Source organism: Syngnathus acus, chromosome 3 (assembly GCF_901709675.1).
Source record: "Syngnathus acus chromosome 3, fSynAcu1.2, whole genome shotgun sequence".
NCBI classification, from domain to species: Eukaryota; Metazoa; Chordata; class Actinopteri; order Syngnathiformes; family Syngnathidae; genus Syngnathus; species Syngnathus acus.
Window position 1 is genome coordinate 14,624,172 of NC_051089.1, and position 130,215 is coordinate 14,754,386.

The window sequence follows — 130,215 nt, forward strand, 5'->3', positions numbered from 1 at the left end:
TGATAAAATCAACTAGTGGTTAACAAATAAAAAGGACCAATTTGTTTCCATCCATCCATCCATTTTCTGAACTGCTTTTCCTCACAAGGGTCGTAGGCATGCTGGAGCCTATCCCAGCAGTAGGAGGGGGACACCCTGAACCGGTTGCCAGCCAATCGCAGGGCACACAGAAACGAACAACCATTTGTACTCGCACTCACACCTAGGGGCAATTTGGAGTGCTCAACAGCCTACTATGCATGTTTTTGGGAAGTGGGAGAAAACCGGAGTGCCCGGGAAAACTCACGTCGGCACGTGGAGAACATGCAAACTCCACATGGGGAGGGCCAGCGGTGGAATCAAACCTGCACCCTCTGAACTGTGAGGCGGACGTGCTCACCAGTGCGTCACCGTGCCGCCCTTTACACAGTTCCACCACAGGCAATACTGTGTCAACAAGATTCTGATATGGGACCTGAGGCTGAAATCTTCATCAGCACGCGAATAGTTTAATATTGTTGTCTGAACGTTCAACCACAAGTACTATATTTGACAACAGCTGAACAAAAATAACCGAACAGCGATTCATGCAAAAGCTTTTACAGATCTTCTCTGTAAATTGGATAATCATCTGTAAAACGCGAGATAGCTCGGTAGTTTGTCGGTGAATGTTTGTGCGCGACCCAGTGTGACGTCTCAAAGCCATATAGCCGGCCGGCTCAGACAGAGCAGATTGAACCTGACGGACTTTATCTTGAGAGCAAAACAAACAATAAAAACGAGGAAAGCTTTTGTCCGAGAGACGCAAACATTTGTACGGCTTTGCTAGTCCTAACCCGCACAGCCACCCTTGAATCTTTTGACAAGGAACTCGGTCAAACTTTCAGCATTTTTAACTCCATATGTATGCACACGAAAAAGACAGAAGGTTTCTGTTGTTTCAAAGTGATGAATATTATAGCATTGAAACTGAAGTAAGAAAATAAATAAATAGGACGCTGTTGAAATTTGGAGGTAATTGTACCTCCCCATGTGGTAAGTGAGTGTACATAAACATGAAGGGGGAAGGGGGGTAATGAACCAAGTTGGGGAGGGTTAAAGAAAGGAGGTTGCTGCTGGACAAAGGGGCTGGCAGGGTGTCTCAAAAGCTCAGGGCAGCTCAGAGTGTCTGGGCCTCGTGACCCCCACCCCTATTACCCCCTCTCCTCCGTCTGTCTACCTCCAGAGAAGGTTGTGTAGGGGAAGGGACAGACTAATAACATTGAGCTGGTGTCCTTTAATGACAACACGAGCAGAATCATAATTTTTCCGTGTAATCAAGGTCACTTTGGGGTTTTGAGCTCATTTGCCGGATTTCTCTCAAAAGTAAACGGGAGGTGTCCGATAACACAATATGGATAAATATGTAGAAACAACATATTGTGTTTATCAATATTGCCACACTTCCGTTACTTTTACCTCAAATTTACATTTACAGTTAAGCCCCAAATTATTCATAAACCTGTGGGATTTTGAACTTGTAATTTTATGATTATTTTTTAATAACTACCGTAATTTTCGGACTATAAGTCGCGGTTTTTTTCATAGTTTGGGTGGGGGGGCGACTTATACTCAGGAGCGACTTATATACATATATATGTTTTTTTTCACTTTTTTGGGCATTTTATGGCTGGTGCGACTTATACTCCGGTGCGACTTATAGTCCGAAAATTACGGTACATGGACACATGGAAGTGGCAAAAGAATTTATATTCACTTTGTGCATTTCAAAAATAATCTCATCCATACATTCCATTTCTCCCAGATGAAAGTTTCAATTCCTCTTCAGATGTGACTCAATTGAGTTAACATTCAAGCAAAGACAATTGATAGCAACTTTTAATAAAAGTGCCATTTGACAAAGAGTTGTATTTTGTCTGTTAAGTTTCAGGTTGGTCATAAAGTGAATTTTCTCATGCAGGGGAAAACATTTCATTGTCATGAGGAATTCACTCGACTCTCCAGACTGGCCTGGTCGTGTCCAGTATGTCTACTGGTTTCATATGTCACATTTGGCCCGTCACTCATTGGTTCCAGCGCTCTCCAACCCAATGATATCACCTGTGGGACACGCTCAAGCTGCCTTTTGCTTTTCTCGCCCACCCAATTATTGGTTCTTTTCACTCTGCATCCCCTTTTGTAAGGAAAAGACACATCTAATAGCTTTTCCAGAAAGGCTGGGAGGAAGGTGGGAGGTGTGTGCGTGTGTGTGCGTGCGTGTGTGTGTGTGTGTGCATAAGTTCCTATGGTTCGCTTGCACCACTGGAGGAATGTACTTGAAAGCCAAGAATTGTAAACTTAACATGTTTTTTTTTTTTTCTTGGAATTCCTGAAAATGAAGTGCATTTCATTCTTTGTTGTGACACTTTTAGTTGCATTTCAGCAAAAAATAAAAAAAGTTTCATAAATTAGGCCATAAATGAGTTTGCTGCTAAATCTTGCCGGCTACCTTTAATGCTCGTTAATGACTAGAGCAGCCTGTGACTTTGGAAATAAAAATGAATGATGATTTTAATGTTCCACATGGGATCGATAAATTAACTCAAATGCCAAGCCATATCGTGAGGCGAATGGTAGACACGTCAGCCCGGCCTGCAGGCCAAACTAAGGAAATTCCTTTTCTTAAACAGCAAAAAAAAAAAATATATATATATATATATATATATATATATATATACATACATACATACACACACAAAACATCTGTATAAACTATTCAGTTACTTGAGTGACATTTCCATTCTAAAATCCAAGAAACTGAGACAGTTGGTGTTCACTAATATGGCCAATAGGAATGTATGATTACATTTTAGAAGTGGGATTAAGTAACGACCATCCATTTAATGAAATTACAATCAGTAACTTGAGTTATAAATGGAAACATCAATGGCAGTTACACAGCTTTTCTGGAAGTAGAGATATGGGACTCAGCGATTAGGAGCTTGGTGAAAAATGGTTAATTTAGCTATAAAATTAAATTACCACTGTAATTAGAGATGAACAATTATTGTTTTCTGATCAAAATCATAATTCCAAGCAATTGCGTGATCTCAAAAGCTGCTGTTTTTGCAGTGTTCCAGACTGACCCGGAATCGATTGTGGCAACTATTTCACATGTTAACGTTGTCTCCCTCCGCTACCGCTAAGGTCACCAGTCAGAAGCGGCATGCTACTCATGAATGGCGATGCAAACCAATTAGCTTTGAGCTGCTGTTCGACAACTGCGGTGCTAAAATAACTTGGGCCACACTGAGGCACGTTCATGGGCAAAAGGAAAAACAACATTTATAATCAATTAATTGTTATTTTAAAAAATTGTGAGAGTCCCTTGGAGAATATTCAAAACCCCTAATTCATTGCCAGTTTTGTGTTGACCTAACGAGTGCTGTGTGCCAAAACAACTACAGACTCTATGAAAGTGGATCAACAATGCCGCTACTGGCTGTGACCAAGTAGTACCTCCCATTCTGCCCCAATTTCTTCATGGCTCAATTTACCAATAATCAATTATGGACAAATCAACTTTTTCTAGCCAACGATGATTCCTGACTGCCGAATGACCTTTTTAGGTGGCTCAATCGTGGAGTGATAGCGTCCAAACTTGTAGGTGCTGGGTTCAATCATCAAGCCCGGTGATCATGTCAAAGTGTCCTTGAGCGAGGCATTTTATATTTCTATTTCGCTCCCAGTAGGGTCTGGCAGCACCATTCATGGCAGCCTCAATTTACATTTTGTGTTCTTGGGATGTTTTCACCAAGTGTAGCATATTTGATCAAGCAAGTTCCAAGTTAAAGGGGCATGGCTTGGTTATAGAGTGATAAACGTCAACCTTGAAGGTGGTGGGTTCAATCCTCAAGTCAATTTAGACTTGATTTATTTCCCAGCTAATTTTGTAAATCATATACACATCCAAATGATGTCAAATGTAGCTGAGATTCCCAAAATAGACATACAGATGCAAATAAATACCGTATTTCCCGGACTATAAGGCGCACCGGACTATAAGGTGCACCTTCAATGAATGGCCCATTTTAAAACTTTGTCCTTATATAAGGTGCACCGGACTATAAAGCGCAACATTAATGCATCATGTCAGATTTTTAATCCAAATCAAATCATTCTCCATTTTATCTTTTTTATTTCAACTCCAGACGCAACAAATGACTTTATAATCACAAAATAATGATCCATAGTCTTTTTGATTCATGATTCGTAGTCTTCAGCGGGCCACTTATGATTGATTTCATGACACAATGCTTTGGGCCAGTTTAAATTTAGGAATTTGGCCCATATATAAGGCGCACTGGACTATAAGGCGCACTGTCGGCTTTTGAGAAAATTTTAGGTTTTTAGTCCGGAAAATACGGTAGCCTGTATAGGTCTATCCTCCTTCAGTGCAAAATAAAATCATACTGCGCCAAAGCAGAGGACCCTAAATTTCTTCTTGGTTATAATGGTGGTCCCTTGGACAAAACCAGTTGAAAACCCCTGTTTTAGGATTAACTTGATTATGACTTTGAAGCAGCAGTCTATGGTTCTTTATGTGCGGTTGTTTTCCTGCACACGGGTAGTTGTAAACCAGTACCCAGTGAGCACAAAGGCAGGTTTGTTGTCTGCTAAGCGTGCGTGTCTGTGCGTGTGCAGCTTGTGCACATGGAAGCACATGCACGCGCACGCACACCCCCGCAGATAGACGGGCCAGGGCAAAGTCAAGGCCAAGCTGTCTCCTTAACCCCTCCATAAAGCAAACAGCAGGCCACACCCGCCCAGAGTTCCCGGCAGTCTCAAAGACCATTGCCCTAAGCTAACACACTCACACTGACAGGCAAATTAGACAGAGAGATAGCAAACAATAACGTGTAGAAATTCTCATTCACTTATTATCGGCATTCGGGTTGACCGTGCAACCGCTGAGTGAATCACCTTGACTTCTACTCTCTGACTCATATACACAATAACATCTCGAATGACTCAGGTGTGCGCCTTGACAGATTGAAAAGAATAAGAGCGAATGAGTGTGCAATGATTGACTTTGACCGCAGCTATCGACCATCAAAATCCAACACGCCATGAGAAATGGATTTCCAAAAACCTAAAGTGGCTCCTGAAGTTAGAGTTGTTTGATTGATTTCAATCATGTAAGCCATGTAAACCTATTTTGCATTATTTCGATAAACAACGTACACTCCTTACATCAAACAGCCATCATTCTGTTCAAATCTTGACGCTAGACTTGACAAAACTTCCTGCAGATGTTGAAATGACAAATGACTCGACCAACAAGTGACCTACAGCTCAAATGGATACCAGCCCAGCAAGCACAAACCACTCCTCGCAATATCATGTTGTGCCATCTTCTTCGGTTGCTGTGCAAATAAACATCCCTGGTTTTAATTTGAAAAAACAATCTAAATTCAGCATTGAGAAAATAGCGCTCTGGTGTAAAAACAAATCACTGCTATCACTTATTACTTTCTATTTGGTTATTCTTCCAGCCAATAACACACTTGCCTTTGAACTTGATAACGACAAGGACTTCTCTACAACTCTTTCTATGTCACATGAATTTCACACCACTTCTAAAATCACTAAATGAGACAGACTGTATATGAAGAAAATGTTCCTCATGTACAGAGACCAAATTATGAAATACTAAAGCAAGAGACAGTAAGCTCAATCAGAAGAAAAACATAAAAGCAACAAACATTAATCCTTGCATTATATTTGCTGCTTCTGTTTCCAGTGTATGCAAGAGTTCAAGTTTTTATTTGGAGAGCGGGTTTTCCATCTTCATGGCATGAACGTCTTAACAAGCTGCGTCCCCAAGCAATCTGCACGGTACTTTCCACATATGTGTGGAACGTGTTGTATCTATTGAAAACATCAGCTGTCCCAGTTTCCCTCCAGCCTTTGCATGTATAGAATTTTTTTTTTTTACGAGTCTCAAAGATCTTCACACAAATGTGACCTAATTTGTGTCTGTCAAGCAAACGTGTGAACAAATACAAAGACTGTTACAAATACTTTAGTCACGGTTATGAACAGGGAGGTTTTTGGAAGTAAATTCGTAGCACTAGCAAAAAAAGCCAAACCAAACATGCATCTTGGACGTCACTCAGAGTCCCCTAAACATTTTGGTCAAGGTGTTCAACATTTAACATATATAAATCTGAGGCTAGAAATGTGTGCAAAAATCTTATTTAAGCTGTAACTATTTTTTTGCAATTATTCAAACCACAAATGCGTCGCCTCATAGCTGACTCATTGAACATTTGCTGTTTGTGACCAGTTTGTGACGATCTCAAGTTGACTGCTCTTGGCAAATGGAAATGATAAAAAGCAGGCAGAGAAAGAGGAAGCAGCTACAGTAAGTCATTACCACAATTCCACAAGTGCTCCTTGGTTATTACCATAAGCGTGGAGTGTTTATTGAGCGTCAAAAAAGAAGAAAACTCCTGTTCAAACCACAATGACGTCAAGGGCAAGAAAAGATGCAGCCCTTTGGAGATGTTCGACCAAACCAGATAAACAGCATCATGCTGGGGGTTAGCAAACAATAACAAAGAACGTTTTTTGGGGTATTTTACATGAAGCAATCCAACAGTCAAAGTATTGGTGAAAGTAAGCCTGACTGACTTGTTTTGGGGTTTAAGATTTCGGCGATGTCTACTTTATACAAAGCCATAAAGCGGAGCCTCTTAACGTTAATCAAACAAATGATATTAGAAATGAGGTATTGGCTGTAAATTGAAGCGCATCCAGTCAAACTGTTGTATTCACTCCACCAGCAGGTGCAGCGACAACCGGCTCACGGGTGCAGTAGCTAAGCCTCGGCTCGGAGTTTGAGTGTCAGGGAGAGCAAGGAGCTGACCTCAACACGGACAGGCCTCGACATGCAGGCAGCTGCTCTCGGCATGCCGGCGCACAGGAGAATTAATAGAAGCAGCGGCTCTCGCTTCGGTCACAATGACAGCCAATTCTGATCCTGGGTCATCTTAATGCGCTCTGCCTCTTCCCTTCCGCATTAGTGGTGGGAAATACGAAACCTGGATCACGCCAAACATTGTATAAATTTCCGGCAGGGCTTAAGTATGATTGCTGTTGGCCTGGGTTGTACGGTACGAGCTGTGCACTTGTGGCAATCAAGAATCTGGGAGTGCCCGCGTACGCTTCAGTTTCAGACAAAATTACAGCCTCTGTGTGTTACTTTTCACAACTTAGTGCACGTTCTGGAATTCACTGTTGCTGCCGTTAAACAGTCATGTGACAGACAGTCGCCAAGACGGAAGAAAGGCTTGTGTAGCATTCTCGTATCTGAATTGTCCAGTAAACTACAAAATATTACAAGTTGCTCCTGATGTTGATTGAATCAATGGGCGATTTTTCAGCTGCAGTATTTCGCTTTCATGTCAGCATCCACTAGAAGGCTGCAGCGTGCGAAAAACTCAGTTGATGGCAGATATGACCTCCCTATTGCGCTATTTGCAGTCCCTGCACGATGTCGCTAATGTACGGCAACTACAGAAAGTCAAAGTCAAAGTCTGCTTTATTGTCAATCTCTTCACATGCCAAGACACACAAAGAAATCGAAATTACGTTTCCACTATCCCACGGTGACAAGACATAGTACACGACATATACATACAAGCAAACAACACAAAATAAAAACAAGAAGGCACAAACAATGAATAATGTAGTTAATGTATGGCAACTACACTAGGACAAAATAAAAAGGTTGCTTAATAGGTAAGATTTCATATATTCAATTCAATTCTAAATGTAATAACATAGACCATGATATTTACACTTGAAAAGACAAATTTTTTCGGCACAGGAACAGGAAATTATACGAAACGTCTCCCTGTTTTGGTTATTTTTGGTCAAATCTGAAATACTAAATTGTGGGTGATATGCTTCATCTGTTCTCTGATGGGAGAACTATTCATGATGGTAACACACAGCGAGAAGGCAAATTTCACAATAAACCTTAGCGGACCAAAGAATAAATGAATACATCAATGCCTTGGTTTTCTTTTATTTTGAAGTTTTCCCTGGCTGCGAGGGGTGGCGTGGCGGCTGTCTTGACTCGTAGTTGGGGCCAGTTTATATTGTCGACACAATCCATCGATATCAACACAATGCCATCCCAAAATTATGTTCAATTACTAATTAATGACCCCCAAATTAAAAAAGAACCCCAAAAAATAAATAAATTAGGCTGACAGGCAACCAACAGTCTTATGGAAGAGACACTCTTATACTATGATGTCATCTGATAGCGCCTCAATATTCGCAAAATAATAACAAATGGAAACAGATAAATTGCATGTTTGTTTGGTGCAATGTCACAAAATCTGCTTAAACATAAACATTTTGGATGCAAACCCAAATAATGACAAACCTTACTGGTTTAAACCTTTTTTTTTTTTAAATCAACAACACAATCAAGTGGAATCGGAAAATGGTTCATGAAGCAAATTGGAAGCTTCATCTTCCCATCACTAACAACTTTCTAGTCTACTCCAAGCACTGATTCAGTGTCGTTGATCGCATCTCCACGCAGCTCATAGAGGAGAAGGGCGAGAGTAGGTCAGCACTAGCGCCAGAAAACCAAGCAGATTAAGGACAAGTTATATAACTTGGACTCCATTTGAGCCTGTGCATTGCATGTGGTCAATGCACAGCTACAGAAAACGTCCTGCAGTGCCTCTGCTACTCAAGTCATGAAAAGTATGTTTTGCTGGCGTGGCGTGGAACAAATGAGCAAAGCTTTGCTCGCTGTCCACCAGCACTTTCCTTTGCGTGTCTAAACCACGTTATTCGCGTGTTATTCAAATACGTTGAGTGCAATATGTCATATTGGCGCTACAAAGGAAGCGGAAGTGAGGGCGATATTATATACCGTAGCGACTAAGTTAAAAAAAAAAAAATAATAATAATAATAATGCATGTGTGATTTCACTGCACAAAGTCGTAATTAACCTGTTCTTGTCACCTTTTCTTACCTTGGTATAGTGATGCATTTTGTGTTGATATTTTGCGTAGTGATGGCTTTCTCCAGTTCGTCCAGCTGTCCTGTCTTCTTCAGCTTCTTCACGAGACTTTTCACCGCCTTTTCACACCACTTCTCCTCCTGGCCGTTCTGCTCGCCTTTCTTCCAGCCCAAAAGTCGCTTGACGATGGGGGGAGTGAAAGGCAGGATTGACATCTTTTAGATTTGCTCTTGACTTCTTCCAATGGCCACAAGTTCGGCTGCCGTGGGAATAAAAAAAAAAAAAAAAAAAAGGGAGCGAGTTGTCTTTCAATGCAGACCGCACGCCACGGGCAAAACGGTTATTTCCACGATATTTGAATGCGATTCAATGCAAATTGTTGCATCCCGGGGTTTAACGTTAAAGTGAACTCTGTCCGCCCGACTGGAGCTCATGAAATGTGCGATGGCAGTCTGTTGCGCTGTGGAATTAGTAGCCTTCCGCCAGGAAACCTAGTCCCATCTACACGTTTTCAAACAACGGTTATTTTAAGAAATATACCACCTAATAATCCCCAAACTCACTATTATTCACTAAATCAACTCAAATAAACATTTGTTTGTCGAAATAGTGTCCTGTATTTCTTAGTATTTTAGTTCGGAGTCATCCGCGGTTCCCCGTGCAAAGTCTGCATGAAATGCAAATACAGGAGCTGCAGCTGAGCGTGTCTATTGAAACTTCAGACTGCACAACTCACCCTTCCAAAGGCCGTCTAAGCAGCTGGACAATTGCGCAACCCATTCGCCTTTTCTAATAGTGCACTTTCACTCTGCTAAAAAAAAAAAAAAAAAGTATCCTGCTGTAGCCCTCCAATGGGAGTTATGCAACACTGGACAAAACACTAATTTGAAGGCCAGATATGATTCAATATATAACTGCGAAAGTTGTTTTTAATAAATTGCCATCCTTACCTACGTTGCACAGGCTGTTTTCCCCACCCCATTGCATTCTTTATTGTTAATTGTTAACTAGTATCAACAAAGCACAGGTTTCACTGCAGGGTCCAAATATTCATTTGGGTAGTTTGTGAGGCGCTTCATCATTTAAATGGAATTTTGCACATGTAGACAAGCTATGCCACTTGTCTCAGCTTGTTAGCGCTATGAACAAAAAATACCCACTTAACAAGATGAAAGTTTGATGTGCAGAATACTGTACATGTATGCACACACACACACGCACACACACACATAGACACACTCCTACACGCACACACTGTTGACTATCCAACACTAGATGCACAATACAAGACACAGCCATGTTAAACCACACACTGTGAAAGTGATAGTGGGTTAAGGGCGTTAAAGTGCCTTTGTTGTGGAGCTTCAAAAAGGAAGACTTTATTACGTTTAAGAACAGGCTGCAAGAAAGTTGAATGCACACATGGGATGGTGCACTTGCTGGCCTTTCATTGCTAGATTTGCAGTAGAGTTGAGTCGGGGTGATGCATTGGATAGAATGTTAAAAAGTTCAACTACCGCTTAAAACAATATGTGGTTGAGGTGAGGAATCATTTATTAGCAAAAGAACACGAGCGACATTGTGTGAGGATGTGAAATGTGACTGGCAACCCGGATGCGCAACCACTTCCTCTTTCTCTGATGTACTTTGCAGTCAAAAGGCTATTGTGCATCAGAGAAGAGCGAGCCTTTAATCAGAGCCCCCACTGACAGTTCACAGTCATGCAAAAATAGTTACATCGACCTGTGGGTAACATTTTGGTATGTGCGTACAGCCCACACTGACCTCCTCCCCCCAGGACCCCCCCGCCCCCTCTGTGAGCACAGTGTGTCATTTGTGCTAAAAATACTGCTGGACTCAGCCAGACAAACTCTTTGCTTTTATCTATTTTGGTTACTTGACCACAGGTACAGTATGTGTATTTTTAGATCTGCTGAGGGCTTTTCGTTCTTCGTTTAGCCTTTTACAGTACACACAAGTTTAAAAGATGGGCTTCTTGGTTGAAAGATATACATTTTTAAATCATCCCATGTCGGAACGGTTAACACTTGCATCACCTTTGGGGCACGACAACATCATGATGGGATGGCAGCTTGCAGGAGCCGGCGATGACGACGAGGCCCCTCTGGTCCTCATGGTAACTGTTTACGCCCCCCACGGGACACGACTGGCCAAGACAGCTGGTTTGTTTTGGAGTAGTATGGGTCGAGACAGGGCGGATATGGGGATGCAGGACGGGGGATGGGATTACAGATGGGCCACAGTAGACAAGAGGGGAGGGGTTGGTGGTGGATGGAAGGGAGGTGGGGGGGTCCTATGAGAAGAATTACTGAGCACAAAAGGCTTGTCAGCAAGACCGAATGGGCAGTGACCACATGCAATCCGATGGATGATAATGACATTGTGTTGGATGTGACCTCAGGGGACCTGGTCCGGAGTTCCTGAGTGTGTCTGTGGGGAACCAAGGAGGGTGGTGTGTGTGATGTCAGCTGGTGTCCCAAAGGAGCAGAAGGGGAAAAAAAAGAAAAAGCACAGACGTCCATTTAGCTAATTAATATCCTAAATCATGTCCGAAAATGATAGATTTCATGATTTTTCCTTTACACACCAAAGAACGTTCGATGTAACAACTGATATGAAATCGAAGTGTAGACTAACAAATGTTTCTAACTGCTTTAGAAAACACTGCTCTAAGCCACAGACTGGCTGATTGGTTGTCCTCTAATTTTCTAAGGTGTCCCAGCTATTAGATACAAGATCTACGAAGAAATTAAAAGCATAACCATTGAGGGCTCTGTGGGTGACAGTTAAAATCACCATGGAGCCTAAACAGCATCAGAAGCACAAATTGTCACTAGCAACCTAATTAATATTTATTTCATCCTTGAAATTGGATTGATTTATTCCTAGCCCTCCATTCTCTTCATTTTGTCATTTTTCTCTTGGCTGTAGTTTCAAGTGGTTCGAGACTTGTGCTTGTACCTGTCAACCAGTATTTTGACTCTATGTAGCAATTTTGTAGCAAATCACTTCATGTGGCCTGCAAAAGCAAATCAAGCGTGTCAGCTTCCAGTAACTTAAATAGTTAGAATTATTTTCCTTGATTTCTGATTTTAAAGTTGTTCATCAATTTGTGTATGTAAAATGATATTAAGAACTGATTAAACATCGACGCCCCTGTCCTATATTGTAGTGTCGATACTATTTTTTTTGCCCGAGTGTCTAACCATAAGACACACCTGTTTGTGTTTGAGCAATACCTTTCTGATACAGGTGAGAGTATGTCAGGTATTTTTATGAGGATCCATCTCTAGGCAACAAGACTGCATAAAAATGTTTTAAAAGGCTGCCTCTGCTCCAACATGACAGTTTGTTTTCTCTTGCAAAAATACATCACCAGCCATTCACCAGTGCCTGACAGGAAAGCCCGTCGTACCTGAGACATCATCATCAAAACACACACAGTAGTAATTGCCTGTCACTCAGCTCAGCGGCAGCTTACCTACTGTAAATTCAGACAAAATTTTTCCTTTTATTACAATAACGAATAATAATCCTTTTTGGCTTACTATTGAATAGGGATACCACTGGAAAACATCCCCAGTTAAAAGGAGCTGGCCAGATTTTATTTAAGAAGTACTGACGAACTAAATTCTCAGAGGGATCCAGGTCACACTGTTGTGTAGTAACATAACACAGCAGCAGAGTCATAACTACTAGTTGCCCGTGGGCTCTGTCTGCTGATGTGGGTGGACCAAACACAAACACGTGAGTCATAACGCAGGTAAGTCATCACCACGCTTCGCATACCCCGACTTGAGTGGTGACTCACGTGAAGCAACACTGCTTGAGATAACCTCTTTTCCGGACTGTGACTACTCTGAAATCGAAGCTTAACCTGGGACACCACCACTATGACCTCACTCACGAATGACCAAAAATGACTGTTGCGTAATCCCTCATGAGAGCAAATTTCCTGTTGGTAGCATACCTGCTTAATCTTGTTGATATCAGACAGGATATTAAATTGAAGTCATCCAGTTGAAGATGTAAAGGGAAACAGGCATGGAGGTCTGTGTCACATGTGAGACATCATTTCATATCATTTGACACATGCACATGCTGAGGTCGACTGGGGTGCTGGTGACTCACTTGGGATTTCCAAATCAGATCAACATTGCAGTATTTTGCAATAATCATGTGCAGATGTGTGTGATCAAGTCTAGATGATAATTCCATCGATGACAGGGCTCATAACAAACACAGATCATGTTTCACGCTGTCAGCATCTGAGGAGCCGAGCAAAATACAACCTTTGTTTGTTTCTTATGTTTTTATCCTTAATATTCAAATATTACAAATCATACAAAGCTTCCTGTTTGTCTTCAGACAGTCCTTGCATAAAACCATTTGCAGATGAAATTGAGGAAGCAAAATAAACACAAGGAGGAAAAAAAAAATACATTTGGAAAGGAGCGAGAATAAGCATAGCTTATTAGCTCTCACCCCTTTATCCAAAAATAATTTATATGCATATAAAAAAAGTAAACTTTTGAAATGTTCCCGGTTATCTTGATTTAATAAGGTTCTTCTAAAAACATAGGGTTGCAAATTTCATTTTATGTACTTTTTTAACAATAGTTATGAGACTAAATTTCAGTGTATAAATGGTTGTTTTCAAATATACACATATATTCATTGTATCATTGCAATATCAAATTATTGTAATTTACACCGTGATTCCTACCTCCTTATTTGCTTATGATGACGCATGTCACGTGTGTGTTCCGAACTCCAAACTCAAATTTGCTTCCTCGTGAAAAGCATGCATGACACTACACTCAAGTGGAGAAATTGCAATACTGCAAGCCATGTAAACATTCGTGAAGCTGCTGGACATTATTTTGGTTGTATTTTTGATCATGCTTACCTTGCACACCAGTCCTGAAAGTGCGATGACATATGCATAGGAAATTGTACACTTGTTCGCAGACCATTGTTCGGCAGTGTGGCGGAAAGCATTTATTATTCTTGCACGCTGTTGTCACACCCCTCCTTGACATTATGCAAATAATGTCCTTGGACAGCTGCTGCACTTGAACTAAGAGTGGAAGGTGTCCGTAAATGAAGAATCATGATGATCTTTCATGTAGAACAGTCATTGAAACAAACCCTAAACAAAATAACGATCATTGTAAATGTCTTAAAATAAATTCCAAAGGATACACTTACTGACTTTTTCAATCATGTACAAAGGCTATTTTCTTTCCCATGGTTCCACTTGTTTTTAATGATTATGTAATTGACTAACTTCTATTGTGGTTTGTACTGTACTTTCTCCAAAAACATATTACCCGTGCTTAATTGCCCTAAAGTAGACTAATCAGTTTGCATCTGCTCCATAATATTTCCTCATTTAACTGTAACTATAATGTTTCTCCAAAACAGAAAGCCTTCCACTCATTTCTAGAAGGGCGAGTTCTTTTCGTCTATAGAGGGCAGCAGGAATCCACAATTGGAAAGTAGAGTGTAATTTAGTATTTGAACACACAAATCAATTGCACTCAACCTTTCCCAGGAAAGGCGTCATTTAAATGAAATCTTAGTTTTTACTCAAGCATTCTACCTCTAGGCCTCTTTGATTTGTTCCCCCTATTCTATTACACAAGTAATTTGACATGTTAATCAATTTATCATCATGTGGTTTACTGTGTAAACTAATAAACCATTTAACACTCTTTGAGCATTAAACTATCACAATACCTGACATTTTACTCATGACAGAAACGTCAGCCAAATATATTAGAATATAAATTACTGTTGAACTGCAAGGCATGCAATGACTGCATTTATCATCAGATCATTACGCTCGCATTTCCAGGCATTTTTCATCTCTGCTTGGCTGATAAGTTTATACAAAAAATTCCATGAGTAAATGCCAACACGTGGTAACATTATGTACACTAGTTCATCAAATAAAAACTATTATAAGATTTATATAATAAACCATCCTTTGTATAGATAGCCATGCTAGTTGTTAAAGAATGCATTGTACCTCATTGGCTGTATCTAATGTTGTGACCTCCTGGTGAGAGTGTATACTTCAAACACCGTATTTAAAACATGACGTTCTCCTTTTGCAAAAATGAATACTGATCTTAAATCTGTGAATCGTGAATCAATTTCAAATGTGGAATAACATCGGTGTGGAAGAACAAAGAGACATGAAGAGATAAAAAGTGATAAAGAAGGCACTGTAAGTGATTCAAGCAGTTCGGGTATATTACATTGGCTTTTTCGACATGGAAATATTTAGCTATCAGGCTTGTTTGTCCAAAAGGATTCATCTCTGATTATATATGGGTGGTGTTTTATTGGAAGACAGCAAAACGGCAAGTCTTAAAATAAGACACAATGAAAAAAAATGTGTTATGTTGCCAGATGAGGAGATGATGCTGACACATAACCAAAGCAACATGCACAGGTTATTCTCAAAATGACCCAAAGAGAATCCAAATCAGCTCATTTCATCTGTAGAACCAAGTGTGGGTGGAGACTGCTCAAGTCTCTCTACCAACAGTAGGAAACCTGAGCTGGGTCGGTGCTGCGATGGAATTTATTGCACTGGCATCTGCTGCAGCCAAAACCTCATTCTGGAAGTTTGGAAAGCACAGCGGAGTGACAGCATTTCCTGCATCCATTTAGAGTCCCACAATATGGAAAACATTTAAACTTCCCAAGAAGAAAAATCAGCCGTCCTTTCGTTGCATGTCCTGTTGAATGCAAGTCTGCGAAGGCAACCTTTTATCTGTCAACAATAACAAATTGAAAACCAAACCGAGATTGGGTTTTGTACTTCATTTCATGGTTTGAGTTGATTATAAGATAAATTACATTTGTTTCCATTCAAGTCTTGCCAATTTGTCTTAAAGTATGCACATCAGCTTTTATCATTCTGGTTTGAAGAAAAACACAAATTGTGGTCCAAAATTGTCTTTGGCAAAAGCAAATATGATTAGTGCGGATACAGGGGAGTGGATTTATGTTGTGGTTCGGTGTTGTCTTGACATTCAGGGAAATAGCTCACCCCTGTAATTTCGCAATGTTCAAATGTACTTTGTGATCTAATGAAACCACATTTTCTTTCTTTATATTTCACAAACGATTGTAATGTGTTGCTGTACGTCCTCAAAAAAGTACAGTAAGCACTTGAGCTACATCAGTGTCTGCATTATTCTTATTTGTTCATGTAATTTAGCTTTTACCGTCTTTTTCCATGTATAATGCGCAAAATGTAACTAATTTATTGTCCTAAAATCTGGGGTGCGCATTATACATGGGTACAACAATTTTTGAAGAAAATCTCCCTCGAAATAAAACTTGAAATCACCTTTCTTCTTGTTTGTTGTCAATCGCGCATCGCATTCAGCCATCCTGCCCAACACACTTAGTCAGTAAAATTCATAATTGACGACACATCGTTTGATGCGATGGTGCAATCCTTGATGGTGTGTTATTGTCAAATATTGTTTGTTTTTTAATCTCCATCGCAAACCGGATATCATACGGAGGCCGCCATTACAGATGCGCAGAACGGATGCGCAAGACACGTCAATCGCGCATCGCATTCAGCCATCCTGCCCAACACACTTAGTCAGTAAAATTCATAATTGACGACACATCGTTTGATGCGATGGTCCAATCCTTGATGGTGTGTTATTGTCAAATATTGTTTGTTTTTTAATCTCCATCGCAAACCGGATATCATACGGAGGCCGCCATTACAGATGCGCAGAACGGATGCGCAAGACACGTCAGCTATATAAAGAGCGAGACTTCAGTTCTCTACCTAAATGCGTATTACAGGTAATATTTGATTTCACAACACTTTGCCTTGTTCCTTTCCTCTCTGCTGTTCACTTCAAACACGCTCCATACGAACACAATGCTCTCGTATCAGACGCTCGCTCGATCACCTGCTCGTTTGCTGTCACAATGTACCCTACACAAATCCGAAACAATTCTCCGCTATTGAGTTTGCTAGCGCATGCGCAGTGATACTGACCGGCAGAATAACATCCGGTTGTTCCCAAAGATGATCTTTTTTCTGAAATAATTTTACGTTTACGGACTTAAGTAAGAGTCCAAATTTGGGTGCGTATTATACATGGGTACAGGCTTTTTTCCAGCATCGACATGCCATTTTTAGGGTGCGTATTATACATGGGGGCGTATTATACATGGAAAAAGACGGTAATTACGCACGTACATTTTTCCATTCTGTGTCCATTCAAATTTGGTTCTTATCCGAGTATTGGATTTGTCATGCCATGTAAGGTCCAAGTATTCTTCGACACATGGCAGAGCTAATCCTATTTGCCTTCATTGTTGGACCGCTCTGAAAAGCGCAGATAGAAGATTTTTAAACCATCCAAAGGGGTTAAAAAGGGACTTGAGGAGTGTCTTGTCTGTTCTTCAAAAGGCCAGCAGCTTCAGGCAGTATACTGGTCGGTCATGGCTGACAGAGAAGAAGGCTGTCTCGAGCAACACCCCCCTTCCTGTGTCTCTGTCTCCATGTAATTACACTATAGCTGACAGACGTAGTTCTTAAAATTACAAAACAAAGACAGGCTGGAAAATAAACAGTCCCTCGGCCACTCATCGGAAGGGTGAGCATGCACTTTTAATGTGGCAGCCTTTGATGGTTAGCGGAGGTGCGGAACCATTTTTTTTACAATTGAAACCATAAAGATCGCAATCATGTTCTTTTTTTATTCTTCTAGGATGATTTCATGCTTTTAATTGCACTTATAAAGCTCACACTGAAGTCATACGCTTTGAAAATGGATCAAGTGTCTCACTCTTTTTGAAATTGAAATGTCATCCCGAGTGAGGTTCGTACAAATCTCAGATTGTTAATGAGCTCAGAGAAAAGTTGTCCTTTCAGCAGATTCTTCGGAAAATGTCTATTGGTGTCAAAGTCGATACAAGAGACTGAAAAGAAGCGCCAACATTTAACTCACATGAATCAAAATCACGGCCCGCCACATCATTTTATGTGGCCCGGAAAGACAAATTATGCATCAACTTCCTGTGTCAATACTAAATTGTCTTCACTTTTAAAAAATACAGATATTTTGTTACCATTCATCTTTTTAAAATATTTGAACAGTTTTACTGGTCTCTTATTTCCAAACTAGTTACCTACTCATTAATTTGGCCCTCCGAATAAAACTGTGACTATAATGTGGCCCGTGACAAAAATGAGTTTGACACTCCTGTAGTTATTTTTAAGTCAGTACTGCCTTTTTTTTCCCAGTTTTTGTCATATGATTAGAAAATTTGTGTTGCTCAACTTTTAATTTTAATTAGTTGTCAAGAGATTCAGTTCTTTTTGTGAATTTTGAAAAACAAAGTGCTTAGTTTTTTACTCTTATGTGATGTAATCGGAGGCTCTCTAAACCCCTTTGCTAAATGTGCAGTCAATAATAATAACAATTTAAAATGTCATGGGGTGTTTAGCCAATGCATTTTTTCCCCATCACATCAGGGCATCACCAAAACCACAACACGGTCATACACTTTAGGAATGATATTTAAAATTGCAATGTATTAAACGTATTGCAAACTTGTAAATACCCAGTATGAATCTTGCTGGCCAGCAAAAACAAAATGCCTCTCATTGCCCATCTTGCATTCATTACTAGAGTGACAACAACATCGTAGTGTGGACAGGAAAAAAAAAAAACGAGTTCTTGCCAAGCTGAATCGCACGTACGATGTACTGATGGGCTCAGCCTGTTTTCATCCTCTGACAGGGTGCAGAAAGACCACCATGTTATGGTGATTTATATTTTCCATGACACCAATGAAGGACAATATTGAAGGCATGACCTGTGGTGGCAAAGAAGAAAAAAGACATTGTATATTAAAGGGGTGAGGCAAAATAAAAGTCAAAAAAGAGATGTAGGTGAAACACGGAATGCTTTGTACACTTCCCTGAATCCTTCTATTGTATTCTAACTAACCACTAATTGTAACCCTTGAGAAGACACTTGCCTGAAATATGCTTAGGAATGTTTTGGAAGAGGGCTTATATTTGGTTATTGTGGGCGTTTATAAAAGCTATTATTACGATATATATACTGTAAGATGTCATATATAAACAGGAGTTTAAAATAACTCCCATGAAGTAGTTTCTAAAGTCGAGAGTTTAAGCGTAGTGTATTGTGAGTCTATTTTTCAGACGGAGAGCTGTGACTAACTTGTGGGACCGTCCTAACGCTTTGACTAAAACTTAATCACAGGTTGGAGCAAGAAGCCTGCTGAGTGTCTCCACAAAGTCTCATTATTAGAGCTTTCCATTGGTTTTGCTTGCTCTTTTATTTCTTCCTTTTTATGTACTGTAAATAATTGTATTGTTAGGAGACGCAAATGCCAAATTTTCACCCACCAAAATCAATCTAAGCCCAAGTGCCCTTCTGCGGTTTCTTGTGTAATCACTCAGTTATGTGATTTCTTTTTTTAACACGGGCACTCTGACGCCTTTTTTTTCTCCTTTCCATTTCTGCTGCTTCTATTTGATGCCATGAACATAGATTGGCCTGATTATGATTCATACAGATGTAATGATTTTTAAAAAGGTTCTCAGCAGTCAGTATTGTGTGATGTGTTGACGTTGTGACAGTGTTAGTAGGGAGGGGTAAGAGTTGCCATATGCAGAAGTGGACTTTTAAAGCATCAAACAACCATAGGATCTGCACATTGTGGCTGATCAGTGATTCAGTGAAAAACAAAAATCAATGTTGTTTTGTTACTGAGGTCAGTCCAGCCATGTTGTGTTGATAGGCAGCCAATGATTCCCAATTGACTAAAAAAAAAAAATTGCCTTTTAAATTTAACATGTATCACTGTACTTTACCAATGGGACTTGTAATAAAAATAAAGTCATTATTAAAACAAACTCTTAATTTTGTGAGGTAAAGTGGCTTCACCCCAAAAGGGTATTTTTGCAGTACAGTGTGTCTTTAAATTATTATTTTTTAACTATGAAAGATTCATAAAAAGCAATTGAATTCAAATGTGTCACACATAGAAGGAGAGTAGAGCTACAAGATGGCTCCTGGAAAATCATGTGGCCGCTTTCAGCCTCTCTCACTCTCTCTCTCTCTCTCTCTCTCTCTCTCTCTCTCTCTCTCTCTCTCTCTCTCGCTCTATATATATATATATATATATATATATATATATATATGGGGCAGTGTATAGGGGCTCCCTCTAGTGGCCCACAAATGAATCACTGGCCCAGCACAGTTCTGTTGTATTTACCTTTTAAGTTCAATGCATTTGCATTTATCTTTAAGATTATTTCAAAATTTTTATTTAGGTACAAATTTGATTTACCCTCTCTGTGTGTTACACTGGAATTGCATCATCACCGTGGGATAGTGGGCACGTAATTTCGATTTCTTTGTGTGTCTTGGCATGTGAAGAAATTGACAATAAAGCAGACTTTGACTTTGCCTAATTATGACTTGATGTATGTGTAATTTGAAGGTTTTCACATAAAATGTTGATGTTTCTGCTGGAAAATTGATCTGGGTTTTCATTCCAAAGCTTAAGTTTCTCACATTGTCAGCCCACACAAATGTTTCCTTTCTGGCTCTTTTCAAATTCCCACTCATGTTTCTTTGGACACTTTTTCGATCGGCCAGTAGTACCAGGTAGCATTATATACAAATGTACAAGTTATTTCAGTGCCATTTGGTGCTTTACAACCATATCAAATTATTATTGAAAGATTTGTATTAGTACATAAACTTTAATAGCATAGGCAGCACAATAAAAAAGTGGAAACTACCTGTCTTACACTTGTGAGGTTGATGGTTTGAATTTGGCTGTGGCCTTGCTGTTTTGCATGTTCTGTCCATGCTTGCACAGGTTTGCTTCTGATGGTACAGTTTTCCAACTCATTCGCAAAGCATGCAAGAGAATTTTGAACTGGCACAAACGTGAGTGTGAATGTTCTCCCGCAATTGACTGGTGACCACTCCTGAGTGTGCCCAGACATCACAAGAAACCAAATACTATTGGAAACGAATGAAGAATTTTGGAAGTTCAATATGGCAATAAAGTGACCTTTCGTGGTAATGATTCCTCAAGCACTGGAAACTGCTGAGTATTTAATTTAATACAAATGTTTTATTGACATGTGTAAGGCGTACTTTGAAATAGTGAAATCATGACAACATAAACTGAGTATCTTTATATTTGCAAAATGACACTGAGAAACTCTGTAATGCATATATGAAGACTGAAAAGTGCATAATCTTGTTCCTTTTTGTTTTGTCCATACACACGTGACACTATACATAAATAGTTGCATTGTAAAATGACAAAATGAAGTATTTACATGATAATAGATTTTATACAATATATAATAAGCTTTATATTAAATCTTGGTGGATTACAACTGTGATCCAGGCTGGGTGCTATCTGTGAGTGTTAAGTAACACCTCGAGCCAGCACGGACAGGAAGTGATGAACTGTCTGGAGTAGCAGGGGCCCCATCCTTTAGCAAAACTAATACGAACACTGTGGGGGTCCCAGGGCCCCTCCTGGCTTTCAGGCTTCACGCCATGCTCGGCCATCCAGTTGGAGCTCTCATAGTCAAACATCTTGAGGGAGAAGCCCGGCATCAGCCTCTTCACGCTCAATCCTCCAACGCTAAGGTCCAGAGTGGGCGAGTGGACGAACACTGGGTGCTGGCTGCGGTTGTACACCCACACGCCATCCGGCTCACGGCTCAGCACGATGCCATGGCCGATTTTACTGCGGATCTGTTGGACGCTGCTGCTGTTCCCTCCGTGGGCGGGGTACGCCGGAAGTCCAGATGTGCCTCGGTTGTCGTGACGACTGTGGTTGGTGTGGAGTTGGCTGAGGCAGAGGCCCGTGCCCTGAGGTAGGTCATAGAAGATGCTGAGCGAGGCTTCGTAAGCTGGGTAAAGGCGGCCCACACGCGTGCGCTGTTCCCAGTAGGCAACGCTGCACCAGTGAGAACGATGTCCGCTGGTGGTTGACGAGCCCAGGGAGCTACCGGTTACTGAAGATGAGAAAAGAAGAGGAGTAATCTGTATGTGTGGTTTACAACTGTCAATAAAGACACAATATTTTTTTCAAAAATGGTCGTAATAATTTGCAGCGGCGGGGTGAGGATTCAAGACACTTGATTGGAGGTATGAGAAGAATTTCTGAGCAATCAAATATATCGCTAAAATTGGCACCATGAATGGTAATATTTGGCGATCATTTCATTGGTCTGAACTTTGACGATTAACAACTAGTCAGAGCTATCAGAAGGCTATACTGTATTTACGATGTTTTTTGAAAGAGGAGTGTCAATAGTTGGCTTCCTCCAGGGAAATCCTCCGACATCCCCCCTTCTCATCACTCCTTAAAATCCTGCATTGGAGTGAAGGTGCAGGGCGGCAAAGACGAGAGGAGTGGGAAGCATTCAGCTCTCTGTCAACCTTGTGCAAGGCGGTGAACCCTTGACCCCCCCCCACCCCCAAGCCCTCATGCTATCAGCTCACATTAACTCCCTCGCAGAGTGATGCCATTATTTTTCTCCAGAGACTCCACTGACACAGAGGATTTAAAGACCCATGTGCCCATGGCCCCATTCCTGTCATATTCCACAGGCGCGCCCCGTTTTCTACCATCAGAAAACTAGCCCCTTTTTAAATTAACAAGCATTTGGGTGAAACATATCAAGATTAGGTGTGCTGTGTATGCAGCGGCCATTTTAATTTGGGGGGGGGTGCGTATTTATTTGGCAGGGAGGAGGAGGGCGATGTAGGAAGAGATAAAAGTCTGCTTGTCTGTGCAAAATACAAGCGCACACTACATGATGATAGCACGTCGCACATGCACGCGAAAATTGGCCTTAGTGGTTCAAACAAACTATTACCACGCACGCATACACACTCTCACATACACACAAGCACATGCACACAAAATTACACATCTCATTTGAGCCCCACGTGTATCATTAGTGAATTCCAGGCTGGCAACTCCTGCGGTCTGGAGGTTTTACAACTCTCCAATCACACACACACACATACACACAAGCACACACACACACACACATACACGCACCTGTAAGAAGGCAACACAAACATGTATGCGGAAACACAGCTAGACTTTATGAGCTCACAAGCATTTTTCCCCACAGTACACCAGGAGGAAGGCCGCAGATTTCAGTTCAAATGTCTTAACAAATCGACAGGAAGAACACATGGAAGAACTCTGCAGAACCAGAAGCTCTTTGGCGAGCTACAGGTTATGTTAGGTCAAATCAAGTCTATTTTTTTGTCCAAGTCGTGCATTCTCTAGAATAAGACTTGGTTTTATCATTGTGCTGGTAGCCTCAAAAATACTTTTTTCATAGAAAGCTATGAAACTTATCATTAGCTTATCACATGTGTATTATGTATTGGGTATAAATGATTCACAAAATTGGCTGGAAAATAAACCAAGTCTAAATAATAAATCAATTTTATTTTTAAAAATGGTACAATTATTTTCCATTTCCAATTTCCCGGACAACCTGCAATACCGCCAGGGACCACTACAGAGCCGTGGACCACCAATTGACAATCCCTGATCTAAAAGATACAAATGCCATTTAGGCCCTACTTTTTTCATGTCAATGGGTCACCAAAAACATTTTAGTCTGAACACGTGACATGGTCATTTGTGAGAGTGGAGATTGGTTCTGTGTAGGCAAGTGGGAGTTGGTCCTAGCCAAAACAGCAAATGTCGGACCACATGCTAGATAGCATTGCTCCACTATGGCGTAAATCCAAGGGACATTACGTAAATTCAAACCCACACATGCAGACAAAAGGAATTTCAGAAATGGTTTTGGATAAAAACCTGGAGGACAAGTAGTGGGTGTGAATGCGTGGTGTTTCCTGACAAAGAGACAGTGCCACCTACTGGCCTGGCATGCGTATGACATCAGCTGTTTTTCTAAATAGACTTGGACCCGCAGTCGTTGAAAACAACACTTTTCGGTCGCCTGTAGTCGAGTTCTACAAATCAACGGCAGCAAATAAGTGAAGAAATCAGTTGAACGTGTAATGAGGCACCACTTCTCAGAGAGTGCACCTTATCTAACTCACCACCCTAGTGTTTAAATGAAGAGTCTTGACTTTCAGTAATCTAAAGTTAAAAGCCATTTAAAAAGTTGTAGTGTAGTATATTGTGAAGTGAGCTTCCTTGGCAAAGTTTTGCACTCTCAATAATTCATTTACTAGTTGTTTCTTAAAGGGGCGGGGGCAGGGGTTCTTTGCCCTCATCACTTTACAAGACTGATCTAGTTAATGTCTTATTCTTGTCTCTTGTCTTATGACAAGTATTTATGTCGATAAAGCCTTACAAATATGTCATTGTGGAATAAAGCACAAATGGGACTTGGAACCAGAACACAGAGGCGCAATTAAATTGAAAATAATACCAATGGCTCCACTAATTCTGTGACGTCAGAAGAAAAATACAGACAAGATCAATCCCGAATGCGTGGCATGTTGAATGTTTCTGGCACGGACGGTTCTTAGTGTCATCGGGCTCAGCTTGGCTCCAATCCAACTCAAGGTATAATGTGCCAGTGTGAGAGCGAAGCAGCAGGGAGGAGCTTGGAGGAAACCGAGTTCTTCAATGGAATTTTTTAAAGACAGGTTAAAATGGGAGGTTATCAGTGTGTTTATGTTTGGGGCGACTAAGTGTGTGCCTGGGAGATTGTGCGTGCCTATACGCATTTTCTGGATGCGAGGGAGGGCTGGCTGCAATTACTGCGTCCTGCAAGCATTTAAGCCAGCCAACCTTTAACAGCCCTGTTTACCAATTAGATAAGTAACCTTTGTTGTTTCATTTCAAAAGCACTGTCTCTTAGTGCCAATCTCACTGTAAAACATTCTCCTTCGTACAAGAGTGTTTTAACGTACATTTTTTTTTAGCTTCTTCTCTCGACCTGGAGCTTGTCACATACCTGCGGAATGTGTTACATGGTCACTGCATTCTACATGATCATTTTGTTATAGCGGCAGTATTTACAGAATGTTTTCATGTCTGGCCAGACAGTATAAAGAAAGACAATATCAAGCTACAGATAACTATCTTTCGATTTGGAGATGATAAAATCGGTTTTACCACCACACGCAATCAGCATATTATTCCTGCTTTTTATGCTTAAATTGCAACTTAAAGGAACATTTCATTTCACAATTTAACAGTTTGAGGTGTTTTTATAACATGTCTGTGAGATACTTGATCAAAATAGCTTTGAAGAATTTTAATTCTTGTCTTGAAAAGCTTTTGGGAGTCTGGCCCTGTCCATGCAAGGGAACCAGCGGGTCTGGTTTTCATTACTGGAGCCTGAACTTTGCTGCTTGAGAGGGTTCGAGGGCTGCCAGTCGTCATCTCACCAGCAAGTGTATGCCTAACAGTGTGTGTGTGTGTGTGTGTGTGTGTGTGTGTGTGTGTGTGTGTGTGTGTGTGTGTGTGTGCGTGCATGCTGGTATGTGATTTCCTCTTTGGCAATGCTGACAGGACTGGCTCTGGTGTGGCTGGCTTGCTTCTACTTGCAAATAGATCCTCAAGTGTGAGAAAAAGTGAGCGCCTGTAAAGATAACATGAGGTTTTTAACTCTTGTGACTTGCTAGCGACCAGTCCAGGGTGTATTCTGCCTTGTTCGAACAAATGTTGGTAATTTCGCAGCCATTCGCAAGCCGGCACATTTTATAGGGCTGTTTGCGCTACTGTGAGTGTAAACACAGCCAACTACATCACTGCCAATCAAAGAGGATCTTCTCATTTCCTATAATTTGGCATGCTCACATCTCACATGGAGACAACTCTGTGGGGAACAGGATCACAGCGATCTGTGAGTGACCAGAACATCAGTGTGGCAGCAGACAACGTAAATGGCCGCCATGAATAAATATGACTTAAATATGGCCGCAGACCTCATATACAGTATGTGCCCTGCCCTACCCCATAGCTACAAACTGGCTATTGCACAAAAAAACTACAATAATAATAATACCGTATTTTCCGCACTATAAGGCGCACCTAAAAACCAAAAAGTTTCTCAAAAGCCGACAGCGCGCCTTATAATCAGGTGCGCCTTATATATGGACCAATATTAAGCCACTACAGCAGGTGTGTCCAAAGTCCGGCCCGCGGGCCAAATGTATATATCTTATATATGGACAAAGTTTTAAAATGGGCCATTCATTGAAGGTGCGCCTTATAATCCGGTGCGCCTTATATATGGACAAAGTTTTAAAAGGGGCCATTCATTGAAGGTGCGCCTTATAATCCGGTGCGCCTTATAGTGCGGAAAATACGGTAATAAAATAGGCGATCAGCGTCAAACTGTCATTTTAGGGTGAGTGACTTATTGAGATTTTTCTTTCCAGGCAAGACAATGAATGTTACACTACATGGATATGAAAACTGAATTACTGTCTCCTTTTAATTCACACCTTTCCAGATCACAGCAAGGGAGGCTTCCTGTTGCCAACCTCAACCTGCAGGGGAGCAGGAATACAGCAAGGAGAAACTGGGGAAGTCAAAGGGTGAAAAAAAACTCAGTGAAAAAGGGAACTGGAAAATGAAAGAGAGAGAGAACCTGCCAAGCATAACTAGCATCCATGGAAAAAATGGAGAGAGAAAGACTGAGAAAAAGAGGGAGTGAGGGAGACCCTTGTCTTTCATCCACTGCCAAGGATTAGATTCCCCTCCAGTTATTAGACTCTTCCACTGTGTTGAAAGAACTGGGTGGTTTTAGGCAGGGTGGGGGTGGGGGCACAGGGGAAAAAAGGTCTCAACCACTGACTGCTGTCAGCATGTTTTCTTTCAGAAGCCTTGAATTCCCTGAAAATCAGTGATCAACAGGAAATTCAGAGAAGAGCAATCCTGGTAACAAATGCTACTTTCTGTGTTTGGGACAACAAAAATCAAGCAGCGACTTTGAATCTAGCACGCCACAAATCCGGCTGGCGTCTTGACTATCTCTGCCATCAGAGGACTGTTATCGCCAGACATTGGCTTCACAGTCCACCACAATGAGGCTGTTGCTCACAAACACGCACACTGCTCCCTCCGTTTCGATGCTGCAGTGTGAAAATCCCATGCTTCTAGTTTAACAATATTAATATTCCATTCTTCCACAGTTTCCCAAATTCTTAGAATCTGAGAATGCCAGTAGAATTCCACAGATGTGTGACTCCAGAAGAATTCTTCCAGAGGAAAAGAGAAAGTGACCAGTTTCCTGCATTTCTCCGTGTCGGGCCAGGGAATTCTTCAGGTATGACATACGTCATTCATCCTGCTTGACTGGATGTCCAAACATTGTATCATCCACCAAGAAGCTTTGCCTTGGCACAATATGTATGCTGGACCGAGTTACTGAGCCTTTACAGGGAATTCATTCAAGTACTTTGAAAAAGTTGTCGTGGTACATTACACATTGCATGACAATTACAGCAATTTTCCTGATTTATTTCAAACCACTCTACTTATTTGTTTTGTGTCAAAAAGTTGCTTATCACTCATCATTGGCACATTCGTCCTGCATGGGCAAATGTACCATTGGCTTTGTGGATTATCTTGGGTAATTTCTACTATGTATACATAATAATTGGTGGGAGAGGTGATCACCGTGATTATGGTAACATGTTCTTTGGGAGCTTGTGCGTGTATGTGCATGGCCATTTGGACTTTTTGCGCATTTGAGAGTCTCAGCTCTGCCATCTAAGATGGGCCCTAGGATACGTGTTGTGCTTAGTGCAGCATGGAGGCCTCAACCTTTCCATCAATTCCGAGTAGGCTCTATTTTTGTGAACAGCGTAAATTCTGTGTGGCGTATCCCTGCGTGGAGATGCATTAGACCCGATGGTGGTTACTTCACCAAAGAGCAGGGAGCGGTATATCTGCAAGAGGGAGGGTTGCGCCGCTGTGGGAGTGGTCACAGTTGACTTCAGGCATGGCCAATCAAAGTAAATCCTTTGATTCTTTTTAAATGCGACACACTAGTCGCACGATAGTCTCCGCATGCTAGAAGTACACTGTCCTCAATCATTTGAGTACCCAATGTGAGGATTTCAAAACATAAAACAATGGCTCAAAGGGTTTGATGCCCAAAATATGTTGTTTGACCAGCTATCTAGCCTGTGCTGGAGTTACGTACATATGGTCTGAGCAGGCCTAAGGTTTCAATAAACTTTCTGCCACCAAATTGTCACTTCGCCAGATGCATAGTCCAGACACTTTGAGTCCCTTTGATTAAAAGTTAACAAAGGATTGAATCAGATCATCATATTGAAAAACATTAACATAATGACTGACACAAATTCAGCGTGTTATAATGAATGTTGCGGTAATCTGTATGATCTAAACAGATCAGTCAAGCTCTCGGTTAATCTGGTTGGATTTTCCGTAACAAACAGAGTTAGCGCAGTCCCAGTTCATGTGGTATACAGCACTTAAAAATCCTGCATGTGGTTGCATGTCTGAGGAAAATTCTCTGATGTAGCCTTGTAACCATAAATTCATATAGAGACATAAATCTGATGATGAATAAACTTTTTTTTTTTATTCGAATGGGAATACGTTCAGGCAGCAAGTTAAAGAGTAAAAGGGGGGGGCGGGCCTTATAGTTGACATGCGCCCTTCCAACACATTCCTGGACAAGCCCTCTTCCTCGACACTTCCTCCCCCGCTCAGCCAGTCGTGGAGGTCAAGTTGACAAGTGTCTCATTGAGTCTCACGTGGGCCAACTATATGGCCTTCACTCTTCAGAACGTAATTACACAAATTAGTCATGGAACACATCCACTTGTTCCACTATGAGGTAGAAATTCCGACGAATGGTTAATTAGGGGGCATTATCAAAGTATGGAATTCCAGCAGCAGAATATAATGTTTGCACAGTAAATTCATATAGACACAAGAACTGTGTGAGCTTTGCATGATGAGTGAAATCACTTTTTAAAAGCTTTGGGCCTTTCTGATGCAATTATATTCATATCAAAACGAAAGCATGTTGCAATCCCAAATCCAAATTCGGGATATTAGATTCAACGTACTCAAGATCGTGTCTCTTCTGTGGCCTGTGAGATGACTCCGTGATGAAAACGTAAATATTGCTGACTCACATAAAAAGCCAACGCAGCTTGTGAAAACAAGGTGAGTGTTGCTTTTCCAAGATAAACACATTTTGAGTCATTCGGCATTGCATTGACAGTCACAGTGCAGGCTACGCTGTCCTACATTTCATCAAGTCAGAGCCTTTCAACATCTGCAAAGAATCTTTAAGTTCGGCGGCATGGCAGGATTCCATTAAAAGCCAAATTGCGAGTTGGCAGAAACTCTAAGGGAACAAAGGAAAGCCACAGCCAGTCCTGTAATTTAAACCTTATTTTAAACCATGAAGATCTGACAACATAGACTAAGGCAGCGCATTGGAAAGACACAGAGAATGACAGGACAGCCAAAACTCAATCGAATTACATTCGTGTGTTCGGTAAACACGAAAGCCAAGAGAAAACATAAAGCTGACAAAAACGCTGATGAGCAAGTCGTAAAACTGGAGGAAAACAGATAGCCTACCAATGCGTGACTCGGTGTCTTTAGAGGCTTGTGGTGAAAACGGGCCGTGATGGAAAATATTTGAGGAAATGGCAAACGGTTAATGGGCTAACCCTTGATGTAGAATTCCATAGCCTAATGGGTCTCAGTCAGGCATGAGAGTTCGAATCGTGAGCGTGCCAGCAAACAGGCCACTAAGACAACCCGTCCGGACTTGGGCAGACATGGATGTCTACTGTTTGCACTATTTTTACATTGAGCCTAATAATATCTCGGGAATTGATTCTTCTTGGATTCTGCTCTGGAATCTAATTTAATATTCATTGTCTGACGTGGACTTGAGAAGAACAGAGCCCCAACAGAACGTTGACCGATGCTGGTCATACAGCGTCGACGAACGTGGAACATTTTTATCCCGCAAGACCACTTCAACAACGCTCTCTGTAAACTGTCTCCCAAACTTCCGAGAATGTCGGCTCCTCTCTGTGTGTCTTAACTATTAGCGGTGATATGTTCAAACATGTATCAGATGTCACTCTCCAGAGTCATTCAGACCCCACCGGCCCCCTCTCCCGCCTCTTTTGCACCGAGACCCTACTCCCCCTCACCTTCCCAACATTCCTGGGCTGTGCCCCATCAGTCAAAGAGCCAATTCATGGGGTTAATGCTGCAGTGAGTGCAGACAGGGCTTAGAGACATGATTGTTTGGCTGATACCTTGCTCAACTTACACAAAAAAAAATATGATGGGGGGTGGCAGAGGGTTCGCTCCACCAGCCCCCTTATTTGTAGCTCCAGAACTGTTATTCCTTGTGTTTTGGTTGGGACAGCACATGGATAGCGGGACTTGTCGCTGTGCCGACGATACAAAAGCAACCTGTCATTTATTGTTGTTCGGGAAAATACGCTCATTTCATTTAGATGTTTTTGTGTTCATTAGGACACTTTTATCATTTGATTGGCTCCATTCACAGGGGAAGCAGAGCACGGCTCACTTGGCGAATATAGCGAGTGTACCAGGTTATAAGTTTTGTTTGGCTCCGAGAGTCAGGTTTAATCCTAACCCTAAATTCTGGGAGTTTCCCGAACGGCCGGTCTATTTCTGGCTCAGTCGGAACCTAGCTACCTCCACCCCACACCTACCCTTGCCCCCGTTGCCGATTACATTTAATTTTTAATATAATTACACTGGTCAACAGCAAATTTTAATCAGACATGGCTTTGTGTGCCTCAATGTATTTTTTCTGCTGATTTATGCGGATATATATGATTTATGTTTATTAAATGTATTTACTTTTTTTCTATAAACAGTTTTTTTAGATCTTTAATTTTATATTATATTTTTTATATTTATATTTTTTTGTTTTTATTTTTGACCTTTAAAAGCTTGCACAATACAGATTTTACCATGCGTTGTAATTAATAGCTCTAACATTTCAGAAAAAAAATCCATCCGTTGCTAAAGTTTACTTTCACCTAATCCAAACATATTACGAAGTATATATTACTGAATGACATATCGCTGTTATTATATTATTAACAAATTACTATTATCATTCATATAACCACGCAAGCACAGGGAAAACATGCAAACTCTACACAAGGTCGGCAAATTCGAATCTTTTGCTGTAAGACAGCAGTGTTAACCACTCTGCACTCTTATCATAAATGACTAAAATCAACTAAACCATACGTACTATACTAATTTATACGCATGCATTCAATGATGAAAGGCAACAACCAACTTCCGTTCAACTCGTGTGGTCATGTGCGTGAGTGCATCTGTGTTTGTCCTGATGGAACCCCTATTTGAGCACACTGAAACGATCTTATCAGCAAGTCATGGCAGAAATTCCTCTGTGTCACAAACACACACACACACACGCACGCACGCACACTCACTCACTCACTCACACACACACACACAATAAGAATTGAATGCTAAAAATTGACAATATCACATGAGGAACCAAAATCTACTGAAGTTTCCTTTTTCGAGCTGCGCTGTGTGCTGTAGTTTAAAGGGAATATTAACTGATTGAATGATAAAAGAGGCGAGGTCAAAGGTATGTATGGACCACACCCTGCTTGCTGCTTTTTAATTTTAAACCTCAAGCAAATAGCCGCTTTAAAGAAGAAGCCAAAGCGCATTTGTTATGTAGAAAACATCACAGGCTAGTTAGTGAAAGACTCATAATAGTTTCAAAGGAGACAGTAAATGTTTCATAAGCCGGCCTCTTCTTCGACAACATGTTCACCGTGCGGTGAGCAAACCACCTGTGTCGCCACTGGAGCATCTCAACAAAGTCTGAGATGAGAACAATGTGCAGATCTGTTTGTTTCTCGCGTGTACCGCATAAAAGTTCCAGCTCTGGGCTGCAGTCGCAGCGTTAGTGCGGTGTGGGGGGCAGGGGAGCTGAGACCACACACATGCGTGCTCTCGCACAAACACGACACGGAGCATGTCTGTAAGGAAATTTAGCGCCGCTTCATGTCGCCCAGCACAATCAGTGCTGCCTCCTGTTGCGGTTCACAGTATCCAAATGGCCACCTCAAGTGGAATCCCTCGCAAGCTTTTCGTCAAAAACGGTGTTTTTGTTTGTGTAATTCAGATCAGACTTTGTTAACACCTTAGAATCCAAGTTATAAAATGGTGTGGAATAAAGTGAAGAAAAGAATCATGATTTTTATGATCAGTTTGAAATCTGCAGGTTGACGTTTTTAGACTTCCTAAAGAGCCAGACAAACCATTGATTATATTCTTTCACTTCCGGTAGATGTAAGACATCTAAACATTAACATAGTTCAAACAATCAATAAATAAAACCCTGATTGCTGCAAAACACTTGTACAAAGTCTTTAAGTACTCATAGTGAGGTATGATGATTTACTAAAAGCGGCCTTCAAAATTCAAAACAAGTCTAACAAGAATAACAGAGTCCGGGCCTACAACAAGGCCAATCCTAATTTGGAACATCAACTCATCACAGATATTCCTGACTAACTCCAAATGCAAAAATTAGGATTTAATGTTCTCTTTTTTTTTTTTACACCTATTCAAATCCTAATACCATTGATTCGTGACTGTCCCTAATGCACAACAACAATTACAATAGTTGACCATTGAAAACATCATTTCGGTCAAAAAGCTTCACCACAACTCATTGCGTAATAACCAGAACCCGAACCAGAAAATGATTTGGGTAATCATTTATATTAATAATTTAGGCAAGCTGTGGTATAAAAGTTCCATTGGGCATGTATTGAATGCGTCATCGTTATTGCAATGGATACATCTGAGTCATTTGTGATCCTTGGAGGAACCCGATTTGTAGTTGAGCTGAGAAAGTCGAGGCAATCTTGCTATGTACGTAGAACATTTGGCACATCCCACTTTTGTACTTTACTATGACACTATTAGACATATCTGGTCTAAAATCCCATAAAAGCCACGAGCTATCCGTGGGGTGGGCTGCGGGCGTGTCAAATTGTCAATGACTTGAGGATCTCTCACAGCCCAGCAACAGGCGGCCTCCAACACTCATGACAACAAGGCAAGACAGTGATGAGTACATCAGCTGTACATCGGATGTGTCTGGGATGCCGCGACGACACCGCACGGGCTTCTTCGGTGCCCGTTCATCCTTCAGCACCTTCCACAACGTTGTCCAGACAGGCGTGATCGAGTGGGTTTGCGGCCGTTTTTTTTTTTTTAGTACTACGTGGACCTCTCTGGCCGACCCCAGCACTTAAACAAATAAAGCTCTAGTTTCATCATCTAGAGGGGGCTGTTTCCTGGCCAAGCGCAACCCTAAACTGCCCCTTTCCACATATACACACACAAATTCTACACCTAAGCCAGATCACAACCGCCAGGCTCCCCCGCCCCCAAAATACAAGTCTCTTTCCACTGCTCAATTGCCGAGAGGAATGAAGGGATTTGAGGGAAGAAAGAGGGGGATGGGCGCTTGGAGAGGCAAAGGGGATTGGGTGTATGCGTGGAGATCTTATTGCAACTTCATCCCAGTGAAATATTTGGCTGTGGTGGAGAGGAAAAGAGAGATGGGGAAAGGGGGAGTGGAAGGCTACTTTTGCAGCATCAGGGCAGTGAGAGACCCCAAACAAAGTCCCCCATGCCTCACTGACAATAGACGCTTTATGCTGCAGGCTTTGGGGTTATCTTAACAGCCTTCGAAAATAGGAAGGAAGGCACGACATTGCAACAGCGCAGCAACTTATCAACCTATGCAGATGTTCTGAAAGAGGGGTCATTTCAACATACGCACACAAATACGCACAATTACATTCCTACAATTTGGTTTGCTTGAGAGGTATACACCATTACAATTTCACAGCCATGTACCACAGGAATGTATGGAGGACCAAAAGTGCCAAAATTAAATCGATCAATAAATAAACCATAAAATGTTTCACTAAAATGTCATTTAATTACCGTAATTTTCGGACTATAAGTCGCACCGGAGTATAAGTCGCACCAGCCATAAAATGCCCAAAAAAGTGAAAAAAAACCATATATATGTATATAAATCGCTCCTGAGTATAAGTCGCCCCCCCACCCAAACTATGAAAAAAAACCGCGACTTATAGTCCGAAAATTACGGTAAATGTTTTATGCCTTAATCAAATATTAAATTAAATGATCATAAATGAATACACCATTAAATAATAATTAAAAATCATAAAACACTGCAACACAGGACCATGAACATTTTATTGAAATAATCATTATAATTACCTATTGTTGGAAATTGTTAATTAATTCAATAACACATTGATTCATTTAATTCAATATTTAATGAATAAAAGAAACATTTAATTAATAGAACATCTAATTAATTATTTAATGCTGTATGTATTTTTTGTTTGATTTGTACAATTCTGTATTTAATTTATAAATGAAACATTTATTTAATTAATGACATTAAATATTTCATAGTGTATACATTTATTTAATTTTAGCACTTTCTCCATAGGAGTGGGAAAAACTCGAATATTTGCAATTAAAAAATACTGCAATGTACTATACCTGTATAGTCGGTCGGTCTGATGGGAGAGGGCGGAGTTTCAGTGTAAGACAATACAGAGTCTGGAAAATGTTGAAAAAAGGAAAGCATATTACACACTTGGATTAAAGTTTCCCATTTTCCCATCAATTTCATGTTAAACAAATACAGCAAAGCCCTAATTTTACATGGTTCGATTCTACACGACTGTCTATCTAACGCAGTTTGGTCATGGGCCCCATTTTCTTTGGTCATAAATAAATTTTACTACTAACCTTAAAACATTTGGAACACAACACGCGACCACTACAGAGACAGAAATCGGTAAGGGCTGTTTGATCTTTATGACTTTGAGACATCGTAGCTTTCGCAAGGAAGCAAGCTGTAAAGCAAACGGGCATTATGGGCTATTTTAAACATGGAAATCAAGAATGACTTTTGGGATCACTTTAAAGTCATGAACGTGTGCAATGATTTCAGGTAATGTAAGAACGTAACATTTATGGACGTTCTCTGTTTCAGAGATCAAAAAAGTCATTTTCATTTCAAATAACATTTCTTATTTGCACACGTTCTAGTTCTTTTGCTATCGTTCGGTGAGCGTGGTTTTGCTGCAATAATACGATGTCTATTCGTTTTCTTCTAATTTTCAATATCGTATTCATTTTCACCTAAAACAATGTTACTCCCCAACCATAAACATCTTAGTATCATTAGTATCTTAGTATGTACTCCCCTACTGCAATTACCCGATACACTCGTATGCATGGCTCAGAGTTTTTTCCTCCTTCCAAGACTTTCTATCTAAATTTTGGGGGGGGATTCCCAAATTCTGGACCCCAAAGTCCTTGTAAAATTGAGGCTTAGCTGGTGACATTTCTTTGGTAAACAAAACAATACAGTGGAACCTTAAACACTCCTTTTGTCGCCAAAAATGATTTATGATGGTGACAGCCTTTTGGAATTTCCATGTGTTCATTCCAACCATTTTCATTGAACTTTGAACTAATATGAATCTTTTAGTTAACAACCAAACCAGAAATTACGTTGTTTGTTTTTCTTAAACTATCCATCTGTTTTCTATGGCCTACTGTTAGTACCCAGACTGTAGTTTGGTATCCTTTCTAAACACCCAGTGGAAACATGTGATTAAGCATCAGATTCATTTTTAGATAGACTTTATTTTTCAACATGTAATTTCACATCCAAGCCATGATGTCAACCACAGAAGAAAACGCGTCAGCCTGCAAGATGACGATGCCTGTCATTTACTGCTTTGTCGTGTGTCTGCTGCCAAACTCACCCAGTGGCTTGTGTTCATCCGAATGGGACACCGAGTATGGAGGAGGAGGTGACTCTGGAACAAAACACGGCAACGTTTAGAAAGTTTTAAATGATGACTTATAACAGTGTTTCTTTCAGTGTTGCTCATGTATGTTACTAAAATGATGATTCCCGCCATATCAAACAGCACAACTCTTGCATTCAGGCTCTATCCCTTCAACACGTACACAGTGAAATGAAGCGCGCTGCCCCTTTAAGAGCAGAGCACAGGCAGTAATTGCCGAGTCCTCTGTCAGATACCCAGCGAGTCAGTCTGGCGCCAGCTCTATGCAAACTGTATATTATCGGCACTCCTTCACCTAAATAACAAGAAGAGGACCTCCTTGTCAGAAGGAGACAGAAGTGGGGGGGAGGGTCAGAACCTCGTTGCAACTTGAGAGCAGCCCTCAATCGGATCGTGTTGCAAGCAAGTTTTCTGAAGCAAACAGTCTGTAAGAGTTGTGTTTGAATGTCTGGCAGGAATAAAAGAGCTTGACCAATAATTCAGCAAACTATTATTGTTGACTTCTGATTTCAAAACTAATAAGGCATCAATTTGTTGTGTATATGTAATACGATGAGACGATTAAACATTTATTTGGTTTCACCATCATAACGACCCAATAAGGGAAGCCATAACTACAACGAAAATGAGTTTGACACTCAAACGTGTTTCCATGCCTATGTGACTTCCGATGTCAAACTCTACTCTCATTGAGTGCATGCGTCATGGCTAGCTGTGTGGCTGGCTTCAAGGTTCACCAAATGGGCTCCCAAATGGGCTCTCCACACACTCTCTCACACACACACACACAAACACACACACTTCCCCGAGGTATTTGGTGGTTTCATATCGGATGGATGGATGGATGGATGGATGGATAAATGGATGACAGACAGAGGCTATTCACCTGGCCCACATAATCGACTGTAGTGGTAAGGATTGCAGCACACCTTTCCACCGTCCCCCCCTTCGAAACTTTGGCAGTGGTGCAGAACTTTGAGCGGGGACGAGAGCGCCAGGTCGCTCCATCGGTACATCCGACCCAGGAGGTACTGAGGCGAGACGTGATGAGCCCCTAACCGAAACTCTGTGCTGGGGACCATGACGCACTCACTTGGCATCGCTCCTTTGGACTCCACAGCCTTCAGTAACAGGTCCAGACTTTGCTCCGGGAGTCTTTTGAGAAAAGCGTAGGCAATATTCACGATGTCACACTCGCAGGGGGCCCTGTTGTCTTTAGGGGGGCCTGAGTGGGGGCCCAGAGGTCTGCGATCCCACTCCCCAAACAAACAACACGTCACCGTCGCGTCCGCCTCCTGTTCACTGCGAGAGCTTGTGCGTCCCGGATCGTCGTCAGCCTGCTCCCCTTCCTCCCTGTCCCCGGCTTCGCCCGCGGGGTCCTCCCCGGCGCGTGTCACCGGCCCCTGTTCTTTTCTGGGCAGCCCGGAGCCACATGGACATCCTCCTTCAGCTCGGCCGCTTCCATCGCTCTGGGTGAGCGCACGGCTTCTCCACAGTCGCCGTACAAGCCCGGAGCGTCTCGACCTGAACATACGACAACCTAGACCGTCCCGGATGCGTCGCGTCGGTCTCGTCCGGCTCTCGGAGGGTCCCACATGGGTTTATTTAGACTAGGCGCCCGGGACGTGCGGATGGTGCACAGTGCGCCCAACATGCGCAGCCAGGGGTGGCCGTCCCCGGGCTCACACGCAACATTTGGGAGAGAAAGCGTTCACTTCGACATCACAGCTCCACGTGAAGCACGCACACCGCACACGTTGAAGATCTTGCGTCGAAACTCTATGGAACCTCAACTCATTCAACTCCACATCCCACGCACAGTCCTCGAACCATAGTTCCAAGAGCACTATCACTATCATCTGACAGTGTGGGGTTCGTGTCACACCTCCAGCGTTTCCTTTTCTTCGGCACCACAACAGCATCTAAAAAGTAACATGTGCAGGATTACATCCAAGAGCCTGCCAGGAGTTTGCCTCCTCCTTTGGAAATTGTGGCATCCACATAAAAGAAAATTTACACTCCGACGTAAATCCCAAATCGACAGAAATCCCTTTATAATCCCGCTACAAAATCCGGAGATAAAGCACCACACTGAAGCTCTTTTTCAATGATAGCTTCCGTTCTTTGAAACTGAGTTGGAATCGTTCCTCTCCAGTCCCCCTGCAAGCAAGTCCTCCACAGGCACACACACACACGCGCACTCAAACATGCGCAGGCATTGGAATGACGAGAGGTCAAATCGACCATTGGAAGGAGAGTCTTATTCCGCATGTATTTTCAGAATAAAAGACAACCGCCAAGTCGCCCCAAGCAAAATTTGACTTTGGGCCCTTAGCTCTGTCAGTCATATTTATTATTAATCATGAATTGTTACGACGTACCATTACAGTATAATGTACATTTAATATTTATATTTCATAATAGTGATGATAATAATAACAGTACTACTGCTGCTGCTACTACAAATAATAATATTGATAAAAATAAAATGGTGGGGGGGGGGGGGGGGGGCTATCAAGAGCAGCCTAGTGTTGCGTTAATTGACAGTCTAAATGTGCAAGAGCAACAACAAAAATTTCTTGGACCAGAGGTAGTGAAACGACAAATTTTGCAAACAAAAAAAATATGAATAGTTGTACTAAGTTCATTTTGTTTTTACTTGTTAATCACTTCACTGGTTCTTTTATCTCAAACAAAATAATATTTTAGGTTGAATTACCTGACATGTTTTGGCTTGTACAAGTGAAAAATATGACTAATTAGATCTTAAACTATGTAACAATGTACAAACGTTTTTGTAATAAAAATAGAATGAACAACCTCTAAGAAAAACATTTGACTTTATGGGCCTAGGACAAGTCTGACACAAATCAATTTCTAATTGTGTAAATTGATGGAGTTTTCTTTTCGTAGAAGCGCGTGGTAGGTGTTTGATTTAGGGAATGAACACAGATGCATTGTTTACTGACAAATAGAAGCAGCAGCTTTCCTTAAGTTTAAATACTATATCGTGCAGGGGCAGCGCACTGTCTGGTGGAAGTCCCTGCAAGAGATTAGCATGCACAAAATAGATCTACATTTACAAAGAACTGCAAGACCTCCACTTGCAGATGAGGTAAATTTGACTTCTGTGAAGCAGACAATGTGACAACCGTGTGTGATAACCTAAACCTGTGCCTGAGTCAGTAGGGTGCTTTTATAAACAAAACTCTAAAGAAAATTAAAGGGTTAATCACATACAAAACATATTCAGATTCAGATGTTTGTAAATCATCATTCAGCAATCAACAAATTACCAAACCTGTCACGGATCAGATGGAGTAGGGCGACCAAATGCAGCTTGGACCAGGGTTTATTGGAGAACACAAACTAACAGACTCAGCAAACTGACATGACTTAACAAAACAATGACTTGACTGACTGGGACGTGAAACAAGAAGACAGCAGGACATGACGACAACAAAACAGTACGACAACAATGAACCGACGTGGGGTGAAGGGCAGACAGGACTTATATGCACGACAGGTAACAAGAGGTAGGTGAGAATGATCACACTTAATCATGGGCAAACAGGAGGGGAGGGGCGAGCACATAGGCACACGGACAGAAACTAAGACAATATGCACATAATAAACAAACCTGGGACAAGACGGGACAAAACCCATTACACTAATAATACAAATATGTATGAAAAACACTTCTAGGACATGAAAAAATCAAATGAAATTGTACTGCAATAACTGAGTTTGCATTTTGTTTCAATGGCATGAATTTACATGTGCGCTGCTCAATCAAAACATCATACATAATGTCAGTAGAGGAAATACATTCACCTCTGAATTAACTTGTAATGACCCACTTGTAATACTTTTATTTTGAAGTCTCTCTCTCTCCCTCTCTCTCTAATTCCCATCATCATGTGCCAGTCTAGACGTTTAGGCGGCGGGGAGACGCACTGGCTGGTGGCGCAAAGGGTTTCAAGTTTCTCAACTCTTAAAAAGTCTTTACATCCTGCTTTGCTTTAAGGGGAAATAACATCGTGGTAATCGCTGGGACCAATTCAACTACAAAAAAACAAAATGCTGCTAAAATGTGTCCATCTCATAAGGTGACCAAAATATTAGAAATAGCTTTCAATAGCCTATGGTTAGTATTACATGTACATTATCATGTAGGGGAAAAATACTCTTGTGTACGTACGTATTACACTCAAAAAATTGCTGAATCAATTTGGGTTATGCTGTTGTTGATTCACAAACTACTCTCCAAAGAAAACCATTGAGCGTTGCAATGTTAAAAAATTCTGTTTAATAGTTCAAAACGAATTGGGTTTAAAGTTAAGACGCAACTGTATTGTATACAATGATACAATACATGTAAATGTATACAACTGAACAATACTTATAAAACTCTACAAAAAATGTACAGCATTGGATGTATTTTTTCTAGGAGCGCCAATCTACTGTAAATATTGGATAGTTTTGCAGCTTTTAAATGTTCTTCACTTTTATTTGTGTCTAATTTGGTGATTTGCTTCCCCCCAAATGCTAATAGGGAGAACCTGGGTGTGAACACAGCCAATAATTGAAACGAGTTTTCTCCTTCCCTTTAAATGTCGTGAGGGATACGCCGACAGGTGGAGGGAAGAAGTGAGACAAAGGAACGGCAAGCATGCTAAAAAAGATGGTGATGATAATAATAAGGCCTTCACCTTTCTGCAATGCTTAACACAGTTTGATGGATGCTGTTATGTATAAGAATAAATGACGATGACATCTACCACACATCTGTGATCACAATCTGTCTCCCTGATCTGTGTCATTAAATTCATCAAAATCACATTACACTACCTGTGCCAATATTTTGAAATCAGAATACACACGTTTTTGCATTCTATGAATATATATAGAGCCCTCAATGTTACAGGTCAGCGTGTGTGTCCTGTCGCCAACAGACTCCTCCAAATTTGCCTGAAGAGACGGGAGTCGTGTTGCAAGTGACTGACAGACCGTATCATTGAAGGAGCAAGCGAGGGGAGTCGTGTGCTTCACTGGGCACCTGTCCAAAATGTGTTTCCTTCTGTAACTCAATCATTTGTAGAGGTAGAGTGGTAAGGAAGGAACTTCGTGGATCATAATACTTTAAATCCTCTCTCCAGAGGTATTTGGACGCTGAGTTTATATTTATAGTCTTTGTGTATGTTATGCAAATTTGATATGCATTTAACTTTATACACTACCACAATGAATGTGACATAAAATTATCAAGGACACTGGACTACAAAATGTATGAATTGTAAGGTGTAAAGGATTTTACTAGAAGCTCACACTCAGCCTATTTGCAAATAACAGTAACAACAACTAAGCTGAAGTCTTTAATCTTCCATTTTAAACTTTGTCAACGGTCAAATCAGTGGCCAAATGGCAATCTAACAGAGCATATTTTTCACTTAACAAAACCAGATGTGAATGCAATAAGCCCCATGAAAAACATCATGGTGGCTTATTCAAATGTCATTTTTTCCTAGTATGCTCCACCAATTTACTTCCTATAAAACTACTATTGCGCTTTCCAGAAACAATCTCCTCGGTGTAGGTTACAGCTGAGCTGTTTTGGGTCCACTTTGAGTGAACCGACCCACTAACAATCTTTGTCATTCCAGTCGCCCAACCAAAACATTGTTGCGTGAGTGCTAGTGATAAGGTGTGTATGTGTTTTGAGTGTGGGAAGAGATGGGTGGGGTGTATAGAGGCTAGCAGGAGTGTAGACACTGTGTCCAGCACCAAACCGCCTCCCAAAATAAACGCCGTCCTTGCGTCTCCATGTCTGTCCGGGGGCAGACCTGCAGGCTCCCCAGCGCCCCAGCGGCAGCAACGAGGAGTCTGGGGCCCACAGGAACAGCATGTCATCACCTTCATCACTCCCCCTAATGGCCCTCCTCAAGACCAGAGACATGGCAGACTGGGTTGCCCTACCGAGGCGGCAGTTGACACACACACACACACACACACACACACACACACACACACGCATGCATACATGCACATGCACACACAACTACTCCCAGCCTCTTATAGACTGGACTGGAAAGACTCACAGGTTCTCTTGTGAAAACATGAAGGGGTGCTGGAGATAATGTCTTGCTAGAACTCTGGACCCGTGCCAGACTGTCCTCTATAAAGGTTTGTAACAATGGACTGATAAAATGTTAATGTTTACAAGTCAGCTTTATTTTCAAAAATAGTCAATTTGACTTAACCTGTCAGGAGCACTGAGGGCCAATGATGCCTTTCTTTCTGAATGAAATAGTCAGAAGCACTGTCTCCTATTTACAGTACAAGTCCGTATTTCTTCCATGAAATTTCGTCACTGCATGCATCCCCACTTCAGTCTGTTCTCTTCATTTTGTGGCTTTTCTTGGAGACGAAAGCACAAACAAAATTATTTATGGAGACTCCAGAAATATGTTCTGCAATATCAAATTAAATCGGAATGTATACAATATTTCCTCGCTACATCACGGTTCACCTTTCACGGCCTTGCTGCTATACAGATTTTTTTTTTACAGTCGTTGTGTTATGGCTTCAGAAGAAAAAGACTCTACAAAGCGGAGTTAGGCCGAAGCAGCACAGTCAGAGGTGCAGCGAAATACACGTGAGTCACAATTTGTCCTACTATATACTACGTACTTCGTATTGATAATTAAAATGATTATTTTACTGTAGTTATTTGTAAAACACATTTTTGATTTAATTTAACTTAATTAATTTAAATTTGGTAAACAAATTTGGGCCTGAAAACCGTTTATGTTCTTTGGTTTCACTGTTATACATGTATAATAATGGTAAAAAAATTAAAGGTTTCCATGTCATGGATTTCACCTATCACGAGTTCTTTTCAGAATGTAACCCCAGCGAAAAATGAGGAGTTACTGCATAGGGAATTTGTTGACGCACGTGTGGTGCTTTTGTCGCCCCCATGCGGACAAACACTTCAAACGTCAATTAATAAGTTAGTCATACTGTCACAGAGAGCGTTCTATTTTAAGATTAAAAATATACCGTCTGTGATCATACACAACATATATTGAACGGGACCCCAAATATCAGAAACATTTCATTTGGCGGGCATCTCTGATGATGTACTTTGAATTGCAGCCGAGCACAAGTGTTACAAAAACAGCAACCACAACAACAACATTGTTTATTGTGCACTCACACTATAGGTTGATTTATTTCCGCTGCAGAATAGGCTAGCAGGTCAAGAGGGCAATGAATGTCAAGAGGCCTCAAACCCAACCTTTCCTTCTCAGCGGGTCTCAGTAGTGCACACGCCCATCCTCGTCCGCTTGACTTGTGGCACCAGGGAGGTGTAAATCTCTACTCGCTCGTCACACTCAGCTCTAATGCTGCGACAAGCCTTTGAATTTTTCACTCAGATTTCCCTGTGATGATTTTCCATGCATGTCATGTTTTAAGGCGAGATATTAATTTTTCTTCCTCCGTCTTGGGTCTGACTCTCACTTGGGCAAGGCTGGCGGCAACAGTGAAGCTCGTTAATCACTCTTCTCTTCTTCTAACTAATGGAAAACACTAATCATTCCTAAAATATGTGGGGACGTGGAGTTCTGTTGCCATATTTGTGTAATAGGGCAAGGTGGACGCCATTGTGATAAAATGAAAGCATTTAGCATGAGGATTCATTTACAATTCCATATGGGCTTCAGGATTTTCTACTAGCTTCTCAATTTCACCATAAACTCTTGTGTGATGGATGAGCTATTGTATTTGCACTGCAGGTTCTTCTTGTAAGTCTTTGGTTTGGTAAAGTGTGCACAACCTGGATGCCCCTAATAATTGGCCCCGAACTTTGCATGCCCCTGATCTGCATTGATGTGGAACACACAGTAACCAGCTGTTGCCCTTACTTTGTACATAGATGCTGCATTTGAGATCGCATTTGCTGCTTTGGCCTTTGGGGACATTATGAAAGAAGTTGGAATTTAATCAATCATTGTGATCCTTCCTATAGTGAACCACCCGAATGTAAAGGTGGTCATATATGTAGATGTAGTCTGGTAACTTTCACAGTATTGTTTTTTTTTTGTTTTGACTTCCACGTGGGGAGACGGTGTCTAAGAAAATGAGGAAGGAAACGGGATGAAAACAAAGGAAAAGGAAGGGAACCACGGTGTGATGAAGCCGGTCCCCTTTCACAGATCTCGGGCAGGCTGGAGTCATGTGGACAGTGGCGCCACTGCCACGACTAATGGCTGTGGTCGCTCACGAGTGACCTTTTATTTATTTATTTGACTAATAGACCAACTATAGACCCGTCGCACTGACATCTGTGGTCATGAAATCTTTCGAGAGGTTAGTGCTGAACCACCTGAAGGAGGTCACGGGCCCCCTGCTTGACCCCCTCCAGTTTGCCTACCGGGCAAACAGGTCAGTGGATGATGCGGTCAACATGGGACTGCACTACATCCTGCACCACCTGGACACTCCAGGAACGTACGCCAGGATCCTGTTCGTGGACTTCAGCTCGGCGTTCAACACCATCGCTCCTGACATCCTCCAACAGAAGCTCATCCAGCTTGCGGTGCCTGCCCCCACCTGTCAGTGGATCACCAGCTTCCTGACCAACAGGAGACAGCGTGTGAGGCTGGGGGGCATCACATCTGACACCCGGACCACCAATACTGGAGCCCCTCAGGGGTGCGTCCTCTCCCCACTGCTCTTCTCTCTCTACACCAATGATTTCTCCTCAGATGACTCTCCTGTGAAGCTCCTGAAGTATGCAGACGACACCACTCTCATCGGACTGATCCAGGACGGTGATGAGACTGCGTACAGACAGGAGGTGGAGCGGCTGGTCCACTGGTGCAACCAAAACCATCTGGAGCTGAACCCGCTCAAGACCGTGGAGATGACAGTGGATTTCAGGCGAGACCCTTCACCACTTTTACCCCTCACTATCCGCAGTAATACTATTCTCTCCACAGACACCTTCAAGTTCCTGGGAACCACAATCTCTCGGGACCTGAAATGGACCGGCCACATAGACTCTGTCCGGAAGAAGGCCCAGCAGAGGCTGTACTTCCTGAGACAGCTCAAGAAGTTCAACCTGCCGCGAGAGCTTCTGAAGACCTTCTACACTGCCATCATCCAGTCTGTCCTCTGCACCTCCATCACTGTCTGGTTTGGATCAGCCTCCAAACAAGACAAGCACAGACTGCAACGGACAATCAGGACTGCAGAAAAGATCATTGGAATCAACCTCCCTTCTATCCAAGACTTGTACCTGTCCAGGACCAGGAAACGTGCAAGGAACATCTCTACAGACCCTTCTCACCCAGGTTGCAGTCTGTTTGAACTACTCCCCTCCGGACGGCGTTATAGAGCTCGGTACGCCAAAACCAGCAGACACCGAGACAGCTTCTTCCCCCAGGCTGTTGCTCTGATGAACTCACACCACTCATAGAGTCTCAGAGGCATTACTGTGCAATAACATCCTGCTCTTCACACCTTTTGAATTTGTCTACACTGTTTTTGCCATTATTCACATGTCCTGAGTGTTGTTAGTCACCTATATGTTGAACAGAGGGTGTGTTTTACCGAAGTCAAATTCCTTGTTTGGCACGCTCAAACATGGCGAATAAAAACTCTTGAATCTTGAATCTTGAATCTTGAACAAGGGAATTTAATGGTAGGGGCGGGGGTGATGTTGCCAAACAGAGTTACTATGGCAACTTAACATCAATAACTTCCCAAATATGCTGAGCAGGTGCAAGTCTTGCTTTTTTGCCTTTTTATTTTTGCATTTTCAGTAGTTTGACCACAGCTTCCTTTTAAGGAGACAATGTGAAAACTGTGCGCGCTGCCAAAATGGACACAGGAGGAATCATCATCAGATGATCAGATTAAACTGGGGAAGTAAATTTTGGTTTGATGTTACACAAAGTATTATTGTTCAAATTCCATGAAGACTGTTGGGGTCAATGTGTTTCAGAGTGAAAACACGGTCAAAATGAAGTAGGGCTTGATGAAATTGAAGGAGCCAGCACCCACACATTGCCAAACATACTCTCAGCTCTGATTCTGTTTACATAGAGGGGGCGAAATGTTGAAGGCAACACACTCAGCACAACTTGTAATTGCTTGTGATTCTCTCCCCTGACTTCAAAGTCAAGGATGGCTGCAGTTCAAAGGTCAAAAGCTCCAGCAGTGCCCAATGCCCCCTCAATTTCCTGTTACGTCTGGTGTGCCAGGTTAAAAGGATCTCAAATGTGAAGGTCACTTTCTTTTAGGTTCTACCAGACAAAAACATCAACTGGTCCCAGTCCAGCTTTATTTCACCTTATATACGGAAGACCAATAAACATATCCCATTAGCCGTTCGTATCAATTGAAATGAAGTCGTATTACCTTGGTACAATATTTGTTGTGGCTGGTCATTGTACGTTCTTGTTCATCTTGAATCAACTGCAACAGTTGAGGCCATTTTGAAAAAGGTGCATGCAAAGAATCTAAGGCAAGCTTTGTAAATGGAATGCTTTTTTCAACTCCCTTATTTCATCTTGTCAGGAGAAACCCTTTTTACAGCCATCCATGGCGCATGAGACGCTCTCCCTTTGCTCTTCTCTCCAACTTCAAACAGCGGCCAAGAAGGACTCTCATATGCTGTAAATTATCTCGGGATCCATCTCACTCCGTGTTTCACTCCAACAGCATGAAATGGAAAGTGGGTGGACGAACATAAATTTGTGTGTACGTTTTATTGAAAGTATTACTTACGATATTGAACCTAGTAAGACCGGCTTCGTGGAAGAGTGGGGTTGAAATATCAAATAAGCCTCAATGTTTTGCACACACACACATACTATATTTATATATTGGTGATTTTGTGGGGGTTGGGCAAACATGCGTGTGAGGAAACCCAGTGCTAAATTACACTGAAACCTGGTCCCTCTCACAAGCCACATGTGGGATTGGCCCTGACAACTGGATGCAGTGCTGCTCTCATTTTGGTTACTTTGTTTACAACCCTATAATAGAGACAGCATTGGACCACAGGGCAGGACACAGACAAAGCAAAAGCAAGCTATCCTGGAAAAGTTTCCGGAAAAGAATGACCTTAGCTAAAATGAGCTTGTTTGAATGGATTAACTCAAGCTTTGATTTTTGTTGGTATTTTTATTTTCTTGCAACAATTGACTTTCAAACTGAGTGGAAGGACTGCAACAGGAGGTAGTGGTTTGTTGAGTTAAGCGGCCGCGTATGTAATTACAAGAGAAATGTGTAATTATATTGCAGATGGATCTGAATTTCACCAGCATACTCCCTCTCTTTGCATTAACAGTGCAATCATTGACGCACTTTGTTTACACGTAAAAGTTACAAACTCTCAATTTAGGAATGCAGTCATCACCTACACTCAAATAACATGCATACACGTGAGTGCATGCACCGACAATGTCACAGCTTGAGCTGTTGATGATTTGGTTTCCTTGTTTCAGATCAACTCTTTTGATTTGTCTTTTTTAGGTTCAAGGCATGTCTCGAACAGACAAAACTATTGCCATCCGTCAACTGTCTATAATTAGTCAAAGACATAAATGATCAACTAAAGTAAAAATAAACATTTATATTTATGAGTTGTGCCTAAAATGATTCCTACCCATGCAAATCTTGTTACAAGTAGCCAACATAATGTTAAGTTTTTTTTTAAAAAAATCATTATTTTTAAATTGATTATAATATCTTTTATTCCAATGACTGAATTTTGCTTTCCCAGCTGAGCGAGAGGCAAGTAGACCCTGGACTGGTCTCCAGCCAATAGCAAAGACAAATCATCGCGCACAACAATGACCAATTGAGTCTTCTCTAAATTGGCATATTTCTGAAATGCAAGAGGAAGCCAAATTGCCCAAAGAAATCACACAAAAATACTAATTCATACCCAGACAACTATGAGGCTGAAATGCTAACCACTAGTTCACTGTGCCACGTAGCCTTGCAGAAGAAATAGAATAAAAATGGCTGCATGGTTGCATTATCAACAGACAGCCAAACTGCTGAGTATCGTCAATTTTTTAATAAAAAATAAAATAAATCAAGACAAAAACATCCCTGCAGCATAATATGGAACTCAATTTTACTTGTATGGGTTGGATGTTTATGCGCAGCACAAAATAAAAATGTACAGGTGCCAAGTGGACATTGCCCCCTTACATGACCGGTGACATTTAGCAAGGAAACTGGATTGCACGCAAGAAGAAAACAGACATGGAAATGACATGACAAGATCAGGTTTGCATTTAATTTAACAACATAATGTCTTCTATGTCATAATTTAGGATTACAATAGATCCTGTGTATAAAAAAATACTGCTTTCTTTTGCTCTGCAGCATCAGAATCTTTTCATCTGTCGCCGATCTTGTCTTCGCTGCCTTTTCTCATTCACTTCCTCCGGTGCCGATTGGCTCGTTGCAGAAAACCAGGGGCCCAGAATGTTCACCCAAAGCAGGTGAGCGGCGCGTGCCGGTGCCTGGCAAACAACGCACACATTACGTCTCTTTAAAATAAGCAATCGAACAAATGTACATGGGACGTGAGTAAAAAATAAAGTGAAAACTCTTACCAGCAACCACAGGTACCAAAAATATGAAGATATACAGCTGAGGACTTGGACAAACACTGTGAGTAGGATAACATCCTTCAGGTGCCTGGTGGAGATAAAAATAGATATTTAATGTAATATATATTTTAATGATGTAACTTGTGAATGCATTCATTCAAGTTACATACAAATGTGAAATATTTGATGGTATAATGTGGTGTGATCACTGACTCTGCCATTCCTTGTTCCATGTTCAAGTCTATTCCTCCATCAAAGAGACTTCCGTCCTCAGCAAACACCGGTTTGGCCATCGTGGACATGGAGCGGTAACTCCCAACGTACACAGCTAGCGCAAATGCGAATAGCAGCTGCATGAAAATGGAAACATCCAAAAATTTACTTAAAATAATAGTTGGCCAAAGATTTCCAACAGCATATCAATCAATATACATAATGCTCACCCATGTCCAAAAAGTAGATGAACTGTAGAAGATGAAAAGATTTACAGCAACATATATGGCCTGTGCATAATTAATATTATTTTAGAGTTAGAAAATTGACCAACAATACATCAATCAATTATGAATGGACACATGTGCAAGATTACTGCTTACATTAGCTCCCAGAATGACTCTTGTGTAGAACTTGAGAGTTGACTCGTTGTCCTCGAAAATCTGCTTCTTTCCCTTGGTACCAACTTTGCCTTTGGGCTGTAAAGAGAGATTGAGAGAATTGAATACAATGTTTAGTTACTTTGTACATTTATTCTATGACTAGATTTGTTTAAAACGTACATAAATTGCAACAGTGAATATCATTTGTGAACTAAATGACAAAAATCACTGGATAAAAACTGGTGGTGATATGTCAATCAATCCATGGTCCAAATGTGCACAGATAACGCCACAGTCGGACAGTTGAGTCAGTGAAAGAAAAAGTGCAAGTATGTGCAATCTCACCGCCATTATCTCTCAGAGAGATACTTGTGCACGCTTCCACTGTGTCCCCTTACAATACGCTGTCCTCGAACCAACTTTAATACGTATGTTACCTCATCGAAAACTCGCAGAAAAATTCACTCCTTATTTCTTGTAACACATCAGCGTTCGACCCGTCTGAGATCGGCAGTTCCGGCGAGTGAAATAAACGTCATTCCGGTTCTTCAAAACTGAAATTTGGTGGTTGTCTGCCCTCTGGTGGCCGTTTTGCAACTACAGCATTGCATTGTACAGTAGAACAAACAGAACGTAAATTGAATTTTTAATTTGACGTAGTATTTATTATTACAGATATGTGATTTGTAAAGCATTTCCACTACTTTCCAAAATGTTTGTCCTAATTAATGCGTTTTGCACATAAAAATACACATTTTAAATAATTTATTATTATTTTTGTTTACTATTTATATTATATTTTTATTAATGTTTAATTTTTTCTGAGCATTTCGACTGCCAACCAAACTCAGTGTTGTATGCCATTCTAACCATCCGATTATAAAATTACTCGTGCTATTTAAAAAAAAATTTTTTTTTAATTAGTGTTTGTGTGTAACGCGACCCTCGTGAAGATTAAGCAGTTCAGAAAATGAATGGATGCGTGAGTCCGTGCGTGCGGGTGTGTGTTATAGTTTACTTATAAGTAAATGAGAAGCTGTCAAAAAGTGCTTTTTTGCCGGTCGGTCTACCACACCCAAAAAGGCGGATGTATCTCAGCACAGGGACAGCTCTCTCCTCATGGGCTGTTTTCTATTGGCTCCTTTTCGACCTTTGTCGGCCACCGTCGAAGCAGAGACTCATCCACAGTCCATTTGTGTTTGTTTTGACGAGCAGTCCTTATGTAGTTTCACAACTTAATTGTAGGTCAGGTAGGGAGGGAGGCTCTCTCTGACTTTTTAACACAGTATGGATTTTTTGCTTCAAGTAAAATTAGGCGCTCTGGTCGGTTTGTTACTTCTAACTCTTTTTTTCGGCTTCATCCCCGCGAGAGTCGCTTGGTTCAGAAACACAAATGGGACAGGTAAGTGCAGTTACTGATCTTGACGAATTTCTTGCTTTTTATTTTTGAATTACGTTGACCGAATTACAGGTAAACGGAGGCTTAATTTACAATCAAAACTATTTTTTTAAGGCGGACTCTGGTAGACCTGGCTGGATGTATGAATGATTTTTTACTCAGTGAAGAGTCACGTGTTAGATGACTCGTCAGTGATTTTATCAACTTGTACATGATCGATTACGTAGGTCTAATATGCTGATTAATACCCAGGGAATAAAACTCTTTTGTTTTTTTAATACTGAATTTGAGTTTGCTGCAGTGGTTTTTATACATGAATGTAAACTCCATTCTGCCCAAAGTTTGGGTCACCTGACCTGACAATGACCGTGTGCTGTAGCCCAAAGGCATCGTAAATGTTTGTATATTTTCATAATGCAACAAAGGTGGTTGTCATAGTGAACTTGTCCAAAGTGCATCTAGACTAGTCGAGTATGGAAGTGAAAATATTACTTCTCTCTGAGCACCATAAGAAGGATCTGAAAACTAATCTATGACGTGTTGGTCTAATCTGTCATTAAATCACACATAAAAAAGATTGTGGGATCAATTAATTGCATGACCATGTGTGATTTCAGAATTTCGATGTTTTTGTTTTAAATGTTGCATTTTCAGAGACTCACCGCACAGTTTTGAGTCTGATTAGCTGCTTTGCCGGTGGAGTCTTTCTGGCAGCATGTTTGCTGGATATTATCCCAGATTACCTGGCGGACATCAATGCTGCCCTGGCATCAATGGAGGTACAGTTAACCTGCCTGCTGGATAATCTGCCTGCCTATTACTTTTGTGATCAGAAAATTTACTACATAAGAGCGCTTGACAGTAAGCTGTAATAATATTGTGGTTGCGTGTGATGTTATTCTCATATCAGGAATATGTATTTCATATTATTGACTTCATTTTAACAGTATCTACGTATTTGCTTGAGCAAAACTTTGTGATGGCAAGGCTTGATCGCATTGTCTCTCACAGGTCAACTTCCCACTTCCTATGTTCATCATCGCTGCCGGCTTCTTCGGTGTCCTCATGTTGGAGAGGATCGTTCTGAACTGTCGGGAGAATAGTGGGACTGGGAATGAGAGAGTCCCGCTTATACAGGACAACAGGAATGGCCACAGCCACGCCCATGTCCACACCTCCTCCGTGAGTCCGGATCTGGAGAGCAGCGGCCACCATGTCCATGTGGACTTTCAGGCCCACTCGCCTTTTCGCTCCTTTATGCTCTTCCTCTCGTTGTCACTCCACTCCGTGTTCGAGGGGCTTGCTATCGGCCTGCAGGATACTGATTCGAAGGTAATTAAAGAGGAATGACATTTTCTGACATTGAATTATCTCAAGGTTGCAGATGATACTGAATATTAAGCAAGGTTTTCTCCGATTGTTTAATTGCACTTTTGCAGAGTCTTGACTAGTCTTGATCAGTTCTACTGTTCAGTGCATCTGGAGTGCCAGTGCTGTATTGCACGGTATTCACAGCTATCAAATTTGATACCGCTTTTGTGTATCATAAATTGTGGCTAGTGAGTACATTTTCAGCTTCTGGTCAAATGCTTTGGCAAGAAAGTAATCTTGCGTCATGTGGTCATATAGGACCCTCTGTGCAGCCTCAAAATTCTTTCGCTTCAGGACTGTTCAGCTATAGGTTTCATTGTAGGCTCATAAGTAGAAATATGTTTGAAAGAGTGGCTTTGTGCAGTTTCAAACACTTCCATGGTATGACTTTTCATCATATCATGTTTCTTGTTTTGGCTACATCAGCCCATTTTGAGGGAGAAGCCATGTCTCATGAAATAAGTGACTGTTCAGCATACCCTTGTATACATTGGGGAGTGATGTCTTTTGAGAAATCACTGATAACGATACTAAGTAACCGACACTACTCCGACTTTTGATATATAGATCATTTTGAAGGAAGACCTTAAGTTTATTTCTGATAAAAGACATAACAGTCACTCTGCAATAGATCATTTAAGTTCAATACAGAACACAAACAACTCTCTCTGAGGTTAATTCATTTGTAATTCATTACCAAACAGATATCTTCCTGACTTTCATTGTTGGTTTAAAATAAATTGAAGTGGGGAAAAAATACAGGTTAAATTTTTGTTAACTGATTAGCATGACACTATAAAGTTGTCAAATAGGGCTCGGCGATACAGCTGTGAATTTTTATCACAATATTTCATATCGGGCGATATTCCTGATGTGTATTTACAATGATTAAAAAAAAAAATGGATTAAAGACAAAATACAACTATCCACAGGAAGAATAGCAAACCCAATCAGTCTAATAAAATGAATAAAAAAACAAATATTTCATCCTCCAGGTGTTGGAAATCTGCATCGCCATACTGGTCCACAAGAGCATCATCGTGTTCAGCCTGTCAGTGAAGCTGGTCCAGAGCGCAGTTCGTCCCGCATGGGTTGCCGCTTACATCGTCGTGTTCGCCATCATGTCGCCTTTGGGCATCGCCATCGGCATCAGCGTGATCGAGGCCCAGCTGGCGGCCGGCGCGCTCATCCAATCCGTTCTGGAGGGCCTCGCGGCGGGGACCTTTGTCTACATCACCTTCCTCGAGATCCTCCCGCATGAGCTCAACTCCCCCGGGAAGCAGCTGCTCAAGGTGCTCTTCATCCTGCTGGGATTCGCCGTCATGGCCGCTCTCACGTTCGTGGGCTGAAACGAAGCCGGTCGGGGTGCAAGGTCAAGATTTTGACTTTGTGTTTGACGTCATCTCTGTTCTGAGCATGGAGATAACATTTTTTCCTCACCTTATGACAGTATTGTAGGTCCTTGACTTTTCATGTCCACCAGTGCATTTTTTAAAGGAACAAATTAACATTGCTTGATTTTATTTTTTTTTTTTTTAGACCTTTCTGTCTACTTCTTAAAATAATTCATGATTGATTTATAAGTATACGTTGTTTTACTTAAGAACAGGTCTTGATTAATAACCATGCTAGTCAAGAGTAAACAGAGCACATCTAAACTTTCACATGTCACTGGCAAACAAGTTGAACTTGAAGAAACCACTGAAGATGTTTACCGTGTGTATCACACATTGTGTTTTATCCAATTGAGTCACATTATTAGCAACTACGTTTGTGTCCATTTACTTTTGGTTCATTTGATTGAAATGATAATTGCTTCCTTACAAGTGCCTCCAAACGTGTATACATACGTACATAATTAATTTTAAAGTTATTTTTCCTTTGGTTTTTTTTTTTTGCTTCTAGTAGCCTATCACTGACCTCATGACATTTGATTTGTACTGACATTTTATGACACTGCCTTTAACCCATTTTTGATCTCAGTAATATTTTGTTGCTTGTATGATCCATAATGAGATTTTGTGAGCTTGCTTAAAAGTAGGCACTCTTCCTGATGCATTGTGTATTAAAACCCAAAATGAAAATGTAATCAAGAAAAAACAGAGATTTTTTTAAAACTTTTTTTTTAAATAAAACGTTGATATCTGAGAAAGCTTGTATGTACTGAACTAAAATGAACCAAAAAATTATGAGAGGCAAAATAAATTAATGCTTTTTATGATCCAATAAATTCACACATAACAGGTTTCTGTCTAGATATCATGATAAGAAATATCCCACTTAGCGTTGATCTATGATTATCCCACAACTGACAGGGTTTGTTCCAACACTGGGACTTGAAAGTCCTGTTCCCTCTTACAACTGAGGTGAAATGTTAAACATGATTGCGTAAAGCACAGGGGTCAGTTCTCCATTTAACCATAAAGTCCTGTTCCCTATTATAAATGAAATGTTCAACACTATTGTTTAAAGCACAAGGGCGTCAAACTCAAGGCCGGGGGGCTCAGAGCTGGCTGGCCACATCATTTTATGTGGCCCGTGAAAGCAAATCATGTGTCAACTTCTATGATCAGAATCACCTTGCTAAATTCCGTACCATCGTGTAAAGATTTTTCGTAACTCTTTTCACAGTAACTTGAATTATTGGGCACCGTACAGTGGATAAAACACTATGTAAGCGCCCTCCATTTACTTTTTATCCTTGACTTTTAGTAATTTCAAAACTAGTCAATTTGATGTGTATTTACAATAATACGATGAGACAATTAAACATATGGTTTCATCAACAGCCGATGGAAGCCATAACTATAACTACTTGCTACACCCTATGCAAACAGCATTGTTGAATTTGTGGTTTATTTATACAAAGTATTATGAACTCGTAAATGGATAAATAAGTATTTGTAACAATATTGGTTATCTGGTCTGTGGGATCAGTTTTATCGGATCCGAGACAAATATTTGTTGCTGAAAGCAATTGAATATAATTGTGCAAAAACGTTTATCCTTAGTAATACAACGACCAATGCATGATCGTTGATGATAACATACTCCCATCTACTGGATCTTTTTATGTACTACAATGCAAGTGGATTAAAAGCACCGTTAGTGTTTCACCTCATTACAAAAAGTATGTAAACTATTAAAATGCTTTTAATGTTTATTTCCATGCACTAAAATAATATTTTTTAGGAATACTTGCTGGTATGTTTTATATCTGAATTTATTCTAATAATACATTTTATGCGGGGGGCACGGTGGTGCACTGGTTAGCACGCCTGCCTCACATTTCAGAGGTTGCGGGTTTAATTTTCGGTCCAGCCCTCCCAGTGTGGCGTTTGCATGTTCTCCCCGTGCCTGCGTGGGTTTTCTCTGGGCACTTTAGTTTCCTCCCACATCCCAAAAACATGGTAGGCTGATTGAGGTCTCCAAATTGCACGTAGGTGCGAGCGCGGATGGTTGTTCCTCTCTGTGTGCCCTGCGGTTGAAAGTTGAAGTGCATGCCATATTCTATTCCATTTATAAAATTTGTTCCGGGCCTTAGTTTGGACACCCATTAAATCAGTTCGAATCTATATGATCAATGTCTGCATCGCCCACACAATTTTTTCTCATTCGATTTCCACAAAAGCAGTGATTGGCAACACAAGGCTGGGAAATTTGAGGAATGGTAGAAGACACACACTCAACACACACACACTGCCGCTTTTGTTTATGTTTTATGCAAAATCCTGAATTTATTGGAGCTGCGGGTTTTGTACTCATCACATATGCTTTGCAAAATGGCATAACATCAACACTCTTTCCTGATGTTAAAGAAATTGCTAACCCATTTTTTTCTTCAAGGTGAAAGGGGGCTTATTCATGAGAATCTGCTAATGAGATATGGAGTTGACGAACAATAGCACAGAGTGCATGCAGTAAGTCGGCCAGCACAGAGGCCTCAGTGTGAATGAGGGAGCCAGTAGAGCATTGAGATGAACTCTTCAAACAGCTCATTAAGCTGCTCTCTCTCTCACATCTCAGGACAGTCACGTTGTTTCCATGAAAGCAACGCTCACATGCCTGCCAAATTGTAGACACTCTCGTGAATTCATACTAGTGTCAGAGAGGATCCAGAAGTTCTAAAATGATGGACTGACTCATTATTATCCATTTCTTATCACTTGAAAATATTTTCTGACGGATACGTCAGTTCATTTAAACACAATGACTGTTTTTGTCCTTTCTGTTGACAATAATTATTGTAATCAAATTATTAAATAGCCATAGATGTATGAGGTAGTTTGCTCATGACTTATGTGTGGTGTGCAAAAATAAAAAGTGGTTCCCTCCAAAGGAATGTACACAGAGGAATGTGCAGCATGATGTCGAGTGCGGTCCCTTCCCACAGTCTCAACATAATTTTGAGATCAAACCCCACATTTCATGTCACGCGCTGTGCCACACAATGGCAACAACACTCTAATATGACCTTAACTGTCTGGATCAATTAGGATAAAAGACTCTAGAGTGTAGGAAAAAAAATATTAAACACAAATCAATCGAGGAAATTGATTTCCTGTTTCCTGTGTTGATATAATATTGACGAAAAGTAAAATCATTCAATTAAAAAAGAAAACTTCAAATGTTATGCAGTACAAATTGGATAATAACCTAATTTACTCTTATGTTTACAACATTATTTTTTTAATGTAAATTCCAATTTTGTCAAGATACTAGATTTGAGGATTTTGTCAGCTGTATGTTAGCAAAGTATCTAACAAATATAAACCATGAAATATTTCACTCATAGTTCCATTGACATTGATGAGAGTGGAATTTCTTTCATTTGTTTTCAAGTTGCTGTTGCTCTTTATGGAACAAGGAATCTTATTTGGCATCTTAAATGAAACGGAGAAGCAGACAATGTCACACAGCCAATCATCACAGAAATATATTTAATCATTAAATAAGTAAGAGATGGGGATAAAAAAGTGCACTACACCGATATAACATCATTAGAAACTATTTATAATTATATTGTATACTAACTGTTGATATGTAGACAGTGGCAATAATCTTAATGTTATACTGTACGGAATATGATATGCTGTAGAACTATATGTTAAAATATTAATTGTATTGTTTTTCTCCCTCCCACAGGGTCATTCAAGCTCCACCTTCATTTCCCATTATGCAAATTAGCCAATTGGTTGGTGGCAACTAAGTGATGCCGCCTCCCCTTCTGGTCCACTTTCCTCTAGTGGTCTTCTCTTCCACACTCCCCTCAAATCACATTCCACCTGCTGAAGGTAAGACTGATATTTTCTCCATTAGGTCTTTGTGCAAACCTTTGCGATATAGATATAGTCAATTATTTTCCAATATATAATGATCTCTTCTAGCGGTATGTGAGAACTGAACATAACTAAAACATTTGTCATCATCCTCCACAGTGACGCTGCCGTCAGATACTGCAAGCAAACATGGCTTCGGTAAGTGAAATAATTTAGTGTGAGATATTTAACTTGTGTCACTCAATTGTTCCTCTTTTAAAGTCTTGGCTTTACAAGTCCTTTTTCTATGATCATGTGAGGCAGCTTAACCAGTCACTCAGTGGGTGTGCATTGCTCGGGGTCCCTGTCGGCTCACAAGTAGCCCCGACAATTAAAGAGAAAGTCAAATCCAAAAATAATATGTTCTGTGCACCCTGACTTGCTATTACAATTCAAGATTCAAGTTGAGTCGAGTTATTATTTGTATTAAGAAATTGATGTTTGTGTCCTCTGCATGCCTGATAGCATATTGCTGGGTTGCCAGGTCTCTATACACTGACTACACAAAAAGAACATTTCTTTCCCAAACAAAACAAACAGCACATTTTCTTTCAATGGCATATTTTTCAATTTTACAATTTGTGAAAAAATGTAGTGTAAGCTCTTATTCCTTTCACGCAGACTGGATCTTTCCGTGTGGTGTCAGAGGACGAGCAGGCCATGAGATCCAAGCTGGAGCATCTGACAGTGAAGGATCACGGGCCTGTGTTTGGGCCATGTCACAAAATGCCGGGCCACACTATACAAAAGGTAACATGGCGTTGGATATGACAATGAGCCCATGACTGGAGATATGGTGCCCACTCTGCAGGCTAAGGATGAGCTGAATGAGACAGAGGAGAGGCGGGCACTGTCCCTCAAGGACCTGCGAGGTATGATGAAGGAGAGGGCAGCCGAAGGAGATGACTTGGCCAAATTGGTGCTGGAGCGTCTCGGCGATAAACCCGACGCTCTGCTCCTGCGCTTCCTCCGAGCCCGCAAGTTTGATGTTGTCAGGGCCCATGAACTCATGAAGGGTAATTGTCTTCATTTTTCATCTCTTCACATTCCAGAAATATTTACTGATAACTTCAGTAATTGATGGGGAGGCCTCTTTTTTTTGTGCTCCGGTTTAGCAGGAACACTGTCCATCATAGAAAAAAGGGAGCCATGTGTTTGTTAATTGGAGGCTCTGATGAGCCCCTGACAAAGACCTCCTTTGTGTCCAACTGGGACAGCAAGATTATTTAACGTATGAACTCATCGTGTACCGATGGGAAATTCACAGTAGCGCACCATGAGTTACACTGGTGGTACTGGTCAGTTTTACATTACAATACTTTCCCCCCTATAACTTTATTTATTTAAAAAAAAAAAAAAGGCAGATTGAAACAGTAAAAATAAAAATATAGGGATTTACGATAAGTTTTTTTTTTTTTAATTAATATCTCAGTAGCAACCAAGCCCTCCTGCAAAAAGTGGAAAAAAATCACAATTGACCCTTTTGTAAATATTTATAATTGTCTGGATTGTGTCAGAACTTTAAAACATAAATATACCAAATGACAGTTTAATATGTCATTTCAAACACAATATCCAAATTGTTTTGTTTTAGGAAGAAACACACCCGAAGTGTTTTTTTTTCAATTGAAATGTTTTTTTCAATTTTAGTTTGAGGTATTTTGTTTTAAATAATTATGATAACCTTGTTCCATATGAGTACGTTGAGTGAGGTGTGTCGAGCATTGCTGTTGTATACATACAACTGACTTGATTTCTTAACATAGCAGGAGCATGACAATAACCAAAGTACACATACATCCACATCAACATGAGTAGAAAAAATTAAATTTCTCCCCCATGTATGATGAGAGAAAACATTTGTATGCAAATTAAATGCAAACTATTTTTCTGAGAACTTACTGAGGATTGTAAGTGAAAATCAAACATGTTAATTGGCGTCTCTTGCTTGAAAAAGGCCACGTGGTGCACGTGCTATGAAACAGTGGCGTCATTGATGAAGATAATGTAATGTCGTTTGTAGGTTACGTGCGTTTCAGGAAGGAGTACCCCGAGTTGTTTGAGAACCTGACGCCCGAGGCGGTCCGCAGCACCATTGAGGCGGGCTACCCTGTGGTTCTGCCCAGCAGGGACAAGTATGGTCATGCAGTCCTGCTCTTCAACATTGAGAACTGGGACCTGGAGGAGATCACCTTTGATGAGGTGGGCAAAACATCTTGGATGTCACGAAGAAGAAATACTAAACATCAGTCTTTTGTGTGTGTCAGATTTTAAGAGCGTACTGCGTGATCCTGGAGAAGTTGCTTGAGAATGAAGAGACCCAGATCAATGGTTTTGTCCTGATCGAGAATTTCAAGGGCTTCACCATGCAGCACGCCTCAGGAATTAAGCCTGCTGAGCTCAAGAAGATGGTGGACATGCTTCAGGTCGCTCAGATATTCTGCCAATCAACACGTGCATGAGTGTTTTTTCTAGTGTCGTTTTGTTGGTTATGCAGGATTCGTTCCCGGCTCGTTTCAAGGCGGTCCACGTCATCCACCAGCCATGGTACTTCACCACTACATACAACATGGTCAAGCCTTTCATGAAGAGCAAGCTGCTGGAGAGGGTATGGGGAGAGGGGCGGGGTGAAGCACTTCTCTTCTTCCACATCACTTCTAGTATGATTAGGATTCATTTCTTACACCTCAGGTGTTTGTCCACGGGGACGAGCTGGATAACTACTTGAAAGAATTTGATGCCGACATCCTGCCTGCAGATTTTGATGGCAAAGCTTACGTGGCGGACTGCCAGGCCATCGCCGCCAGGCTCTTTGGCTCAGAGGACACAGCTCTCTGAAGGAGGAAGGTCCTTCGTCTTGGACCATCGATGATCAGACAGGCACCCTGTTGTGAAGCTACAGGACAATTTTTTTTTCTTTTTAATCGGTAAGGAAGTGCTGAGCACATAGGTATTTAGATTTAGCAGAAGGTGGCTTAAGGTGATAATTAAAATGGATGTTTAGATTTTGGGATGTGCAGTTAATATTTTGGAGGTGGTGCGTTTGGTAGTTTCCTTTAAAACTGGCAGAATATGTGCCTACAAACCTGTCAGATGAATGCTATCAGAAAACAGTTACAATGCAGGACAACCTAAAGAGTGACATGTTATAAAGTTATAAGTTAATCTGTATGGTCTTAAATATAGTCTGCCTCTGTGCTCTGCAGTGGATTTCTAACCATATGAAATTTTTATTTTCATTTTTTGTGGCTGTAATATAATTTGTCAGGGAATTACAAACACGTTCATGTTGATATTAGACTCAGAACAGTCTCGCGCAGCTTCTGAAACGTATTTTTTGGGAGGGAAAAAAATCAACAACAGAAAATGTGCTTTTGTCAGACAAAATTTATTTTTATCATAACTCCTTTTATAAAGACTCTTGAAAAAGAAAACAAGAAAATAAAAAATACCCCAGTGTCCAACATGAGAAAATAACGTGTGCACCTTTTTTGTCACCTTTGCATCCTTTTATGGCATTTCAGCATAAACAACTACAAAACCAAAATTAAAGCTGCATATTTACTGTGGCTCATTTTTAATGTGGGCTCTCAACCACATGCCAAAAAAGGTTGACTCCAAACATGTGTGTACCCCTCGATAAGAATGAGCCCAAAATGCCAAAAAGTATAGGCGAAAAACATATTTTAGATGCACTGGGCACTTATAAATACATTTTCTTTTACAACATGGTACATAACGTTACAAGCCAACCACCTTATTTACATTACACTGATCTTCATTAATTTCGTTTGGTTGCTTATTGCCTTTAGTTTTGCCCCATCCATGGGTTAATGAAGATTTCAAAATAAATAAATTTTCCAAATATTCATTAAACGCTTTCATTATTTAAAGTCAATCGTTTTGGTTTTTTGTCATGATTATAAGACAACGTAGGCCTACGCATGTCTCACTCATCAACACACAAAAAGGTATTCAGGAAACAAGAATTATTCACAAAAAATAAAGATCTGTTAAGTTAGAAGAGGCAAAAAAAAAAAAATCAATCTCATTCATGATGACTGAATTGGAAACAAATCAACCATTGGCCTCTCGCTGGTTGAGATGATAATGATTGGCGTCCCTGACAGTATCAGTGATTTTTATAGAAAGGCTCCTGGCAATGAGAAACCTCTCCATTATTGGCCATGGTTATATTTAATGTAGTTTTTTTTAGTTTAATCTTACAACTAAATTCAGGAAATTAGATTTTGTACCAATGGTCACATTTGAATGAAAATGAACTGCAAAGGAGAGAAAGAAATTTTGAAAGGAAAGCAACAGGGGTATCATATTTTTGCCAGACTGAGAAATGGAACTAGTAGAAGAAGCTGGACACTATCATCAGCCCTATACCAAGAAACAGGGTGTACTTGGGAGTAATACATTATTCCTCACTTTCGTGACAAAGGAATTGTCTATGTTATACGTTCTACTTTTTTTTTTTTTTTTGACAATGTAAGAAAAAATTACAAAATACTCACGTGAGGGCGAAAACCAGATTTTACATGAAATTGGTGCTGGACCTACACAGTTGTTACGGCTTTTTTTTTTTTTTTTCTTCAAGTAAACTAAACTATCTCATCATCATGTTTATATAAGAGTAATTGGAGTTATGTTGCCTTTGAGTCAAAAGTATTAATGTTGCAATTAGATCTCTAATAATTCATGTTTTAATAATTTGCATTTGAGCAATTTACTGCATTTTTTTTTTTTGTTCAAGTAGCTGCACTCAAGCACTGAACACCATAAAAAAAAAACATCTTCCTTCACCTTACATCTAAGTATCTGTCACTCAAATGTGCACTGTTCACTGGCTGATAACACATCACAATCACCAGTATTGTTCAAACAGTGCACAAAAATAACCATTTGGTTTATCATTTAGTGACTTGGCATTTCAACGAGTCAACTGAGATTATTCGAGCCAAGCTAGCAAGTGTGCTTGCCAATGCCGAGCCGTCCCTTTAACGGTACAGCGAACAAGGCCTTGGCTCTGGCCACTGAGCATTGGCAGTGGGTCAGCGTCTCCACTCGAGCTGCAGCTGTGGAAATAGATTGCGGGGACACCAACAAGAGGCAACGCACACGGAGGACATCTGAATGATCTCACACATACGCCCAACGTTGTCCTCTCACTAGCAGAGAGCAAAAGAAAAACTTGAAGGGATGGGAGGAGCTATAAAGTGCAAAGAATCAGTGTAATAGAAAGTGACTGCGGGAATGTGCATGGATTGATCCCTTTGGGCTTGATCCCTCCTCACGAGCAAATGTGCTTTCTTCCTCTTCAAGTGTCATGCACACAGTAAGAGGGGGGGTGGAACAGAAACCCTACCAAAATATTACTTGTTTTTGTTAACTGCTAATTTTCTTGAATCGGGCCTACGTGATGATCGTGTTACACATGGTTCCCAGTCTTGCTATATTTATGACTGATGCTGCATCAAGCAGACATCATGAGGCTATAATGGCGGTGATGAGCAGTGATCCGTAATGGCCACACTACTTTGACTCATATTTGGTCAATGCCTTCATTATCAAAGGTCACCGCTGAGCACATGTCGTAAAACAATGTGTTTCCTGCTCTGAACTTTACAGAAGCAGATTGTTGTTCCTGTGCTGAAGGCAAGGGGACGTGTGGCAGGTGCAGCACCAAAGAAGAAGGCCGAGGAGGGAGGGAGCACTTCCACATGTCTCCTAAGTGTCGAACAGTGGAGTCTTATGTGGTCAGGGAGTGCGAAAAGGACGTGGAGAATTTTTTTTAGGCTTTTTCCTTTGTGCACGAACTCTCACTCAGGGGGTCACTTTGGCACGGCGCTTTCTGCTTCTGCCACTGGCATATGGCGTTGGCGTAGCCCACAATCACTTTGTCCATCCAGGTGAGGGGTTTGGGGAAGAGCACGGCACCTTTGAAGAAACCCAGGTGGCCACCGTGTAGCGTCAAGGCAAAGATGACATTGGGCTTCTTCTCTAGGGAGTGACAAAGCGGACAGTCATCAGACCTTTGGACTCTGAACACGAAGAACAGAAAGTCGCCTGGAATATGACACTAATGACGGCTTATACAGATAAAAGCATGACTCCATGGTTCCATATCACCTTGCCAGACAACCACATGGACTTCAATTAGAGTACGATAAAGCAGAAAAAAAGATTACAGTCAGACAAAGACATAGCAACTCAGAATAGAGCTCATATTAAATGGGCAAACTAGTCTCAGATTTGTCAGTACAGTTGGCCCGGTTGTCAACTTAGACACGGGGGTCCTTGGTTTGCAACACTGTTTCATCGCTACGGAGGGGGAGAATACAATTTGTCAGTCGGAAGACGGCGGACGTCAGGACCATAAATGAGGCACCCCTTCAGTCATTAATACAACATTAGACAATCTCACAATTAGGGTAGGAAAATTCTGTGAATTTTCAAATCTGTTGGAATTATCAAAGTTATGGGAATATAAAAGACATTTACAAAACGGAATAAAGTTGAGGACATTTTTAACAATTTGATGCAGACACCCTCGCAAGCCTTTGCCACTCAGTGAGAGTCAACCTGCAATAAATTTGGTTGTTTCAGCCGAGATTATGCTACAATGTATTTTCCCCGACCAAATTGGAGTTACTCCGGCAAGCAACTGCCACCACTTTCTTGAAAATTGCCAACTACTCTATTCATCCATTTTCTAAACCACTTCGTCACTGCTTGAGCGCGGCTTTCTGTCGCCAAAAATATGACAGGTTCAATGCAGTGGAAAAAGTCTCATTAAATAAATACAAGCACACAAAAAATTGCTGAGATGAAAATGAAGGAAACTATGTCGTTGTTCCTCCTTTTGCAGCTATAACAACATTTATTGTTCAGGGGAAACAATTTTACAATACGGCGGAGTGTTTCTGTGGGATTTTCTTTTAATGGACAAGAGGTTGAGGCTGTCGAATTTCTTCCTGTGTGTGAGTGTGTGTGTGCGTTTGTTTGTTTGGGGGTCTTGCAGAGACATTTTTAGGTGAGCATGGGTACATATGCGTCTTAATAAGTTTGAATTTGGTGAATGCTACTCAAAAGCTTGCAATAGGTACAGTAGCTAAGTGAGCTTTCCTCAGTGTTGCTCCACGATGGCTAACTCCAATATGAGGTGATTGTGGAATAAATTGGACATTGTCAGAATGTCTGACTTATTACAAAAAGATAATGGTCAAAACTAGGACACCTTCCCCGAAGGCGATAAATGATTCATCTTCATCCGATGGTCACGTGAACTTGCATAGGGTGCTGCAGCTGTGCCCGAGCGGAACGGCGTGCTCGGCTATTAAGGATTGGCCTGGATCTCTTTATTTTGTATCTTTTATCTAGGTTAGTGGGAGACACTGATTCAGTTCAGTTGTGATTTTGACCCCACAGGGCTTTTAACTGTGTGCATCATGCATGGAAGCTGCCTTGAGTGCTGGTCCACACCCTTCGACATCATTTCACCAGGCCCAGAATGATGGAACGCTCAAGATTTAACACTAAAATAATAACAATAGTTGTAATAGTGGTTGCATGGGTGTACTCTGTGTTCAAGTTTGGCGCACAAGAGTAGCAGCATGTGCAGTAGATGTCTGTCATGCCTTTTCCCAGTATGACTGCATTATATTTTAAAACCAACAGCTGGTCATGGTGTTACTTAAAAGACACATGACTGAAAGTCAGTTACACAAAGCCTTTTCTTTTCCCAAATAGCCTCTGGGTTTGTATATGGCAGAGTATTAAGAGGGAGAGAACCCACATTGCACGGTTCATCTGATACACTTTGGATTTTTTGCAGTCAAATGGCTCATTTATTATAATTTGATCTAACATGATATGAATTACAGCAGTGTGAAGAGAAAACAAAATGATTGAATAAAGCCTCAGAATAAAATAAAACTGTCTCTCTGTATTATGTATGCATTTATGTATCAATGTCACAGTCAAGTGTTAACATTATTTTCATGCAATTTAAGTGTATGTGGGTGTTCCGTGTAAACAGACCCTTTTTTTTTTTTACCCTTTTAACCTAACTATTTTGGTAGTGCTTCAGTTCCCAACATACTTAGACTTCTAGAAGCCTATTGACATAGTTGCAAGACACTTTGGATTAGAATGAAAAAGTTGGCAAATTATAACTCATACTGCAGCCCTATTACTGCCACAATTTGGCCATAGATTTTTTTTCTTACCAGTCTCAAATATCTCTAACATAGTGAGTAATCTATCATTGTCTGTCATGTCATCTAGCAGGATGACATGCTTCCTGACAACTCCCTCAAGATGTGTCATCTTAGCAAGAAGCATCTGCAAACTGCCTTTAAATTGAAGGCTTCGGCCACAAAAATACAATTTTGAGATTTTGTATGCGGACCACACCGGGCTGGTCTTTGCTCTATTGTTCTATTGAGGTTTGTGGTTCTAAATAAGCCCAAATGGAACTAATCCGACAATAATATGTGGAATCGTAGTGTTGCGCCACTGAGGTGGTTGTCATGGCAAATTGTTGCTTACCTGCTAATGTGCGGGGGATTTTGAGCAGAGAGTCATGAACCAGAGGATCGTCTGCAGCGTTCACAAGCAGCAGTGGGACATTTACCTACAAGAAGACAATTCATAAGGTTAACACCACAGAAACAATGTCAACAAGCGTTATATGAATGGCCGTGTCTTACATTGTGAATATAATGGACGCAGCTTTCCTTCTCATAATACTCTTTGAGAGAGCTGTGGCCATGAAATTTCCTGTTGAAAGACATAATAGTACGATAGATTCATGGTAAGAGATTGAAATTTGTGTTGTTTGAAGATCAGAAGTGGCAACTTTAACGTGCCTCATGATGTTGTCGTCGATCTGCATGAGGGATGTTGCTGTATATAGCCGACCAAGATCTCCAGGCACCATTTTAACCGAGTTTCCCCCAAATAGACTGTGCCTGGACCATGCAAAAAAGTTAGGGTTACATTAGACAAGTTAGGGAATATATGAATACAAAACAGTTCTTACATTTTCTATCTTTTTCTGAACAATTTACCTTTATTTGTCGTAAGAGTCAAACATAACTTATGCCTGATGGATTGCTAAATTATTTTTTTATTCAAATCTAATTAAGGCTCTTCTCCACAAGCGTTACCTGTGTGAAAGGATTATTTTCTTCATGTTGTCAGCCATGAGAAAATTATAAAAGCGCCTGAATTGATCCCACTGTAGGAATGTTTCCTGGGCCCTGAGAGACAAACAGACAGGAAGTCAGTTTCGGAATGCTGAGTGAGCGCTAACAACGCAATGTCATATGTAATCCATTGGACAAAGAGTCATGCCGAGGTCTGCGTCAGACATTAACAAAAAGCTCAGTGGGCGAAACTAAGAATGAAATGCAAATTATTTATGAACAGACAAAGAGTTGTGAATGTAGCTTTACATATGGAAAGAACTAGCAGTCTTTCCTGTTTCTTACTAGGAGCTGTTAACAAATGCATGCACTTCGCTTTGCTCCCATAATCTCCTACCGGTGTGTAAATATCGAAAGCATTTATGAATATGCCAGTTTCTGTGCAACCCTTCAACCCTTCTGCTTTACGTCATCTATGTGCCAGTTGCAGTACGTGATAAGAAAGTCAGGAGGAGCATACACCAGATAGATATAATGGAATTACACTTAATAAACAAATAAGACCAATGTGTTATCATAGAATGATTCAGATTAAGCAATGAGACATCCACCAACCTAAGAGCACTGTAACCTTGACAGACGCTGACACAGCACAGCACTCGCTCCTGGTTGGACATGTTCTCACCTAGGAACTTGCAGACAATGTTTCCACCCAGACTGAAGCCCACCACTATCAACTGGGTTTGAGGATACATCCGCTTAATGTAGCCAACCATGGCGGCAAACTCCCATGTGCACCCTATGAGGATAATTTTATTGATTAATACAAGATTCCTGGGCAGAACAGAATGCATTTCGGTAGTTCCATTATCAGGATTTACCATATGTAAACATGCGTGGCGACGTGAGCTCGATGTTGGGTAGAGCTCCAAGGTGGTTTAGCACAGCACAGCGGTAGCCGTCCTTCTGGGCATAATCCACAAAGGTTCGAATGTAATGCTTCTCACTGTGGTTACCGATGCCGGGGCAGATCACCATGGTGATGTCATCTGGTCAAACAGGCAGAGAGATATTTCACGAATCAGAGATTATGGATTATTTTACTGCTTTAAAGCAGATCAAAACAAGTCAAGGGGAGGGGGTCCAAAGGATTACACTGTTTCTCTCGAGCTAAAGCAAAAAAGTCAACCCACTTCTGGAAAAATAGCACATTTTTTATGTATAAATAAAACATTACGATCATTTCAAAATGTCAACGTTGCATTTGTTTGCTTTCAGTTTTAGTCATGACAATTTTAATGTGGCAATGTTTAGCCATTTAGCTTTGCTAAAAGCTATACAAACGACCCTTCACAATCCAATTGCATTACCTCCTGTTCGATGGTCCCCCACTGGTTCAAAGAGGTCAAAGGTCGCAGTGGCCCCATCCGACATGGGCAAGTACTTCCTGATGCCACTGGGATGAGGTGCGCTCACCCGACCTAGTTTGCCGTATAAGGCCGTCTGGAGGTGACCGCTCTTGCCCCATAGTAATGGTGGAATATACCTGTGTAGCAACAGTTTCATCAACAACTTCCTTTCAAAAGAAAATTTGTTTTCATGGCTCTAGATAGGAGCATGAGGCCGCATTATAAGTAACAGTAAACAAAGGATACTGATTTGCATTGGTGGTTTATGCCAATGGAAAATGTTTGGGTCATCATACAGTTGCTTTTTTGGAAGATTACACAATGAGGTAATGAGGGGCCATCAATGTTTGACATTGTTGTCACAGCTCATGTCTTTAGTTATGAAATAGGCTGCTGAGATTGCTGCACATGACGCAGATAACATTATCATAGCTCGAGATCACCAAAACGGTGAGTTTACTATCATATTATGTCATACCATATTTGTTTACAAAGCTTGCTGGCTGGTTCCAAAACACAATGATCAGCACAAAAATATTAGTCCTGTTTTTTAGATTACAATGAAAACCGTAGCGACACAGTGATTACATGCTCTGCATAGCTTCAAGCAGACTGTGTATACAGTTCATCGTGACGTCACGTTACACAAGTACTTTAACCTTGTCCCTGTGTTTTCTCATCTCTGGCTCCAACATTTACCGCACCTTGAAAATACACACTTACATAAGAGCACAGGGAGCAGCTTCAATTTGGTAACGTGATCGCCTCTGCCGTTTGTTGTAAGCAGAAGCGGCTCTTGACAGCACGTTTCTGGAAGGCGCACAGCAGTTTTAATCCGAGGCGGATCATCTCTTTGTTGTAATGTGGATGAGTAGTCAGACGCCTGTTTGGAGTGGCCTTGTGATTCTCATTTCAAAAAGCTTCATATTACAAATAGCTAAACAGTCACATAGCACCAAGGCGCACTTGATATTTTATTGATCACGCAGCAGTCCCAGTGGTGTGCACATTCCCAAACACAACCAAACAGTCACGATGTAGTTGGTTCTGATAACTTCCCAGCTCTTCAGAGCTCCCAGTGTAATATACCGCTTGCACAAAATGTGCCATTGTGGGTAACAAATATCCATGACTTCGTAAAAACGCAATCATAAAACAGATTAGATTAGGGTGAACAACAGCTATCCTATCCACTCACATGTTAAAATGACTCTTCTGAACATGCAGCTGAGTGAAAGGCAAAGGGGTCCAGATGAACTGGTTACATAAGCAGACCCCTGTGGTTAACTCTTAAGAGTTAACTCTAAGGAGTCCCGCTAAAGATCTAAAGTTTCCTCTGGAACAATAGAAGAGGAGAATGTTGGCTCTCAAAAGTTCAGGTATTTTTATTTATTTTTTACAAATACTGTACAGGCTGTGAAGCTGACAAGAAAATGCATTTTCTGCATTTGTTCAATGAATTCTACCATAGGGCCCTGTTGTTTCATGTTCCACGACAAAGCCTGACAGATGTACGGCACACAAAGGAACACTGACGACAGATGGGATCGTCACTAGACTGAGTGCTACATTCGCCACAGTACCAAATGGCAAGCCAGCATCTACATTTCCATGGCAACAGCATGAATGATAAAAAACTCACTCTTTGGTCAGCTGAGAACAGGACTTGAGCAGGAAGTGGTTGAGGGGTGTGTCTTGATAGGTGAGGTCTGGGGGTGCGGTGGGACTCTTAAGGTTGAGGCAGCGCACAATGACGTAGAGGACCGTCGCCACCGCTGCCAATTTCATGCCATCAAACATCGCCGGAAGCTCCGGAGCGATGGTGTGCACATCCGATTCATGCGTGCTCATGATTGCTCTGGAATAAAAAATAAAAATTGATAAACAACATACAGTATAAAAAATAAAAATATGCAAGGGATGCTAGGGATTTTGGGGGAAAAATTAATGATTAGAATAATATAGACGATCATGATCAATTGTTACTTGGATAATGACATTACGGTAAACTGCACAGAGCACAGGAAAGCCACATATTTGTCATGATCATATTCAAGTACATTGCATAAATTCACACAGCATTGCGCCAAAGTCTTATGCCACAATTTGTTTTCATGACCCTGTTTACATCATTACCAGTACAGCACACTAAATGGGAAGGATACAAGCTTAAGCAATGAATTACAGAAACATATACAGTAGGCTTGTGTTTTTTAGACTTTATAATGCTATGCAAATAGTTTTGTGAATTGTTTGTCAACTAACTTACGTATCCATTTTTTATACTCAATAACTTTGTTGTGTACATTCTGAGAAGTTGTTTTTAAATATATTTCATTGCCTGCAACAAAACGTCTTGTGCAATAAAAAAATCACTAAATACTAAACATATTTTTTATCCCCCCCCATCTGTCTTTTCTGTACTCCTTTAAAGATGACTTACTTGTTTTCAGCGTGACTACAATAAACAATGATTCCCAAAACTGGGAAATTGTGATGAGTGAAGTCACAGTGATGTGGTCAGACCTATGAGCAGAATAAACAATACATTAGAAATAAAACATGGTCAGCAAAAAAAAAGACTGTTACCAACATTACATTGCCTCGTGTGAATTGTTCACTCAGTACCATCAATTCTTTTTGAGTCTGAATCTCAGCGCTAGTTAGTAGACTGCAAATGATGGTATTACAACAAGCAATTTAGTGACGCCTTCATTTTCACCTTTAGTGAGAGCTTCAGCAATTATGACTTAGGAACACTTCAAATATGTGACCAGATAGTTATTTTCCAGACGGAGAACACGTTAACACAAGTTGTAGCGTCTGAATCCCCACCCACGATTAATAAGATCGTCCAGTTTCCGCATTCTCACACTGGATCACAAGTCGTGGACATATGTCAGAATAGCCGCGATTAATTGATTTCTTTTTTTGACAACACTTGGGTCAGTAAATGAACGTTGTGATTTGACAGGGGAGTCTGCTAATGTTGCCTCTGCTAGCGTTCTTTGTCACGACTTGCAGGCTGCCACAAGGACACACACTGGTGGCATATTGCATGATGGAAAAGGCGAAAAGAAAACACTTGCGATCGAAAACCTCAAATAAAAAACAAAATCAAAGTTCATATATGTCTGGTGGTCGTTTTAAATACCAGCAACCCACCATTCACATTACATTGGCTCCACAATGCTGGTGTAAAAAAAAATTAAAAATAAAAATAAACTCGTTTTTTTTTTTATTCAGGCCACGCTGATCGATTCAGTTTGTGTTTGACTCAGTGTCTCCATGAATTTTATTTCATTTTTTTGCAGGATCGTCAGGTTAAACCTTGGGCTCGTACGTTAAATACACTACGTAGAGCAAAGGAAGACAAGAGCACCAGTCGCAGCAGCATCTTTTAGCATGGCGTTACTTACCACAGTCGAAGAAAGAATCCGCCGCTGACTGCCTCAAAACGTTTGTTATTGGGCTCGTGTTAAGTCATAACTGTCTGTTGTGTAATGCCGTCGCATTGGAAGTAACCCATGCAAAGCACACCAGGTACTGGTACTGTAGCCACCACACTGACAGCTCGATTCCGCTTCCGAGAAGATTCTCCAATTTGCATATGGGCCCTGTCATTGGTTGAGCACATAGTGACGTCACAACACACTGATCGGGACCACCCATTTTCTGTATATTGAATATTGAGATGAGTTTGTTACAAAGAGTGCCCGCCTGAGGGCGACAGAGTTTGGCAAAATATTGCATTTCTAAGCGTCTCATCTTGTCAACATTGTAATTTTTCTGACTGAATATAACTATGACATATGAAACGTGTAGGTAATTTGGTTTGAGGTGGTACCAAATACTGAATATTACTTTTGAAGACCGTCTTGGCAATATATTTATTCCGATCTGCGAACTATTCATGTGACATTTTGCGGGACACATAGTGTCGATCATACCAATATATTTAAAAAGTACATTCAGCGATTTTTGAATGATAAATCAGACCCGAGTACTTGGTAGGACTGCACCCAAATCCTCTTCAGTCCACAGGGGGAAAGGTTTCCGCCCACACAATGACGTCACTACATTTGGTTTTTCGTCCGTTGGCTGCCACAGGATTCCGATTTTCACAGTGCACTTGAATGCGGCTACAACGCGAATTTCAGCTCCATTCTGAACAACTCTAGTTCAATAAAGAATAAATCAATATGACATCTTCCAAAAATGCAAGAGGAGTCAACTTGACAGCGATTACACTTCTTCTTTGCCTGTCGTCGGTTATAGGTAAGTTTATTTGTCTCGCTTTACATGAAATGGCCTTTGCTGACGACTGTAAATCCAAAGTGTTGCATTGATTAAATGTGCCATTTACAAAATAAACTATCTGAACCACGCAACATAAGTTTCTTGTAATGTCATTTTTAAAAAAAATAATGAAACCACTTCATTGGCCATTTCTTTATGACTTGTATCCTTTGAGTCAATGTTGACAGTAGGATTTTGAAAGTATGAAATTTGAATATGATCGTGCACACTTCTCAGTTGTTTACGAGCTTAACTTGTTTACAGGAAATGCATTTCCACTTATTTGTTTTTCTCTGACAATATTACATTGTTACAGAATTATTCTATTCCCTAATGGAAACGTTGTCTAGAAACAAATAAGGTCATTTATGGTTATTTACAACATGTTTTCATTTGTATCAGTGGACATCCTTGCATGTGCAGTGCTACAGATGGTGAGGACAAATAGCGCCATATGTGCTCGTGTCTGGAATTAACATAAAGCAGTTGTCTGCTCACCTAACCTGAGATCAACCTGGGAATGTCCTGCCAACTTCCTGCACCTGCACACTTCGTTTGCCCAAAATAGTAACCTAACATGTCTGGGCTGTGCAGAGTGCCATTGTCTGGTGCTAGTCCACCGTTATGACGTCACGTAGACATCCAGCACCTGTTGCACTGACAAATCACCTGCCAGTCAGGTCATTGGCAGCAAATATTGAGCAGTAAATTTGCCAGTGCGCTGTCATGTTGTATAACTGCTCGCTCCCTGCTCATTCTGTATGCTTCTCAAACACTTGGCTAATCCTACAATCTCTTAATCCCAGCCACACTCAGACACGTTTTTGTTGTCAATGCCTAAAATAGTACTCCGCTTTGTTGTGAAATAAAAATCCGATACACAGTTGTAACATTGTTCCCAATTTTGAATTTAACAAGGTGCAAAAAAAAGGAAAGGTGATAGTCACTTGATTATGTGGTGTGTTTTTGTGCTGTTGTCATAGACAGTCATAGAATAGAACGTGACATAACGGTCATTAAGCCACAGTTTGAAAGGTGGCTGGGTCAGCACGTGTCCCATCTAAGGTGGCAAAATGCAAGTCCCAGGCTTGAGCTCTTTGTACTGGAGCAATGAATTTGATCAGTTCACGATACAAATTGATGTCAAACTCATTCACCTAAGATGCCAGATTCTGCTGAGGGAGTAAATAACAACCTCGAATAGCGTTTTCAGATTATGACTCACAATCCGTGCCCTGCCACTCCCACTGAGCTTTTCTGCCTGATTTGGTGGAGCCGTCCGTCCAAGAAGTATGACTCACTTTCCTAGGACTTTATATTCACTACCAAAATAACACGATGAACATCTTCAAATGTTTTCTTTTCCATCTGATTCTTCATTTTGAATGTTGTGAGCCCATTCAGAGTATTCATCCACTTGAGATATATAAAGTTATCATTTGTTATGTTTTTTTTGTTTACTGCAAAATCTGTTGATGTCCTGCATTTTTCTAAATTATTTTGCAAATTGCAGAGAATGTTCAGGTGAATTGTTGCTTAAACCTGTAAACATATTGAGACGACAGTATCATCACAACAAAAAACTGCTAGGTCAAAAGTAACCCAAAGTGAGCGAAATAGCCAAACCAGCGTTGGGTCCAAAAGGGACCACCGACCCAATGTTGGGTTTGCATATTGGGTCAAGGATTTAACTCAACATTGAAACATTTTGAAATGATAATCAGCATCATTTTATTACTAACCTATTCTATAAAGAAAAAACAAATGCCAATGTCGCCTGTCAGTAGTCGCCAGAGCATGTGTTCAGCACAGTTTTTGCACCAAATATCCCTCGCAATCTGCTGGGTCAAAATTATTAACCCTACTTTGGGAATCTAATGCGCTCAAAATCCACAGATACCCAGTAAGTGGGTTAGGAAAGGAAAAAAGTAAAAGTAAAGTCGAGTGACATTTACAGATGGGACGTTCAAATGAGGTTGAAATTGATTGGCATGTAATTATTATCCATTTCAATATTGCTGCTTTTTTATAATCTCCTAGGTGACTACTGTGACGTGAATAATTGCCATAATGGAGGAACGTGCGTGACAGGGGTAGGAGATGAACCCTTCATCTGCATCTGTGCAGACGGATTTGCCGGCGACACATGCAACCTTACAGAGACGGGTAGGCCAAACAAACCATCATTTGACGACAAACATTTGTATGAACATTATCCCCCTTGTTTGACTCAGGACCTTGCAGTCCCAACCCCTGTAAGAATGACGCGTCTTGCCAGGTAATCACTCCTACCAGAAGGGGAGACGTTTTCACCGAGTACATCTGCAACTGCAGGGCAGGCTTCGAGGGTGCTCATTGCCAAACCAGTAAGTTGCTTCAAACGTTATCGAGGCCTGAACAATCACTTTTGACACTCTGATGAAAAATGCGGCACTATCACACGAACGCTAATAGCAAAGACTGAATACGTGATTGAGGTCAGTGCTGTTAGATAGGATGTGTAGCCCCTGCAGTGGTCTCATGAAAGAAACCCTTTCACAGAGTTTTGTGGTCTTTCTGTTTGGCTAATTAAGTAAGTGAAAACCTCTCCAAGTCTCTTAGCATGCAGATGCCACCCACACCGGTTCTCACAGACTTAAACTTGACAAAAAAAAAAAAAAACTCAATTATTTTATTGAATCCCTTCAAAATCCTCTTAACATAATGACCAAGAGAGCTTGCAGTCATTGCAGGGTTGTTTAAAATGATTAGAAGGTCAAAATGTTTTTTTCCTGGCTCATTTGTGGTTCAATGACTGTAAATTGCTTGTATATAAAAAAGTGGAAGGTGAAAAGGTCGGATATGTAGCGTCAAAGAAAGTTTGAACTCACACCTTGATGATATTACCAAAGAAATACTTGTTTTGGAGGAAAAGCTCCTCCCCGTAGTCCGCAGGCTGAACACCAATTGTGGTGTTTGTGCAGTCTGCTTCCTGTACCGCTTCTATTTCTGTATCAGATGTCATTGGCAGAAACCGTCTTGTGGTTTACGGTGTATAGTTATAGTCAGGGAGCTTTAGTTATAGCTTAAACTGTTATCTGGTAATAAAACTGCAGTTCTGGCAAATATGTGTTTTATTTTTTTAAAGCTATTTAGAGTTAATGTTATATATACTGTATAATTGTCTCTATGTTGTTTTTCAATGTTTAGTTTGGTACACGTGCTGCAGTGCTAGATTAAGAGCAAATCAGTCAGCCTATTTTGCAATACTGGCATTTGTTTCTAAGTTTTGACCAATCCTCTTAGTGGAGCAAGAATTGCACAGATCCATGTGGCATTACGTCAACCAGTCGTCTGCTTGAGCAGAGTCTTTTAGGCCATGTGATGCAAGGTAGCACAACACAGTGCTTGCCATTGTTCTGCAGAGTTGTTGCATTTACACTGATTGTAGTCAACAAAATTAAGTTACTTAGACACTTGCACTAGTTAATTGGATCATTTTTTTACTATCAGTGAATCACAACAAAATATTGCTAAACATGAAGCCATTCCTAAGGACACCTTTCTCAGTAATATGTAAATGCTAGTTGACATCAACTCTTTAAAAAAAGGGTGAAAACTTTCCTTGAAAAAAAGAACCTGTTTGCAAGTTTTATATATTTGGGAATCACAGATGTGAAATGGTCAAAGGCTCGGGTAATAAGTAATGAATCAGTGTAGAATCTGAAAAAAAAAAAATGCTATTCGGCCATATTTGATTCGGCAGAGGTTTATTTATTTATTTCTGAACCTAGACACGCTCTAGAGCGTCTTAGCTGGCTCCATGATAAAAAAATATACGAAGAAACAGAAATTGTATGTGGCCATATATGTACTCTAATAGAAGATGAGACTATCATGGTCAAAAGTACATTTTGCGTTCTGTGCTTTGAAAATAATCACGTCTTTATTTGCAGATGTGAATGACTGCGCCAACCGACCTTGTAAGAACGGAGGCCTATGCAGAGATCTCGAAGGCGATTACTCGTGTCAGTGCCCGTCACCTTATGTTGGGAAGCAGTGCCATTTACGTACGTGCGCTTTGTAAAATATCGGCCCGTTCATTGTCATCAATTTATCGTATTCATTCTTTAAGTATTATATATTTATATATGTACTGTATATTCTAATGAGTTTCATGTAAGAGGCTCTGTTGGAAAGTCCAACCTCAGATTCTGGGTCCTGTGCTCTGGGAACATAGTGAGCCTGACCCCCTGACACAGGCCACTCTGTACAACTGGTGTTTTTTACGTCTCAGGTTGTATTTCTCTACTGGGAATGGAGGGAGGAGCAATCACAGAGTCCCAGATTTCAGCTTCTTCTGTGCACTATGGTATTCTGGGTCTTCAGCGCTGGGGCCCAGAGATGGCCCGCCTCAACAATCAAGGTATCGCCAATGCCTGGACATCAGCTGCCCATGACAAGAATCCTTGGATCGAGGTGAGAGAAGTTGTCATTCAGCCTCAGTGATACAGTAGCAAAGTGAAAAGAGTCATAACACCTCAGCACTTCTCGACGCCAGATTGACCTGCAGAAGAAGATGCGTCTAACAGGAATAATAACGCAAGGTGCCAGTCGCATGGGCACAGCAGAATACATAAAGGCCTTCAAGGTGTCCAGCAGCTTCGATGGAAAGTCTTATACCACATACAGAATGGATGGACAGCGGAGAGACAAGGTTCGACCTTAGCTTAGTGCTACATGTACAGTTCATACGTATTGTGATACAACATTGTATTGCAGGTTTTGGTGGGCAACACAGATAACGACAGCACAAAGACCAATCTTTTTGACCCACCCATCGTGGCCCAGTACATCCGTATAATTCCTGTGGTTTGCCGAAAGGCGTGCACGCTGCGCATGGAGTTGGTGGGATGCGAACTCAACGGTAAACACAGCAAAAACATCTCGTTGCATCTGAATTCTGCTGGTGAATAATAAGCAGCAGGTGACTGGCTAGCTTTTTAGCTAAACAACAGCCGCTTCTCTCAAAGTCTCAAAACATTGCCTCTGTTGCAGCAAATAAGCGACACCTCTGATAAATATCTTTAACATAAAAAGTAAACGAGTAATATTTTTCCGGAGAAAGCACGCTAATGCTAAGTTATCGTTAAATGTAGTGCTGGAATAAATGATTGATGCTTCAGTCGTCCTGGAATTGTGTTCATTACAAGCAAACAAGTCGGTTGAGAAGTCACACTGTTTATCATATCATCCACATACCAATCTTGCAAAACAACAAACCCAAGGAAAAAGCCAATTTTATAATTGAAGAGGAATGTTTTTAATGTGACAATATGAGTGAAAATATTTGCAGTCACATGGTGTTATGTAGCACTGTGCGCGCTTCCTTGCACGCACACCATTATTCTTTCTGCCTTCTTCCTTTGTGTCCACTTTGGCTTTGGAAAGGGAATCATTCTCATTTTTATCTTTATACATAATTTCCTGGTGGAGGATATTGATTAATCTCTTCTGTGGGTTTATTTATTCATCTGTTCTGCTTTTCCTCTCTTGGTTTTTCCATTCCTCCCTTCTGTCTGCTTCTTTATTCACAGTTTCTTCAAACACAACAGGGTGCTCCGAGCCAATGGGAATGAAGTCTCGGCTGATCTCAGATAGCCAACTTTCAGCCTCCAGCTCCTTCCGCACGTGGGGCATCGATTCCTTCACTTGGCTGCCTCAGTTTGCCCGTCTGGATAAGCAAGGGAAGACGAATGCGTGGTCTCCTTCCCAAAACAACCGATCAGAGTGGATCCAGGTGACATATGATGCCGTGGGATAATGACTTTTTTGAATTTTCAAAAGGATTCATTGTTGATGTTTCTTCCTTAGGTGGATCTTGAGAAGACAAAGCGCCTGACGGGCATCATCACTCAGGGCGCCAAGGACTTTGGGGTGGTGCAATTTGTGTCTGTGTTTAAAGTGGCTTACAGTAATGATGGGGAGTCTTGGAGTCTGGTGAAGGACATTAACACAGACAGCGATAAGGTCAGTTATATCCATTCCATCATTTCTCTTAGTTTTTAATATATTTTAGAATTGGGAGAATGGGGCTCTCAGGTTCTTCAACGAGTATGTATGTACGGACCTTGCTTTGTGCAATTAGACTCAGTCATGCTGCATCATAAAAGAGCTGTCCTCAATTTGTTCCCACAAAATAGAACAGAATGAATTCAAAACCGATTTTTTGTGTCACTAATAATTCATTCATTCCTCTTCCTCACAGCTTTTCCAAGGTAATATTGACAACAACAGTCATATGAAGAACGTATTTGAGCCACCGTTCTATGCCCGATTTGTCCGAGTGGTTCCCTGGGAGTGGCACGAGCGCATCACCCTACGCATGGAGCTGCTGGGCTGCGATGACTAGAAATTCAACTTTCTTTCTCAGAGGTATCACTACAGTATATTTCATTTGATCAGCTGCTCCTCTGACAAAGTTTACATGGCACTGTATAACGCTCTGGAGGAAGATCATCTTGGCGGAATAGCTGAAACGTTCACATTCTTTGTGTGTGTGTGTTTTTGTGTGCGTGTGTATGTTTTTAATGCTTTGACTTTGCATATTTCTACGGTGTATCTACACTCTAAATTGTATTATGTTAAAATCTTACAATTAATCCACTGACTTTGACATGTACAAGCCTCCATGCTAATTCTGCTGCTGTTGAGTTTAAGAACACACACGTGTTGTAACAAGCAAAACATCATTCTCAAGGACAACTTTTATTGCACAAGTGGAGCACAAAGTAGCATGACGAAGCGTGGTTAGTACGATGCGGCTTTTGGTCCGCTGTGATTCCTGTAGATATAGTACTTTTTGTTTACATATTTCAGATGTATTTCTTATTCATGCTTTGGAAAAAAAATATTTGGATGCAACAATTTCACAGCACAAAATGTGTAGAAAAGTAAGGATGAAACGTTTTTGAAAATTTATTCTTGAACTACAATAAAGGTCATTGATTAATAATGACTATTCAATCTTGTTTCTTGTCGTGCATTTAGTATTGTATATTGTATCTCTCTCTCTCTCTCTCTCTCTCTCTCTCTCTCTCTCTCTCTCTCTCTCTCTCTCTCTCGCTCGCTCGCTCGCTCGCTCTCTCTCTCTCTCTCTCTCTCTCTCTCTCTCTCTCTCTCTCTCTCTCTCTCTCTCTCTATATATATATATATACACACCGCATCTGAGTTTCTATAGCAACAAGCGGTGGCCTTGATTTTTGAGAAAATCTGCAAGTTATCATGGTCTAGAAACGCAAACACGCACGCACACAATGCTTTCTTGGATCATTCAATAAAAATTCAACAAAAAAAAATGTTAACACGTGTTATTTATTACTTGCTTCAACACATCCACATCATTACTGGATCATTATTATTACGTTTAGAAAAAAGAAGTGCAAAAACTGCCAATTACTATAGTAGTAGGCTTTATAAAGCCTGAAACATTAAACATTGTCACATGACATTCAACTGCCAATTATGGCGTTAGCGAGCTATTTTTAGTAGTACAATTATAAAATGTATACGGCACGGATATTTGCAGATGTCCTGATATTATTTTACACTTGTCTGAAATTATATTATTAATATTTTTTAAAACATTTTTTCAACGGTTATTCAGGTGAAAACATGTTATGATTTGCAAAGCCAAAAACAGAAGAAAACCAACAACATGCAAATACAGCTCAGAAAATAAATTGTCGAGTTTGTCATTCATTCATTCCGACGTAACCGATCGTTTGTTTTACGTCAGGACCCGATCTCGCCATGCACATGCGCAGTGTCGATTCATGATGAACAACTATCGCCACCTCGCCACGTACTATTCGATGCAACCAAACTTCCAGTTACTTTGACAGACGTGCGGATTGACCAATGAGAAAGAAATGCTACGACTTGCACCTCCCATGAGCGGACTAACAAGCCACTTGCCGACAGAGCTCCGGCAGTGGAGGCGATTATTAAAGCAAACAATGTTTTACACCCAAAGTAACGTGAGTATACAATAAAGACAGATTTATTCGCTTTTGTTATGCATGTTAAACCGTGACTTTATTGTAGACACTAACAGAATGAGATAGGAATATGATATAATTTGTAGTTGCATGGGGGTTCAGTAGCTAAAACTGTCAGTGGCAGTGCTAAGGCTTATATTAACAGTAGCTTTTGGATTTCATCAGACAAGGTGTGATGAAATAACAAAAAACATAGGCCACAATGCCATTCTAGGTCGTCCTAAAGGTTTGATATTAATTGTTTTTAAAACTCTTAAAAACTGTCAGTGGTAGTGCTAAGGCTCATATCAACAGTTCCCTTTGGATTTCATCAGACAAGGTATGATGAAATGACAAAAACCACAGGCCACGTTGCCATTACTCATATATATGAGTTTTTGTTCAAACTTCTTATGTCTCCAATGTCAAGATGTGGTGGAGTCGTGTCAGCTGGATTCTGGTTCTGATGCTGGTCCAGCTGCTCACTTTAGAGGCTGTTCCCATCAGTAAGGACAAGACCAAAATGACGGAGCCAGAGGTGAAAATTGAAGATGCTCCTGCTAGTGTGGTAAGCTTACAGTTGTCTTATGTTTGTGAAATGTCAATGTAAGGAAAGGCATATATTAAATCCTTTGTTGAATAAACCGCTCAGTGCTCTATAGAATGATTTGAATGAAGATGTCAAACTCTGAGATAGACCATTTAAATAAATAACAGTTTGAACACACACACACACACACGTAAGACACACGTAAGACACACTTAAACTTATTTGTCACCCTGAGTTAAAGTTTTTGGTAATACCAACGTTTAAAACTAAATATGATGAATCATTGTGTATTTAAACATCAAATGCAACTTTGTGTCCAGTAGTGTACGTTCGTATTCATCGGTGTATTGTGTGCCATAATTACACTGTATAATCACAAAATATATCTTTTTTTAACCTTTGATTGTTTCTTCTGGGAAAGGACACTGGGCTCCACTATGACCGTTACCTCAGAGAAGTCATCGATTTCCTAGAAAAAGATGAACATTTCAGAGAAAAACTCCACAATACAGACATGGAAGATATCAAGGTAAAGCCCTCTTAACTCTGTTCTTATATCTTCATCTAGAAGTGTGTGTGTGTGGGGGGTGTATTATATCGCATGAGGAAAACAGATTTCAGAATTTCATATGCAAGCTCAAAAGAAATGAGATGTCACTCTGACGCTACAGTGTCAGAATTCATTCAACTGTGTGTGCGTGTGCTTGTGTGTATGATGTGGCTTGAGGAAAACAGATTTCAGAATTTCCTATGCATGCTCAAAAGAAATTAGAGGTCACTCTGACGCTACAGTGTCAGAATTGAACTCTGAAAGCTGCAGTTCAAGCCCTCTTTCTGACCCCTATTTTTTCTCATCCTGTATGAAAGGCAGAAGAAAAACTTGAAATAAAAAAAAAGAGAGAAGTCATGGTGTTTTTGTGTTTGGGCTGTTTTTGCTACAACCCTTACATTGAATAATGTTTACCTCCAGCAAGGTAAACTCGCCAAAGAGCTGGACTTTGTCAGCCACCACGTTCGAACCAAACTGGACGAGTTGAAGAGGCAGGAGGTTAGTCGACTCAGGACCCTCATCAAGGCTCGGCATGATCTTGAAGGTGGAAACGGTACGTTAAGTGTGGGGTAATAAAACACGTTTATGTTCTATAAAATGCTGTAACTGTACACGTGTCATTTCAATAGATATCGCAGTGGACCACCAGGCTCTCCTGAAACAGTTTGAATACTTGAACCACATGAACCCACACACATTCGAAGTGGACGACCTGGATCGCCTAATAAAATCGGTAAGTTGGGCGCCCGGCAAAAATGTTTGCATGCTTGCTCCCTAAATTGTAAGACGCTGCTTTGTGAATGATTTGTGGTCACACTGTGAGGAATATCTTTGGATAGCAATGCTTGGAAACTGACAGGTTGACTCAATTAGCTAATTTAGGTATTAAAAAAAAGACAAATTATCCATTTAAAAAAAATTAATTTATTATTACCGTAATTTCCGGACTATAAGTCGCTCCGGAGTATAAGTCGCACCAGCCATAAAATGCCCAAACATGTGAAAAAAACCATATATAAGTCGCTCCGGAGTATAAATCGCAATTTGGGGGGCAATTTATTCGACAAAATCCAACACCAAGAACAGACATGAACGAGCAACAACAGGCTAAACGATACGGTATGCTAACGTGACAAACACAAACAAGGAGCTGAGAACGGGCCTGACGTAACATTCTGTTATTTAAAAAAAACTATTACATAAATAACATGTTTATAAAACCATCTGTGTCACTCCAAATCATTAAATCCATTGATCAAATTTCTCGTCCTTTATGTCATCCTGGTGACAGAGGACATGTCCAGAGGATATGGCGCTTTAAAGTGTTAATTACTTTATTTGATTTTTTCTCTCTATTTTTCACGTTTTGAATATGTTCAAGATAAAGATATCAAAGCATGTGAAGTGATCAACTATACTAAAAATAACATGTAAAGTGGTCAACTATACTTGTAAGTAAGTGATGTGTTAATGATCAAGTAAAAATTTGTGAAAAAAACATATATAAGTCGCTCCTGAGTATAAGTCGCCCCCCCACCCAAACTATGAAAAAAAACGCGACTTATAGTCCGAAAGTTACAGTATTAAAAAAAAAAAGACCAAAATGCTTTGGCCCTTGCTAAGTCAGTGTTCAAAGAAATCTCTTGTGCACTATTACTGGACTAATTGAACAATTTTGCCATGTCGTTTCTATATCAAGGCCACAAACGATCTGGAGAACTTTGACAAAGAGAGGCACGAGGAGTTCAAGCGTTATGAAATGATGAAGGAGCACGACAGACAGGAACACTTGAAGACGCTGGATGACGACGAACGAAAGCGAGAGGAGGAGCACTATGAGGAGCTGAGGAAAAAACATGCTGATCACCCCAAAGTCAACCACCCGGTAAGTCTGGCTCGTTATGTTTGGTTCAGGTATAATGTTTTGTGAGTCTGTCTGTGTAGGGGAGAAAAATAATCATCAAAATTTAGCATCATTTGTAGATTATATTGAAAATGTTGAAATGAGATGTTACTTTTGTAGGGTAGCCAGAATCAACTCAAGGAAGTGTGGGAAGATACAGATGGCTTAGACCCGGAAGATTTTGATCCCAAAACTTTCTTCAATTTGCACGGTAAGTCATTCTTTCCCTGTGACAGGTTCACTCCGTTCAATAAAACACACAGACGCACACAAACACACACTTGGGGCATCTCATCTTTGACTTCCTCTGCCTGATGCAGACACCAACGGCGATGGCTTCTTTGATGAACAGGAACTGGAGTCGCTGTTCACCAAGGAGGTAGGAATTTTTTGTTTGTTTTGTTTTGGACTAAATAGTCCTTGACTGTTGCTCGCTGACGTTTCAGTTGGAAAAACTCTACGATCCCACTAATGAAGAGGACGATATGGTGGAAATGGAGGAGGAGAGGTTACGCATGAGGGAACACGTTATGAATGAGGTATAGTGCAACTGTCGTTTTGTACCTCTGGTCAGCTTGTTTGTTTCTTGCGTGACGCTGAATAAAGTAACTCAAACATTAGGAAACTAAACACGTTACTAAACACCCACAGGTGGATTCAAACAAAGACAGGCTGGTGTCTTTAGACGAGTTCATGACTGCTACAAATAAAAAAGAATTCTTGGAGCCAGATAGCTGGGAGGTAAGACAAAACGCACAACAAGCATGGTCTTTGCAAATAATTCAAGAACTGGAAAATGTTTGCTGGGTTCATTTGGTGCTTGTAGACTTTGGAGCAGAACCAGGCCTACACGGATGAGGAGATGAGGGACTTTGAGGAGCACCTCGCTCGACAAGAGCAGGAGCTCCACCAGAAGTCTGTTGACCTTCAGAAGCAGAGAGATGAGCTGGAGCGGCAACAGGAGCAGCTGAACGCGCAGAAAGTAGAGTTGCAACAGGTAAGGGCACCAAGGTTTAATTCACTAAATTGTTGATACGCTTCTGTTATTGAAAGAAAAGCTCCACAGCGGCCATTGGAAATAACTAAGCTGCTTCCCGAGGTCAACTCGGTTAGCTGCGGTTTTATTTGGGTCAAATCAGGCTTCTGATTGGGCAAATTGGCTTGTGAGTCGACAAACATATGAAATATTTTTGGACTAAAGCTATCTTGTATGTTCATTTCAAAAAGTGAAACTCACAACACAGACATATTTGATTTTATTTCTTAGAATTTCGAAAACCCGAAATTCACCAGCTCAACAAATTTGAACGTTATATAAGCAACTCTTGAAATGACTTTTAATATCAAAATTTGGTCTTCTGAAAAGTATTTCTTTGTAGTTTGAACTTTTGAGGCAAACTATTGAAATAAATGTACTTAGCAAATGTGCATTGCGATTGTTTTCACCAGGCAGTTGATCATATGGAACGACTCAAGGCTGAAAAACTAGAACCCCCTCCGGAGGTCCATGGTAGGTTTGCGTTCATTATTTCTTAGCATAGGCTGTCTGACAATGCTGATTCGGCATCTTCGCCGCAGTCGAAGGAAATGCCTTACCGGAGATGCATGCAGTTGACGATCAACAGCAACACGACCGGGTGGCCCTCGTCCAAGAGCATCAGCCTGCGGAGCAGGTTCATCAAGATGCGGCTCAGGACCCAAGTCAACACCAGAATCAGCAGGTGGGCGAGCAACCACACCAGGATCTGCCGCCGGGCCACCAAGGAAGTCCACAGGTTGAGAACCACTATCCATAGGGCCTTCAACACTGGACTTCTGCAACCTCGTCCAATCTAAGAGTGTCTGGCCTTTTCCACCATGATGACTGATTGGTGCTTTTGAACACACTCAGGGGTCAGGACGATGAAGCACACAAGATGAACAATGCTAGTATTTGGTGCCCGACTTGCGAATCACATTATGGATTTTCAGGAGCATTTTGTCAACATAACGACAGCTAAGGGACATTATTTTTCAAGGCCTGTGGAAAAAGTCACTTTAGACAGACCACCAGAGTACTATGATGTGAAATTTTGAATAGATTTTTTTTTTTTCTGAATTTTTTTTGGGGTAAACATGAATTACCATTAAGAACACAGATAGTATGCTGTTTGTTCACCACTTATCACAATTGCCACACATTATTGCCATTCTTTTAATTGGTTACCTTCATTTTTGTTAACCTAATCTAGGCAATCATTATCTGTTAAAATTTGAGCACTGAGCTGCCAAGACTGGAATAAAGTTAATTTGGCACAGAACTTCCTCCTTTGGTAACACCCAATCATTTGATTGGTGTTAGTGTAGGAGTTGGAGGTTGTTGACATTTTAAGGCCATTTTTTGTAATCGTATACATAACTGTATATGACATTTATTTGATCATAATTGATCATTTTTAACTTATTGGACAGCTATTGCTAAAAACGTTTTTTTAATTGAACAGCAAAATTTGGGCATTTGGTGTTTTAGTTGCATCTGACCTTTAACTACTGAATTTGAAAAAGGGCAAAAAAGGAGAGGCATACTTGCTGTAATGCACAAACTCTGCATTCAGCTCATTTATGTGATATGTTGTACATGAAGTGACGTAATTTGAAGGATTGAAATTTTAGGTCAGATGTGATGTCACTTGACATGCCGTGCAATGTTGTTTTGTGTTCATCTCTTCTTTGCATCTGCAAAATGGAATATTTTCTTAGTTTTTTTAACATACAAACATACTCCCAAGCTATTATTTCTTTGTGCCAAGAAGTTTTCTTTGTGAAAATTCTGCATAAAAGGTTTGCACAATAGGTTCACGTGGTTCTGTTATTGCTTGCTGCTGGATTTAATTGTCAAGTGTTTGCTACTGTATGCCTCATTTCAAGACAATAAAATTAATACATCCATTCACTCAGTGCCTCCCCAGTCATGAACCTCACCGCACGTCACTGTAATACTGTCACAGATTTTTTTTATTATCTATTGTTTTAACTAGCCAACTGAATTAAGTTTTCATTTTTGCAAAACTACACAACCATAATGTCTTGGGTAGCATGAGCAAATGCCTTGTAATAGAACACAGCTTTATTGAATCAGTCTTGACTGATATACAAAGAGGTGATGGTGAGAGATTAAAAAATACATTGTCATGTCTACAAGATGTGAAGGAAAAGTGACCAACGAGCACATGCCAGAGGAAAATCTCTTGGGAATCATTTTGACAGTGGCAGGCTATTTTTTGCATTGTTTTGTACAAAAAATAAATTAATGAAATCTTTCAAGTTTACCGGAATATCTAGTTTATTATCGCACGTATGTGCGGATAATCTGACATGAAGTTAGGAGACTCTGCATTTTGTGTTAAAACATTTCGAGAAAATGGGCAGACAAAAGCAGACTGACTCAGAAACGAATAAAAGATTATTAATGAGAAATGAAACGTTACAAAAGTGAGTTTGGGTGAGCACATTCAAAAATCCTGAATGCTCAACGTGGAGCGATAAGCCGGTCAGTAGGATCGCCATCCTCGAGCAATACCTCAAGACAGTCCTCGGGGCCCCTGGGCAGTTCCACGTTTGAAACCTTGTTGGTAGCCCTCCTGCAACATAAATCATGAATGTACACTAAATATAAAGTTCACACCCGAACTGCTCAAGTAAATGCTCCCCCCACGGTGACAAAAGCTTTGCCGATGAAAGATAATCTTACCCTCTGGTAGTTGTTGCTCGAGTAGTCCCGGGGCCCCGTGTTGAATTGGCTTTGACCATAACCACTGCTGGGAGGGTTGGAAAAAGGAGGGCGGTAACCTTCATAGCCCCCTGATGGAAAAAAAACAAAAAACATTCATTACTACAATCTGGCCCAAAGATAAATTCCGATTGGGACAGCATACCTCTAAATCCATTTGAAGAGCCTCGGTAGCCATTCATGGTACCTCTGCTGTTCCTCGAGCCGCCCCGGGGCACTGCCCTGCTGTTGTAGAAGGACTGGCTCGATTGTCCAAAGCCCGCACTGGGCGATGAGTCTTCGTGCACCACTGGTGAAGGCATGACGTGGGCTTGGGGCTGGAACCCGGCAACAACTGGGGGAGTCACGCATGACATAATACATTGAAATCCTAACATTTGTTTCGAGCGTTATTGAAGGGAAAAAAGTCAATCTTCATTGCTCATTCACCAGATTGCAATGTTTCCTGTGGAATGTCAGGCTGGTCCACAGCAGGATCTGATTGAGCACTAAAACTCTGCCCGTAGCCCCCGGGAAACTGAGACGGTTTATGAGGGTCTGTTTGGCCACTGGCTGGTGTTGCAGGTGCGCTCATATTAAATACCTTAAAAACAGAATTGACATTTCAACATTACAAAAAGAATACTGTACAACCCACTCGTAATGCCCATCGATGATCATAAATGGAAGGAGTGAGATGGAGAGAGCCACATGTCACTACTCAGGAGGACAAATAAAAAATGAGGATAGAACTGAGAGAAGAGAGGACATGCACGTATTGGCCGGACTTCATTTCAGTGAAGTACTTCAGGGCTGGTCAAATATGAAGCATTACCGCTTGCACTGACTGGAAGGGTGCAGCATTGACATTGATGCCTCCGGTGTGGGAGGGTTTGGAGGCAGGTGGGAAGGCAGAGGACAGGGAGCAAGAGGCAGGCGACTGCTCAGAAGGCAGAGACATCGCAGCCTGGAGGGTTCAGAAATTGGGGAACAGGAGGAGAGACAACCAGAAATGTGGGGAGGTGAACAGAAGGGAAATTCGAAGCGCTCTTGATACAACAAATTGTAGTAATTTGAGAAGTTCATTTTCTGTAACAATGGAAGAGTGTGGAAATTATTTTTTTGGGGGTGGCAAAACACTATCTACAGTATGTATGATATTATATTGTCACTTTTCTTTAAGACAACAAACGGTTACTGCCAGCCACGAACATACCAAAATAACATTGCGCTAGTTGGTTGTCAAAGAGGAAGTCCTTATTACGCACACTCGTCCGATCACAAATCTAGCAACATTCATGATCGAGTTGTGATCGACAGTCGGTGGCAGAGGGATAAAGTGTCTTGCTTGGGCCCATGTCATGATAGTTCTGTTCTCTTTCTGCAACTTACTTGTGAGGGCTCCTTTGGTCCTGTCACCATGTTCATCGGAGGAAGCCTGGACTCTGAGTGAGCTGAGAATGTGAGACAAGTGTTAATTAAATGCACGCCGGTCACTCACAATTTCATGAGTCAAAATTGCCGATAATATCTGAGTCTCATTTTGAGACTAGATTTGGAGAGGGTTGGACATTTTTCATGATGAAATGCTACATGGGAACTTTATCTGATGACTATTGAGTAAGTTACATTCATCCCTGGCAATCAATGACAACTTAATATTTTGGGTGATTAATACGAAGTGTATCATGTATATTTGGCTTTGCCATGAAACAAGTACTAATACATTATGGATTACGAGAAGCGCGGTGGGGCTAGTGGTTAGCCTTGCTAACATTCAAGGTCAAAGCTGTGTCAGCATACGCACAGGCTAACTGTTGGAGGTCCACAGTCTGTACAGGCTTCATTGGCTGGGCTGACACAATGGCCGGGTCCAGGGCTTGGCCATCAAAGTCCAACACTGAGTCCTTGTGGGAGAAGACAACAATTGGAAATCATGGTGTAAGCATACAGAAAAGGCATCATTGCAGAAAAGGCTACAAAATCCTAGGATGGTAAGCTTTACTGTGGTTACTAATTTGCATACTTTGTATCATGTCCTTGTGTGAAAAGCAACCCAAGTCGATCTGGTACCTACACCTGGTCTGCTTCTGTTACCTGCATGAAGTTGTATGTCCCTTGCATCTGGGCCATGAGGTCTTGCACCACCTGCTTTCTGATCACCGGGTCAGTCGACGGACACGGACTGACACGATTCACAGCTGCGCTGGGTTCTGGTGGTAGCTGGGCAGCGGGCTGGTGCTGGAGGGAATTCACCATCTTAAACAGAAATATGAATCACCAAAAACGACTTGGACAGAGGATTCACACATCGTAGAAAGAAAAGGAGCACAGCATACCTGCATGTCCACTGACCACTCCTCCACATGTTCGGTGTCGGTACTGCTGTACGTGTTTTCCGGGATAAATTGTCTATTTACAAACTACAACAACAAATATATACAGTTGATACATGAGCACAAAACTGACAACTCTGTGCCGTATGCTAGAGGCGCGATAAGCCGTATCGTACCTCTGTGGTTTCCAACTGCACAGGCTGAGGATTTTCAGGAACTGGTGCTAAAAAAAAAATAGTAACAAAAATATTTTATTTTCTTCTGCATATATAAACAAGCCTCATCTTGTTGTGTTAAATCCTACCAGGTTCAGATGGTTGCTCTCCCACGTTAGAATCAGCCACTACCGTTTGCTTTTCCTGCTTCTCCTCTTCCTCCTCCTCACATGTTCCATTTCGACCACTTGATGGTCTATCAAAGTAGCCGCTCTGTAGCAACTTGTCCAGGATGTCCTTCAGTGCCTTGTCTGGGTGGATGGAAGTCATCACAATAAACATTCAAATGAAATGCAAATTCCAGAATGCAGTTCAGCATTGTGTCAAGCGGAAGACTTGAGAGGGGCAAACTTTATTTGAAACATTAGCACAATATGATTCAATATAGAAGGCGTACAAAAAAATAAACGACACTAAGCTTTTGCCAAAGTGTAAACCGATTGTCATGACTTGACACTCCCAAAAAGCAAAAAAAATAAAAAGTGGGGAGGAAACTGAAAGTAAACAGGAGCAATGGAAAAGCTTACATGACGTCCCTGCCACAGCCTTGTCCCTGCCATCGAGCAGTTCCCACAGGTGCTGTGAGGCCTCTTCATATTGTTCAGTCAACCTGGAAGTCAATGAGTAAACATGGTACACCAGGCATTCAGATTATGGTTAAACAATTTATCAATATTGAATCCTAACATATGAATTTATAATATGTTCATCCTAACCAGGCAAGTGCCACACACCTGACGTCACAATTCCGATCAGGTCCGACAAGTTTGTAGAGCTCATCGAGTGATGCAAGGTCGGCATCGGTGAGCAAGGGCGAGCCAGAAGCATCGGGCCGCTTCAGATCCTGCCTGACATTGTCATCTCCCAACTGGTCCAATATGAACTGCAGCTCCAAAACCGTCTTCATTCGCCATTTCTCCATTTCCTCTCGCTGCAGCTGTTGGCGTCTTGCGGTTTTCTTCGACGTCTTCTGAATCTAAATATGCACCTTTACTGTTTAAGCTCGAATTACGACAAAAAAGCACCAACTTGTATTTATACTACGTTCCCAGTGGCCATCGCACACATTTTAGGCCACAGTGGATATAATGGGGCAGACGCGAGACAACTCGGGGTGAATACGTGATAGGTCATGATTGCAAGGGATGCCCAGAAAAACACAACAGTCATGATGCAGATGACAAACCTAATCGACCATAGTAAAATGGGGTGAACGCAATTAAACCCAACAGTACCAAAAAGTTGGAGAAGTAGAAGAAGAATTTCCCTGGCATCTCATACCCATCAACAACAACTCGTAAAGCTCAGCCTTGTTTTGAATGCTTAGTGTTGAATGTGTGTGCAAGACTGCGAGAGAGCGTACTGCGTAGTGTGTACGTGTAAGAGCTCAAAAGGTTCCTGGCCTTTACGATTCCATCATATTCTGAATTTTGGACTGTTGCTAATGTCTGTTCTCTCATTCCACAGTCTAATTTGGTTAGTAGGTGGGCGGAGTCCCTGAACTGGACCAGCCTACAATTATCCTGGGCTTATTTAGGTTTGGTTTCACCGAAGGAAGACACTGGAGTTTTGTTTTGCTTCTTGTCATACCTCATGTTCCCTGGCATTATGCTTGTCACCTGCAGCCTCATCGTTTCCAGTTGGACTTCACCTTTGTGTATTAATGGGAAATTCAACCCTATAAATCCTTTGCAATAATACGTTTTATGTCCCCGCACTCGTCTAAACACAGCATTCTTATTGATATTGCATTTGTGGAATGTGAGTTAAGCAGCAAAATTCACCCATTTTATGCCATCTCAGGGGGCGACCATTTTGCCACTTGCTGTCAACTGAAAATGACATCACAGTTGCCAGGTCTCAGGTCACAACCAATCATGGCTCAGCTTCAGAAAAACTGGTGACATTGCTAAGTTTGAAACAAAAGCAATTTAGTCATACTCACCTCTTGGCCAAGCGTCAGGAAGCTCTTCTGCAGCTCTCGAGCAAACTCAATTGTGGTGAGGATTTCCTGGTATTTTGACAAGGCCTCCTTTGGACACAAAAAAAAAAAAAAGCAAAGTGAATTTGACTTGGAGTCAATAAAACAGGCTGTGTATATAAACCAGAGATCAAGTACATACTAGCTGATCCTGATTCAGGCTTTCACCTTTGTTCTTCTTAGCTTGATAGTCATCCAACTTGGACTGAAAGAAACGGGTGGGGGTAAAAAATGTAAAATGGCATCATCTGTAGATAATGAACACATCGTTAACGGAGACTGACACTTTTCATTCCAGAAATGCGGTGGAAAAAACAAAAATAGCTGAAGTGAGAAAGAGTCACTAAATAAATTTGTGCACCCATCAAGCTTACAAAATTCATTTCTAGCACACCAACTTAATTTTGGAAGCAGACATGCATTTTAGCAGTGGTGTTGGATTCAAAGTTAATCACAAGCAGGGGTCTAAATCTGTTTTCCACTGTGAGGATGAAAAGTGTATTTAACTACAGGGAAGATATTAAAACAGCTCTCGTTATGCTCCAATGCATATTTGTGTTTGTTTCTCAAGCGTTGACCTACGTGTTATGAATATGATGACGATTGTGATGAAAATGATGGTGCGGTTGATACCTTTTTTTTCTCCATGTTGCGAACCTTCTTGTCGAGCACACCAAGAACTTGCTGGATGGCCTCACACTTGTTCCCATTTCCAACCTCTGGAATGGCCGACTGGACAGCATTGTTGCTAACCATTGCTGAAGGCATCTAAATTAGGTTGAGATAGATGGAGAGAGAAGGTGGTGGGTTATACTTCATTATGTATTTGTTGGGCTCAGAAAAGATTCAGTTTGAGTAAATCAATTCTTAATGTCCAACGTGAGAAACCTTTCCATCGCGTGGGAGTTCACCATAGTGGAACACAATTTTTTGGTACATGTTTACAGTTGCTTCAAAATTGGAATATTCACGACAGAGAAAGACACCAGATGCAACAACTGTGAAATATATATATATTTTTTTTTCCTGTGAGGAGACAACAGTTATTTTTAAGAGGTTCAAAATGTTACGTAACGAAAGCTAGTTGAGCGGAACAAGCGGAACATTGTGAGTTTCACCTTACTTTCAGCGTTCTTGAGTTGTCCGAGACTACGAGTGAAACGAAACTAACCTCACTTGCGTTTAACTTATTTAATTAGAGAACAACGTTGGTCTCAGGCTCCATGTCCCATTGTTAGCCTACAAGCTAACCCCTTATTGGTGCTATGTTGCTATTTTATCCGTTTTCGCCACTGTCATTAGTTAATACATCGAATATGTCATCATTTATGTTTACAAACGAGGATTTCCGTGACTATAAGTGCGGAAAAACAAACAGGATCAGTGGATGCTACGCCAGCTCGTCGTGTTAAGTCGTCTCGGCTGAAACGTAAAAAAAGAGGATTTTGTACTTCTTGCCACCCCGTGATTATTGTACGGATATCATACCTTTATACTCTTTGTCTTCAAAGAGATTTACGTCGACCGGATTAACAACAATCGTGCAGGTGAACTCAGAGGCTGTCTGTTTCTGTGGTATTTTTCCAGAAAAGATGCTCCGGGTGATACACAAACCTGCTGAGGAGGAAACTGCTGCTCTATGGCTGATCTTTGGCTGCCTGCTGATCATAATGCTCAGGCAGGCAAGGCTACAAGGACCCTTCTTTGGTGCCCTCAATTTTGCCTGATTGAAAAAACAAAACAAAAAAAAACAAAAACAAAGCAACAACAACAAAACGCCGCCGTACGTTTTACTGTGCTGTTAAATTCAAAAACACTTTCTGAGTGGTATCCTGAACTGACCTACACCCCACTGGCCCCAATATAAGCAAAACTATAATTATTGTAATTATAGAAATATCTATAATGTGTGTGTGCGTGTTGGGGGGGGTTATAGTGTAAAAAAAAATGCCTTGCTTACGTACGTCAATGATTGTACTTGTAAATGTGAAAATGTAAATGAAAATATTTGGTGCAATTGCAAAAACCTAACAGAAGAGAGCGTTAACGACACATTTATCGTATGCAGGCCAAGCTTCACGTCTTCTGAGTCCCAAATAAGTTTGGGTTTTTATCACGTTATAAATAATTTTCTTGTTGCAGATGAACCTCCCACGATTTACACTGGTTATTAAAACTCGAATTCGTTTTAGTCATTTTAAAATCTAAAACATTAAACCATAGAAGCAATTGCCAGTTTTGATTATGCATGGACAGATTTTGTTAAAACCTCTTCACTAGCACACACAAAATGGCCAAATAATGTAATTTGCAAGTTGCAAGGTTAATACAGAGATCCAATTTTAGATGACTGATTGTCTTATTCATAACAAGTTAATCTGCAAATAAGTCTTTTCATTGCTGTTATAACTTTAACAGAAGCCTACCATAAATCGAATTTCACTTTGACGTACAAATATTTTACCCTATTATCCAAAGCAATATATCTGGAAATGAAAGTATGGCAAGCACATCATTGAAGTTAACAATATCTGTCCTTAAGAGCAGTGGTCGAAATCACCTCTAGACCCGGCCCCCTTTCTTCTTTCAATTTTCAAGATTTTAACTAAAATATTACATTTCCAATGACACATAAGCTACTTTTAAAAAGTATACAGAGAAGACAATATGTCAAAGTTAATACTGAATTTTGTATATTATATACAAGTGTCATATTTTTGGATTATGAAGAGTTTTTTTCTCTTAAATTTGTGATTTTGTGCAAAGACTTGGGGGTGTACCGAATCTGTAGTTGCTCACTGTGATGTCGATTTTTGAGTAATGGCCATACAACCCTCTCTTCTTCAAGACTGCGCCACATCGGAATGGATTAAATATGTGCTGATGATTTATTGGCAAAAACCCACAAGAGCCCCACAAACACTTGAACCTCAGACCATTTGTTGTGTGGCTGACTCAAGCCAAAGAATCCATCTGCAACCCCTTCGGTGCCCCCTCCTCTTCTCACTCCCTCTTTCGAACTCTGTACATTTTCATTCACCAGGTTTTCCTTATAGTGACTTCGGTGTCCTAAGTCAAACACGCAAATGAAACTTGTCTGGTCCTAGTCTGGACATTTTTAAAACAATTGGCAACATTGAAAATTTATGGATGATAAATGATTCATGGAACACATGTGTGACAGACAGACTGCAAGCATCTCCATTTTAAATGCTATTTTTTAGTCTTTATGTCAGAGTTTTATTCGCTGTCATGCAAAGACTGAGTTTTATTTGTGGAAGGTGATCTAAGCCCTTTTCGTAAACTATGATAATTGCTATCTAATTCCCGTAATAATAAAAACAAAATTCAGCATTTTTTTACAGCAGTGCATTTCCACACATTTTCACAACCCCCCTGATGGCATGTTCAAAGACTCTGATTTATTATGTGTTCTACCACAGAGTGGCTGGAAAACTGCACCGCATTCATTACCACATTCATTGAGGGTATGGACATAGTGAAAGTGGTTGTGCAATGATGCCTGATGTTTGGTAAGAATTGGCTTGTGCATACAGTATTTTGTCTTGACACTAAAGCAGGGGTTTTCTATTGGTTTTGTCCAAGGGACCACCATTATAACCAAGAAGCAACTCGCGGACCACTGCTATGGCGGAATGTTATGTCATTTTGCACCGAAGGAGGATAGACCAGATACAGGCTATTTATTTGCATCTGTATGTCTAATTTAGGAATCTCAGCGACATTTGACATAATGTGGATGGGTCAATGATTCACAAAATTAGCTGGAAAATAAATCTAGTGTAAATTGACTTGAGGATTGAACCCAACACCTTCAAGATTGAAGTCCATCACTCGATAACCGAGCCACGATGTGAAAGAGTATTTGGTTGGCTAGGAATCACCGTTGACTAGAAAAGGTTGATGGCTCGGAATCTGAAAATGGGAGGGTGGTACTTATTTTCATTTCACTATCCTTTCTCTATCACTTTCCATCTAGATAACAGGTGTCAAACTCAAGGCCCGGGGGCCAGATACGGCCCGCGACAACATTTTATGTGGCCCGCAAAGACAAATTGTGCATCAAATTCGTGTCATTACTAGAATTGCAAAATGTCTTCACTTTTAATAATATCCTTTTTTTAAATATTTGACCAGTTTTTACTTGTCTGATTTGAAAACGAGTTATTTGTCAGTTTGTTTTGTAGCTTTTACTGTATATAATATGAGGTGCTCATACATTTATTTGGGTTGACAGTCATAATGGCCCTTCGAAAGAAGCTATGACTACAATGCGGCCCGCGAAAAAAAAGAGTTTGACACCCCTGTTCTTGATCAATAACTTGGTTTGCAACACCCCTTTAAATGATCTCAATGGAACTGCTCCGTAACAATCAAATTGACATCGAAGGCCCGGTATCCCTCTCCCCACCCCAACCGCCACACCCTTAGATGGGAGTTTGCTGGACTTGGGGAATGCAAAGACTCAAGTACCCTGCGGAGTCCCATGGGGGCTACTCTGGAAGTGTGGTGCGCCAAAACCCCTGATACTGGCCGCTCGAACAATAAGTCAGATCTGTTTCCAACAAGGGATGGACTCTGCCAAGGCTTTCCCTTGTCATGCATTTTGTTCATAACCTTCACAGACAGAACATTTGGACGCAGCTGAGACTTTGAGGGGGTACAATTTAGTGACCTCAGTATTGCGTCTGTGCTTTATGTAGATGATGTCGTTCTGTTGGCTCTAACAAGTCACGATTTGTAACTGGAACGGTTTGCAGTTGATTGAAAATCACTATCAACGGTTCCAAATCCAAGACCATGGTTCTCACTCCTCAGTTGGAAAAGGGTAGAGTGTCTTGTCTGCATCTGGGATGAGAAACGGCTTTAAGTGAGAGTTTTAGAGGTCTTGTTCACTAGTGACAAAAGATTCGACGGATCAGTTCAACATGTGCAGTCGTGCTACCCCCACAAGCCAATCCCAGATAAGGGGAAGATGATGTGATGGATGAATGGCTCATTGTTTTTTTTAATCAGACGATCAGGCGAACACATATTTAATCAAATGAGGTACGGAAATTAGATTAATCTTGACACCCAGAGAAGGCATTGCATAAATTTGATATCAATGTGATTTGTACCCTTCTTATTTCATTTACAAAAATTAGTCAAACTGAAAATGGAATAAAAGTAAGAACATAAATGACAATTTAAAATAATTTTATACTGTAAAAATTATATGACTATACTTTATAAATGATATCACTAATCATATAACGCATGAGATTAATGTGCAGGTGGAACAGTGTGTCGTGTGGTTAGCACATCTGCCAATATCTCACTAATATTAAAAGAGCACACAATTTACAGTTTTGATATTTTAACAGGAAACATTGAGTTGACACATGATTTGCCTTCACGGGCTACTTAAGACGATGTGGCGGGCCAAATCTGGTCCCCGGGCCTTGAGTTTGACACCTGTGGTCTAACGGATTTGGGATTGAATCTTATCTTGGGCTTTTCTGGATGGAGTTTCTAGGTTTACGTGCATTAATACATTGACCAACGGCTTAAAAGAATACAGTTAGGGTTAATTGAAGACTAGACTAGTGTTGTAATTGGCAGCCTGTTTGAGTTTTAGTCTAGTCTTTGCATCAAGCTGTCAATTTAGTATTTATTATTTTTAGTCATGTTCATACTCTTTTAAGTGTAGTCAAGTTTTAGTCGACTAAAAGTATGAGCATTTTAGTCATTCTCATTTTAGTCAGAATTGTTAATGACTATTTTAGTGATGACATTTTCGTCTTGTTTTAGTCACTTACGTATAATTGATTACGTTTTTAGCCAAGGTGGCAAATTCAGATCCTGAAAGTAATCGCTGCCACACTTTGGCTTTTGCCACAAATGCTTCGAATCAATCGGAAGTTCAATCACCTGCCCTGTGGGTAAAAGCGAAGTTTTTACTTTCTGAACCTGGATTTACTTACCTCTGCATTTTAGTCATGCCTAGTCTAGTTTTAGTCGACAAAAACTGATGACTTTTTTTCTAGCTTTAGCCAATTTTTTATTTTATTTTTGACTCTTTTTAGAAATGCAATTCGAATAATCTAGTATAAATCTTAAAAGAAGCATAGATGGAAGTAACTTTTTCCTTTAGCCAAATCCAATTGGTATCTAAGGTAAGGCACCTTACATCCATTTCAGACATGGAAGACGCTGTGTTTTATTCTCCATCATATTTTACCAACCATGTTAAATAAAATACCATCACATTGAGTGTATCATGTTCTTTTGAGACATTTTGAAAAATCCCAAATAAAAGGGAACTTGAGGATCACTTTTCATCTCAACAATTCCAACCATAAACATATTTGAACGTATCCTTCCTGTGAAAGAACTGTGAGCGACCACAAAAATGTCTCAACTCTCCAAATATCACAAGTATCACAAGATTTATAAGAACTTGCAACAGAACCGTTTTGAAAGTGTCTGTGCGCACCGGTAGAATGGATGCTCCAACAAAATGTTCGCAAATACTGCCACATCTTATGATAACTTGACAGTGAATTTTCACATTCAACACATGTGCAGACATGGACAGTGACAAATTCAAGACATTTTTTAAATGAGTGTGCACTGACATATGGATGATTGTAGCCTTCATGCCAAATCCGGACACACACGCAGTTGACATCTGGTTAACATCCTTGGAGAAAGTCCCTGTCATGACTACCCCGTATGCCAGAATTCCCTAACTTCTGGTCAAATGTTTTTGCAGAAACAGAGAGTGCCTGGACCATGTCACCATTTTACCAAATACCTCAATTATACAGACGACCTTAAATTAAATCAACTTTGATTGCCATTTCACATGAATAACATGGAACTGCGTTTATGTCTTCCCCACCCATCTCTCTCTGTCCTATTGCTGTTGAATTGCTATGTATGTACATGTTGTTGTGCTGCAGGTTTGTCATGTCTGGATGTGGTGAGTGACTGAGGGAGTCTGCAGATTATCCGGGGCCAGGCATCTCGATTGAGCCTGAAGAGCCTTTTAGCCAATGCGGGTCCCTGACATCATGTATGCAATTGACCGCTGTATCATTTAACCCTTTGCACGCACAGAAAGTGACATCCAGTCAAGAGGAGTATCAGAGGCGCATGGACTTTATCCTAGTATGACCAGAGCTGTGTTTTCCACAACAGGTCTCTATGTGTATGTGCTCTTTTGGTGTACCGTATTTGTAATCCACGGCACTACCTGAGGAGTGAGGACCATTTTACAATGCAGTCTTGGTCGTTTTGCAATACACCACTGTAAAGTAGACGATGTTTTAAAGTTGAAAACAATTGGGGTTTATTTGAAAAATACAAGCATTAAAATGAAGCAGAAAAATCGACAGGAAAAACTCGATCATTTCAATTTCTAAACAATTTCAAACAACTCTGACTACAACAATGTCAAGAAGAGATTTTGTAGAGCAAGAGAGAAAGCATGTGCTTAACATTTGAGGCATTTCAGTAAATTATGTAGTAAAAGCTGCAGATCAAGGAGTACTGGAGGTGGTGTGACCATGCATTCATTATGAAGCAACATGATGTTATTTGGAGAACTCAACAACGTCATGATGAAAGTACAACTCAATGGACTAAAATTAGTTAAATGAGATGTTTAGCTCTTTTTCTGAATGTGTTTGCGATTCCCCTTGCTGTCATGCATCAACAAATAACTACGCAGTGCACATACTGTATGCAGCAGTTTCACTACCAAACTTAAGGCAGCCAAGTTTAGTCGTTGAAGTTATTAGTGTTGCTTTGCTTTGATATTTAAATCCTCTTGTTTCTTTGTGATGCTTTTTCAGTTTATGTGTTGTTGTTTTTTTTGGGCGGGGGTAGGGGGGGGGGCTTTTATAGCCAACAGTGGCCTTTAATTCATTCTATTTATTACTATTTAGTATATTTAATTTATGAATCCATAATATCCCATTGGGTTGAGGAAGACTTTTATAGCTACCCACGTGAATTGGGAGTCAGAGGGTACACTTGAGGTCAGAGGGTACAGGATATTTATAGTTTCCTCCTGTCAGTGAAGAGACCAGAATGGCTTTCACTCTTCACACAAAGTGCATTCACATCCCCAATTTGGCTTGAAAACGTGGAATCCTGGAAAACCTCTTTAAAATGACCCCCAAAAAGTTTCCATTCAGAAATGTCAACTAATCAAGCGGAACTTAACATCATGTACCTAACGTTAGCGTGCGTAAGCATCTTTGGCCAAAGCGAAATATCATTTATAATTCAAGTCGACATAATTTTGTTTCAGTGCACTCCAGGACAAAAAGCCCCCAGGACTGAATAATTTGAATGACCTTGTAGATGCAATCAAGAGCTCCGTGTCCTCCAGCGGTTGACTTGCTTTTGTTCCACAAGACCATCTTAAGCTTTTGTCTTTGCAGCTAGCTTGACAAACTAAACAAAGAAAAGCAAAGTTGGAGCGGTGATTAGAAAAATCAACAAATCCTCAACAAGACATGAGCATATGAGGATCCAGACCTCCTGGCCTCAGATTAGCTTCTTTGGAAAGGGTGAGTGAGTCAAAATGTTTGAGGAACCAAAAGTGAATGTTTGATATGGAATGTGTAGACCAGAGATGTTTGATCTGCTATCGTAAAATCGGCCCTTCTCTCCAGTAACTCGATCACACTGTCATAGCAATATTACTTCTGTTTTCTTTTAATTACACGGCCACTCTCTGAGTACTCATGCCAAACATGGTTTGGTGTTAAGTCAACAGATCCACTCTTTGAGAGAAGCTACATGAAGTTCAAATGGTTCATAATTTTTGACCGAAGGAGATAGTAGCAACTGCCATTCAGCACAATAGTGATGACGTCAGAAAAATCTGAACTAAAGAGGCAAAGGGGTGGAAAAGATGCATCAGGAACAAATGAGTGTTGGAATACACGTGTATGCCCATCACTGAGCCCAACATGATAAAAAGCAACTCGCAATCCCATGCGACTCATTCTAGTTGTGTATTTGCTTATCGATTTCGGCTTGTACATTGTCACCATTCATTACAATTTCATTTCATGCAGTTATCACCTGACTTGGCAAAATGGGAAACAATTCTGCTTATCTAGTCCCGCCTTGATTTCAACCAAGGATTTACATTGACTAAGTCAATAATTCTATTGTAATTCTATTATTTTATTATGTTACTTATGATGCCACAAAACAAAACAAAACAAAACAAAACAAAACAAAACTGACATTGTATACAACAATAACAATGTAGTTAATTTTTTGTCCACGTGTCCGAATGATCAGGATTCTTGAGAGTTCATGAGAGTCTTTATGAGTTTTTCAGTGTCCTTTTGTCCTTTCCAGTCTTGAAAGTTCTGGTTTTGCATGTTTCGGTAAAATGTTTTGTGAGTTCTCTTGCACTTTTGCGATTTTATATGAACAAGTAAACAATTTGTTTCTCTTGCCTTAGGATTTTCTGTTTCATCTTACACAATGTAAACTGAATTATAAAAATGTACCTACAAGTATTTTTTCCCCCACCCGTACTACACTAATAAATATGCCACTAACGATATAATATAATATAATATAATATAATATAATATAATATAATATAATATAATATAATATAATATAATATAATATAATAGAAATTAATGCCTTAAAGAGCAGCAGTTCACACATTCAAACAAAAAGTAGAAATAAATGAATGTATGACATTACTAAAGCCAGAAGTGACAATTGGTATATGATTGTTTTTTATTACCTAATTTCCCGCATTAATGCCTCACTTGGGATGGTAATAGGCCTACATTGTTATGAAACCATATTCTTTTTCTTGGTGCAAAGCTTATAAAAGCTCCATTAGCCTGCTTCTGTAATGTTGCCCATTTTCAAAATGTGAGCTATGTTTCCTTGTCTCTATTCATTTTATGCGGGCGGGTGATGGATGCATAAGTGCCATGGCTCGGCACACCCGTACATGCCTCTGCCTAATTGTCCTTCCCTTCCCACACATCGCGTGCATCAGTCCAGATCAGACAACGTGTGCAGCGCAGACACGCCGAGACTTTACACATATGTGAGAACCACTTTCAGATCTGTGTAAAGTTTCACTGTGAACTGCTTAAAGATGTGTGTAACTGTACAGATGGTGCTGAATAGGATGGGGGGGAGCACTCGCATATCAAAAGAGAGTCATGATGATCATAGCGGCGTATTAGTAACCAAGCAAATGGCGCTTGAAGTTTTCAAGGTAACATTACAGTTGTTAAATTGTGGTGACAGGCTTTCAAGGATTGTTTTGAATGATATCCCCTCGAGGCCCTCCAAAGTGAAGCGAATATCTAACCGAGGTGTTCATTAGAAGGGAACAATTTATTTGACAAATCTAAAAGCAAACCTTCCAGCAGTGTTTTAAGAGAAATCAATACAGTTTTAAAGGCAACTAGGCAATTACATGCAATTGATATATGCTCAGGGGCCTACTTGCCAAAATGAAAATGCTACACGAGTCCTTGGATTAGTTTCCAAGCAAAATACCACGTGTGAATAAGTGCACAGCTCTCTCATTTTGAAAATAATGACAAGATCTGCAAATTGTCTAATATGAACAGTAAATCTTAGAGATTTACCTTCTGGGAGAATCAAAGAAACAGCTCAAACATAATTTTAGTCATTTGCAGTCGACTGTGGCAATTTCCAGCCATTTTCGCCTGCTTTTGTCAAAGGGCCAGACACTCTGCACAGCTATTTTCTGTCTGGGCTTAGTTTGAAATGTAACAGCAATCAACCACAACAAGATTTCTGAGGCCGAGCGTTCATCCTTTTAAAGTCCCACCAAACGTGAGTCGTTGTAAGAATTCCGGAGGACCATGCCAACTGCGGAGCCTCTTCCTCTCTCACAAGCTCTGCACGAAGGGCAATTTTCCTCCATTTGAACTTTGCAAAGCTGCCTCACCTGGAACCAATCAGTAACACAATCGAAGGGTCCCAACTTGAAAGCCCGGTCCTTCTCTTTGATAGTCTCTCGGTCTTGGTAGCCTGAACGAAGCTGGAAAAAGGCCTTTTGTAATCTGCACATATGAGAGAACCAGGGATTGAGACAAGTCTTCACCCATCAAAGTGAATTATGCAAATAATTGTGAAACAAAGCTCAGATACACTGTTTTCTTTGGCTGTCCTTTTCTGGGATGAGCATGGAATTTGGGCCGGTGTTTGGAAATTTTAACTGCTGGTGCCACCGTGTCATGCACGACTTTACGATGAGTGCTCGGTACTCTTCTATTTTCTCTTGGTGTCACAACATTTGAGGTCATCTGAAACAATAGCCTCAATTTGGTTACTCTGTCATTATACGAACCGCCAAGCAAAAGGTGGAAGTGGCCATTCGAAGCCATTCTTTCCCAGACGTTTACCCTACTTCTCATTGGAGAGTCAAGGAAGGCAATTCTCATTTAACGGTGAATTTATCCTTTGGTGGAGTGCTGAATAATACCTTATTTCCTTGACTTCACAAGTCATCGGTGTCAAACTCAAGGCCCGGGGGCCAGATACGGCCCACCACATCATTTTATGTGGCCCGCGAAGACAAATTGTGGATCGACTTCATGTGCCAATACTAAATTAAAAACTGAGTTCACTTTTAAAATAAAATAAAGTTATTGCTAGCAATTTTTATTTCCATTCATTTTTTAAAATATTTTAACTGTTTTGGCCCTCCGAAGGAAACTATGACTATGATGCGACCCGTGACAAAAATTTGTTTGACACCCCTGTTATAAGTGCTCTCTCAAGTCAACAAGGCAGTTTTGGTTCGATGTCATCATGCCTGTTGTAAAAATAGCTGAGCTGTAATGGGACATGGGGATTTCCTTGGTATGTTATAGAAGTACTTAGTTGAGAATGATCAAACACGCCCATCATCATAGGGCAGATTCGGACCCAAACATCAGAACTAACTGCAAGGAACTCATGCTGACCACTCCAGCGGACCAAATGTGGTTCTTGTGCCGTTCTTAGACTAGATTATTTACTACTTGACCCTGTCCATGTGATTTCAATTGATTAATCATCAGAAATTAGATTAGCAGTCAATGAGCAGAGCCTGAATATTTTGTGTGATATGAAAAGGGCATTTGTTCTCTGAGCTGCTCACCCCAGTTGAAGACGTCACACCAAACTGTTCAGTTAGACCTTTAGTCTCCTACAAGCCATTTAAAAAGAAATCTTGATCTATCCATTTGAAAACATGACACCCTGCACCGCTTGTCAGGCAATTGCCAAAATATTTTTGTGTAAATCTCCTGTTCCTGACATTTGTTTTGCTCACCATGAGTTTTAGAAACCATTTGTTTTTGTAGTAAGTAAGATAATTAAGTTAATATTAGAGAGAACAACAGCCCATTTTGGCCGGTCTGACGGAAAAGTCCAATCATTCCATTCTTTAATGGTTCTCACCATCCCATGCTGATAGAAATCAAATGTTTTTTTTTTTTTTAGCCTTTTTGACAGAATGGCAGGCTGTTGTTGTGGGACGATGGAAAAAGGAGGGAGGGAGGATTTGCTCTCTCAGATATTATATCTGAAAGAATTAGTCATTCTCATATCATTCCTAAAGGCAATGAATTGACGTCATGAGAAGAGTCATTCGTGTGAGTGCCCTCTCAAATGAAATGAAGAGCATGACTGTAATTAAGAGCCTTTAAAAGGCATTTTTCCCTGCATGCGAGGTTTTCGGGACATTCCAAGATATTAGACTGGTGAGGGATTGCTTTGTGTTCCCTTGCCGCTGACCTTTGCGAGCAGGTCACTTGTGTTGGTCAATGACACTCTGCTGGGCTGCTCAGTGTCTTTGTAGCTCATCACACAGCCTTGTCACCAAAAGCGCCAATCTATTACTGACGAAAACATTGTGATGACTTTGTTAATTCATCCTCTTGAGAACCAAGTGTCCCTTTTATTTACAATGACCACTGTGCAATAAATTATAAAACAAAGTAAAGCTGGAGTAATCATGATTATCTGGTTCTAGAGTCTCAGTATCAAAAGCTCTGTATTGCTTCGCCACAAGGATCTCCTTAAGGCTTCTGGAAATACTTTCCAAGCCGACTTGGTTGGGACAGCGCTATCACTTGACAAACTGCTGTCGGTTCATTTTGAAGCCTCAATCCCTCAGAGACCTTATGGTTTATCAGTCGGCTTCTTCTCAGTGCTTCATACTACTGTTTTTTATTACAAACAAAATGATTTGCTGTGGTTTTGAATCGTTCAATGCAGTGTTGTTTTAAAAGTGCAGCCAATCAGCAGCCACTAAAAGATGATGAGTCTTCTGTAAATGCAAGTCATCCACTAAACAAACAATTTTATGCCACTGTCTTGGCTACAAGTTTTAGTTCTAACTCCAAGAAATACACCACTGTGGATATTTCTTGACATCTGTGCACGTGTTCAGAAGCAGCCGTGCCCTTCGACCCTTGCCTGAACATCCCACATGCTGCTGTGTCCCTCTTCTCTGGAGTCTCGATGATGTCCAGCCGCCTGGGTTCGGAGGTCACAGTGATGACAGCGAGCACCTTGCTGTGGGACACTGCCCACCAAAATAAATACAAGGGGCTCAGATGCAGCCCCCCCACTGTCCCTCTCTGGAAGGCACAGAGTAAACTAGCCTAGTCTCTCTCTCTCTCTCTCTCTCTCTCTCTCTCTCTCTCTCTCTCTCTCTCTCTCTCTCTCTCTCTCTCTCTACCTGTTGTACAATGACATTACGAGCATTCTTTTTGTAATTCAAATTATGTACAACCGCAGGTATGTTGTGTATTTGTATTTTAGCCAAGAGCAAAACCAGGAATAGTCTAATTCTCTTACTCCCCAGACTCTATTTACTTCTGGATTCCTACAGTTCAGTCTCCTGGCAATATCACGGTTGGAAAATCATGAATAGTGAAAACCATGCCAAATACATTATGGTTTTATATCTGCTTTCATTTTGAAGTCTTATGGTAAGCAATTGAAATTCTAGTAACCAGATTGGTGCAAATATGAGGCGCTGGTGATCTCGATAATCTCACTGTCGCACAAAAGAGCGCACAGTGTTTTGTAAATTAAAGAGCGTGGCTGCCAGTGCACATTAATCTTGTTCTGAAAGAATGACTAGACCGTCAACTCTTGGCAGAAATATCCCCTCAGTGGCTAACCAGACCTTCACAGAAGACATTCCAAGTGACAGTCACTTGCACACAACTGTCACACAACTGTCAGCCTTGTAGACATGAGACTATCTTAGCAGTGTAGAATTTCTTTACGTTAGTGGCGATGGGTCTGGGGTATACCCTGCCTCTCGCCCTAAGTCAGCTGGCATCAGCTCCAGCTCAACAATGACTTGGAAAACGATAAGTGACGGGAATTGGATGGCTACCCAAACTTTTTATGAGTGCAAATCATCACTTCAGTATGTTTTGTCAGGGTCCTCAGCACTTTAGAGACTAATGAAGCATGAGAAGTGGCAGGATTTGAAAGAATTCCACTTCAAGACTAAAAACCTGTCTCGGACAAAAAGTACATATTCCATGTAAAGTGATCCTGTTCAGTAGTGAGAACCATCAGTTAAATGCATCAATTATTGACCCCCAAAAAAAACAACAACTCGCATTCCCATACAATCTCTTCACAACTAGAGCGTTTGGAATGGATTACCAGTATGACTCTTGAAAATCTTCTGAGCTGTGGCACCTCTTTTGAAAACGTCCTTTCTTTCGCCAAAATTCTGTTGTCATACCAACAGCCAAAAAGACTTGTTTTCCATTTTGTTAGGCCTCGTGTACACAAGGCCTTAGATACTTTTTGCAACTGCATGCTCAATACAGATTTTTGGACACAATCTGATTTTTTTGAGGTGTAAGCATTCGCATTATATATTGAATGTGTGTCAGTCTGTCTAGTGTGTGATGACATCTACGTGCCCAGAAGATGAGATGACTTCACTCACGAGTCACAATGTAGTGTTTACAAAAAAGTAAATAACTTGGTTTACAAGCAGTCAACAACCCTTTAAAACCCAAAATATTGGTAGTAATTAGGGTTTAAAAAGCCATAAAACATGCAAAGCAGAATGTGCTCTTACTCAGATTTTTAAAATTCCAAATAAGACCATTCATGCTCACAATCACACCTATGCACAACTTTGGAGTAGTCAATCGGCCTACCTTGCATGCTTTTGGAATGTGGGAGGAAACTGGAGTACCTGGAGGAAACCCATGCAGGCACAGGGAGAACATGCAAACAAGGAAGCCTGAAGCCAGACACTCTGAACTGTGAGGCAGACGTGCTAAAAGAATTCAAATAATTATGTTGACATACAGCTGCTGTTTAGCTAAACTTTAAATTCACTTGCGAAGCTTCACAATGGATCACAAATGTTTGTTGACCGTTTTTTAGAACGGTGCACTGAAAAAGAAAACGAAGCTCTGTCCACTGTACAAAACCTTTCAAGACGCTTTGGGGTTGTTAGTCACTCGTCATTTTTTCCACTCTATTTTGGACCAATGACAACATTTTCCTCTATTAGTTATTCATAAAAATACAGTAATTGTGCTGGGGTTTAGTTACCCTGCCTTGAAGCATCTGGACAAATACAGAGTGGTAAGGAGGGGGACAACAAATTACTGGACTTTTGTGTAATTTATTCTGAATACACTACCCTCGAGATTGCAGCCTGCAACCTATTTGCACTGCATCTTCCCTTAGAAGTGGTTGGAACTGGCTGAGCTGCCAGTGGCTCTGGAGTCTTTTCATAGCAGCTTACTGAGTGGAATAGTATCCCACACTGCTTTGCTTACCACATGGAGACCCTTAAACATGTAAACATCTCAGTTTTATTGACGGTGCAAATTATTTGACTTCAGAAGCACGTACAGCGGTTCACCTAAATGAAAACGCTGTTGATATAAACACTTCTACCCACACGTTTTGATAAAAGGGTTTAATCGTAATGGGAGTTATTACAGGTCGATGTATTTCATGCAGGTTCTCCCTCAGCGCTGGTGTGAATGTTATCATAAGTGGTTATGGTTGTTTGCACCTTTCAGGATTCAGTGCATCTTTCTGCCATGACATGCCATTTAAACTTTTTTTTTTCCCATATCCTACTTGTGTGCCAAATTTTCCATGCACTAGTCCTCGCTAGTGAGATAATTGAGCACTCTTGTAGAATGACAATTCACTAGTAGAGGAACTAGATGTTTGAAGTTAGGCAAAAAAGTGTGATTGTCGCAGTGCAAACTATACTAGTGCTGCTCGTGACATTGTTGAATTCTACTGGTTATGTTTGGGTATTATTTACATTTTGCAGAACATTTGAATAAGTTAATGACAGTGGTTGAACTTGCAGGGATGTGGTTTTAGTCCCCAGATGACTTGTGCGTGTGACTGTAGTTGTTTGAATGTGCTCTGTGATTAAATGGTGACCAGTCCAGCTCATTGTCTGTAAGCTGGGATAGACTCCAGGAAAGGGTAAGTTGTGTAGAAAATGAATGGGTGGAGAATCTGCTTTAAGCAATACATCACAGGATTTTTTTTTTAATGCATGTAAATGCAAGAAAACTTATAGTGGCCAGCAAATAGCTTGTATTTTGTTAGCTCCGAGTGGACTAGATGTTCCTTACTTTGTAACATTCTGGGGTGCGAAATGATTCAAGGATTTGTCACCATGGAAATATATGCCCCCTAGAGGGCTGGAAGCAACTTTGGGTGACATCAGAGGAGTTTTTCCTGGATGTTTTGAAAGTGCTGTGATCTTCTGGTGAAGTCGTGACAATGGTGATCTCTATTGCTTTTCGGTGCATGATCTCATCTTTGATCTTCTCGTGGAAAAATTCCTGCTTTTCAGAATCATTAAGTGTTGAGAGTTAGATAAATAATAGCTTCCTGAACAAGACACACATTTTATTCTTTTGTTAATCCAAACCCAAGTGTATTTTCTTGTAGCAGAATAAGATTGGTGTGAAGATTTGATTCTCTTACAATGCAATACTTCTTGTGTGTTCCTCTTAAACTGGTGTCTGGTTTGCTTACAACCAAATTGAAATTGTCAAAATGTTACAGACTGCCACAAGAAATGGATCTTTTTGTTATGATACACACTAACTCTTTCCAAGGCCGTAGAATTCTCAGAGAGCGATGAAGCTGGCGACAGACGTTGATGACTGCTTCACTTTGGATGTCGTACAAGCTGTGACGTGCCGTCAATATGATGAAGAAACAGAATGCTTTCAACTGATCATATCAGTGAGGGAACGATCCCGCCGTCACCCACAGACCAGAGATGGTGACATGTGGGAAGCATTTTTCAAATCCTAATAAACTTTCATCTTTGAAACTTTATCGTGAGAGGTGGGATGGGCTTGGCAGCAATGCTTCCAGGATTTCTGCTGTGTGACTGTAGTGTTGTCATGGAGACACTAAAGGCACATAGGGAAAACTCTTGAAACTCTTGGTCTTGTATCAAGTTCTAATTGCATACATTATGCCAGAATGCTGAGCTTGTGATGAACTATGAACTATTAGGGCATATGTGTCAAACTCAAGGCCCGGGGAACAGATATGGCCTGCCATATCATTTTATGTGGCCCACAAAGACAAATTTTGCATCGGCTTTGTGTCATTACCAAAATTACAAATTGTCTTCACTTTTAAAAAAAAAAACTAGAAATATTGCTTGCAATTTTTATTACAATTAATCTTTTTAAGAAATTTGAACAGTTTTTACGAGAGTTAAAATAACATGTGAAATGATATAATGTGTTAATAATTTCCTGAATATAAATTGCACCCCCGGCTAAACTATGAAAAAAACTGCGACTTATAGTCTGGGAAATACGGTACAGACAGAAGTGCCTCCCTATTAGACACCTTCTTCACAAATGTAATAGATAAAGAAAGATAGATAAAGAAAGAAGAAAGTCTATAAAAGGTGACCCCTCTGTCCCCCTCGAGCTCCGCCAGCGACCATGTCTAAATAGTCATAGAGGGAATTTGGTGAATTTGATCTGGGCAGAGGCAGACGTATTATGAGCCTTCTACACTATGCATGGATGTCAGCGTATTTCATTCATAAATATGACAACGGTGGGCAATGAACCCTCTGAATCATTGCAGAAATTGGTTAATTGAACATGTTGTGATTATTTTAGTTCTAGGTAGTAGTAGGAGGAGGGGGAGGAGGAGCAGTAGTAGTAGAAGAGGAGCTTCTCTGATGGTGAATGGAGTTGGCTGTGTTTTAGCCCACAACATCCCAATTTGAAATTTCTTAGCTTGCATGCATCTGCAAAATGACCCAGTCTAACACGCCTCCATGCAGAATTTTGCTGCGCACTGTGCCAGATTTGACCCAGTCACTAAGTAGAGCTCTCTGTCGTTGGACTTAGCCTTATAAGAAAAAAAGGACAAATAATATTAACACACGTAACATTGCAATGCAATGAAAAGCATGCACATTTTTGTCTGTGTTTTTATTGGACAATGATACAAAAGATTTGATTTCTTGATAAAAGAGAAAATGCAAAACAATTGCTGGCTTTTATATGTCATGACATTGAGCTGCAGAGTGACCAGATGTGACGATAAGATTTTGAGATGTGCCAGAAATACAGCAAATGCATGCTTGTGGTGGAGATCAAACACTGCAGTTGAGCCCATTGCAATTGTGAGATATTTGTTTTTACTGTGGGAGAGGCTGACTGCCATCGTGCCAGGTATGTCTTTACTTTTGGCTGCTGAGAAGTTATCTATTTTTTCAACAGTACTTTAGAGTCCCTTCATAAAACCATGTTGCACTCGCAGCCAATGATGCTTAGTTTGCAGCGAAAGAGTGTTCTTGTCACTTGGAAAGTCTTTTTTTTTTCTGGGGGTTTGGGGCGGTAGGTTATAATGAAATAACATCAATTTTGTGGACCTCACTCCTTCCTCTTCCGCTTTCTATTTAATGTTCCTTTCCATTTCTGAACAAAAGCCATCTGATATGGTATTAATGCCCATCAAAGGCCTAAATTAACTTGCTTTGCCACAGGCCAAAGTCAAAATGGAGGCTAATGTTCGATGTTGACAGTTTAGTGAGGATGTGGGTTGGCGGCTATATATCAGTATCCTTGTGTTTTCTTTTGGTCCCCCTCATTCACAAATATCTTGCAAATTTATCTGGAAGGCGGATGTGACTAGAATACGCATTAAAAGGCCATGTCAAGGCCACTGGCTGTGCCAACAGGCTCACTCATTGTGCCCTGAGGACAAAGACTTTATATATTTCCTTGTAAAAGCCGGAACATTTCACGACATAAATAAATAATGACACTGGACTTCCTAAAAACATTGGTCATGGCTGTAAGTTGTACAAATAAGATGTGTCCGGCAATGAAAAAAAATATTAAAAGATACATTCTATGAAAGCCAGCATTCACGTAGCCACAACTATTCCCATCTTTTGTTAAAGGTCAGAATTATTCATGTTTGCCCACAATAAATAAGAAAACAAACGTATTAGTCAAATGTATATCTCACTGCCAGAAAACACCAATGATCATTTTCCCCTCATGAATATATTTCTTCGTGAGATTACCGTGATATGATCTTTGGAAAACAGCTATCTTCTAATTAGGGAACAAAACCTTGAAAAATGACTCTTCACTCATCATCACTGTCATATTAAAATATTTGTCTCATTTCAGAGAGGAAATATTGAACCTAATGAGGACAAATAGAAAATGGATGCAAGGATAATAAAAATATAAAGCTTGATTGCACAAACCTCTCTTATTCGTTCAAGAAAGGCTTGGGTTGCAGTGATTTTATGACGTTGAAAGAACTGTTTCAAAATCATCTGGATGGCATTGAATGAGTGTTTTACTACAGCAGGGATGGGTAACCTAAATGATGGAGGGGAACCACAAGTTTTTGTCTAGGGGGGGGGGAAGCACAGGTTAATTAAAGGACAAAGCATCAAAATGTGTTTCTAATCATGTCTTGAATGCTTCTACTGAGGTAGCACCTCTGATATCTATCAGTAGGGCATTCCAACACTCTGGAGCCCAAATTGCAAATGGTCTTGACCCTGCAGACTTCTTTTTGGCCCTTTTGGGGTCACTAAAAGACCAGCGTTGTGCAAACAAAAATGTCGCATTTTTATCTGCGGCTTATTTGTAATTGTTTTCTGTATACAGATGACAGTTCATCTTTGTATGCACTCGTGATTGTTTGCAGTGTTGTGACGAGCTGTGTAGTATATATGTATACACCACCTCTTGGCCGAAAGTCAGCTGCTATTCACATTCTCCCACAATGTTACTTGTAAGGTGAGAGAGTCCAGTGATTGAAAATACAAAACACATTGTGTCTTTTTAAAAGTTAGAGCTGCTGGATAGATTACACAACATTCAGGGTTATCATGTTAGCACTGAAGCGTTTTACTGCTTTGAGTCCTGCTGCTGACATGTGGAAAGTAATTCAATATCCGTTTGAGTGGAATAGTTGAAACATACGACATACTCCGTGTTGAAAAGTCTTTATTATTATTATTATAAAAGTCTTTATTATTATTAGAAAAGTCTTTATTATTATTATTATTATTATTATTATTATTCACCATCAAACTAAATTTGTCATTATTCTGGACATATGTAATTTTTTTTCTCAGCCATCAACTTCTCAAATCTTGTTCTAGACTGTGATTGAGATTGGGATATTGTTAATCCATTTCACTTTGGTTGGATGTTTTAAAACTAGTGGGATTGGGCAAAATATGTGAAACCGACACTGAGCTACCACAAGTTGTTGTTTTTTGTGTTTGCCTGTTGATATGTGCTAACTCAGCATTATAAGTATTCGTTATTTTTATCATCTTCAGCATATGCGATTGACAGTCTAATATTAGCATGACGTTCATGGCTATAAAACTCTGACCACAGTTTAAAAGCAAAGATATGTGAATGACACAATTAAGTTAACCACCTGTTCAGATGGCATTGAAAACAATTTGATAGGCACAGGAGGACAGCACAGACATTTTATGTCACTGTTGAAAATAACTGCAGCATCCATCCATCCGTCCGTCCGTCCGTCCATCCAGCCAAATGTAGTAATTTGGTCTAGAGCCAGGGGTGTCAAACTCATTTTTTTCATGGGCCGCATTGTAGTCATAGCTTCTGTCAGAGGGCCATTATGACTCTCATCCAAATAATTGTATGAGCACCTCATACGTTTTCAAATCAGACGAGTAAAAACTGGTCAAATATTTTTAAAAAAGTATTAAAAGTGAAGACAATTTGCAATTCTAGTAATGACACACGAATTTGATGCACAATTTGTCTTCGCGGGCCACATAAAATGACGTGGCGGGCCGTATCTGGCCCCCGGGCCTTGAGTTTGACACCTGTGTAATATGTGGAGTTCATATATGAGGATGCAAGGTCGTAGGAGGTTGAATATGGGAGAAAGAAGGAGTACCATGGGACAAATAAGCAGGGGAAGAACATATTAGGAGGGTTGGAGCTGAGGTTCAAACCCTGAACCTCCCAACTGTGGTGGGTTTTCAAAAATAAAAAAATTAAAATATCCCCAAAACACGATGTGCTAGACAAGACAATTTATAAATCATCATCAAAAATACTTTTAGGGACACTTAAAGCAATTTCTGATAAATGATGCTGTTGACCAGCGTCATTTCTTTTCTTAGCCAGCCGGTGACACGTAAAAAGAAAACTGTAAACTAAGTAGAAGCAAAACAACTTGCTTATTTAGAATCAATCAATCAATAACTAAATACTATTTTTGGGGAACATTGCTTATAATTAACACATTGATAAATTATTAATAATAGACATGTCCTATCATCATTTTTTCCAAATCCTTTTCATATACGTCATTATGCAAACCTGCATAAATAAAATTTTGCGTTTACAACAATACTGTTATCCTCAGTGAGGTATGAAAATATATGTTAATTTGTTGTTAATTTGCTTTGTACCATTGTGAGGGCTGTTTCTAATATTTTTGTCCCATTTCAATGTAGCAGTGCAGTGCCATACTAAGAATATATTTTATAATAATTGTTTTTACCTCTTTTTACATAACTATAGTGTATAATATAATTATATTCTTACATTGGATCGTATTGACCCTGGGGTTAAAATCCACATCTCAATACAGCACCAAAATAAATCTGTTAAGAAGATGCTCTTGAATGCAAACGATAATGAATGAAGTAATTGAATCCTCGTGGTGCCGACATTTGTGTCGAGGGGCCGGTGGCCCTTCATGAAGCAGAGCGGCTGAAGCATGAAATCGTGTTCCTCCCGCCATCACTCACAAGATGTGTTTGTCTCGCCACTCAATGGATGTCACGTGTCACGCCCTTTTGACACCCCTCCCCACAGTTCCCCCACAAATATGGTCCCCGCTCGTCCCTGTCACTGGCACTTGGCATAGGAGACTCAGAGGCAGTAGGTCATCCTCATCGAGTCCTTCTCATCCTCAGACCTAAAGGGGGTGTTTGCTCAACGACAGTGTTCCTGGAAAAGTTCTCAATGGTTTTATAACCAAAGCCAGCTGCTGTAGGCCCATGCTTGAATGTGTGCGTGTGAACTACAGAGGAGGAGTGTGTTTGAGTGTGTGCACGCACGTGTGTGTGCAGCTTCCCTTTTCAAAAAGACAGAGAGAAAGAGAGAGAGAGAGGGTGAGCGAGTGAGAGAGAAAGTTTTACCACTTTTTTTTTAGGCATGAGCGCCGAGATCTTCAGTCCATACAGCTGCGACATGACCTCCATGGATGCATTTTATAGTCCTCCTGCAGCACAAACTCGGGACCAGCAAACGGAACACTTCAGGACGTTGCCAGCATCCCCTGATACCAAATACAGCCCCACTGCGTTCTTGCAGGCCCACAAAGGTCACGCGTACGGAGACAAGCCCCGGAGTTCGTTCCAGCAGGAGTGCCACTCATTGGACGCAGCCGGAGCCGGTCACGCTGCTTTCAGCAAATTCCACCTCTTCACGCACAGGTCCTCCAGTAAAACACCTCCGGAGGAAGGCGAGGGACACCGGGAAGGCGCAGAGATCGTCCCCTGCTATGGTGAGTGGGCCTCGGCATAATGTCTCAGCGGAGCGGGCGCTCCCCCCGAATTACTGTGAAGGATGCTGCGGGTGAGAAAAATTGGCGATTCTTGCGCAATATGCTTCGTGGAGCTTCCAAATGTTTTCTGCGCGTGATCAAGAGTGGCTTTCTTTTTTATGCACCCGATGATCACGTTGCCTTCATCAAATTAGCGCCCATTAAATGCGATAATCTGTATCACAATCCCTCATTATATCGAACCGGGATGCCACAATTGAATGATCGTGTTTTTTCGTTCTTTCGTGGTGTTGCTCGCGGCCTTATTGGGACCACTTACATTTAATTGCACCGAAATGGGCCACGAATGAGGGGGCGAATAAAACTTTGACCCACGTTTGGGGATGAACAGCGAGGTCCAACACTAAAGAGACGATCGTGTTACCAGGAAGAAAAACATCACATAAAAGTGACAATGACACCATTCCGCAATCGTTTCATTGGACGTGATTAAAATTGATGCTCATTTTTCGAAAAGGTCCAAGCTATAAATTATACATAAGGAAGCAAATAAATACTAATTTATTGTTGCAAACCACCTTGTCGATTGAAATATTTATTTATGATTGAATTGTACAGATCGAAGTAGTCAGGGGGGAAAGTGATTGTGTCTTTGACCCGTTCTTGGATGAAGACCCTCTTTTCATTCCAGCCTGTCTTTTTGTTTTATGCAATCTGTGCTATTAAATAAGACTAAATCATTTTTCAACGCTCCCAAAGCAGACTTCAGAAAACTAAATTTATCAATAAAAGTTTAGATTAAACCAAAAAGTAGGCCACATAATATCAAAATTATATTTATCAATATCAATTACTATTCTTAATTCATAACAAGCATAGGCCTATCATATTTTTTTTTTGGTCTTTGTAAAAATGTCTAATAGTTCATCCGCTTCAAATGTTCTGTCAACTGAAGCTTTTTCATTCCGAAATCAGAAATGTGATTGTTCTAAAGACGTAGCTACAGTGCCTACATAACATTTAATTTTAGAATGAAAAATATGCATTATTATATTACATTATTACATTGTTAATTTATTAGAAATAAACCAATCAATTACAGTCTTAGCATTTTGATGAATAACATGATTAAACACATTTAATAATAACATTCCAAATGCAATTCCATGTATTACAATCCAATATTGGAATAGCTCTGCCATTTATGTCAGTATCCGTATTATTATTAGGATTTATAGGGCTTAATAAAGCATAAACGAACCCAGGTGAAATGATTAAACTTAACCTTCAAAAACCACATTTAGGTCACAAAGTCAGCAGGATTTACAATAGGAAAACCCATAAAAACAATTCGTTGCACAAGACAGTTTCTCCATAAAATGTTCACGTTCCTCATCTTATTAGTGTTTAGAACAAGGTTTCGAGGAAGGGGTAAGAAAAGTGGTAATGTCATGAAAGGTCAACTGCACCGAGACATGTTTGGCTGCAATGGCCCTGTAAATATTGTTTTCCAATGCCGCTTTCCCCGTTGTTACTAAGGAAAACTGATTGGACGGACACTCTGACAAAAACACACTCTGTGTACAGTTAGACTTAAACTCTGTATGCTTTAACAAATGTGCTGCAAAAACTAATGGTCAAAGTCATGCACGGAAAAGTCTCGGGGGAAAATTCCCTCTCAAGCAGCCCCTCCAAGTCTTTGTTATCCTCGAGAGACGTCCCATTTCTTCATTTGATGTGTCCGTGTCTCCCCTCAGCGTGTGACCTTTAGCTTCCTGTCTCATCTGTTTGGGGTCGTAGGCCGCTTCCCCCGCACGCACACACGCCACAGAATATCCATTTGAGGCCCCGCAATGTCATTGCGCAGATCTTTGCAACACTTGGGTTCCAGTTGGATCTTGTAAAGGTTTAACTGCACCCGTATTTTTCTTTTGTATCGTCAACCATTTGCAAATACGTTGATGATAATTGCCACAATGGCAATAGTCCATTTGAAAAATTAGAAACAGGACAATGGTGAAATGACTTCAGTCTTTTAAGTTCTAACTCATGTTTGAAAGGTATGCATGTAAAATTTAATCCAAAGATATTCGTTCAATCTACTCCTAAAGGTAGAACATGTCACACCAATTTCACGTAATTAAGTTAGTTGTGCTTTTTTTCTAAAACTTGAAGTATAGCTTACTTTATTTATTTATTTATTTTAATTTATTTATTTGGGTTTAGATGAGTGTATCTACATTGATGTTGAGTTTTAAGTGTACTGATGGCTCTTTAGAGATAAAGTGCATCAAGTTTCTCCTTGGACCTCATTTTCCGCCTATGTGCCCCTTCGCCATCTTTAAGCTGGTGCGACAGGTCCATTCCGCTATCCTGTAACGGCCGTCCGAGGTGATTGGTTGGAGCAGGCGGTAATGGGAACCAGCCACGAGGCCCAGACAACTGAGACACACTTTCGTATGTCCGTGACATGAGTGGAGGTGACAAGGACTCAGGATCGTTTTACCATTTAGTTTCAGCTATGGCAGGCCAATTTGCATTAGGGCCCGCTTTGCATGGCCCGGTGAGAGCAGCGGGGGTAAGAAGCAGTCCAGAACTTCCTCTGCTCACTTTCTTGTCATGTCACAGCTGAAGATCACATTTATTTAAAAAAAAAAAAAGAAAGAAAGAAAAACCCATCAAACATCTGTGATGATTGTACCCAATTTAAAAGTCTCAAATGCGTTTTTATTATATCTTAAAGAGTCAAGTATGGGCTATGCAGTTGTTTGAGGATTTCCTTGTATAATTTCTTCTAAAATAAAAACATTTTGAAAATAGAAGTAGACTAAGAATGAAATATTACCAGGTATGGGTTTTCAAACATCAAAATATGCCTGAACAAAATTTAAAATTCGGTCAAATATTTTTAACAGCTTTAGCTAGATGTCATTTTAACCAGCTCACATGGGTGCTAACTGTAGGATTTTTTTTTTTGCTTTACTTCCCCAAAGTACTAGACTATAATAGTAAGCAAATTATTGTACTCATAACTTTTCACAGTCAATAGTATATATATAGTATATTCTTTATAGGCAAGGTGCAAAAGGATCAACTAAGCAGTAAAGTCATGTCAAAATATGTGTCCAATATCGTAAAATACAAAGAAGCCACTGTTTAAAAATGATCCAAAATCATCTTTGAATTAAAAAAAAATAAATCTGAAACTAAAGTTGCCAAAATGGTGGGGTGTGTTTCTGCATAATGTGCCATTTTCTGGGGTGTATCGCATTAGGGAGATTGTGTAGACATGCAGAACCAGCAAAAAGTGCAGTGACACTTATGAATGTAGTACATTTCACAGTAGCTAATGGAAAGTCGTCTGCCTGGAACACAGTGTAATCTATAACTTTTCACATAATTTCTCAGGCAATTCTCAGAGGAAAACAGTACATGCAGTCATTAATCTGCACAGTTCAACATCCACTTGCAATGATGACAACAAAAATACATATCGACAGGTTAAGAAGCATGTGTACTTTTCGATAGAGCGATGTAGTGAGTTTTCAAACGTAAAGATTTTTTTTTGTTCTCTCAGACGGAATGTTCACCCCCCTCCCCAATCAAACCACAAAAATCACAAGATGAAGGATGTTCATCTTTGCTCGAGCGGGCGAAGGAAACATTTGGAAGCGAGACAAGGGTGGGTGTACGAAGAAGGAAAAGTGTTTGAGATGTGATTTATCAGTCTTGGACTTCATGGATTCTTTTCACAGTCTATAAACATTACACAGCCTGCTGAGATAGATCATCTGTGCTCAGTCAGCAGAGCTGCATTTCAAAGTGAACGTCTCTCACATTGGAAGGGTGGGGGGAAGAGCATTGTGCTGATGTTTGCCGATCGTCTGTCTGTGAGACACTGTGACTATTTCCGGATTTCAAGACGGCTCCAAATTTACACCTCTTATGAAGAGGAGTGTGTGCGCGCGGCATTATCCCAATATGCTTGGCATCGCTCAACAGAAAGTGCCAGTTGTTGTGTGCTCGCTGCTATTTCACAAAGATCAGAGGAGATGTAATGATATATTTTGGGTGCAACAGTAGAGAGACTGAAGCCAGACCTGTTGGTGAGGCTTTAATACAATGTCCAGTAGTTTGATGCGTGCATGTTTATGTCCTTCAATATCTTGCAGCAAAGCAGGGCACCGACAGAAACTTTATGTTCCCTCGCAATCCTTCTTCTCAGACCGTAAAATAACCCCACAAAAGACGTACAAAGGCATTCTTTCCTCACTGATTTACTGTCCTGGAGGTCGCTCAACTTATGTTTGTAGTTTCAATTCTGGTGTCATTTCTTTTTTTTTTTTTGGTTCAGTGCAGTGGTGTTTTCAAATGATAAAAAAGAAAAATTAGTCACCAGACACAATGATGTATCAGTTGATCCATGCTGTATTTTTAGTTAGACAGGTTAGGCAAATTACCAATGAGCTATTGAGCAATTTAAAAAAATATATATGAAAATATATTAAAAAAATTATATATATATTATATTATACTATATTATATATATACTGTATATATACATATATTTTTGTGTGTGTATATATATATATATTATATAAAAAATAAAAAAAATAAAAAAATTATATATATATTCTTTTAAATATAATATATATATACACACACACACACACACACACACACACACACACACACACACACACACACACACACACACGTGAATCATAGCAGAAATTGGGCTCTTCCATGGTACTTGGTTTGATACAACATGTGCTGCCTTCAAACAATTGTTTGGAATGCATATTTCAACAAAATAACACATGTCAGATATCTTGCAATAGTTGTAATAGGATATTGGGAGAGGGGTAAAAAAAAAACATGATGTGAGTCACAACTATTGAAATACTCTGTTCAGAACTACTGGAACATGTGCTCTCACTTGTGCAGCTGTAAGTCAAATCATTATTTTATAGCCGTACTCGGCGTGTGTTGCTACACAGGTGTAGGCTGAAGATGAACTGATGGTCTCGTAATAATTTAGTGAAAGGAGATGACGGTTGGTTGTACTCAGACATGATAAAAGTTTCCATGTGCTGCAAGACTCAGCAAAGCATTTCTTATTTTCCCGTTGCGGCAGAACCTTTCAAGAAAGCACATTAGCTCCTTCATTGCCAAAATGCAACATGAACAGTAGTCTTTTATCAGTTAGTGGTCATCACTCACCAACCTGACAGGACTGCGGCGATCCGGCAGAGAAATATGATGATCACGACTAGGACTGTTTATGCAGGAATTTTAAAGCGAAGGACGTTGGGGTCTAAAACCATATACATGAGTCATGGACAAGGAGCCCGCTGCCGGACTCCCAGAGGGAGTTGTGTCACCAACTTTGGAAATATTTAAGCTTTTTTTTTCCGAATTAGTCAAACACCAAAAAGTCTGCTCTTGCAAACTCCATTACCTGATTTTCTGATGAGTTGATATTCTGCATTGCTTTCATCAATTCAAAGAATGCTTGTTTAGTTCTTTAGTGGTTGATCTCTCTCACAAGCAGCGTGAAAATGCACAGAAGCATTTGCTTGAAGTTAGTGTGTAAAATTTCAATCTCCCTAACAATTGAGGCCTTTTCAAAATGAATTTTATTGAAATGTTTTTTTTTTTTCATGATTTTTTATTTTTTTATTTTTGTGGATGATAGAAGACACTATGAATGGTAGTAACCAAATTGGATATATGATATAATCATCTGTGGTGGAATAGCGGATAGCCTCATAGTGAGATTCTGGGTTTGAAACACTGGTCACGTCTTGGTTTTGTCGTGCTCGCTGTGCGGCTTTTCTTCCCCCACGTTCCAAAAGCATCATCGTGTGTTAGCTTAATTGTTCATCTAAACTGTGGTTGTTAGTTGAGATGTCGACCTGTGCAAGGTTCATGAATGGATGGATTCATTTTCTGTACCATTTCGCCTGTTCTATTGGGCTTTTTTTTTGTTTTTGTTTAACCAGCCATCTATCGCATCTACCTGAAGTAACTCACAAGATGATTAATCACTCTAAACAAACATCTTGTTTTGCACCAATGTGTAGCAAAAACAACAACACGTTTTGAATGTTGGATCACCATAGCTACTTCTAACATTTGAGTGACCTGCCATGCGTGTTGGTTCCGGGTCAGTAGGTGTAAGCGACCCAAAGCCGAGAGCCCGCATGAATGCAAACATAACTGAGAGTCCTGAATGGATCACATGAGAGGGTTTTGCATATATGTTGGCAATTGGTCACACACAAAATAAAAGCACCAAGACAAAACTTTCTGGTATCCCACGCTCGACTTTATGCAATCACATCCAAAAATGAGTAAGACACTGGATCATTTTGATGGACGCTGGCAGACAGATGCTCATGAAGATTTATTAGCGCAGATTTGTCTGAGGTTTGAAAATTCACATGCTGCAATGCCATTAAGTGAGTGTGTTTAGTTTCTTGTAGCCAGAAATAACATCTTTGCAAATTCAGCATGACAGTTCAGGTGACGCCGCATGGCAAACATCCAGCTTCTCTGAATCTTAAAATTTTCTCTGCAATTAAAAGAGCCACTTTGTCACATAGAGCGTCCATACCTCCCAACATCAGAGAATGATCTATAGAGAACGAAAGTGAATGTCATCTATCATGACGGGAAATCTAATCAGTGCTCACATTAACACTGGAAGCCAACACATTTCGCAACTAAAGACCAAGAAATGCATTTGCTCCACCCCATCATAAATCCTACTGGCGAATTATGAGCTATGCAAAGCTGCCAAGTGACTGTCATTTCAAGCACTTTAGCGGCACAATGGAAAATGTTCAAATGGTGCCAGTGATGGTAGAGTTAAAGTTTCAGCACATTCACGCAACTATAGTGGGATTTGAATGTACATTTTTGTTGGCAGGTAATGAAAAGAGCTCATGCAGTTCTCACTGGATGTTTCTGTTGCCACACATCTAATGTGGCGACAGAAAAATAATGTTCGGTTTTGATAGTTTTGTTTTGAATGTACAATACGTCTTATTGTGCCTGTTGTTCTTGGTGGTTGACAAATGCATTGCATCATAATGATGCATTAACAATCCAGTACATTCCTTCACAAAAAAAAACACACTAATAAAAATATTATTTTGTTACTGAAATGGAACATGATGATATTTTTAATTTCTCAGTCTAGCTGTTTTATTGGCTCTCATTAGATTGGGTAAATCTTCTCTCAGAAATATCAGAAGCAATCAAGCACATATCTTGCATGAAGCTAATATATTAACAAGGGGCTAATAATAAAAACAACAACATGATAACAGGTCATAAAGCACTATACCAATAAATGTTCCATAACAGGTTGTTGATAGTTTTAAATTAGAACTCCCCTCCCCTACAAAATAACATGGGACAGTCTAGTCATTAAGAATAAAAGTATCTTTAAACCAACCTGCATATATTGTATGCTCATTTCACCTCCTCTTTTGTTTTCTATCCAAACTGCACCTTTTCGTTTTGACCTTTTCCTTTCCATGTTTACTATAAGTGTAGCTTACATTTCCCATCATTCCCCAATCCCCCACCCTAGCCCTCGAATTCCCCAACCAATGATTGACATATCGTGCCGTTAGACAATAGAAAACCATTTTAGGTAACAATTTTCTCTTCAGTTTAGGGCAATTTGCCACAGCCCTCGACAATGCCGCTTATGCCAGAAACCGCCACTATATTCCTTCCATTTACAAATCCCTAAAATTGCTTCATTTGCTCTCTGTCTTCTAGGTAAAGACAGTTCACATCTAACGGATTCGGACTTGACTCCACTCTCCGATCATCCAACAATGGACACCAGCTACCTGGCCGTGAAGGATCAGAGTGTCAACGCAACATCTGATAGGTTGCCAGGCGCTGATTTAGCCAACCCCCATGATAAGAGTGATAGCAGCGAGAGCAATAAAGGCAAGAAGAGGCGCAATCGCACCACCTTCACCAGCTACCAGCTGGAAGAGCTGGAAAAGGTCTTTCAGAAGACGCACTATCCAGATGTTTACGCCCGTGAGCAGCTGGCGCTACGGACGGACCTGACTGAAGCACGTGTGCAGGTAACAACACTTGGTTACATCATTCACCTTTAACGTCACTACTATCTACCCTTTAATTTTTTTATTTTCTTTTTTTGTAACCAAGCAAGTATTAATTTTACAGCCACAAATTAAGTATTTTAATAAAAACTCTTTGCTTTGCCAGACCGTACTTCCAGATGAAGCCACATCGTAATTCTTTCGATTTAACGTTTGGCTTTAAAATAATCCAAGAAAAACATTGGAAAGAAAACTGTTCAAATGTCTGGCACTTGGTGCTACACTGTTCAGGAGGTATTCTTGCATTTTACACTCATGATAGTCATGTTGACTGTTTGTTTGTTTGACCACTGACACGAAAAGATAGTCGTCATACAGCCAAAGACTTTTTGGTCATATAGCCACAGACGTTTTAGGTCCCAATAAACAGACATACGTATGTGAAACTATAAGACATTTCAGTTTGAAACATTGATTCGCTCTTATGAACTCAATTCCCACTCAGTGGCCCAATCACAACCACTCTGTGAGTGCTTGACTCTAATGTGAGTCCGCGTTTCATCAATTAGGATCGGCTTCAAATTTCCTGTGACCCTGAAAAGGATATGCTGGTGAATGGATGAATGAATGTTTGGAAAGTTTGACCCTAATCTACTTTGCTTGTGTTGAGGTTGGTTAGATGGCGCTCGCCGTACCAGCTGCTTAAATAGCTTGACATCATACTGGAATGTCACAATGGAGTCAATGAGGAAGAGGAAGTCTACGTAGTCTACGTAACTTTGCATCCTTGCCACGAAAATATTTTGTTGTTGTTTTTTTAAATGACATTTTTTTTGTATTAGGCAACACGTTTATCACATCTGCTTCAAAGTTCTGAGGTTCAGGATTCAAATTGCCACTTTGGCCATCCTGCGTGGACATGGTATATTCTTGCCTTTAGTGTTTTCCTTTACAAATGCAAGCAAGGTTAATTCACGGATCTAAATCAAGGATGGGCAGCTAGCGACCCACGACCACAATAGATTAAACGTAGGTTAGATTGTGAGTGTAAATGGTTGCTTGTTTACATGTGTCCTGGGGACCAGTCCAAGGTGTACCCCACCTGGATGGATGGGATCAATGTTTTGTTCTTTCCATTGCACTGTTGTTGACCAGTCAAAATTGAACGTATGCTATCCGATACCATAATATTGTAGTTTAAGCACTAAGACTTACATTTGTCATGTACGTTACTCACTTTTGAACACGGTGCATTACAAATGTATATATCATCCTATAGGATAATGGAAAATATTTCGTCCTCTACTTTTGGCTTCCTCTGTAGAGGATTTGTACACACCTCAGGAATTCTCCAGGAATGTATAGCATGTAAAGAGATATAGGTTGGGAGGAAGGTGGCAAATGCAGCTGGGAAACAGGCCAAAAAGTGGTCAAGATTTGTTATTTTGCTCTCCTTAACTTTCTGAAAATAGAAAAGTGAAAAATGTGCCTCGGTGGGATCAAGCTTTGTAAGAACACCAGCTCACGGGTCCTTCAACATCTGCAGTCCTGCACAGATAACGTCACTCAGAGAAAAACGTGAGACATTTATCTGGTAATGTGGGAGTGGGGGAGGCCAGGGGCCCCCGGGGGTCCGATGGTTTGGGTTGCCTGGGCCTCACATGTTGTGTTTTTGGAGAACACACTTTCATCAGCAGCATATGAGGAGATGAGCTCAACTGTGTTTTGATGGTGGTCAGCGGCACGTTCGTAAACATCCTTTCCTTGAACGCCAGGTTTGCCGCCCAACCCCCAAGTCCCGAGAGTCAAACATCCAGTCACCATTTGGAACACTTTGCATGCAATCTGGTGGTGATGCCGTAATGCATTCCAGCACATTTCTGTTCGATTCCACTACTCCTATGTCGTGTATGTGAACATCTGTGGGCCGCAGACAACCTAAGCCTTTGGATTCTCCTTGTTTTTCTTTCATTAACATCCTGTTCAGAAAAGAATGTGTCCCCGCTGTGGTCTCCCGGGTAGAGGTGTGAAACAAAAGCCCGGTGCAAGGTAGCCATTGATATTTCAACCCTTGTCTTGTGCCAAGACAATTCGTTGCTCTAGATAATGAAAAAAAAAAAAACATATTTGATTTTGGCTCCACACTGGCTACGTGCCCGTGGCATAGGATAAGAGTAAGTTTACAACCGCTCTTGGAGGAGACAAACAGCAACAGTGACACGCAGCCGCAGGGTTATAACTCAGCTCTGAAGGTCGCTGTGAGGCTCACACGATCACAATCGAGTGACTCAGATGGCTCCAGCTTTTACAGCCTTCGGGTCTCCCAGCGGCCCTCTTAAACACTCACGGTCAAAAGATAAAAGGACCGAGAAGCCTCGACGCCCGCTCTGTGCTCCATTCAGGACATTTGCCCAAAGAAATGAATGGCGAGTCTCAAGTGGGAACCATTACTGTATTGGTTTGACTAAAGCTCAAACATAAATTGTGAAACCCGCTTTGAGGAAAAGGGTTAAATACATCTCGGAGGAGGCTGACCTTTATCCCGGAACATAAAGTACTTTTAATGAAAGATGTAGGATCTGTAGTCCGAAGTTGTTTGCTTTTTCTGCCTCTGGCTTTCAGAGGGCAAAAGTGAGTTCAGATTGGAGTCATATGCAGTGCCGATACAGGGAAGGGCCATAGATCAAAGGTCAGGGGTTCCAATAACATCACGTCTCTCAGATTCTTCGTCCGGTCAGTTTGGGGAGCTCAAAGAGCGTTAAAAAATTGCGACGACAAGTTTGACATTAGGTACATGTGAACATTTTTGCAGTTCAACCAAATATGTATACATTTGGCCTCGCCGAGTGAATTTGAAAGATAGAAATAAATGGACTCTTATAGAATATTCTAATTTCTCAAACGTTTTTGATGAGACGCAAAAAAAACACATCTCAGTCTGATTGTGTACTTTCATCATAATAATAAACCGATGAATACCTCTCTGGCAATGTCAATGACAATGGAACAAACTGTCCTCTTTGTTAAGGCTGGCCGTTTCATGCCTGCAATGTTGTGATTAGTCGGTGAATATGGGAGGATTTGGCAGTACAAACGTACATTTAACGAACCACAACACCGGTCCAAAGTGTTTCCGTCATATTAACGGTGCTTTGAGGGTGTTGGAAAAGTGAAGCCAGGCTCAGCCTCAGATTTCTTTTCAGCTGACATGAGTGACAGCAGAGGCGGGTTATCAATCCTCCAAGCTGCTCTCACACTTCAAAGTGTTCCTGGGCCCGTACAGCTCTCCTGCTGGGACCTGTTTGGCATTTCTCTGCTCGCTCACTCTCTCGGACTGGAACATAAATAAAGCCTCATTGAAAGTCCGGCAGCTACTTAAGCTGTCAAGGTCTTTACCAATTACTGTCACGACACAGCGTGTGCAACATGCAAATACATTCTCTCTTCATAATAACCACCAGATTGAACTGGGAGAGATTGGGACACTCGGTGTTGGGATGTGAATCATCTCACGTGAAGAAAAAGGTTCAAACTAGTCCTGGAGTAGTTGTTACTCTGAGGAAGAAAGAACAGAGGAAGACATCTGCTCTGCTTCCGTAATTTATGCAGCACCGGTATCTGACCGCCAGGGAGCTTTGGGCGACAGGAAATTAAAAAGGAAAATGCAAACAAAGCTATGTTGCAATGCCATCTCACCTTTCAATGTTCTCATTATTGCCTCCTAATCTTAGCACAGTGTACAAATGCAAAGAGCTGATGGGTGAAACTCAAGAAGCTCACACTTTGTGCGCTAATCAATCTGGCGGTGGCGCTGTACGTGGCACGCCTTCAGCCAGTGTGATGTCACGCAGCACACTGATGCTTTCATTACACGGCAGTTTTAAGTCCAAACGTCAAATATGATTACAGGAAACATGAGGCACTCAGCGCTTGTCACATTGCAAATAAGCAAAGGTGAACTGAGAGAGATCTGTTTACATTTTGTTGTAGAAGTGAAGGTTGTTTAGAAAACCCGCATAACATTCTTGCCTGCATTTTCCAAGCTACTTGTAATAAATGCATTTCCTGGCAGAACTGCTCGGATCCAAGCTTTTCATAAAAATATATATTATGATTTGAACTATAAATGTACAGTACACTAAAATGCCAACAGCTTTTGAAACAGGATGAAGAGTTGAAGCTTATTTATTTATTTGTTTTATTTTCAAACCAATATCATCCATCCCTCCTTCCGTCCGTCTGTCCTTCCATCCATCCATTCTCAATGCCACTTGTCCTCATTAAGTTTGCGGGGGAGCTGGAGCTGATCCCAGTTGACTTTGAGATGGAACAACTAACCAGTCACACACACAAGAGTCTCCAACGAACCTAACATTAATTATTTTGCAGTGTGGACCGAAGCACGGGGAACATGCAACCTCTAATCAGTACTCCATCGATTTGCCTAATCAGTATATTAATATGTGTAATAAGTACGCATATACATATGTATGTTTTTTTCTATCTATTCATTTTTGCACTTTTCTTTGTCCAATTGGAATTGATCTAAGTTACCAGATGTTCTATAAAGATGATGCATTTTCAGAAAGTGTTTAGTGCTTGGGAATGTGAAGATCTATCAAATGAACATGCATCTTCTGCTCAGGTGTGGTTCCAGAACCGGCGGGCCAAATGGAGAAAGAGGGAGCGTTTTGGTCAAATGCAGCAGGTTCGAACGCACTTCTCCACAACTTACGAGCTGCCTCTGCTGACACGTCCCGAGAGTTACGCACAGGTAGTGCAACATTAAATGTGGATTCATTCATTCATTCATGATCAGAATAATTTAATAATTATTTTACAAGCGGCCCTGGGGTTAAGATGGTCCTGATTAATGCCATATATTTTTTCATTATACATTTATGGCTTTTCGTGTTGTGTTTTTACTTGTGCACTTTATTTACTCACAACATTAAGTTAAATGTTTATAGTTGATTCCCAAAATACAATCAGAAGAATATCCTAAAACGTAACAGAAGCAGTACAGACTAGAGAAATTTGACAAAATAAAAGAAACACTCAATTCAATTCCAGGAAACGGATATTATACTAAAGTTTCTAAATGTAACTTCTGGGCCATGTGCACTGTTAGACCAGTCCAGGATTATTGGATCTCATAACTGTAGCATATATGTTTTATTTCTTTTTGCTTCAGATTCAGAACCCTTCCTGGATTAGCGGCAGCAGCGCAGCGTCACCTGTGCCAGGCTGCGTGGTGCCCTGTGACACGGTGACCCCATGCATGACCCCTCACCCCCACTCGGCCAGCGGGGTGTCTGAGTTCCTGGGTGTTCCCAGCCCCGGAGGTCACATGGGCCAAGCTCACATGGGCAGCCTGTTCGGAGGATCTCCCGGCATGGCTACGGGGCTCAACGCGTATGATCTCAACATGGACCCTGACCGCAAGTCCTCGAGTATCGCCTCTCTGCGTATGAAGGCCAAAGAGCACAGTGCAGCCATATCTTGGGCCTCATGATGCGTCAAAGCCAAAGGGGACGATCTTTATCTCCCTGTTGATGTCCGAGCCAGCCTGGAGTGGGCTGAAGGCGCACACATAAAAATCTACAGGCAACAGTGACTACCTTCATGAAGGCTGCTGACAAATGCAAATGATGAAGCAATTATTCAGAATGACTTGAAGTGGACTTTGTGGAGTGGGAGACAACTCTGTGCCGTTAGAGTACAGTATTTTTTTTTTAACTAATTCATGCACTTATTTTGCTAAAATACAGAAAGGTTTGTTTGTACAGTGCTTTCAGTGAGTTCGGGTGCTCTTTTATTCTTACTTCACTATTTAAAATTTGAGTTTTGTGTGGGCCGTGCAGGATTTGCTTCAAAATCAAGCATCGAGACAGGCTAAATTTCAGATTTAATTTAAAACAGTAGCGAAAACAGCTCCCTCATGTATGAATTTGAATGTTTTTAAACAAATGTGGATTTCAGAGATTATCATCTGTAAAACCGTCAAGCTACAGGAACAAATATGTCGTGTTGGACAGTGGGGCCTCATTCACTTGGTTTTGTTCTATATTATTTTTTCTTTTTTTTTTAACATTTTAAGCATCCACCGTGTCAGGAAAAGTACATACTTGTCGTACAGAGTGACATCAATCACAACATAGCAACATACATTTAAGAGACTAATGGGACTTCATAGGAAATATTACAGCAAAGAAAGTTTGGGGGTTGATTTTCCCTTTAAAGAGTTGTAAGACAAGCATGGCCTTAAATGTTATGTTGCTTTCTACTACTTTCTTTTTCGAATGAAGGATGTCATTGCACAACAATGCACAGAAACTGAGCTTTGTTGCTCCCCCTTGAAGAATCAGGTTCTTCCACAACAAAGACATTCAAGTATGCATCTTAACTTTCAGTTCAGAGCAGCTCCCTTCCAAGTCTCCTCTATGCTTGTTTACCTCCATCCAATACAGATGCTTCAAGTCCACTGTGGGAAGTCTTATTATTCCCCCAGATGCCTGAGGACAGAAATAGCAGATAACGTTTGCGCTCCTAAATCACTGACACAATGTCAGGTTATGTTCCTTTGTTCGCAAAGATTGCATGACGCCGATACCTTGTCGAAGAGCTTTGGGCACAGTAACCGTTGAAAATTGTCGAAATAGGAACCACATTCTCAGCAGGTGAAAGAAGTGTAGTGCAGGCTATAATCTGTCAGCAGAGCACGTCACACCGGACTTGTTCAAATCACATCCAGTTTTACCCCTTGGTCCAAATCCAAGGCATATGCAGGACATAATCCGGACTGTATAGTCCATATATCAAAAGTGAGAGGATTGGCTTGGATACGTGGACATGGGGGCCCCCCCTTCGCTTGCTGAGGGCTTGGGTGGAGAGGCTTTCTGCTGTGTTCCAGTGTTCTGGGAAAAGGACAGTGCACACAGCTGTGCTCAGGGGCTAAATGCAAAACAAACATGCCTCACACATGCTTCCCCCTCAGCTGTCATGTCTCTGCTTTCAAAGATCCTCCCCCCCCCCCCCCCCCCCAACTCCCCTCACGCCGATGCTCTTCGCTTGGCCCTTTGCACAACGTGTCCACAGGTCCAAATCTGCAGAGCCATCACAGAGTTCTCTGGCTCAGGGTCGAGGCGCAGCCAACCCAGGAAATATTTTTAATTAACACTGAGCCCTGGGGAGCCAGCGGGATCTTGTGTCAGGACAGACACACCCGACTGTCTTTGGGCTGCACAGCATCCACAAACAATGTGGACATAAGGTTATGTTTTAATGCATACTCATGTTTGCAATCATCCTGTTTATGGTGGATCAACACGTATACTCCAAAGGGAATATAGAACATGAGTAATACCATGGATGCCCCCACTTGGTCTCCTTTTCAAATACTACTGAAGTCATTCAATCAGTACAGGAGTATTTGTATTATAACTTGTTTTCAT

At 40.6% G+C, this 130,215-nt stretch overlaps 10 protein-coding genes and 1 long non-coding RNA gene across 14 annotated transcripts in view; 5 read left to right on the top strand and 6 right to left on the bottom strand.

Annotated features, from left to right (window-relative positions):
* smad3a (SMAD family member 3a) overlaps positions 1 to 9,743 on the bottom strand; it is a 17,337-nt gene extending 7,594 nt beyond the window's left edge. Inside the window, exon 1 of the mRNA XM_037246863.1 lies at positions 9,024 to 9,743. Coding sequence (XP_037102758.1) covers positions 9,024 to 9,226 — 203 coding nt within the window. The 5' untranslated portion in view covers positions 9,227 to 9,743. The remainder of the gene's footprint in view (positions 1 to 9,023) is intronic.
* Positions 9,744 to 10,834: 1,091 nt separating this feature from the next.
* Positions 10,835 to 13,303, bottom strand: LOC119120666. Its single transcript, XR_005097560.1, has 3 exons — positions 13,164 to 13,303; positions 13,003 to 13,084; positions 10,835 to 11,500 (listed from the first exon to the last, which is right to left on the bottom strand). It is a non-coding gene; the product is annotated as an uncharacterized LOC119120666 (long non-coding RNA).
* A 7,884-nt stretch (positions 13,304 to 21,187) lies between these two features.
* On the bottom strand, positions 21,188 to 38,240 carry LOC119120856 (mothers against decapentaplegic homolog 6-like). The gene is made up of 4 exons (XM_037248079.1): positions 36,921 to 38,240; positions 35,990 to 36,043; positions 34,710 to 34,769; positions 21,188 to 22,110 (listed from the first exon to the last, which is right to left on the bottom strand). Exons 1-4 carry the CDS (start codon positions 37,564 to 37,566, stop codon positions 21,500 to 21,502), a joined length of 1,371 nt encoding a protein of 456 aa, XP_037103974.1. The 5' UTR covers positions 37,567 to 38,240; the 3' UTR covers positions 21,188 to 21,499.
* Positions 38,241 to 48,109: 9,869 nt separating this feature from the next.
* On the bottom strand, positions 48,110 to 49,806 carry tmem208 (transmembrane protein 208). The gene is made up of 6 exons (XM_037248212.1): positions 49,617 to 49,806; positions 49,272 to 49,367; positions 49,119 to 49,178; positions 48,889 to 49,025; positions 48,679 to 48,763; positions 48,110 to 48,585 (listed from the first exon to the last, which is right to left on the bottom strand). Exons 1-6 carry the CDS (start codon positions 49,620 to 49,622, stop codon positions 48,448 to 48,450), a joined length of 522 nt encoding a protein of 173 aa, XP_037104107.1. The 5' UTR covers positions 49,623 to 49,806; the 3' UTR covers positions 48,110 to 48,447.
* Positions 49,807 to 50,361: 555 nt separating this feature from the next.
* Positions 50,362 to 53,950, top strand: slc39a1 (solute carrier family 39 member 1). The gene is made up of 4 exons (XM_037248214.1): positions 50,362 to 50,673; positions 51,325 to 51,449; positions 51,682 to 52,002; positions 53,037 to 53,950. Exons 1-4 carry the CDS (start codon positions 50,559 to 50,561, stop codon positions 53,388 to 53,390), a joined length of 915 nt encoding a protein of 304 aa, XP_037104109.1. The 5' UTR covers positions 50,362 to 50,558; the 3' UTR covers positions 53,391 to 53,950.
* A 3,282-nt stretch (positions 53,951 to 57,232) lies between these two features.
* LOC119120537 (retinaldehyde-binding protein 1-like) lies at positions 57,233 to 60,748 on the top strand. The gene is made up of 8 exons (XM_037247509.1): positions 57,233 to 57,335; positions 57,480 to 57,518; positions 57,981 to 58,109; positions 58,171 to 58,375; positions 59,383 to 59,561; positions 59,627 to 59,785; positions 59,857 to 59,967; positions 60,051 to 60,748. Exons 2-8 carry the CDS (start codon positions 57,510 to 57,512, stop codon positions 60,195 to 60,197), a joined length of 939 nt encoding a protein of 312 aa, XP_037103404.1. The 5' UTR covers positions 57,233 to 57,335; positions 57,480 to 57,509; the 3' UTR covers positions 60,198 to 60,748.
* An 817-nt stretch (positions 60,749 to 61,565) lies between these two features.
* LOC119120536 (monoacylglycerol lipase ABHD2) lies at positions 61,566 to 71,522 on the bottom strand. The gene is made up of 11 exons (XM_037247508.1): positions 71,346 to 71,522; positions 70,370 to 70,452; positions 69,569 to 69,784; positions 67,888 to 68,063; positions 67,399 to 67,566; positions 67,133 to 67,316; positions 66,539 to 66,631; positions 66,239 to 66,340; positions 66,080 to 66,149; positions 65,919 to 66,003; positions 61,566 to 63,368 (listed from the first exon to the last, which is right to left on the bottom strand). Exons 3-11 carry the CDS (start codon positions 69,775 to 69,777, stop codon positions 63,160 to 63,162), a joined length of 1,296 nt encoding a protein of 431 aa, XP_037103403.1. The 5' UTR covers positions 69,778 to 69,784; positions 70,370 to 70,452; positions 71,346 to 71,522; the 3' UTR covers positions 61,566 to 63,159.
* A 493-nt stretch (positions 71,523 to 72,015) lies between these two features.
* LOC119120234 (EGF-like repeat and discoidin I-like domain-containing protein 3) lies at positions 72,016 to 79,230 on the top strand. 2 transcript variants are annotated; one of them, XM_037246945.1, is made up of 10 exons: positions 72,016 to 72,204; positions 74,266 to 74,391; positions 74,460 to 74,591; positions 76,161 to 76,274; positions 76,502 to 76,683; positions 76,766 to 76,921; positions 76,987 to 77,131; positions 77,802 to 78,004; positions 78,079 to 78,234; positions 78,473 to 79,230. In XM_037246945.1, the coding sequence occupies exons 1-10, from the start codon at positions 72,129 to 72,131 to the stop codon at positions 78,614 to 78,616; spliced, it is 1,434 nt and encodes a 477-aa protein (XP_037102840.1). In that variant the 5' UTR covers positions 72,016 to 72,128; the 3' UTR covers positions 78,617 to 79,230. The 2 variants fall into 2 exon arrangements, with proteins under 2 accessions (XP_037102840.1, XP_037102841.1); XM_037246946.1 differs by having other exon boundaries at positions 77,820 to 78,004.
* Positions 79,231 to 80,127: 897 nt separating this feature from the next.
* LOC119120233 (nucleobindin-2-like) lies at positions 80,128 to 86,178 on the top strand. Its single transcript, XM_037246944.1, has 13 exons — positions 80,128 to 80,243; positions 80,674 to 80,811; positions 81,215 to 81,322; positions 81,764 to 81,896; positions 81,973 to 82,076; positions 83,043 to 83,228; positions 83,367 to 83,457; positions 83,567 to 83,625; positions 83,693 to 83,785; positions 83,898 to 83,987; positions 84,073 to 84,243; positions 84,696 to 84,756; positions 84,825 to 86,178. The coding sequence occupies exons 1-13, from the start codon at positions 80,136 to 80,138 to the stop codon at positions 85,040 to 85,042; spliced, it is 1,560 nt and encodes a 519-aa protein (XP_037102839.1). The 5' UTR covers positions 80,128 to 80,135; the 3' UTR covers positions 85,043 to 86,178.
* Positions 86,179 to 86,333: 155 nt separating this feature from the next.
* Positions 86,334 to 93,214, bottom strand: LOC119120232 (caprin-1-like). 2 transcript variants are annotated; one of them, XM_037246942.1, is made up of 17 exons: positions 93,015 to 93,214; positions 92,160 to 92,294; positions 91,669 to 91,731; positions 91,491 to 91,577; positions 90,280 to 90,521; positions 90,073 to 90,155; positions 89,635 to 89,796; positions 89,507 to 89,553; positions 89,334 to 89,417; positions 89,092 to 89,253; positions 88,802 to 88,901; positions 88,387 to 88,448; positions 87,830 to 87,961; positions 87,445 to 87,598; positions 87,161 to 87,349; positions 86,977 to 87,086; positions 86,334 to 86,866 (listed from the first exon to the last, which is right to left on the bottom strand). In XM_037246942.1, the coding sequence occupies exons 2-17, from the start codon at positions 92,292 to 92,294 to the stop codon at positions 86,807 to 86,809; spliced, it is 1,872 nt and encodes a 623-aa protein (XP_037102837.1). In that variant the 5' UTR covers positions 93,015 to 93,214; the 3' UTR covers positions 86,334 to 86,806. The 2 variants fall into 2 exon arrangements, with proteins under 2 accessions (XP_037102837.1, XP_037102838.1); XM_037246943.1 differs by lacking the exon at positions 87,830 to 87,961.
* Positions 93,215 to 113,993: 20,779 nt separating this feature from the next.
* Positions 113,994 to 128,598, top strand: LOC119121008 (homeobox protein aristaless-like 4). 2 transcript variants are annotated; one of them, XM_037248341.1, is made up of 5 exons: positions 114,547 to 114,665; positions 118,243 to 118,347; positions 122,463 to 122,782; positions 127,407 to 127,535; positions 127,956 to 128,598. In XM_037248341.1, exons 2-5 carry the CDS (start codon positions 118,296 to 118,298, stop codon positions 128,274 to 128,276), a joined length of 822 nt encoding a protein of 273 aa, XP_037104236.1. In that variant the 5' UTR covers positions 114,547 to 114,665; positions 118,243 to 118,295; the 3' UTR covers positions 128,277 to 128,598. The 2 variants fall into 2 exon arrangements, with proteins under 2 accessions (XP_037104235.1, XP_037104236.1); XM_037248340.1 differs by lacking the exon at positions 118,243 to 118,347 and having other exon boundaries at positions 113,994 to 114,665.
* Positions 128,599 to 130,215: the final 1,617 nt, after the last annotated feature.

Excerpts from the sequence above, each read along its gene's own strand:
- LOC119120856 (XM_037248079.1), bottom strand. The coding sequence starts at position 37,566 with ATGTTCAGGTCGAGACGCTCCGGGCTTGTACGGCGACTGTGGAGAAGC. Across the intron at positions 34,770-35,989 it reads GGATGAACACAAGCCACTGG|ACTCTGTATTGTCTTACACT; the intron begins GTGAGTTTGGCA and ends AACATTTTCCAG. Across the intron at positions 22,111-34,709 it reads CAGACCGACCGACTATACAG|TAACCGGTAGCTCCCTGGGC; the intron begins GTATAGTACATT and ends TCTCATCTTCAG.
- LOC119120536 (XM_037247508.1), bottom strand. The coding sequence starts at position 69,777 with ATGAGCACGCATGAATCGGATGTGCACACCATCGCTCCGGAGCTTCCG. Across the intron at positions 67,567-67,887 it reads GGGGGACCATCGAACAGGAG|ATGACATCACCATGGTGATC; the intron begins GTAATGCAATTG and ends CTGTTTGACCAG. Across the intron at positions 66,150-66,238 it reads ATCGACGACAACATCATGAG|GAAATTTCATGGCCACAGCT; the intron begins GCACGTTAAAGT and ends GTCTTTCAACAG.
- LOC119120232 (XM_037246942.1), bottom strand. The coding sequence starts at position 92,294 with ATGCCTTCAGCAATGGTTAGCAACAATGCTGTCCAGTCGGCCATTCCA. Across the intron at positions 89,797-90,072 it reads GGCTGTGGCAGGGACGTCAT|ACAAGGCACTGAAGGACATC; the intron begins GTAAGCTTTTCC and ends CCATCCACCCAG. Across the intron at positions 88,449-88,801 it reads GGACCTCCAACAGTTAGCCT|CTCACTCAGAGTCCAGGCTT; the intron begins GTGCGTATGCTG and ends TCACATTCTCAG.
- LOC119120233 (XM_037246944.1), top strand. The coding sequence starts at position 80,136 with ATGCTACGACTTGCACCTCCCATGAGCGGACTAACAAGCCACTTGCCG. Across the intron at positions 83,458-83,566 it reads AACTTTCTTCAATTTGCACG|ACACCAACGGCGATGGCTTC; the intron begins GTAAGTCATTCT and ends TGCCTGATGCAG. Across the intron at positions 83,786-83,897 it reads GGGAACACGTTATGAATGAG|GTGGATTCAAACAAAGACAG; the intron begins GTATAGTGCAAC and ends AAACACCCACAG.
- LOC119120537 (XM_037247509.1), top strand. Across the intron at positions 58,376-59,382 it reads GGCCCATGAACTCATGAAGG|GTTACGTGCGTTTCAGGAAG; the intron begins GTAATTGTCTTC and ends TGTCGTTTGTAG. Across the intron at positions 59,786-59,856 it reads AGATGGTGGACATGCTTCAG|GATTCGTTCCCGGCTCGTTT; the intron begins GTCGCTCAGATA and ends TTGGTTATGCAG.
- slc39a1 (XM_037248214.1), top strand. The coding sequence starts at position 50,559 with ATGGATTTTTTGCTTCAAGTAAAATTAGGCGCTCTGGTCGGTTTGTTA. Across the intron at positions 51,450-51,681 it reads CTGCCCTGGCATCAATGGAG|GTCAACTTCCCACTTCCTAT; the intron begins GTACAGTTAACC and ends TGTCTCTCACAG. Across the intron at positions 52,003-53,036 it reads TGCAGGATACTGATTCGAAG|GTGTTGGAAATCTGCATCGC; the intron begins GTAATTAAAGAG and ends TTCATCCTCCAG.
- LOC119120234 (XM_037246945.1), top strand. The coding sequence starts at position 72,129 with ATGACATCTTCCAAAAATGCAAGAGGAGTCAACTTGACAGCGATTACA. Across the intron at positions 74,392-74,459 it reads ATGCAACCTTACAGAGACGG|GACCTTGCAGTCCCAACCCC; the intron begins GTAGGCCAAACA and ends TGTTTGACTCAG. Across the intron at positions 78,235-78,472 it reads TTAACACAGACAGCGATAAG|CTTTTCCAAGGTAATATTGA; the intron begins GTCAGTTATATC and ends TCTTCCTCACAG.
- LOC119121008 (XM_037248340.1), top strand. The coding sequence starts at position 114,314 with ATGAGCGCCGAGATCTTCAGTCCATACAGCTGCGACATGACCTCCATG. Across the intron at positions 114,666-122,462 it reads AGAGATCGTCCCCTGCTATG|GTAAAGACAGTTCACATCTA; the intron begins GTGAGTGGGCCT and ends TCTGTCTTCTAG. Across the intron at positions 122,783-127,406 it reads TGACTGAAGCACGTGTGCAG|GTGTGGTTCCAGAACCGGCG; the intron begins GTAACAACACTT and ends TCTTCTGCTCAG.
- tmem208 (XM_037248212.1), bottom strand. Across the intron at positions 49,026-49,118 it reads CATCTACTTTTTGGACATGG|CTGCTATTCGCATTTGCGCT; the intron begins GTGAGCATTATG and ends ATTTTCATGCAG. Across the intron at positions 48,764-48,888 it reads ATGGAACAAGGAATGGCAGA|GCACCTGAAGGATGTTATCC; the intron begins GTCAGTGATCAC and ends TATCTCCACCAG.